Source organism: Ranitomeya imitator, chromosome 2, assembly GCF_032444005.1.
Source record: "Ranitomeya imitator isolate aRanImi1 chromosome 2, aRanImi1.pri, whole genome shotgun sequence".
NCBI lineage: Eukaryota > Metazoa > Chordata > Amphibia > Anura > Dendrobatidae > Ranitomeya > Ranitomeya imitator.
In genome coordinates this window covers 183,891,041-184,013,886 of record NC_091283.1, presented here as the reverse complement: position 1 = coordinate 184,013,886, position 122,846 = coordinate 183,891,041, and the positions used below count along the sequence as shown (strand labels likewise).

General features: G+C 44.0%; 1 protein-coding gene across 1 annotated transcript; it reads right to left on the bottom strand.

The window, feature by feature from the left end:
• Positions 1-20,881: 20,881 nt before the first annotated feature.
• EEIG1 (estrogen-induced osteoclastogenesis regulator 1) lies at positions 20,882-79,568 on the bottom strand. Its single transcript, XM_069748236.1, has 12 exons — positions 79,411-79,568; positions 64,506-65,277; positions 39,390-39,510; positions 38,053-38,082; positions 33,780-33,896; positions 32,480-32,526; positions 31,393-31,535; positions 29,731-29,835; positions 28,084-28,273; positions 26,681-26,802; positions 26,075-26,144; positions 20,882-24,917 (listed from the first exon to the last, which is right to left on the bottom strand). Exons 2-12 carry the CDS (start codon positions 64,649-64,651, stop codon positions 24,872-24,874), a joined length of 1,137 nt encoding a protein of 378 aa, XP_069604337.1. The 5' UTR covers positions 64,652-65,277; positions 79,411-79,568; the 3' UTR covers positions 20,882-24,871.
• Positions 79,569-122,846: the final 43,278 nt, after the last annotated feature.

The window sequence follows — 122,846 nt, the reverse complement described above, 5'->3', positions numbered from 1 at the left end:
ACGGCCAGGAGACCGGGAAGATGGCGGCGCTCAGCGATGGAACGCCGGACAGGTGAGTATAGTAAGTGCTGGGGGGGCCTGAGCTGGCGGCGATACCGGCACCTGACCCCCACAGCGCGCTGGTGTCCCCGCCTGCTCAGGCCCCCCAGCACTCAGCGCCGAGCGGGTCAGAGGCAGTATGGGGACGCAGGATGGAGCAGCACATAAGGATGGGGACGCAGGATGGAGCAGCACATAACAGTATGGGGACGCAGGATGGAGCAGCACATAACAGTATGGGGACGCAGGATGGAGCAGCACATAAGGATGGGGACGCAGGATGGAGCAGCACATAAGGATGGGGACGCAGGATGGAGCAGCACATAACAGTATGGGGACGCAGGATGGAGCAGCACATAAGGATGGGGACGCAGGATGGAGCAGCACATAAGGATGGGGACGCAGGATGGAGCAGCACATAAGGATGGGGACGCAGGATGGAGCAGCACATAAGGATGGGGACGCAGGATGGAGCAGCACATAACAGTATGGGGACGCAGGATGGAGCAGGACATAAGGATGGGGACGCAGGATGGAGCAGCACATAAGGATGGGGACGCAGGATGGAGCAGCACATAAGGATGGGGACGCAGGATGGAGCAGCACATAACAGTATGGGGACGCAGGATGGAGCAGGACATAAGGATGGGGACGCAGGATGGAGCAGCACATAAGGATGGGGACGCAGGATGGAGCAGCACATAAGGATGGGGACGCAGGATGGAGCAGCACATAACAGTATGGGGACGCAGGATGGAGCAGCACATAGGATGGGGACGCAGGATGGAGCAGCACATAAGGATGGGGACGCAGGATGGAGCAGCACATAACAGTATGGGGACGCAGGATGGAGCAGCACATAACAGTATGGGGACGCAGGATGGAGCAGCACATAAGGATGGGGACGCAGGATGGAGCAGCACATAACAGTATGGGGACGCAGGATGGAGCAGCACATAAGGATGGGGATGCAGGATGGAGCAGCACATAAGGATGGGGACGCAGGATGCAGCATGAACATAAGGATGGGGATGCAGGATGGAGCAGCACATAAGGATGGGGACGCAGGATGGAGCAGCACATAACAGTATGGGGACGCAGGATGGAGCAGCACATAACAGTATGGGGACGCAGGATGGAGCAGCACATAAGGATGGGGACGCAGGATGGAGCAGCACATAACAGTATGGGGACGCAGGATGGAGCAGCACATAAGGATGGGGACGCAGGATGGAGCAGCACATAAGGATGGGGACGCAGGATGCAGCAGCACATAAGGATGGGGACGCAGGATGGAGCAGCACATAAGGATGGGGACGCAGGATGGAGCAGCACATAACAGTATGGGGACGCAGGATGGAGCAGGACATAAGGATGGGGACGCAGGATGGAGCAGCACATAAGGATGGGGACGCAGGATGGAGCAGCACATAAGGATGGGGACGCAGGATGGAGCAGCACATAACAGTATGGGGACGCAGGATGGAGCAGCACATAAGGATGGGGACGCAGGATGGAGCAGCACATAAGGATGGAGACGCAGGATGGAGCAGCACATAAGGATGGGGACGCAGGATGGAGCAGCACATAACAGTATGGGGACGCAGGATGGAGCAGCACATAAGGATGGGGACGCAGGATGGAGCAGCACATAAGGATGGGGACGCAGGATGGAGCAGCACATAAGGATGGGGACGCAGGATGCAGCAGCACATAAGGATGGGGACGCAGGATGGAGCAGCACATAACAGTATGGGGACGCAGGATGGAGCAGGACATAAGGATGGGGACGCAGGATGGAGCAGGACATAAGGATGGGGACGCAGGATGAAGCAGCACATAAGGATGGGGACGCAGGATGGAGCAGCACATAAGGTTGGGGACGCAGGATGGAGCAGCACATAACAGTATGGGGACGCAGGATGGAGCAGGACATAAGGATGGGGACGCAGGATGGAGCAGCACATAAGGATAGGGACGCAGGATGGAGCAGCACATAAGGATGGGGACGCAGGATGGAGCAGCACATAACAGTATGGGGACGCAGGATGGAGCAGCACATAAGGATGGGGACGCAGGATGGAGCAGCACATAAGGATGGGGACGCAGGATGGAGCAGCACATAAGGATGGGGACGCAGGATGGAGCAGCACATAACAGTATGGGGACGCAGGATGGAGCAGGACATAAGGATGGGGACGCAGGATGGAGCAGCACATAAGGATGGGGACGCAGGATGGAGCAGCACATAAGGATGGGGACGCAGGATGGAGCAGCACATAACAGTATGGGGACGCAGGATGGAGCAGCACATAAGGATGGGGACGCAGGATGGAGCAGCACATAAGGATGGGGACGCAGGATGGAGCAGCACATAAGGATGGGGACGCAGGATGCAGCAGCACATAAGGATGGGGACGCAGGATGGAGCAGCACATAACAGTATGGGGACGCAGGATGGAGCAGGACATAAGGATGGGGACGCAGGATGGAGCAGCACATAAGGATGGGGACGCAGGATGGAGCAGCACATAAGGATGGGGACGCAGGATGGAGCAGCACATAAGGATGGGGACGCAGGATGGAGCAGCACATAAGGATGGGGACGCAGGATGGAGCAGCACATAACAGTATGGGGACGCAGGATGGAGCAGCACATAAGGATGGGGACGCAGGATGGAGCAGCACATAAGGATGGGGACGCAGGATGCAGCATGAACATAAGGATGGGGACGCAGGATGGAGCAGCACATAAGGATGGGGACGCAGGATGGAGCAGCACATAAGGATGGGGACGCAGGATGGAGCAGCACATAAGGATGGGGACGCAGGATGGAGCAGCACATAAGGATGGGGACGCAGGATGGAGCAGCACATAAGGATGGGGATGCAGGATGGAGCAGCGCATGACAGGATGGGGACGCATGATGGAGCAGCGCATGACAGGATGGGGACGCAGGATGGAGCAGCACATGACAGGATGGGGATGCAGGATGGGAGCAGCGCATCACAGGATGGGAGCAGCGCATCACAGGATGGGGACGCAGGATGGGAGCAGCGCATGACAGGATGGGGACGCAGGATGGGAGCAGCGCATGACAGGAAAGGGAACGCAGGATGGAGCAGCACATGACAGGATGGGGACGCAGGATGGAGCAGCACATGATAGGATGGGGACGCAGGATGGAGCAGCGCATGACAGGATGGGGACGCAGGATGGAGCAGCACATGACAGGATGGGGACGCAGGATGGAGCAGCGCATGACAGGATGGGGACGCAGGATGGAGCAGCACATCCCATGATGGAGACAATATACCAATATAAATGCTCGCCACCCGGGCGTAGAACGGGTTCAATAGCTAGTATATATATATATATATATATATATATATATATATATATATATATATATATATATATATATTTGTTGTTTGTGTCTGTGGCATTCCAGTAAGGAACAGTGCACCCCTTTAAACACCTCTAAGTATCACCTGTAGATGTCACTAAAATTATGTGCCAGCCACAAAAGTCCTCATTTCTGTGAATCCAGATGCCACCATGAAAACTGCCTGCAACAGAATCTACTATTGTCAGCCACAGATGAAAACTATCAAAACTATACACAACAACTATCTAAAATATCTAAATAAATGCAAAACTACACGGAGTCATCCTCCCTGACAGTGAGGTGTTAATATGTGCTGGGATCACTTGTACTATTTGCCACCTACGTGCTATAAATTTGCACTACTGCTGCTGCCTTGATCCTCCATTATGGCTGCTGGATACTCTTTGCTTCTCTTTTGCTTGGGATTAGTTTTGGGGGAGTCGAACGGTTGCATGAAAGTGAACCCCTGTAAGTGCCTAATGAAGGATGGCTCTGGGGTTGTTAATCTGGCCGCGTTGGGAAATTTGGAGGGTTTTCTGATACAGGACAGGAAGGTTCAACGAGAAGTGGAGGGGAAAATGATGGAACAGTCGGTGACCTTCAGTCCCTGTCATCCCTTCAGTGAACCTATGGCCCTTATGAACTGCTCCTATGTGGCCGTGTGTGTTGTGTCCAGGTAATATTCTGTAAAAGGGGATGTGGGGGGAAGGCTATAATTTATATTTAACCTTGCAAATCTCTGTCCTGATAGTTTGTATCAGACTTGGAGGACAATTCACCATCTGATGTGTCGTTCATTACAGAGCTGATATGTTCCTTCACAGCAAGCAGAGATCTTGAATATCATTAATTATGAAATTATTACTCTTTTCTTACATAACAATGCACAAATATGGGTGAAATTCTTGATTTTTCTTTGTAGAGACCCGGAGGCAAAAGGCGGTGCCCCCCAGTATATGGGATTTGGGAAGCATGACGACAATGAGTTCACCTACAGTAACGAGAGCAAAATGTTGTCAGTCACCTACAGATGTAAGTCATCTATGGCAAAATGTGAGAACTGCAGATTTTTAGATAAATATTGTAATTAATTAAGTGACCATTTAACCCCTTCCCACCACAGTCAATTTTAGTCCTTATGATAAAAAAAAGAAGAAAAAGAAAATGCTTTAATTTTTTTTTTTTATTAAACCAGTAATTCCAAGTGTCATTACTATTTATTTTCCAACTAAATCATTTTTTTTTAAATGAGCTGTAGTTTTTATTAGCACCATTTTGGGAAACATATGACATTTTGGTAATGTTTTGGGAGGCAAAATGAATGAAAAACAGCAATTCTATACCAGTTTTTTTATTTTTTTTTTATTTGCACAGGGCTTAATGTAAGTTATGAATTCTATATTAACAAAAGGTTGATCCGTTTGGTGATGACAAGGACTTGTATTTTTTTTTTTTCAGATTTTTTTTAGATAATTTTATTTCTAGGCATTTTTTAGCATATTACTAAACTTCTTTTTAGACTTTTTTTTTTAGACTTTTTTTTAGTTCCACTAGGAGACTTGATGAGATCAGGAGTGTAACTATAGTTGGTGCATTGGTTGCAGTCGCACTCGAGCACTGCAGCTTCAGGGGTCCGAAAAGGTCTTTTTGGTCCATTTGAGACCAATACAATGAAGCTATGATATTCGGGCTCTGGAGCTTTTGCACTGGGGCCCATGAGTTGTCAGTTATGCCAGTGTATGTGACTGCTGGCACAATATACTGCCGGGCCTAACAGGTGTAATAAGATGGTAGACCTGGAGGTCATTGTTAAAGGGAATCTTTCAGCAGGTTTTTCCTATTTAATCTGACAGCAGCAGGGCCGCCATCAGGGCATTACAGCCGTGACTGGCGTATGGGGCCCGGTGAGCAGAGGGGGCCCGCATCGGGCCCCATCTCATCTGCTCACCGGGCCCCCCCTGCAGGCGCTGCGGCACACTATTAACGTGCGGGCCGGCGCCCGCATGTCAATAGTTAACAGCCGCCAGCCAGTCTGAGACTTAATATAGAGATATTGGCCTGCACTCTGTATTAGGTCGGGGTGCTGGTGCGACAGACCATAAGGTCTAATGTCAATGTAATATTAAATCCACCGCACTCCCTATCCCTACGTGGAATATCTTTGAGCAGAAATGTAACTTTTTTTGAAATTTGCTAATTTATTCAAGTAAAGAAATAATAAATCAATAACATCGGATCAAACACAAGGCAATTGTTACAAATTGTGTATGCGACTCAGAATGGTGACGTTTCGACCCTCCCGGGTCTTAATCTAGGGTCACACTAAATCCAGGTTTTTTTAGGAAATAATAGAAAGGACGTCGTCCCTGTGGTGTCCAGGGGCAGGTATTGCTTTCTAATGAGTATAGCCTAGTGGGTGATTCGTCTCTAGGTGCAACCTTGTTTGAAAATAACAGCGGCGCAACAGCGTCTTGCTGATAATTTAATGGTGGATACGGCCCAAGGGATAATCCGTTTATGGGTATAGCCTTATTAAAGAATAATAGAGGCGCATCCGCGTCTTGCTGGTGATAGGACCATACAAACAGCCTAAAGGGGGATCCGTGTATGGGTATAACCTTAATTATGAAAAACAGCGGCGCATCTGCGTCTTGCTGATGTTTTAACGAAAAATACGGCCAAAAGGGTGATCAGTTATTGGGTAAAGCCTTAATAGGGAGAAACAGCGGCGCTTCTGCGTCTTGCTGATGGAGAAGGCATGAAACCCTGGGAGGTGAGTGAGCGGCGCTCCTGCGTCCTGTAGAACGTATGGTCCTATCACCAGCAAGACGCGGATGCGCCTCTATTATTCTTTAATAAGGCTTTACCCATAAACGGATTATCCCTTGGGCCGTATCCACCATTAAATTATCAGCAAGACGCTGTTGCGCTGCTGTTATTTTCAAACAAGGTTGCACCTAGAGACGAATCACCCACTAGGCTATACTCATTAGAAAGCAATACCTGCCCCTGGACACCACAGGGACGACGTCCTTTCTATTATTTCCTAAAAAAAACCTGGATTTAGTGCGACCCTAGATTAAGACCCGGGAGGGTCGAAACGTCACCATTCTGAGTCGCATACACAATTTGTAACAATTGCCTTGTGTTTGATCCGATGTTATTGATTTATTATTTCTTTACTTGAATATTTAAAAAAAAGTTACAAGCCAGTCTGAGGCTGGCAGCTGAATAGGGCCGCAGTGCGCACTCGCCGGCGTCGCCGGCGTCAGACGTCATTGTCAGCCGCCGGGCCCGGCGAGTGCGTCTGTGTGGAGCCTGGAGGGATCTTCGCCCGGCGCAGGAGCATGGCCAGGTAAGAACTCGTGGTTTTTTTTTTCTTTGAGAGCGGCGATCCAGGGGGGCCCGGGGGGCAGAATGCTGGGCACACAGTGACAGGGGCAGAATGCTGGGCACACAGTGACAGGGGCAGAATGCTGGGCACACAGTGACAGGGGCAGAATGCTGGGCACACAGTGACAGGGGCAGAATGCTGGGCACACAGTGACAGGGGCAGAATGCTGGGCACACAGTGACAGGGGCAGAATGCTGGGCACACAGTGACAGGGGCAGAATGCTGGGCACACAGTGACAGGGGCAGAATGCTGGACACAGGGGCAGACTGTGAGACCCGGGGGCAGAATGCTGGACATTGGGGCAGAATGCGAGACACGGGGCAGAATGGAGATACGGGGCATGATTGGAGACACGGGGCAGGATGAAAGACATGGGGGCATGACTGGAGACAGATGGGGGAGGATTGGAGACAGATGGGGCAGAATGGAGACACAGGGGGCATAATTGGAGACAAGTGGCAGGATTGCAGACACGGGGGCATGGTTGGAGACATAGGGGGCAGAATGGAGACATGGGGCATGATTGGAGACACTGGGGGCAGAATTGGAGACAGATCGTGCAGGATCATGAGGCAGGATGGATATGATGGAGACAGATGGGGCCGGATGGAGAGATCACATGGGGCGATCATATGGGGCAGGATGGGGAGATCATATGGGGCAGAATGGATACTCATGAGGGCAGGATGGGAGAACATATGGCTGACGCCAGGAATGAGACACACGGTGGCCAGGATGGGCAATATTATTACCATAGGAGCTAATTTAGGGATATTATTACTGCTGTGATGTATTTATTTTATTTTTTGAGTATACTGTTTTTAAATGAGGGGGCGGTCCTTTTACTGTATAGAGTGATACTATGTTGCCTCTTTTTCTTCATGTGGTGTAATGTAGAAGTTGTGAAAAATTAAGTAATGTATTCTACAAGCGGAGCTCGAGATAACTGTGTTATTTCCTGCAGAGACAAGTCCTAGCTGGATGAAATGATGGCGGTCTGTGCTGGATGAAAGATGAAGGACTTCACCTAGAGACATCACTGGTGAGTCAGTGTGTTACCTATACACTGACACTATACACTGTATACTATATACAGAGCTCCTGTGTATAATTTCACTAGTGATCACTGTATTATCTGTACACAGACACTGCATACTAAGTACAGATCTCCTGTGTAGAATGGCACTTATGGTGATAGTATGGTACTTTTTTTAAATTACTGATCAGAATTGTAGTATTCAGTCACTATGTGGTGGTAATATGTGGTCTGGACATGGTGTTGTGGTATTTGTTCCTTGTATGTGATATTATTCGATCACTGTGGTGGTAATATGTCATCTGGTCATGGTGTAGCGGTATTTGTTCCTTGTATGTGATATTATTGGTCATTTTAAAAATTGAAAAATAAATATAAATATACCTAAATTGTATTGCATATTTTAACAAATATTTAATAGGTTACAGTAGAGTAGGGCCCGGCCAAAAGTGTCTACCGTGTTATGGTGGCGGCTTAAAAAATCTTTTGGCCAAAACAAAAGCTGCCGGCTATATGTGTGATCTGGCGATGGGAACTGTTAATGTGTGATAGGTGAGAAGTGGAGTTTTTCCAAGAGAGAGCGGTGGGACTGTGGACAGCTCGAGGGGTGGAACGTGGAGGCGGGGCTGGGGTGGAGCCTGGGCGGAGTCTCAAAGGGACCCCGAAAATTTTGCCAGTATGGGGCCCTGAAATTTCTAGTGGCAGCCCTGGACAGCAGCATGAGGTAGGGACAGAGAACCTGATTCCAAAGTTGTATCTCTTTGTTTACAAGCTGCAGCAGTTGTGATACAATCACAGTTTTCTCTGCTGCAAATCTAGCAGAGCACAGAATGTTGAGATGTACATAACCCCGCCCACAACACTGATTGGCTGCTTTCTGTCTACACTGTACATTGATAGCTACTAATTGGTGGTGAGGGCGGGGTTATGCAAAGCAGTTGACTAGGAGGTATGAGACACCTAGTCCTGTAAGTCATATTCCTCTGATAAAACACTGATTTTATTGAAACAGCAAAACACAGACCAATAAGTGCCATATCGCTGGAATCAGCCTCTACATTAGATTACACAGCAAAAACTTACTGAAATATTCCATTTACGGCTGCTTTTGACTGTGACTTCTAGGGGAGGCAGGTCTCAATCTTATCTACAATCCTTGCCATTAGTCGTACCTTACAGCTGTGGGAAGTACTTCCGAACATCACCGTGCATGTATGGTAGATTTGGGGAAGGGGTTAAAATGGAGCTCCATATTCCCTCTTTATGTGGGGGGGAGAGGGGGGGGTCTCATCTGATAATGTATTTCATGCTTGTAATCTGTAATAATTCTGTCCTTACAGCAGCAGAAATTACTTATCCTTGCACTCACTAAAGTAGTGCTGCAGTATAAAGTATGGGGGAACAGGCAGAGCAATTGTCACAATCTCAATACACAGTGCAGCTGAATTTAAATAAATAAATGTCTCACTGAAGATACAGTAGAGGGTGCTGTGTCACTACAGGACGGTTTATAGAGCTCCACCAGCCGCTTATATGGCAGCATTTCTCTACGTTCATACTTAGTGCATGACTTCAGTCAAATCTTAAAGGGAGGGGGGTATAATGATGCCATCCTTAGGCAATGAATAAATTGCCAGTTCTGTGCCCGCCTCAGTACAATTTGACAGTGTAGATTTTCCAAAATTTAATTTTTTGAGTCATCAGTCCTCATTCATTACACTTGATGGGGGTGGATGACGCCCTGCCAGCCAGACAGGGTGGTAAACTGTACAGGATTTGCCTAAGTTCCAGAGATCATCTGTGCCTTGTAATTCCTTCAGATGCAATAATGCAGGTTAAGACATGATTAACAAGGATTTTTTTGGTTAAGTATTTTCTGTTGTAAGGCAGTAAGATAAAACAATGCCCGCCTGTCTGGCATTTAAAGGAGCTTATCCTATTATATGTGCTAGAAACAAGAAGGGATATTGTGCCCATATTGTCACAAAGAAAGTCAGCAATCTGAAGGTCTCAAGAATGTCTAGATAAATGTCCCCAAAAAAATCTTTAGGCCAAGTCAATGGCGTTTGTCATGGCTACGACTTCATGAACTTTAAGGGGATGTTCATACATACGGTATACGCCGCAGATTTTTACAGTATCCCACAATTGCAAATACTTTTCTGGTGCACACTGATAGATACAGGACATTGAATGTAACATGAAGTTAAGGGACACATCTAAAGTTGTTATCATGTTCTAGGTCAACCATTGCAGAAAAATAGGCTAAGAGGATTTTAGTCTGACTGGCATCCTGCTGGAAAGGACATATGGGAGGAGAATTGTAACCTGCTGTTTGTTAGTCACCACCTTTCAGCCAATCAGATTTGTCCTCAATACTGTTTGTCTGAGAGCAGATTTCATATAAATTTCCTTTTCAGAGGAATACCACGCCGCATAGTTTACAAACTCTTGCGTTGGGAGCTACCTTATGGAAGTTCTTAGTGCACAACAGTCTATTTCATAACTGTCTGTATTTTAAGTTAAACTTTTACATATTTTTTATATTTTATAGCTGCTATTCAATAGTATTAATTGATGGGGGCTAATTAGACCACCTCTGCCTAAAGCAAAGGAACTTACTGTACATACCTAACTTTTTACTACAACTGTTCATGCTTTTCAGCACCTTGGTTTGAGCAATCAGTGGGGGTGTCGGGACCCAAACCCCCACTGATCAACACTACTAAATAGGGGCAGCTACATGTAAAAAACATTTGTAAAGCTTAGTTGCCCATTAAAGAAGACATGTCACCAGGTTAAAAGTGGTCCCTTGTTGCTCTTATTTTATTCCTGCTGCTCCCCTGAGTATTCTTCCACTGTATATATTATATTTGCCATACGGATCCAGAGTTATGGACCTTTTTACTTATTGTTGATTTTTTGTAGTCTTTACAGGGGGCGTGTCTGACAGGATCCTCTGGGGCGTGTCTTAAGGCAACTCTGTATATTTACCCTGTGAGCCACTCCCCTGCTCACGGTCATAAAAATGATTGCAAAAAAAAAGCCTCCAATCTCTGAAGCTGTATGGTTGATTACCAAAAGAAAAACAACAACAAACTCAGGGAAATAAAATAAGAGTAAAAAATTGTCACTGTTAACATGATGACAAGTTCTCTTTAAATTTACTGCCAGCGCTATTTACCTCATATTCACACCTAATATTAATGTATTAACCGTTGGTTTAATTTTCATCTCATCAATCAATAGTAGACATGAACTTAAGGAACTTTGTAATACAACTTATTGAGGAACTTTACTTCTATGACCTCTTGGATTTTTCTTTTGTTCTCAATTCATGGGTAAAATCTGTTTCCCCATTACTGAGATAGGAGATGACAGTTGGTGCTTATAAAGTTCTATGGAAAGGGGAGGAGCTAAAAGCAGATGTATACATTGTGCTCCAAGTTCTCCTGAAACGACAGTCAGTTTTTACATAGAACTTTATAAGCACCAACTGTTACCTCCTTTCTCAGTAATGGGAATGTCTGTATTCATTCAAGACACATTTTACCCATGAATTGAGAGTTTTCGGAATAAAAGATCAGTCCAGGACGTGAAAGAACCAGATTTCTCTGATAAGCTACATTGCAAAGAATCTTATTTTCATGTGCAATATTGATTTATGGAGGGGAAAATGAAAACGACTGTTACTCTTTAACTATCACTTTTGGAAATTTTAGACAATGAAGAACCATTCATATGTATTGTCTTTTGTATGCGATAAACTGAGAGATTAAGAAATCCGAATTACCCTAATCTCAATCCCCTCCTGAACATTGTGATTGTGTCTCTTCCTGTAAAACATGAATCTATTGTGGAATCTTTAAAAAAATATCTCTGCTTGTGCTGCGATATTAAATGTGAAATCCCAAGTCCATTTATAGCAATGTCCTGATGCTGCAGTATAAATAATAAGGCAATAAGTACCTGGTCTCGGTCCCATTTACTGTTTATTGCAGATAGCTTGGCAAAACGACAGGTCTGGCAACAAGAATAGCTGGCTCGCCAGAATGCATTAATGGTTTGGTCTGCTTTCTTCACTTTAAAGCTACTTAGCCCAATTTAGTGGCATAACCGAGTCTAGACACAGATTGCAGCGTTGTGCTGTGCCACTAACACAATAATGAGATTCCCAGTAAAGGTCACTCCGACCATATTACACCGATCAGCTGTGTATATAGCTGATACCACCGTATTACCTCCAATAATGTGCAATACACACACTGTAGGTATATCAATCTGCAACTTGCTAGCTGTTCAAGACTGTACCTGGCAGTATGGCCAGGCAATCAGTGGCATAACTAATTTGCACCTTAGTCCCCCACCTCACCCGCATGTTGGTCAGATGTATGGGCCCTTGTAGCGTTCTAAATCCTACTAAATCCTATAAGGACTTACTTGTTGCCCCCCTCCCCTATTATGTAGTAATGTCCCCCATCCTGGTGTATATATATCTCCTATCCTACTATATATGTCCCCCATCCTGGCCTCATCCTGGAACATATGCCCTCCATCCTGGTATTTACGGCCTCCATCCTGGTATTTACGGCCTCCATCCTGGTATATATGTCCATCATCCTGGTATATATGTCCATCATCCTGGTATATATGTCCATCATCCTGCCCATCCTGTTATTTATATCCTCCATCCTGCTATTCATATCCACGTCCTGGTATATATGTCCCCCGTCCTGGGCCCATCCTGGTATATATGTCCCCCGTCCTGGTATATTTTTCACCTGTTCTTCCACTGTTCTTTAAGGCCCCTTTCACACATCAGTTTTTTGCCATCAGTAACAATCCGTTGAATTTTGCAAAAAAACGGATCCGCGCAGATTGTGAAAAACTGATGCGACGGATCCGTTATTTTCGCCGGATCCGACTAGCTGATCTGGCTAATTGGATCCTAAAAAAATCGGAGCATGCTCAGTTAAAAAAAAAAAAGAAATCCGCCACTGGATTCCATCATTTGACGGATCCGGTGCCATAGGCTTCCATTCTAGCAAACGACGGACAGCAACTGATCTGTCGCTGTCCGTTTTTTTCAACGGACACAAAAAAAGTTACTATGTCCATTGTCTCCTGCCGCCGGACAAAATTTTTGATGGATCCAGCGAACGACGGATGAAACGTGAGGCCGTCCATCGCAATCTGTCGCTAAAACAAGTCTATGAGAAAAAAACGGATCCGGCGGCATCAGTCGCCGGATCCGTTTTTTTCAAAATTTGATGGATTGCGATTGATGGTAAAAAACTGATGTATGAAAGGGGCCTAAGGCTTCCTTCACACTTGCGTTTTAGCAATCTGTTGCAATCCGTCGTTTTGGGCAAAAAACGGATCCTGCAAATGTGCCCGCAGGATGCGTTTCTTGCCCATAGACTTGTATTAGCGATGGATAGCCACACGTCGCGTCCGTCGTGCAACGGATCCGTCGTGTTTTGGCGGACCGTCGGCACGAATAAAACTTTCAATGTAACTTGTTTTGTACGTCGTGTCCGCCATTATCTACGGCGCATGCGCAGATGGAACTCCGCCCCCTCCTCCCCGGACTTCAGATTGGGCAGTGGATGCGTAGAAAAACTGCATCCGCTGCCCACGTTGTGCACAAATTTCACAACGTGCGTGCTTAGCGACGGACCCGTACCGACGCTAGTGTGAATGTAGCCTTACACATGAAAAAAAATAAACAATTCTACTCACCTTGCCCCCACTCCAACAATGCGCAGCGTCTTCTTCTGTATCCAGAAGCTTACTTCAGCATGCTATTGACGGGCCTAGCATGAATTCACTGCCATGCGCCCCCAGTCTTGGACACGCGGACATCAGCAGTGCAGGGACCCGACAGGTCTCTGCACTGCAATGCATTTCATCTGTCCTCAGGTCCTCTCTCGCACAGGTTCAGTGTCAGTCACACCCTCTGCGACCACAATCATTACACCCCTGCTAACAAGCTATAGGACTCCATTGTAGAAAAAAAGGTGCACTGTGTAGCATATGTTTTTAGTTACTCTATACCTTTTTAAGGAATTGGGTAGTATAAAAATAAAGATAGACCAACATAAGCATAGGTCGGAGGAACACTCTTTTGGTGTATGTTGGGATTCGTTTTGCATGCCTGATGGGAGGTTTTCCAACATAGGCTCTTAAAGTGTTATTCCAAAGATATTAAGTGATCCGTTACCCATAGGATAGGGCATAACTTACTCATCGCAGGGGATCTAACCGTTGGAACCCACTGTGATCCCTAGATCGAGATACTGGAATCCAGCTCTGCAGATCCTCACCTTGAATGGAGCGGATATGTGCATGCTTGACCTACACTCCAGGTGGTTATTTATGTCCATCAGTCCTATAGACAATGAATGGAGCAGGTATGTGCATGCTTGACCTCCACTCCAGATGGTTATTTATGTCCCATAGACAATAAATGTAGCGGAAGTGGAGCATGTGCATCTCTGCTCTATTCAAGGTGGGGCTCTGCAGAGCTCATTTTCCAAGTTCTAGAGGCCCAATCTCAAGATTGCTGGAGGGAAGAATCAAGAGTAGCTTCTCCTCTGCAAGATCTTTGGTGTCCTCCCATATAATATTTTGTACTCAGTGTGTGTCTGCTCCAGGGCAGAGATTAGAGCCAATGAAAAAAACAAACAAAAAAACGGGGACAATAATGCTAATAGAGGCCATAAACAGAGGACCATTAGAAATACCAAGTGCACTTGTCTACACCAATGATTTGCAGAAATGACTGGCGTGAGTTCTGGAATGGCAGCCTGAACCCAGCCCTATGCAGGGGAGACATGGAAAACCCAAGATGTACTGTGCTCTAGACACACCCGCGCAACAGCTAACGCATTTTAAGTCAATAGTATTTTTAGAAGTAGTCAAACGTGCTTCTTTCTACCGATCCTTCACTCTCAATTATAGTAAAATCTGTATTCAATGAACACATTTTTTTTCTATTATTGACATAGGAGATGACAGTTGGTGTTTGTAAAATTCTATGGAGGCAGGATCTAAAGGCCGATTTAGACATTGTGCTGCAAGTTCTCCTGAGACGACAGGTACACTTTAAATCTGTGTTAACAAAAAGAATAGTGTGTCGTTTCAGGAGAACTTGCAGAATATCTGTGTCTGCCTCCAGCTCCGGCCCATCTGCATAGAATTTTATGAGCACCAACGGTCATCTCTTATCTCAGTAATGGGGACAATTGAATTCACTGAGGACAGATTGAGTTTAGAATTTTGAGAACGAAATATCAGTGATGGAGGAAAAAGTAGCGGCTTTCTCTAATAAGATATCTTATAAACTTTCATATTCTCACATGTACTAATGATTGCTAAAAGAAAAAAATGTCAGTGACGATGCAAAGGAAATGGTAAAGCCATATCCAAAATCTGCTGTAAAACCACAAACTAGTAATGGCATTAGGAGAACTATGAATGATAGGCTACTTTCACACTAGCGTTTTCTGCAATCCATCACAATGCATCGTTTTGCAGAAAAAACGCATCCTGCAAAAGTGCTTGCAGGATGCGTTTTTTCCCCATAGACTTGTATTGACGACACATTTGCGACGGATTGCCACACGTCGCATCCGTCGAGCGACGGATGCGTCGTGCTTTAGTGGACTGTCGGGAGCAAAAAACGCTACATGTAACGTTTTTTGCTCCTGACGGACCGCTTTTTCAGACCGCGCATGCGCGGCCAGAACTCCGCCCCCACCTCCCCGCACCTTACAATGGGGCAGCGGATGCGCCGGAAAAATGCATCCGCTGCCTCCATTGTGCAATGCGTTAAATGCTAGCGTCGGAATCTCTCCCCGACGCATTGCGACGGGGAGATTCCGACGCATTGCGACGGGGAGATTCCGACGCTAGTGTGAAAGAAGCCATAGGGTCACACTAATACAAAGAAGCTGAATGGAGACGTCACAGTGTAACATATAACAATCCTCTTTCTCAGCCTCATCAGAGAGTCCGCTGAGAGCGGTTGTCCATTATAACTGCAGCTCGGTCTCTTTGGTCACCTTCCCCCCGGTGGAGGACATTACTGAGGTTCTGGAGATCTCCGTGCAGAGTCCATGTGCCTGTCCCAGCAGTTGCCAGGCTGAAGATGTAGGCCCGGGGAACATCATCCTCATCATGTTTGCTGTGTCACTAATATCATACTTCTTGTTTGGTGAGTATAGTGTTATACAAACCCTAATAGGCGACCATATGAGTCCAGTCAGGGAATACGGTAGTTTCTTGACTAGTTTCAAAATAGATATCTCCAGCTTTTGGCTCAGGCAAGGTTAGAATTAAAGGGGTTTTTTTTTTCTTCAATAAGCGAATCCAACAAGCAAACAAGGATTGTGCTGTTACTGAAAAATATCAGACCTTTTTTTCTTATCTTGGACAACCCCTTTAAATGTTTGCATGCATTGTAAGACTGATGGATCAGCTGATGGGCACATGTCCTGCTTCCCACGCTTCTGACAAATGTCTATTAATAATTTCTCTCTGTAGGTGCTTCTTCCCTGCGCTCCATGCAAACACAAGAAGGAAGTCAAATCACCCCCGAACCTCGGATCTGGTGTGGGATTTGCTGCTGGCCGAGGAGAAAGCAGGAAACCCTCTTGACCTACAGTTGTCGTGAAGACGACTCCATAGATGTATAAATTAAACTTCAAATATTTTTTTTTTTATTGCAGTTGCAATACCAAACGCGGCCTACTGAACAGAGTGGCGCTGTTTATAATCTTACATGGGAAATAATGACTGGATTGCTGACAAAGAGTGAATGTAATGGTAATAAAGTGTGAGTGTGTCGGATTCTTTGGCCATCTTGGATTTCCTCTACTATGACCCCAGGTATCATCTGACCCAGACAGGACGGGTCTTTCTGATAATTGCAGCCCTCCAGTCCTTGGCGGCTGACTTCCTTTTAAACCTTATTGATAACGCCTTTTACAAATGTGATCGTGATGACCCTTTAATTGGGGTGATTACAGGGGCACTGCTGTTGTGCTCACAGAGCAGGTTCATGGCCCAGGGAGGTGCATTGCCGGAAGCTATTTAGGATCACTTTGTACCTGTTCTCCCACGGCCGGGGCGTGTGATGGACATGTTATCGTTGCTGTCCTCTGAAGTTGCTAACAACATTAGGGCAGGTAGTACAAAAAAGCGAAAAGAACAGAACAGCCCGTGGTACAATATTAGCACAACACACATGGCGGGTTTACATAAAGGGTGCTGTCCTGGAGGGTGAAAAGAATACACGGTGCTTAAAGATGGTCACGTAGCTCTGGGGTTAAGCATTTTGTATCATAAATAGCGGTGATCCTCCAGATTATTTACTTTTATTTTTTTTTTATTAAAAGGCTGTAGGTTTCCATGCTGGGAGTTTTCTTAAAGGGTTATTTTATGACTGGGATCTGTCTATTAAGAATGGGGTCCCGACATCTGTTTTACTGTAAATGGAAAGGTGGTCGCGCTTGCGCATTTTTTTTATTTTTCCTACTACCGCGGGAGTTTAGAAAAAAAATTAAGGCCACTCATGTGCCTCCACCTAATAGTCCAAAGTGCCTGCTAGTCGGGAGACAAGGAAAGTCATTCTCACGATTGAAGCACATCCCACCTCTGCGACTCGCACCTTTTTCTTATTAAAACACACAGACAGTGGAAGAAGTAGTTGGGTGGTCGGGGGGCAGAATTATCTCTCCTGGTTGAGACTGATAGATATCCAAAAGTAGGATCTGTCCCAATTCCTACACTTGCCCATACACATTATATAAGTATTGGCCCAGAGCTATCTCTGCAGACTCCCCCCATACACATGCATGCTCGGTTTGTCTGAGCAGGCATGTGGTTTCAATAAGGAGAGTGGAGTAAGGCGCTGCCAGACAAGTCTTTAGCCAGATCAATTCTTCCAACTGTTGGTTTCCCCCATACACATTGCATGGTCAATGGTTTCTTTCTACTTCTCCCCAAGGTTCCTTTACTCAGAGCTATCCCTCATAATGGAGCTGGAAATGAACTAATCAAACGTAATTTAAAAAATGGATACGTTGATTCCCTTGTGTTAGCAGCTACATATAGCAATGCCCCTGCATGACTGATTATTTCTACAGCATACAGAGCGGCAGATGTTCCCTGGGAGTACAGTGGACCAGGATTTGCTTCTATTCATGCACTGAACACACTATGGGCAGAGCCAATTGTAACCGACCTCAATTCATGAGAACTTTGTCAAATACCTGGCATGCTTTGTAAAGTGTTATATAACTCAGGCCAAGCCTCATTTAGCACTCAATGCCATATACTCTACGCATAATTACATGGTGCTGACACTGTCATTGAATTTGGCTTATGCCACAATATGGCTGACAGAAGGACACTTGCATATTATCTGGAGACGACATGGATGACTATGAGCTGATGGCACTGCTGGACATCTTCCCATTGTGAAGGCAAGCAAGCCTGATGTGCCTTTCATCTGCTCCACTAAGTTTCCCTGATCAACCACTGTGTCTATAGTCCTCAACGTTGCCTTTTTCTTGGTGCTTCCTCAAAACAGCTTAACCCCCTCCAGGACCTTGCGGTTTTCCATTTTTCCTCCCCTTATTTCAAGAGCCATAGCTTTTTTATTGTTCCGTCCTCATAGCCGTATGAAGGCATGTTGTTTTGCAGAGCAAGTTGTACTTTTGAATAACACCATTCGTTTTATCATGTGATGCACTGAAAAGCAGCATAAAAATTTGTTTTTTTTGGGGGGTTATTTACCATGTCCACTATATGGTAAAACTACTAACCTGCCAATATGATTCTCCAAGTCAGTACGCGTATGCAGATACCAAACAAGTATAGTTTTTTTTTTTTTATTATTTAAGTGGTGAAAAAAAATAATAGAAAATTTGTAAGAAACATAAAAGTTCGCCATTTTCTGATACCTTTTCATTTTTCACGATATGGGGCTGTGTGAGGGTTTTTTTTTTTGCGCCCTTCGCTATCGTTTTTTTCTGGTACCGTTTTAGGGTAGATACAATGTTTTGATTGGCTCTTATTGCATTTTATTGTAATGTTGCAGAGGCCAAAAAAAAACCTTAATTCTGGTGTTCTGATTTTCTTTCTCCTTAGGGTATGTTCACACGTTCCTGATTTCCATCCTTTTTTTTTTCAGGACTGTTTAAAAAACTGCAGCTCTTGGCAGAAAACGCAGGTCCTTTTTTTGTCCTTTTTTGATCCTTTTTTTTATGCAGTTTTCTATGCAGAGTCTGTGTGTTTTCTAGGAAGTTTTTTAGGGTTAAAATGGCTGAAAATACCCTACCCCTACCCCTATTCTAACCTTAGTGGAAAAAAAAATAATTTTTTTTTTATTGTCCCTACCTGTGGGGGTGACAAAGGGGGGGGGGGGGGTGTAATTTACTATTTTTTTTTTATTTTGATCACTGAGATAGATTATATCTCAGTGATCAAAATGCACTTTGGAACGAATCTGCCGGCCGGCAGATTCGGCGGGCGCACTGCGCATGCGCCCGCCATTTTGCAAGATGGCGGCGCCCAGGGAGAAGACGGCCGGACGGACACCGGGTAAGTATAAGGGGGGGGAGATTAGAGCACGGGGGGGGGGGCATCGGAGCACTGGGGTGGGGGCATCGGAGCACGGGGCGGTGGGATTGGAGCACGGGGGTGGGGGGGCGGGATCGGAGCACGGGGGGGCAGCCACACTCCGCCCACGCACTTCCGCCCGCTTCCCCGCACTTCCTGCTGCAGCGGTTCTGCACAACAAACCGCAGTAAAACCCGCAGATATTTTTTTCATCTGCGGGTTTTACTGCGGGTTTGACCTCACAATGGAGGTCAATGGGTGCAGAACCACTGCGGCTCCGAAAAAAGAAGTGACATGGTACTTCTTTTTTCCCGCAGCTATTCAGCGCGGCTTTTTTTTTTATTTTCCGCATTGTGGGCACAGCAGTTCCTGTTTTCCATAGGGTACAATGTAATGTACCCTGCATGGAAAACAGCTGCGGACCCGCAGCGGGAAAATCGCGGCAATTCCGCATGAAAAAAAGGATCGTGTGAACATGGCCTTAAGCTGATTTCCGAGCGGCGTGCACAGGAGGATTTGAATGACAATGACAGGGGTCTTCAGTAGACCCCCAACTGTCATCATAACCCAACGGCACCCCTCGATCACGTGGGCAAGATGGAATGATGTTAAATCCCACTGTCAATCACTGAACGATGTGTACTCAGCGTGCGTGCCCACATCAAAGGCGGGGACTGAAATATACGTCAATGGTCGTGAAGGGGTTAAACAGCACTTCTTGAAACCCCAGTCTGCTTTGACATTTTTGCCTTGGAGATACCTTGCTGATGCAGTATAACTACCTCGTATCTTGTTGATGCCCTCAGTCTTGTCACAGCTTATGTACATGAGCCTGTCTTTCTCACCCTCACTTTTGCAGCAGGTTTTTGCTTTTTCTCACCCAGTTTTAAGCTTCCTGCACGGCAGTTTATGTTTCAATTAATGACAGTGTTTCATACTACTTATGTTTGGTATAACTGGTTACTCATAAACCTGACTATAATCCTACAAAATCCCTGGTTTTGTTTAAGAATACAGAGCAGAATTGAAGGCGGCAAAGGATGGTCACCAAATATTGATGCGATTTAGATTTATCTTTTGTTCTTTCATTTTGCTTTTTGTTAATGGATAAAAATATACGGTACTATTAAACACTTCTCACTTCTATTTTTGCATCTTTTTTTTTCCCCACATCTGCCTAAAACTTCTACACAGTGCTGCATAAATAGGCAATTAGTTGCCCTAATTACTTTCTGCCCCCACCATAATTATATCTTCATATAAACAGACAACCCTCTAAGCTGCCCCGAAAGTTTGACTTTAGTGTTTTTTTTCCCTCATTTGAGCAGCACTATTTTTTAACCAATTTAAACCTTTTTTAAAAAAACAAAAACACAATGAGACACCACAAGAAATGCGTTAACCAAACAGAAATTTATTTTAGCCAATTCTCTCCCGAATTACCCCGATCACAAGGTTTTACCACTGGATTCAGAAGAGCAGTTACAAATGTAACAATCGAAACAGGTGAGACGTAAAAACAATGAAATGTGCCGAGTTTTAGCTCAAACTCTAGAGAACAAAATAAAAGAAAAAAATTGAAGCAGAAATTATCACTTTTTTCCTTTACGAAAAACTATAGACTCTTTCTCTAGGCCAATAGATTCTGAATTATGTGCGCCCTTGGACCTTTTGTTAGCAAAAATAGCTTAGACTTTGTTTTATATATCTCTGCATTATAACTTTATTGTCTGAGTACAAAACAAAACAGTCTTAGAATTTCTCATTATCCGAATTAAATTCAAAAAAAGTAAGAAAAATAGTGGTTATATTATCTAGTGGTAAGAAATACCATTCAGGAGCAGTTTGGGGTAAGCCAACATTCATATATAGATTATGGGGGGGTTTCATATATATTTTTTTTTTAATATGTAAAAAAAAAAAATATGGACTTTGCATTTTCCAATTTATAAAAAAAAAATGTTTGATTTATTTAGACTCTAAATTACACTTTTTTTAAATAAATTTTAGAAGCTCTTTTTTATGTGAGAGGGTGCAGTACTTTTTTCGACCAGTTCAACGAGTAGCGCTGTTGCTCAGCAGAATATACAGATTGTTCATTTCCGTAATGTTACATGGCTGTCTTCAGGCTTATAACGTTTTCCTCTATGGAAATAAATGTATAGATTCCTTTAGAGCACTTTTCTTTCTTAAAGGAGTCGTCACCTTTGTAAACATTTTTTTTTATATAAATATATGTATTTTGGGCAAAAAAAAAAAAAAAAAATTATATATATAATAATTTTTAGCCCTAAATACATGCATCTAAGAAAAAATATATATTCTCGAACAGGCGCTATAGTTTTATAACAACCAGTGTTTTTTAATACTTTTTATTTGTATAGGAGTGATTGGACAGATATCTGCCCAGTCCCAGTTGGATAGTCAACTGAAGCTTTATAACTAATCAGACAGCAAGTAAAATTGTTTGTATGTCACGTGATTGGTTGACAGATTCCACATGGCAATTAAAGGGGTCCTGTAGTTAAATGGTCCATGTGGTCAAATGCTACAAGATCATTGTTGGAGAATAGGTAAAAAAATAGTGTTGATACTGTTAGAAGCTACCACTAATATGTAAATGTTGGCTCTGCCCCAAACCCTCATCCTCGTAGGAAGTCCTGAGACTAATGTTATGTAGTAGAAAGCCATATTAGTCCTATACAAGACATCTAGCTCCACTGCAAACAGGGGCCGGAGCCACCGCTCGACATCGGGGTGCCCGCGGCTCAGACCGCACTGCATGTGTAAATCAGAAGAACTACTTTGGCACATTAAATTTTTGAACCTTTTCTCCCCCAAATCATGCAGGGAACATGTATAGATTAATGAAATCATAGCTCGGCTGGAGTGAACCACAAGCGGCCTAACCCCTGTCACTAGGAAAACTGGTGGTGGAGTAATTGCAAATCACCACACCCTAATAATTATACTATTTTTATCGCAGGAGAGATTGATAAATGACTCAGTAATCCAATACCAAATCGGAACATTAATCCTTCTGCATGTCACGGAATAGTAGTAGTAGCATTGAGGAAAATGGTTGTTAGTGATTTAACCCCTCACGTGCTTAGGATTCAATTAAGGAATAAATTGCATTCAAATTGCTAAAAAAAATAATAATTAAAAAAAAAAAAGTTACATGCATTCAGAAATTCTACAAAATTTCTGTTCCGTAAAAGAAATTATAAAAGAAAAAAAAAAAAAAAAAAAAAAGTAGATTTTCTTTTTCTATGACCCCCTGGATGAGAAGGGAGTTAATTAAACACGGACATTTATATTCCCTGCACCATGCCCAAAACAATCATTAAAGTGCCCGAAACATTAGCGGTCGATTGTGCAGAACGGTCACGACGACGTTAGCAGCGGAGGGCGCCACTTCTGCGGAACGATCCGAAACGACTAGTGTGTTGTTGTTTTTTTTAAAAAGTCACAATCAGAAAAAGGTAAAGAACTGGATGATTCCGAAGAAGACGAATGTGGCATTCGAGACGTCGGAGGCGACGGAGTTTAAAACAGAGAAATTAAAATAAAATATGAAATTAAAAAAAAATACAAGAAAACAAAACAAAACACTGCCCTGAGCACCAGATGACTCCACAGAAGAAAAATTTCACATTGAAAAATCTAGATTAGCTACAGGAATGAAATGAAACACCAGGCTGCTGGTCCGGAAAACTTTGTGCCGTCGGCACCGTGCGACAATGAGTACAAGCAGAAACTGACCAGGACTGGCGCTCCGGAGAGAGAAGGGAGCTGCGGCCCGCACAGCTGCCTCTGGTGACATCTGGCTCTTGGGTATCTCATTTATTGGAATGTTTAGAAGAAAGGTGTCAGAGCAGAATACAGCGCTACCCCCTCAAACTTTTTAAGGGATTCACCATCCAGCTGTGTCTCCCCTACAAATAGTTTCCTGTGCGCATCTTTACAGCCCTGCTGCTTACAGGTACGTCTTCAAGTATTTCCACAGCTCAGCTGCGGTTGTGACTCCTACCCGAGGAGTCCTCATTACAGACCAGCTGTGTGCCATGACCCCTGCCAGAGGGTGTCTACAGTCCAGCTGCATTGCATGGCCCCTACCTGAGGGTGCCCCATTACAGTCCAGCTGTTTTATACGACCTCTTGTGTGGGGGACAGGCCGCTGTTCTGCACCGACACCTTTCTCCCGAGGAGGGAGAAGATGGAGAATAACCCAGGAGGAAATCACATAGCTTTACATGACAATAATTGGTACCATAGTAGTAAAGGTTGAGGAGGTTAAGATCACCTGTTTGTGAGGTTGAAGTTTGGGATTTTTGCAGCATTATTAATACATTTGATGACATATGCTGTTTCCTTACTATTTCCTGCATACTAAACAAATAGAAGACATCTAAGTCTAACCCCGCCATGATATTTAGTACAGGCACACGACACCATCTCATTAAAGGGAACCTGCTATTGGAGGCAAGAAAAAAGCCTGCAGCATATCCCCCAACTCATAAGTCTTCATTGTTAAGTAAGGACTGTAAAGAAACCCCCCAATATTTCAGGAAGCTAATCTAAACCTAAAGGGGTTATAAAGCCATATGCATTTATCACCTATCAATTGGATAAATGAGGATCTACCATTGGGACTCCCACCAATAGCCAGAATGGTGGACCCTGGTTCTTCATTCTTTCCAGAACTTGGCATTGACTAGAGCAGCACTGCACAGCTTCGGCTCTACAGCTGGGAGGAAAAATAGGGTATCAGTGCCCCATTCTAGAAGCACCTGGTCAGACGCCCACGATCTAGCGTTTATGGATAGGTAGTAAATGCATTAAGCTGGTTCCAGGTTCCCTTTAAATGTCCTGCTTATGCAGAAAAACAGGATCAGTCCTTAGCTTGGATTTTGCACGGGACCATTTCCCAGGATTACAGCCTCACAATGCAGATATGGCTGCTGAATGTTAGACCCTTACAGCACAGACGTGGTCGACACGGAGATTACACAGACAAGGAACATGCAAAAAAAAAAAAAAAAAAGAAAGAAAGAATATGGCTGCATTTATCACACGGTAAGAAGAAGGAGGTCGCGTCTCCTTTCCCACTGTCACATCGCTGGAAAGCCGAGAGTCTGGAGAAGCCTGCTCAGATTCTGAGTGACGGGAAGCAGACGAAAACACTGTCACATGCTGGAGCGCTCAAACACGATGGGTGTGTGCACACGACAACTGGACACGTGCCAGGATGACTGGAGAACGGAGGGGACCAGGAGACAAGTCAGATGAGGGCTGCCAGACCGGCACTGCCTGCTTCCCCTCACACGGGGAAGGTCTCAGCCTAGTAGCCTGGAATGGTTTGGCTCCTAACTCTTGTGTATTTAGTGGATTTCAATGACCACCGGCTCAAACACTCCTGCAGAGACTCTGAGAAGGAGAAAGAAAGACAATTATGTAATGTCATCTACAGGGAGAGGCACGGAAATAAGACTTACAGCCTACAAAACGGAAGGTCAACGATTCAATGCAGCTGATAAAAACAGCAGCTACTGTCAATTATACATATGTGTGTAATGCATCTGGAGATGGCTGATAACAGAGAACAACATATTACATTCATTAATGGGAGAGACTTGGGTTTGGAGGAAGCATTCAGGCATATATGCCCAATGTAGGGCTCCAGTTACCATAAAGCCTTTGTTGGACCGGCATATGTCAGTATACCTCCTTTTTTACAGTATAAAAAATACTAAATATTTCTATCCCTCTCCCCCAATTTTTTTTTTTTTTTTACAAGGAATGCTTTTTTTCCCTTTCTGCATGGGTGGTGTATGTTGTCAGATCCATCGCATTCTGAACTCCAAGACGTGTCTCAGGTTTTGATGTGAGAAAGAATTTAATCTGCAATGCTTCATGTAGATAACTGAGGATTGGGCGCTAGTTAGACACAAGCGTTCCCTACTATCACCATGGCTATAAACAGGCCGGCAATCACCCGCCGGCGAATTAGAAAAACGCTCGTTTGTTGGGTATGAGTAGTTTAATGTTTGCTTAAAAAAATAATGGCTGCCATACACGTTACATGGCTGTCAACCATCTCTCCCTTACCCAAGAGGGCTCGAATGAGAAAGCCGCCAAAAGGAATCTGTGCTGGCGACTTACCTCCGGGAGAACTAAGCAATCGGCAGTCTGAAATCGGACATGCCCAACCGACATCTCCCCTGATGATCAGTCGGCTGATGCTCCCATACATATAACCTGCCGATATTGACAAGTTCGGCCGACATCAGTCTAATGTGTATGGGGCTTTAGTGATACACATCATCCCATGGAAACCTGTGATCTGCAGCCGATAACATGATATTCGGTGGGCACAGAACGACTGTTTGTGATCAATCTGTGCACGTAGACTGTTCGTTGGCCGATATAACCAGGGCAGTAAAAGACTGCTTGTCTGCTTACATACAGCGGCTAGGCGGTCATTTAAAGGCCAGGTTTGCCCGCGTAAAGGAGGCATTACCTAAACAGGATGGATAAGGATAGGTGTAAGATATAATAATACACAGATATAAAATAACAGGTACCTGTTAGCCATCTGTATTCCGCTGAGAGTAGTTGAGCCATCTCTGCTGACGAACAGCCTCAGGTGACTGTCTGCAAATAGACAGATAACAGAGCGTTATTTGGCGTGACGTCTATAGGAGCACAGGGACAGACGACGCAGTACATAATGAGAGAAATGTATGCCTGGGGAATGTAGAGAGGATTAGGTGAGGAGAAAACTTAACATGGGATTTATATTCTGACCTGAAGGTATAATCATGGCCACGCTTAATCCCCCACAATCACTAGTGTGGAATATGCACGTAAGCACTGCCTGCATCTGCAGGGCTGGCTCCTCAGGCCTAAACAGGCTTAGCCATGTTACGACATGAATTAATATTTAATACGAAAAACAATTGATTATATTTGTATTCTAAGGAAGATTTTTTTTTTTTTGGCATATGCACCTGGTCACGTAAGCAAAGGAAAAGGAGAGGTAACGGAAAAGTGTTGAACGTCACAGAGCAAGAAGAAATCCAGTGTGAAGGTGAAAGCCAGCATTGTATGCCGCATTCCTGGAGTTCATAGACTAGTACACACTTGTATATCATGTGTCCCTCCTCGCTGGGTACATTCCTCGCCTTTACCTTCATTGTTACTGACGTCCGTGAAGTCCTGACTCTGCATAATCTTCTCCACGATATCACCAGCATCGATCCTGGTGTCGTCCACCCAGGTGGGATGACTTTCCACGCAGTCCTTCTTTCTCCTGAAAGGAAAGGGGGTAAGACATCAACATGGAGGAGATGGGAAAGACCCAGGCATTGCAGCACAACTAGGCTTAAGTGTATATTGCAGGTATCAGTCCAAGCCAGACATCAATTTCCACAGCAAAAATCCATAGTTAGACTTATAGATTTCTATTGTGGGTGTGCAGCAGATTTGCAAAAGGATTGGATTTAATAATTCACAATTTCTGGCCAAAATAACTTAGGTGCCATTAACTTGGGTTGCGAATGGGCTGTAACATGTATCTGATCCTGCAGCACCCATGCTTCTGCTGGAAGTAAAAAAAAGAGGGGGACAGCGATCATGACTGCTTCATTCTGCTACTCAGATGCAAAATCGGGAGTGCAAGTGACTTAGAAAGTCTCACCTGCATTGTAAGGTTTTTCCTCCATAGCTGGAGGTATACTTTAAGCTGGGGCGAATGGTGACTTTGCCAGGTGCAAGTGAATAGAGTCACATTATGAGCCACAAGGTCAAATCGCAAAAAATCCAACTGGTTCAGAATTATTTTTGCTTGTCGGAGTTTCGGTACAACATAGGTTGCAATGTGACCCCTTTTGCCTGTATTCTGCAGCGATGAAGCAGCGGCACATAGAAATATTTGGCAGTGAGACCTGTGTTGTGGCCAAAGTCGCCAGTAGGCCCAGCCTTTCTGAAATTGTGCAACATGCTTGTCGGGGGTTGCGATACAACCTGGGTTTGAAGTCGACCCCATTGTCCTGGGATGGACAGGCAGTACAAAGTGATTTGCGCCCAGATTCACCTGCATTATGGAGCAAACAAGCAGCGGCATAGAGTGATCTATTGGTGTCATGGCTACAGCAGTCAAATATCCCCGTCCTTAATGTTATATCTCACTGAAGGAACCTCGTAACAGGGGGAAGAATAGTCCAAACAGTCACAAATGGGATTAACAAAATAAATCCATTGGCAGAAGCCAAGTAGGAAAATCACGAGAGCAGTGTGTGTCAGAGGAGCTGGAGAGGCCCGAGCCAACGCTCCAGACTGAGTCAGTCCCAGCTGAGTCACATCATATCTTCCATCCCGACATTGGAGAGAGACACTCACAACTCTGTCACAAACTTGACATTTGCAAGACAGAAGTGTTTTTGTTTTGTCGTCTGTTCTCCGAGCTACTGAATAGGAACATCTGTAATGCACCACTCGGACCCTTCCAAAATTAAACCGAGACATCTGCCATTCAAGGAGGACCCCTCCCCACATGTCATTGTGCATGGCTTACGCGATGCTTTCATGTTACCTGGACTGTCTTTCCAGATGAAGGGGAGGTCGGATTGGCCTTGGGGGCTTCTCTGGCTTGCTCTCCTTTTCAGCATCGGGCGTGTCTGCAGTAATGCTGATTCCCCCGGAGGCGCTGCTGCTGGTGGATGTGTTGCGTCTGTGTGTCAGATCTGACATACTGGAACATCGGGAGTGTTCGGAGCTGTGACCTGCACAAGAAAAGCACAAAACAAGAGAGAAGATGAAAGGAATAGTTTACTGCACTAATACAGGCCACACATGTCAACTTTGGTCGTGTGACATGTTGCATACCAAAAAGCGCGCCACGTGCAAGACCAGATGTGCATTTTTGGTACTATGGTGTCGCAGGTGACATCATGTGTAGTAACGCAACACACTTGCTCTCATTATTTGAGATGCTACAAGGAGACGTTGTTTTTGGCGTCACATAACCAAAGTTGCCATGTTACCCCAAAGTAAAGACATACAATAAACCATTGCTCTAACACTATAGTCAGGAGGTTATCCACCCATGTGATGTACAATAAAGGGATTCTCGGTAATTTTGACACTGACGACATATCCTTAATGGAGTTGTCCACCTTAGGGGACATTTTTTTTTTTTTACTTAAATGCATGTACTTTTGTCTAAAAAGCATTTTTGCAATAGTTTTTTATAAAAACTTTTGAACCGTTTGTCGTCTAAAGTTACGCTGCTGGAGAATGAGCTAACTGAGAATCTATCAGTAAGCCCAGCTATGATTGTCTAATTGTACCTTTTATTTTACTTTTTTCCTAAGCTCATCTCAGCTGATTTATGACCACATGAATGTTGAATGTGCAGTCAAAGACCATAAAAACCAAAAACGTGCAAAACTTATAATAAAGCCCAATTGCAAAAATGATTTGAACCGAAAATACACGGATTTAAGTCCCCAATTGTGGACAACCCCTTTAATCTATTAAATAAGAGGTTGTCAGAAGCTTCGGATTTTGGCAGAACTGCCTGACGAACTAATGGGTATGGAGGCCTGCAAACAGATTATGCCAGGGGACTTTTGGAATACAATTGTCCTATCCTTCTGTTGGGCTGGAATTCAGGAGGACTCGGCCGATCCAAAAATCCCGGTGCATGGAGCAGTTGGGAGAGATCAGCATTTGCCAAGTGATCGTTTAGCTGGCAGCTATCTAATATGTATGGCCAACATTAGCATAGGGAAGAAATATCAGATTACTGGGGATCTGACTTAGACCCTCGCTCTCTGCCAATCAGGCGATTGTAGTTTACCAGGCACAGCGCCATCATTTTTTAGTGGTCATGTCTGGTATTGCAGGTCCCATTCACTTGAATGGGACAGGATTGCTCTAGGTGTAATACCAGGAACAGCCACTACAAAAACATAGAGAAATTAAAGCAATACAACATGACCATTTAATTAATCAGCCACTTTTGTAATGCAAGGACCCGAGTCCTCATAGGTCCTCTAGCTTATGTCTGCAATGAGCCCTGAATTAAAAATGTTTTTTTTTTGTTTGTTTTTTTAGATCAATTTCCAAAAAGAATATACCATAAAGGTTCTTCTCAACTGTTCAGCACATTGACTTGTTCCCATGAACAGTGATTGCTTCAGAGCTGGATATGTAGTAATACTGGAGGAAGGCTTACCGGATGCTTTGGACTGCTGGCTGGCTTGGCTGGAGTTCCTCGAGTGACCCGAATGAGAAGTTTCTTCAGGGCTTGAGAGATTTTGATCGGCTTCTTCGAAGACCCCTGGAATGTTTAGGAGAATGAAAAGGCTTAGAAGAGCTTCGGGGAAAGTAAACCGTTCTAGAAGGAAAGCAGCTGCTATATCTGGCTTCTATCCCACTGTCTCTTCCCATGAGAACCAAAACAGATAGTGGGATATTTCCCTGCCAGCTGGAGAACGTCACCTCCATAGCCGAGGTGTGTAACATGGAGGGACCCGTGCTCCTTCCCCTCTGATACTAGTCATGCTTCTAGCAAGCGTCTACACAATCTCTTGCAACACAAGTCGCATTCTGGAGTAATCCTCCTATCTAGGCGTGTTTCTGTTTGCTGATTTTGCCACCACTTTCAACATTAGAAATGTCACAACCACAATCGAGTCTTGTTTAATGAGAACAGAACAGGCTGGCCAACAATTAGTAAATCAGACACAGATAAATAACAGCCTTTTCATAAGCTGCATTACTTATCCTATACTGTTCCCAAGTTATATCATGTATTGTACTCCAGAGCTGCACTCACTATTCTGCTGGTGCAGCCACTGTGTACATACATTACATTACTTATCCTGTACTGTTCCCAAGTTATATCATGTATTGTACTCCAGAGCTGCACTCACTATTCTGCTGGTGCAGCCACTGTGTACATACATTACATTACTTATCCTGTACTGTTCCCAAGTTATATCATGTATTGTACTCCAGAGCTGCACTCACTATTCTGCTGGTGCAGTCATGGTGTATATACATTACTTATCCTGCACTGACCCCGAGTTACATCCTGTATTATACTCCAGAGCTGTACTCACTATTCTGCTGGTGCAGTCACTGTGTACATACATTACTTATCCTGTACTGTTGTCAAGTTATATCATTACATTATATCATTACAATATATTACTGATCCTGAGTTACATCCTGTATTATACTCCAGAGCTGTACTCACTATTCTACTGGTGCAGTCACTGGGTACATACATTACATTACTAATCCTGTACTGGTCCTGAGTTACATCCTGTATTATACTCCAGAGCTGCACTCACTATTCTGCTGGTGCAGTCACTGTGTACATACATTACTGATCCTGTACTGGTCCTGAGTTACATCCTTTATTATACTCCAGAGCTGCACTCACTATTCTGCTGGTGCAGTCAATGTGAACATACATTACTGATCCTGTACTGGTCCTGAGTTACATCCTGTATTATATCCCCAGAGCTGCACTCACTATTATGTTGGTGTAGTCACAGTGTACATACATTATGTTACGTTACTGATCCTATACTGATCCCGAGTTACATCCTGTATTATACTCCAGAGCTGCACTCACTATTCTGTTGGTGCAGTCACTGTGTACATACATTACATTACTGATCCTGAGTTACATCCTGTATTTTACTCCAGAGCTGCGCTCACTATTCTGCTGGTGCAATCACTGTGTACATACATTACATTACTGGTCCTGACTTACATCCTGTATTATACTCCAGAGCTGCACTCACTATTCTGTTTGTGCAGTCACTCTGTGGAGACATTACATTAATGTAGGGGATACAAAGAAGGTACAATGTGGTTCTGGTACCTGAACTAAGCAGTGCCTGCCGGCTCCGGTTCTGGCGTATTGTTGTGCCACTGGTGGAACGTACAGTCCCCTCGCCCTTACAGGTCAACTGCAGAGAGGAATCCTGTCCAGGGGCTGAGACAGTCTTGGCGGTGGAGGGAGGACTGCAAGAGAAAAAGCAACACACAAGCTACTTACCCCGGCACTACTATACCAACAAGACTTAAAGAACCTAAGCATTTACTTATCAGGTCAGACACGAACACAGTGTTCCTGACTTACATCATGTATTATACTCCAGAGCTGCACTCACTATTCTGCTTGTGCAGTCACTGTGTAGATACATTACTGTTCCTGACTTCTATCCTGTATTATACCCCAGAGCTGAACTCGGTATTCTGCTGGTGCAGTCACTGTAATGGTAATATATGGTAATTTATGTAAAGCTGGCCATACCCATGAGATAGCGGATGGCCGAATATTAGGCTCACAGCCATCTCTCCTGACTTTACTATATGCACATGCTCATCGAGTGCTTGTGTGAGAAAGGAAGGGGAAGGGAAAGGTAGGGAGGAAGGAAGCCTGTCCTAGAAGATTACCAGGATGGGAGAGTGTGAGCATGTGTAATAGGGATGGCCGCTACTGTACATGCTCACAGGCTCTGGTAACATTTTCGGACAGGGTTCCGTCAATGGAACAAGACAGCGGCCATTTTACATATACTACAATGGTTACCTGCCTAGACTAAATAAATGTGATTTGCTAATTAAAAAGATATATAATCTTTTATTGATAATTACATTTTCTTTCTTTTTTTATAGTCCCAGGTTCTGTTCCCATCCATTTTGGTCAATTTCGCTTTGTTATTCTGTCACTGTAGCAGAAAAAACGAAATTCACAGCGGTTCTGGACTCGTCACATGACCATGAACAATGGCATCCAGTGGACCCCACTAACTAAAATGGGGTCTGTCATTTTACCATAAAAAAGTGACATCGCATGCTGCAGTATTTTTCTGCTAAATATGACTGAGGCCCTGACGTAGATGTGACCCGAGCCCATAAAGGGTTCTTGTCATCATATGTATAAATATATAACGAACACCTACGTTTTAAAGCACGGGTCTCCAGAGAGGAGGGACATTCCAATAGTCACCTGCCAAGAAAAGATATACAACTATAATGATTACCGTATTAACAAAAAAAAAAAAAAAAATCATACAGAACCCAATCTGTGGAGAAAAATTTGGCTGAGCACTAAGCTTAAAGGGTATGTCCACTTTGAACCAATGAATCAAATGTAAATAAAAATAAAACCCTTTGTTTTTCTTGTATGAAGTCCCTTTGCAGACCTATTAACTTAACTGTGATGCCACAGTCATACATCGGACTTGCCAATATCAGACAAAGCAAGGTTTCTTTGTAGTCTGTAACCATGGAAACACTTGTGTTTTTTGTATTTTTGTTACTGACCCCTTCCAACTGGCGATTTAAAAAAACAAAACAAAAAGAAAAAAAAAACACTTTAAAGGGGACTGGTCATAAAGTCAAAAGTGGCTTGTTTTTGTTCTTAAGTTATTTCCGATGCTCCCCTGAGTAATTATTTTTTTATTTTTCTCAAATCCACCATACGGTTTCAGAGATACAGGCCTTTTTATTTAGTGCTAATTTCTATTGTCTCCGCAGAGAGGCGTTGCTCACTGGGTGACACTAAAGACACGCCCCCAGATAATCTCTTGAGCCACGCCCACTTTGCAAATACCACAAATATTAGCACTAAATAAATGGGCTCATATCTCTGGAACCGTATGGCGGATTTAAAAAAAGAAAAGAACAAAATACTCAGGAGAGTGGCGGGAATAAAATAAGTGCAAAAATTGACCTGGTGACAGGTCCCTTTAATAGACACTAGTCATCATGGTAGCAGACATTTTTTCAAAAGTTCAAAAATATTACAGTCAGGCTAAAACAGATGATAAAAGAAAACTATAGAAAAAAAGAATCAACATTTAATGTTTTATTCAATCTGGTTTGTATATTGGATGAGAGGAGAGTGAATTTCATTACAGGAAAGAGGAAATCTGGGACGACAGAGTTTAACGGAGGCTGAAACTGCGTGGACGAGCCAACATTGAGACGACAGGTTCATTAGAAATGAAGGCCATCAAAATTTGAGGTGCATGATACGACATGATTCAACGATGTTAATATTTCCTGGTAACCTAATATCATAGTGACAGGAACTATTCCGAATGTCTCCTTGGGTTGATCATTACTGGAGATCGTAAATGACTTTAATACTGGTAATCACTAATTAGTGGGAAATAAACAGGAAAGGGAAAATGAGATTAATACTCAGGTAGATCACGTATGATTGGAACAGGATGGTTAGATAGTGAATGCTCTTACCTTCAGGATAGAATTATCCTGCCTGGTATTCCGTGTATCGTATCCCTCCAGAAGACAGCAGCGCACTGTGGATCCAGAACCGGCAAACTCGGCCAGGTTCAGGTCAGCAAAGCCCAGCTGGAAAAAAACAGATTAAACCCTGGTTCAAAATATGCAAAGACATATAGATGCGTCCATTTTTACCCAAGCTCGATTAGACAAATCCTTAACCATCTTTTTTTTCTTAAATGCACATAGTTTGAGATAAAAATCATTTTTGCAATTGAGTTTACTTACTAATGTTGCACAGTTTGCCTTCTATACCTCTGTGATGCACTGACTATTTTTGGTTGCATAAAGAGTTAACTGGGGATCCATTAGTGAGCTCATTGTGACGGTCTACTGAGAGAGTTTCTCAAAAATAAATAAAAAATATCCTCACAGGCAGACAACCCAATATCGGACTTGCTAGGAAAGCCCCTAGCATGCTGCACTTCACATCACAACCATAGGGTGGCGACACAGACACATCTACTATATAATTGTCTAAGGGTCACTTCCGTCTGTCTGTCACGGATATTCATTGGTCGCGGCCTCTGTCTGTCATGGAAATCCAAGTCGCTGATTGGTCGTGGATGTTTTGACGTGACAAATCAGCGACGGGCACAGTCCGGAAGAAAATGGCCGCTCCTTCCTTGCCGCAGTCAGTGCCCGGCGCCCGCATACTTCCCTACGGTCACCGCTAACACAGGGTTAATGCCGGCAGTAACGGACCGCTTTATGCCACGGGTAACGCACTCCGTAACCGCTGCTATTAACCCTGTGTGTCCCCAACTTTTTACCATTGATGCTGCCTATGCGGCATCAATAGTAAAAAAATGTAATGTTAAAAATAATAAGAAAACAAAAAACCTGCTATATTCACCCTCCGTAGTCCGCCGAGCCGCGCACGCCTGCCGCCATCTTCTGTTCCCGGTGATGCATTGTGAAATTACCCAGAAGACTTAGCGGTCTCGAGAGACCGCTAAGTCATCTGGGTAATTTCGCAATGCATCCTGGGAACGGAAGATGGCGGTAGCCGCGCGCGTATTGCCGGAGCTTCGGTGGATCCCAGGGGTGAGAATATAACTATTTTTTATTTTAATTCTTTTTTTAACAGGGATATGGTGCCCACACTGCTGTGTTAGATACCGTGTGGCTGCTATATACTACATAGGAAGTGTTATATACTATGTGGGCTGTGTGATATACTCCGTGGGCTGTGCTATATACGCCGTGTGCAGTGTTCTATACTATGTGGCTGCTATATACTGCGTGGGCTGTGCTATATACTACGTGGCTGCTATATACTGCGTGAGCTGTGCTATATATTACGTGGCCACTGTTATATACTGCGTAGGCAGTGTTATATACTACGTGGCTGCTATATACTGCGTAGGCAGTGTTATATACTACGTGGCTGCTATATACTGCATAGGCAGTGTTATATACTACGTGGCTGCTATATACTGTGTAGGCAGTGTTATATACTACGTGGGCTGTGCTATATATTAAGTGGCCAGTGTTATATACTGCGTGGCCTGTGTTATATACTGCGTGTCTGCTATATACTGCATGGGCTGTGTTATATACTGCGTGGGCTGTGTTATATACTGCGTGGCCACTGTTATATATTGCGTGGCCTGCATTAACGCATTGGGTATTCTACAATATGTATGTATATAGCAGCCACATAGTATATAGCACAGGCCACGTAGTATTTGTCTGCTATACACTACATGGCTCCTATATACTACGTGGCCTGTGCTATATACTATGTGGCTGCTATATACATACATAAATACATATTCTAGAATACCCGATGCGTTAGAATCGGGCCACCATCTAGTATAACAAACATCTCCCAACAGAGCATCACTAAATCATGTTCGTTTTTCTTTCCATGGTGCTCACTGCCACTCATCTGGGGATATGTTAAGCCAAAAAGGAAAGGTGGTTAGGAAGGATACATCTGTGACTATACCGCAACATATGCATCATCCTGTCATGCCAGTTATGGTTGCCAAGAAAATTGGCATATATGTATGACAGGCTAGACCCGTCCTACAGGATTCCCTCCAGACATTTAAAAAAAAAAATGGAGCGTGACTTTTCAAAATAAGCCTCCGTCATCTTATGTGACAGCGAAGAGGTGTTAAATTTAAGCTCAGAGCGGATAATGTGATTTTGGGGTTGCTCCTATATCTGCTTAAAGGGGTTGGACAATCCCTATCCATCTGTGGGAGGGATCACTATGCTGATCACAAATGTCCTCCTGCTGGGATCGCAGTGATCAGATGTAACCTGGCAGTAAGTGCTTAATTTCCCCATAGCGCCTCCACAGGGAACATTAGGCATTACACATGTCTATTCATATCAACGGACTGGCAGTGCAATGCAGGACAGGATGGGCCCTCCAGAGAGAGACGATCTTTGTAGCAGCTCTCCACTACAATAAAGGAGGTTTTATAAACAGGACAAGCCCTTTAAAGCAAGGGCTAGAAGAAGTCTCTTCCAGATCTGCAGATTGTCGGGGGACACACTACACATTGTAAAGACGCATTGCAAGCATCCCACACTTCCACTTATCCCTACAAATCACCAGCTGCTTAACCCCCTCTCAGCCAGCGTTGGAAGACCTTTATCCTGAGATTCGCGTTTGTCGTACTCCCTTACTGCATCTAGTGTGCGTCACGTACTGTTATTGGCAGGGGGTCCCAACATCCCGCCATCATGGCAGGAAACCCGTAGAGGAAGGGGCTCCGAATAAAAGGATGCTTAGCCCAAAGAGACCCCTCACCGGCTTCCTTCTAACACTGCTGACCACGCTATTCGTCCGAACACTCCACATCTTTCCCATTTAGCGAAATGACAATGTGATATTAACCTGATTAATGTCCCAGCTAATTATCACGTGTGCGTCCGTAAGAATCTCGCACAGTAATCCTCCCTGCTTGGCTTCTCTAGCAAAATCCATATACATTGCTAATCCCCATGGCGTGACGCCTTACCTGAAAATCGGTGACTAATTATAAACAACATCCAGTGATGTCACATTCATGGCACCCATCACACATACTAAAAATGTTCAGGATGCTTCTGTAAGTGTACACAGGGAATTGTCCTACAAATTGCATGTTATGGATATCTTTGTATCCTTTTTCTCAATTGCACTCCATTATAAAAACAAAAAAAACAAAACACATTTCCACAATTGGAAATATCCGCTAACTAGGAATCGATTAGCTTCTGATGCTTGCATGTATTAGAGTACACTGCAAGCTGCTCAATGCTGTTCAGTGTCTCAATCCTGGTAACTGGGCTCCAGTCTCTTGGGTCTTTTCCAAAACCCTAATGTAAGGTTTGTTTAGTCAGCACCTATTCCACCTGATTCCCTCCCCTTCTTAACATGCACGCTAAATTCTGCCGAGTGTGCATGCTTTTTAATAAGTACAGGGGTTTGACACCCCTCCAGACACCTCTCGCCCACCAGTCTAGGAAAAATCAACAGATTTGGCCAACAATAATCTAATATGCATGGGGGCCTTAAAAAGGAGTATTCCAGTTACTACAAGTTATCCACTGAACAGATCAGTGGTGGTCTGACCAGTGATCGCTATGATCAGGAAAGTCTTGAATGGAGGGGACGTTGCGCTATTGAAACTTGATTTATACACCGGAGATAGCAAAACACAACACTCAGCTATCTGGAGCAGTCCCATAGAGATTGAATGGAGTTGTAGAGCACAAAAGCTACCGCCACTCTATTTAAACAATGTCTCTGTTCCGGCAGTCAGCGGGGGTTTGACTGCTGAGACATTGATCTAGTAGTCAGTATCCTCAAATTTGATATGATCAGCGTAGAAAACCATTCAGAAGTAGAGCGTTGCAGCTGGAGACTGACCAAAGCCTATCTGTCAGGATGGGCAATAAGCAGCTTACAATGTACTGTAATACATGCAAGCTGCAGAAACATCATTTTTTTTTTATTAAAAGCAATTACAGAAAAACTCTACATTCTACACGAACTGCAAAAAAATGCAAAAGGTGTCCACTGCCTTTTATACTTATAACTGATTGCATGTCAATAGGATATCCTATCCAATATACTTTATTCTTTATCTTTCAACCCTATTTTTATGATACAGTACCATGCTCCCTTTTTGCTTTACTTTGCAGCCCTTGAAGGACTTTGTGGTCAGAACTGGTGTGAAGGGAATGGTGTATGGTGACTGAATTATGTCCTCCGTCTTACCTTTGAAAATGTTTTTCCACCCTTTAGTTCCTGTAACAGGAAAAGACAGATTATTATTTCCAGTGTGACACTATCAACAAACCGCATAACCCGCACGTGAGAATCGGCTGCACTAGCGTGATAGCCCGAGCCCGGATCTGCAGTAATAACATACACGAGGGTCATGTCGTCACAGAGGGTCACATCTGACATGCAGAGCGTCACATATGGCGCATCGGAGCGGATACCTATGTAGAATCGAACCATCTACATGGCTACACCGTGCCACAAATACAGTGACAGCCATTATGCACAAAGGTAGAAGCCAAAGGAAAGCAAAATACTTATGTGATTTACTAATAATGCATATGACAGATTATTACATTTACAAAGAAAAAATGCAAATCTCCATACCCCCTAACATATTGGCCACTAGAGGCACGGATTCTTTTCCACATGTTTAGATTTTCTAGAATTAAAGGGGTATTCTGGTGCAAACAATTATTTTGGGTGGACTGGATGGAGATAATTGCAAGATCAGTGCCAGTCTGACTGCTGGGACCAGTGACCAGCTTTGAATGGAGTGGTAGGGTGCATACAGGCCAAAATGATCTATTCAGCCCTTACTGACTGGGAAGGAAACGGGGGACTCTAGGCTCCACATTGAAAAACACATGTCTGCTGGAGCGATCATGCATATGCATGGGGGTTGAACGGTGTAGTAAGGAGCATGCAAAACTAGTTTTATGCAATCCACTGGGCTGCGGTCTTACAGCGGGGGAGAAATATATGACACGGGTCCTCTGTCCTGGCGGTCCGTGAGAGTCCCAGAGTTTGGATTTTATGTTATTTATATTGGAATACCCCTTTAATGGTTGCATTAGCTTTCAGTACAGTACAGAGTTGCTTGGTTGATAACCTTAATGTGGCCATACTCGTTAATGCCGGATAAATATGCCAATTTCGGTAGCACCAAGCAACCATCTAATGTATAAATATGGGGGTCTCCCGGTCAGTGACTTCTAGGAATAGCCTGTTATACTGTAAACAATGGCTGAGCTCAAAAGCATCAAAGTACTGGCCCCCTTTAACCACACAAAATGGCGTTTGCAAGTGATGGGTCTGCTTCCAGTAAAACTGCATGCTATTACAACTGTATATCTACCGATGAGATCATTCTGCCAATTTAATCCCACATCCCCTCCGTGCATAATTACATGGTCTCAGCATCGTACTAAATCCATAGGCTGCACGCTCAGATTATCAGGCTTAGCAGACATAATAGTCTCTTTAAGCAAATGCCAACTAACCCCCAAAGCCCCCCCCACCTCAAATCCCAATTTATGCCATCTGCGTACCTTCCGGACGGAGACTCGGCAGATACACGGGTCCAGCACGCCAGTTGCAGGGTTGGCACTCATTTTACAGACAAAGGTCATCTTTTTCTTCCAGCGAACACAGTTTTCTTGTACTTCCTCCCTGTGATCAGAGACAGAAGGTGACATTTAGTCAAAATTTATGAACGAGGTCTCGCAAGGCGGGAAAAGACACAATCCAGGTCACATCTTGATTTCTAGTCCATAGACAAAATAACATAAAAAGGAGAATTAAACATCATAGGTAAACCAGGCCGCAGTGCCAATCCAAAATTGTAGGTAAATCTCACTAAATTAGGAAATTTTGCAACTTTTCAATATATATATATATATATATATATATATATATATATATATATATATATATATATATATATATATATATATATATATATATTCACATCTGACACGATCTGCAGCCTCTGCGCCAGTCCCGAGTCCTCTTCCGAGTTGTGCATTTTTTGTACCATCCATGTGTGAAGGGGGCTGGCTGACTGCTCATTTCAAAGGCAAGCCAGCTCCCTACCTCTGTCTTTGCACCAGTGATACTGAAGGGGGCTGGCTTAGCTACTGAAGTAAGCATAGGATATAATAAATGGATGATGGGTGCGGGACCCGCATCCATCATGGAAAAGAGAGCTCTCTGCACCAATTTGTATGGGAGTTCTCAAAATGTGCAAGCATGCATGGGGGGCTCCTACCAAGCAAAGCTTGATATGGGCTCCTGACTTTTTGACTAGTAAATCTTCAATTTGCACTAAACCCCCAGATACCGCTGCACAGTATGTTTTTTTTTTCCTTTTTAGGGCAATGTCTCTCACTCATCGCTGCTGTCGGTTTCCCACTTCCGCAGCTGAAGCCACAACCATCTGACAAGTGTGAGAAGTCTGCTCTTTCATCTTGTGAGCACCTCAGCGGCTTCCATTGCAGAACCTGCACCCACACTGAACGGAAGCATCACTCAGATTACCCTGCAAATGAGCCGTCAGAACGACGCTTGGTGTTAAATCTTTTATAATCACCACGGCTCAAAAAAAAAAAAAAAAACACCCCCCAAAAATCAAATTGTCTATTTCAAGGAGCCGTCGCTTCCCAATTATAGGCATAACATCAAGGATCTATAATCAATGTTCATCCTGTGCTGCCTGGTTCATGCAAATAATGTCAGAATTTTTCTTTTTATGGCCTTGAAGGAGGTGTATGGCTGCAGAACAATACTGCTTCGTAAGCTATACAACCCCCGTGTGCATTATTTGGAAGCATTTTGTGCAGCAATCGGTCCCCATGAGATTGGCACGAGGTGCAACGACTAATATAAGACTGAAAATAAAGTTAATAGGCAATAATATGCCGCGAGTTATTCTGGGCCCAGACTACGCTTTCAGCATCTTGAGAAATCTGACAACCACGCAGGTAAAAATGTTACAGTAATTATAATGATTGAAAACCCAGCGATGTGTGATTGCAGCTGATGGGCGGCCAAGCTGCCATGTCTAGCAGAACTTCCTTTACTTCACAGCCGGCTGCACAGGCCGAGATAATAATGAAAAAAAAAAAAGTGATGAGACCCATTAGAGTGAGCCCAGAAGCGAAGAGCAGCTCCGGTCTAGGAGCAGGCTCAGTAATTGCTATTCCTTTTCAGCAGATGATAACCTTCTGTCAAATCTTCCAAGTGGTTTCCGATGGCAGGGGAATGCAGGCCCGCGGTGTAGCTGGGGGTCCTCTGGACAGAACTAATGAATATTAATATCCAATACTAACTATAATTAATTATAATTAGGAATATTTGCCATTAAAAGATACCATGGCGTCTTGTTTTCCTACAGTTAGACCCCTGACACTGGCAGCATATCCGAGGAATACACGCATCAATCTCACAGTTCGGTGGACGGGATGGCGGCCATATTGGTTGTCACCCAGAAAGTAAAAGTTTCACAAACTTGCAGACCTTCTAGAATGCATGAGGATGTACGTAATGTCTCCAAATGGCATACATCAGGGAGAAATAAGGATTGGGCATGGTGCGATTTTAAGATGCTCAATCCTTTTAATCTTGAATTAATGAATTTGGGCTAATGAAAAAAGAAAAAACAAGATATCCACCTATCACACTGGAATTAATCCTCTGTGTCCAGTGTCCTGGCAGCAAAGGGCATCACTTGAGCACTGCAGCCAATCAGCGGCTGCTGATCGACTGCAGCCTTCACATTCCATGGAAGCCAGAAGAGGAATTGCTTTTTCAGGCTCAGACTGATTATGGAGGCTGTAGCCGATCAAAGCCGGCAGCAGCGGTTACATCATACTCTTCTACCCGAGTCAGAAGAAGCTATGAGACCGGGGGAGGGGGCACAGTGCAGAACAGAGGTCCTGTACAGCTGGTCCTGTAGGGGAGTATCATGTTTTTGGTTTCCCCCTAGATTTGACCCAAATTAAATCTTAAAATTTTATATATATATTTTTTTTTTTCTTTTTTTTTATATTTTTTTGTTACGTACGGTATATTTATAGGAAAAGATGAGTATAGGTATGCGATATCATATATAGCAAAACCCAAATTCACAATGTCAACACCATTGATGGGAACATGTAAGGACAGCCATGGGTTATCTCCCTGCTAAGAGGCGGAACATTACAATCTTGCTTTACTCCCTTATCAGACACTAGGGAGAGGGATATCTGGCCCAGCTCATGATACAGAGATAACAATCTGATGCAAGTGGCGGCTGGGGACCCGGTGAAGCCGTAAACACCAGTTAACATGACTGACAGAACCTCCCTCCGCACAGCGGGGACAGGAGATGCTAGATCATCTGTACTGTGGTAAGGTCACATTTCCTGCAAAAAAATAAAACATGTGCAAAACCGTTGCGGTCTTAACAAGGTATGGCGGAAGGAAATGGCTTTTTACAAAAATAAAAATATATGTTCTTATAACAGCGGGTGGAGGGGACGTAAGTGATTAAAGAGAACACAGGAACTGTTAAAACCAGTGGGATGGCAGCAATACTTTGCTCAACAAGAGCTTATAATCCTGTTTCACTGCTTCACTACTGGGGTTGTCAAGGAGAGAATGTCCCTAGCAACCAGTCTGTCTCAAACAATCAGACCTTCAAGCTCTTTATTATATACAATGGAATGGACCCATTAGTTTTCTTAACAAGTGTGTATAATGAGGTTTGATGGCTAAAAATTACTGGGGTTGTCGAGGAGAGAGTGTCCCTAGCAACCAATATGTCTCAGATTAAACAGGTCTTCAACCTCGGGCCTACATGGGCAGGGATCTCAGTTCATAGAAAGAGCAAGGAAACTTTGCGTTATCGTTTTCTGCCACCTTTTCTGATGGACATCCTATGGTACTCGCTCAGGAAATCTATCCTATGGTACTCGCTCAGGAAATCTAAAGCCCGGGTTCACTCAAGCGTATTTCACGGTCAGTCTGTTCTGATGCTGGGTCTCCCGACCTGAACTTAAAGCATCAAATGTATCTATGGGGCTGTACATTATGGTCTGGAGACCTGCGGCCAGTCCAGGCATTGCGTTCATTATACAGACCATGAAATACACTTGTGTGAACTTGGCCTTAATCTGTTTCAACTGAATGGAAGTGTTCATTTTCTAAAGAACAGACTGTAATGATGTCTGACAGCTAAACTATTGGGGTTGTTAAGGACAGAGTCCCTAGCAACCAGGCTTGCATTGGCATTGAGACAATTCTGAGAAAAGACCAGGAGACTTTACTCAATCCCTTACCACCCAGGAGTCTTCTGGTGGACATTAATGGAACATGCTTTGCCCTAGCTCAGGTTCATACTACTCCATTGGGTACCTCTGAACACCCTAATCTTGAGAGATGATGTGTTAATTGTTCTCTGTGAAACACAAAAATTTAGGTCCAGTTATACGCCCTTGATATCACTTTCCAGGTTGGGATGAATGCATTATAACATGTCTCGTAAAAGGGGTCCTGTAAACAGAACTAGGCTTTGCCACATAATTAGGACAAGCCCAAGTAAAAACAAAAATACCAGGAGAACTAAACATTATCCTGGATGGTAACGGTTTGTGTAATATAATTTTAATTGTGAACACATCTAAGACCTTCACAACTTGTCCATAAACGAAATAAAGCCAAAAAGATTACTAATGCCTCAAAAATTGGAACAAATTGGCCTCATAACTCACAATTATAAATGACGTTACAAGTTTTGCTGCCGGTGTTGACACTACACAGTTCTTGGACTTCAGTAGACTTTGGCTTAAGGTTACTTCAAAATAGTATTATTCTACTACAATACACCAAAAATTATTAGGGGGGGAACTTCCTGAAAGTATCCCATGAAGTCCTGAAGATTACAGCCATCGCGGTCATAATTCAATGGCTGGTAGGAGAAACTGAACACTTTTCTGTATTGGATGGACTCACTGCACTGTTTTTTCCCACCATACACTGTTATACCTACATTTTTGTGCAATTGGGGAAATTCTGTACTTTTCTTTTTTTTCCACAGAATGATCTAGGGTCGATGGTTTCCTAAGCTTGGTAGTACCGCCATCAACAAACTATTTAATACTCCATTGGAGGTCTCCATATTTTTAATTTACTGTAAAGGGATTTCCAATCTTATAAATTGAAGTAAATTCCAATGGACATGCTAGACATAAGTAAAAGGATTAACAGAGCCCTGGTCTAGTGGCCATGGACGACCGTTGTGCCACAACACAACAAAGTGATTTTGCGCAGTCTACTAATCTGAAGAAGCACCGATAATGCCGAAGGAAGGAAGAGGGTCGCAATTCCCTTGTCCGGTGGCCATTGACTACTGACAAGGTCGCTAGACCAGGGCCTTTAAGAATCTTTTTATTCAACTCTAGATGCAACATGCCACCTTTGGCCTTTGGGACCCTCACCAATCCTGAAGATGAAGTGGATGATTTAGCATTTTTCCTTGCAAATTGGTGCCTTGGAGACCTCTCTGTGCAGGGAACTACAGCTGGCCACATTTATGTGTAACAGTGAAGGGGGCGCAATGCAAAATCAGGAATGCAACCTGTTTATGCTCAAGACCGGTGGGTTCTCACCACCGATTAAAAAGTGAGGGCATATCCTAGCGATAGGTCGCTAGAGAAGCATGACACTAATGACAATGACCAGAATAGGTTCTCACCGGTCGGACCCTCTCCTCTGCTAACTAATGGATATTCTAATGGGTATGGCAGGAAATATCCTTTGAAGCCCAACTAATAAGTGTCAGCAAGAACATGCAATTTCCATGTTCTTATCTATAGGGATACGACCTGTGATAAAGGTTTCTGGAATATGTCAAGGGCCAGAATTTCACAATATTCCAGTATACCATCAAGGGGTAGAAAAAAACAAAACTTGAATTGCCAGTCTTATCTCTAGTGATAAACATAAGCAAAGCAACTAGGCTGATGTACGCCATAGGTGGACCAACCGGATTCCTGGGCCTGCAGGCAGGAACAAGTTTTCCAATCAACACATTCCTAAAATTCTTCAGGGATCATGGAAGGTCAAAGTCCAACCTCACAGCATGAGAGAAGGTAGAAATGAGACCCACCAAGAATTTGACACATGCCGCACACTTTCAAGTAAGGAAACCACCACAATTGGTCTCATCCCTGATATACGCCGTACACCATGTAATGGTTTTTAGCAGAGAATAACACTCCTATGATTATACTGCATCTCCTGTTTTGTTTTACAGTTGGAACCCATCCTTGTATTTAATGCAATTTCAATGATTTTTCAACCTCAAAACAACATGACAGATAAGAAGAGAACAGTGCCACCTAATGGACAACTATCTGAGAAAAATAAATAGGTTTAATATGTTTAAGAACAACTTCATTTACTCTCATATAATATAAAGGATCGTAGAGCCAGTCAAAACCAAAATTTGTGTATCCTATTTCTGCAGGTTATATTGTACGATGCTTTATCCTATTTATTGGTTTGGATTAATAAACCCCACGCCATGACAGCTGATTTCAGAAGACTTAATAGATGAGCATTCCCATGTCAGAGAGTTCACTCTCCCCCCTGCCGTCTGTACAGCAGCCCCTGTGCTGGGGGGTTATTTCTTCGGCTTGTTTGTAAAAACAAAGACACATTATAGAGCAGCAGGGATGGAATTTCTCCAAACACTGGCGTAACAATGGCTGTGCCCTCCTCCCCCCTAAAAGGCACAAAAGAACAATAAGACATGGCCACAATCCCTTCTGTGTAACACTACAGACCTGTGGGTCAGCTGCCTGGTACTGAACCAAAGGGAGCAGCAAAAAGAGGGGGCCTGCAGCACCTGCAGACAGACGGCTGCGGGGAAGCGCTTTCTGTACCTTATACGACAGCAGGTGCACCCTTCATCTTATGTGCTACAGGCTCAAACTATTCCTATAAATTACAGCTTGCCCAAAGTAATTTCTGTAAATGGTCTGTAAATGGATTTGGGCAAGGTAAAACGCTAAAAAAAAATTTTTAAAATCCAAAAAGAAAAAAACAAAATGTTTGCTCCAGGATCACCTAATGAAAGGAACTACTGTGTGATATCCATTTGTCCTATATGGATATACTGGGAAACATACGACCCCAAAGAAACGTTACACGGATGAATATCCGCAATGCATTGAGTGAAGTTTGCAGAGCACAATTTGGCATCCTAGACTTGATCTGCTACAATCTTAGGTGCTCTGGGTTCGAATGAGACAAGGTCAATACAACGCTTCCATGCTTCCTCCAAGGGCTCTGGGAAAACTACCAGTAGATTGCATTTGCCCATACGGTTTACAATGTAAAATATGGCGAGAGTCCAGAAACCGCTGCATGTACGTGACAGGTACAAGTGGAGGAAATCTTATTAAAAGTCGGATTCTGTTTTCCTGCCGCCGATGTTAGTGGGAACCTCAGCGTGTAAGAAGCAGCGTACGTAACTGATACAGCATCTCCTTTTGTCTTGTCCCATAGCTTATGTAAGAAAACGAGAACTTCAGAGGCAACAGGAGATGATGGGTTTAGTTCATTACTGACAATGGCTCGGAGAGAATGACGGGTTTGTGCCAAAGGCTGGGTCAGGGCTATAATTACTAAACCACGGGGACAAGTTGATGTTGTCACAAAAGAAGATTTAACACGATTCTTCCTGGTGGATGAACAGAAAATCTTTACTGTATCACCTGAGACATAATCATCCCACTACACCCCTGCTGCCCCTTCAGTACGTCCTGACAGCCCGTCCGTATACCCAGAATACTAAAATACTCAGATACAGAACAGCGCGGGTACCGGCCGTAATCACGAAGAGGTGACAGATGGGCACAAAAGAACACCGTGAATGCGAAAGGGATGTTCTTACATTTGAAGAATTCGAGATTACTGTGCTGTAATATAATAGCACAAGTACAGGGCTCGGACAACTTAACTCTTTAGTCTTTGCTTTTCAATTATGGATTTCCCGGCTAGGAAGGCGTTAAAGGATGAAGGGGGGCGATCAAGATCGGATTTTCCTGTTTCCAAGGCAATGCGGGATGTAGTGGAACCGTGCCGTTTTATTTAACTTTTTCTTTGATTGAATGGAACCAAAATAGCTGAAAATAACAATGCACCGAGCCCACGCTATGGGAGTGGGGGATTGGATATCTCGCATGGTGTTCCCGGGAGAGAAAAAAAAAATAGAAAAAATTGGAAGGAGCTGAGGTTTACAAGGTGCAGGGCAGTCTGCCTTAATTGCATTCAGATGTTCTGTTCTACCTCCAGTTCAACATTTTCCCCTACAAGACCCCCAAATGGCTAGCATCAGATTTCAGCGGACACAATGGAAGGATTTAGCAAACAGTTTACTGGGTGGGGGAATTTGGTAGCCCACCCTTCTCTCTGCCAGGCTCATGCTTGTTTGTTTAGCCACTATCCGCTCTGGTATAGCCCCAGACATGACATGAATGGTTATCACACTTGCTATTCACCAGCCATATCTTTCCCATGTATGAGAACAGAGAGGGCAGCCTACATGATGCACACAAAGGGCTCCTTTTATAAGCAGGCACCAATGCCTTTAAGTAACAAAGATCTCCTTTAGTACCTGTCTATGAATGCAGATCAGCCCCGTTCCCTTTTTAATAACAGAACAGACTCAAAACTTTAGCTATTAGACATTATTTGCAGGTGGAAAACGTAAGCGTCTGGTCACACGATGGATATGCTGCAAAATTTCAACCTGGGCAGGAAAGTGCTGCCGAAAAATATCTAGAAAAGAAATTGAGGTGCGATTTTATTTAATTGCATGCATATATACCTTTAGTACAACATCACAAAAACCCGAAACAGATTTTTTCTTTCCTTCATCACAAAACTGCCATTAATAAAAAAAAAACTCAAATACTGCTCGATTTCAGTGGAAATCCACATCACTGTTCATACATCCTGTTTTTTTTCCCATCTAGGTGTAAAAAAAAAAAAAAGTGACAAGTTGCCTCTTTGATGCAGCTTCCTCATGGAATATGTTCAATACTTGACACCTGCAAGTCAGAAGAAGAAAAAAAAACACCAACAAAAATATAAAGGTGAGAGGGAGGGTTAAACAAACTTCAAAAACCACAGGAAATCTGAAAACCTTAAAAAAAACTAAATGAATTCCAGATGTGGATTTTTGTTGAAAACCATGTCGGGATTTGTCCACCTAAAAAAAACCAACAAAAAAACCCCCAAACCTGTGTGAACAAACCATAAGGATAGATGCGACACCGACGGATTCTGTGTCGATTTCAGCATAGAAAAAATGTAAGGGAATAATGCAAAAAAAAAAAAAAAACCAGTGAAGTACTTGCGAAAATTGATCTGTTGTGCAAATTTTTACATGGTCATGAATTTCTGGCAAATTTTCCTCATTGATTTCAACGGGCAAGTCAAAATCTGCAACGAAATGTACTGTTGAGGATTTTGATATTAAGTTATTCAGTGGCAAAATCTGCCATTGTGGTTTTAAGCCCAATCCACTGAAACAAATCCCAACGAAAGTGCGAATGATTTTCTTGTGGATCTGCCCTTTAATGCTATATTCTCATTATGCTGGATCTGATCCATGAAGAGGTTGCTGAGCTCAGTTCCACGTACTCATTGGTATGCAGATGAGGATTGTTATTTGGAACAAGAATCCTATAATTAAAAATGCCCCGATTGTGTAATTCGGTCAGTGATGCAACACCCTTAAATCACAGACTCCGATTTCCAGTATTACCAAGTTGCAACCTGCAGCCAAATGCATTATATAATATATATTTATACACAGCTAAGATTGAGGATGTGTCAGGGGATGTTCACATGTTGTGTATTTGCAGTGCTTTTTCAGAGTGGTGGCAGAAAAAGCATTTTTTAAGCGTTTTTTACTTAGTTTTTCACCCATTCATTGGAGAGAAAAACGCTGCAAAAACATTGAAAGAATTGGCATGTGTCTTTGAAAATACACTCGAGCTCAAAATATATGCGGAAAAAAAACGAAAAAAAAAAACATTAGTGTACTTTGAAATGCCAAATATGCTGCATAAATACATTGCAAAAAAGCCTCATGTAAACATACCGTTTAGGTTTTATACTGATCATTTCTCTATACTGCCACCATGTTGTGGGCCAATCTAAAATTCAGGACAAATTAATTCACTCCGAAGAAACTTTTCCGAGCGCTGGAAATGCTCTGTGACTCAGTTATGTCACAGTGTTCAAGATGACGAGGGGCATATAAAAGCTATTTAAAGCTTCAAATCCATTAGTGCAGACTCTAAACAACATCTAAGGCAACTCGAGCAGCGATCGTTCGCTGTAAGGCCATGTTCACACAGTGCGTTTTTTACCGCGGAACCGCGGCGGTTTTGCCGCTGCGGTTCCGCGGCTGTTTTCCATGCAGGGTACAGTACACTGTACCCTATGGAAAACAGGACACACTGTGCACATGGTCCGGAAATTGTAAAAAAAAAGACGCGCTGAATAGCTCCCGGAAAAAAGAAGGAGCATGTCAATTCTTTTTCCGGAGCCGCAGCGGTTCTGCACCCATAGACCTCCATTGTGAGGTCCAAACCGCAGTAAAACCCGCAGATCAAAAATATATCTGCGGGTTTTACTGCGGTTTGATGTGCAGAACCGCTGCAGCAGGAAGTGCGGGGAGCGGGCGGAAGTGCGTGGGCGGAGTGTGGCTGCCCCCCCCGTGCTCCGATCCCGCCCCCCCGTGCTCCGATGCCCCCCCCCAGTGCTCCGATGCCCCCCCCCAGTGCTCTGATGCCCCCCCCGTGCCCTAATCTCCCCCCCTTATACTCACCCGGCGTCCCGGTGTCCGTCCGGCCGTCTTCTCCCTGGGCGCCGCCATCTTGCAAAATGGCGGGCGCATGCGCAGTGCGCCCGCCGAATCTGCCGGCCGGCAGATATGGCGGGCGCATGCGCAGTGCGCCCGCCGAATCTGCCGGCCGGCAGATTCGTTCCAAAGTGCATTTTGATCACTGAGATATAACCTATCTCAGTGATCAAAATAAAAAAATAGTAAATGACACCCCCCCCCCTTTGTCACCCCCATAGGTAGGGACAATAAAAAAAATAAAGAATTTTTTTTTTTTTTTTTTTTCACTAAGGTTAGAATAGGGGTAGGGGTAGGGTTAGGGGTAGGGTTAGGGTTAGGGGTAGGGTTAGGGTTAGGGGTAGGGTTAGGGTATTTTCAGCCATTTTAACCCTAAAAAAATTCCTAGAAAACACACAGACTCTGGCTAGAAAACTGCATCAAAAAAACGCATCAAAAAACGCATCAAAAAACGCATCAAAAACGGACCAAAAAAGGACCAAAAAAAGGACCTGCGTTTTCTGCCAAGAGCTGCAGTTTTTTAAAAAACAGTCAGGAAAAAAAAAGGATGGAAATCCTGAACGTGTGAACATACCCTAACAATCACAGCAATTGTCTTTCTCCATTACCTCGCATGTCCTATATACCGTCCTCATACGTCTCATCTATAGAGACTGTAAAGCGTCAAGTATTCCTTCACTGTAAGAACATGCAGTCGTCTCACCAGCCATATACATTGTATTATGAGGTAATCTTGGAAGTAAATGGGTCCTAACGTGCAGAGATGTAATGTCTGAATGGTATACAGCCTGCAATGAATGGTGTTGTACCAAAGGTTCAAAACCACCCCCCAAAAAAACCTGAAAACACGAGAAAAACAAGCAAACTTGATTAAGAGGTGAAATTCGTACCTCAGCGCTGCAAGACAATAGAGTTAACTATCGATATGGGGTCCTGGGAACGAATCCGGCCAATGATTCAAACTCAAGACCACTGGCAGCAACGTAGCCATGTTGAGATGGGCATGTGCAATCAGAAAGGAGGCAAGAGCCCCCATACACATCAGATGGTTGGCTGATCTTGCCGAAATCAAGTGAAGATTTGGTTGATGTGTGTCACTTACGGTTATTACAAGTTGACCTGAGAAAATCAATACAGGTCACTGGAGATCTGTGGCTCTCAGCTTTAGCGGAGGCAGGGTCCTGATTAGAGAAATAGCCTCTACGGTTTAAGAGGTTGGCATCCTGAGGTATGCTAGCAACTGTAGTTTTACTAAAGGGAACTGTGTTTAATATAATGGTATTCAACTATGACCTCAGATTATAAAGCTGTGGGCTCAGGGATATCATAATAATTATTACTGTTGTGAAAACTCAGACAGTTCTTCTTTCAGCATTGGAAGTCACACTTTAACCACAACGAAACTCCTACACCCACAAGTGTTTGAATTTTGGTCAGACTTTGGATAGATGACCTTTGAGGAAGTTATTTAAGGGCATGAGTAAAAATGACACCAAAAAATGATACCCTGCAGATTCGGCAGGCTGGTGGAGCACTTTGAGATCACAGACACTTAATCAAGCCTATACCATGACTGGGTCACAAGCCAAGCCTATACCATGACCGGGTTATAAGCTAACCTTATACCACAATTGGGTTGCATGTCAAGTGCACATAGCATGACTGGGTTACAAGCCAAGCCTATAGCGTAACTTGGTCTAAAGGCTTGATTTGTAATTCAATCATGGTATAGGCTCAGCTTTCAACCTGGCCATGGTATAGGCTTGGCTTGTAACCTGGTCTTAAAATAGTCTAAGCTTGTAAGCCGGTCATGATCTAGGGTTGGCTTCTAACCCAGTCATGGGCTTTGTTTGTAACCTGGTCAGTGTATAGGCTTAGTTTGTAATCCAGTCATGGTATTGGCTTGAGAACCTATAATAGTATAGGTTTGGCTATTCGATCATGGTAAAGGCTTGTGATGTGGCCATAAAATAGGCTCAGCCTGTAAACCGATTATGGATATAGGCTTGGTTTTTAACCTAATCATGGTATAGGCTTGGCTTCCAACCAGATCATGGCAGAGGCTAAGCTTTTGACCAGGCCATGGTTAAGGCTTGATTTGTGTCCCATGCTATAAGTGGTGTCCCCTGTACCAGGTGTATGGGGGGGTGGCGGGGCTTCATGTTGCAATCTGAATACTCTTTCCTTATCCAGACATGTCAGAGAAGCATGGGTGATATAAAACTCGTCAGAGACTGGTTTGTAAGCAGTTAAAGGGTGAGTCCAGCTGATATGACCTGTGCATTCCGCAGATAAGCGGCAGCAGGGCCTGGGACCCCAGGCTGTGGGGCAGGAAGGATTTTTTTATGATAAACTTGTAACTTCCTAAACAACAGGATTTGAGAGAGGAAGGACATTGGGACAGAGAAGTTATGGACATGTTCCCAGTGGATATGATACTTCTATAATAATATAGAAGATACACATCACACTGCAAAGTCCCCATCCATACATCCGCTATATAGTGCATTTCTACTTCAGGATCCTAAAGGTACTTTATTATATCAGACTTTTCCCACTACCACCTGTGAAATGGTCATCAGCTAAGCAATGTGCTCAATTCAAGACCATCCAAGAGTCACACTAAGGCTACTTTCACACTAGCGTTTTCTGCAATCCGTCACAATGCGTCGTTTTGCAGAAAAAACGCATCCTGCAAAAGTGCTTGCAGGATGCGTTTTTTCCCCATAGACTTGTATTGACGACGCATTTGCGACGGATTGCCACACGTCGCATCCGTCGAGCGACGGATGCGTCGTGCTTTGGCAGACCGTCGGGAGCAAAAAACGCTACATGTAACGTTTTTTGCTCCTGACGGACCGCTTTTTCCGACCGCGCATGCGCGGCCAGAACTCCGCCCCCACCTTACAATTGGGCAGCAGATGCGCCGGAGAAATGCATCCGCTGCCTCCATTGTGCAATGCGTTAAACGCTAGCGTCGGAATCTCTCCCCGACACATTGCGACGGGGAGATTCCGACGCTAGTGTGAAAGAAGCCCAATAGTTCTACGGGGCATAAATTGCATCTCAGGTCATCACAATCAGAGAGAGTTTATCAGAGAGAGTCCATGTAATCTGTCTTACTAGAAACATGTCTTTTTCTGTGACAGGTGCAAGTGGGAATCTCTATATGTATGAAGGATGATCATACAAAATCTCTGCTGGCGTCAAGGGTGCCGGCGGAAAGCTCTGCTGGCGTCGAGGGTGCCCGCGGCAAGCTCTGCTGAAGTCGAGGGTGCCGGTGGCAAGCTCTGCTGAAGTCGAGGGTGCCAATGGGAATTATCTCTTCAGTGAAGTGTGTCTCGAATATCTTCGTGTAAAAGGTCACTGGGGAATTATTTCTGAACCGAAGTAAAGTTTAGAGGAAAAAATAAGTAGGAAAGGGGACTGCTTGATCAAGGTTGGGCTATATGTAGAATCATAGATAACGCTACTTTGAACTGCAGCATTGTATTGATGGACAGATGGGAACTGCAGGGTATTTACCTAGGTAATAAAATTAGATAACACCGTTTTTTATTAGAGAAGGTGAGGGCGGTTATTCAGTAACAAGAAGGTGCCATTAAGATATATAAGCCAGTTGTACACAGAACAAAGGCTCTGTGTGGTGGTGATGTCAGCTTGATAAGGATCATGAACAAAAGACCCATCCCAAATTTAAAAGAGTTTTCTAACTTGCCCAATAGGTCGGTGTGTTGCCGCATGTCGGCGATGTGGTAACAATAAGGATGTCACTGTGGTATTTTTTGACAATCTGAATATTTGGCAGAATGACTGAATAAATAAATGTGCAAATATTCTGAGAGTGTATGGGGTAAATAATAGTCGAAAAGCCGACGATACCTGGCAGTCACTGAAAGCACACACAAGCTTTTGTGGTTATTAGTTGTTAGATGTAATTGTCTTGGATGTTTGTTTTGGACCCATCACGTACCGTGCTGGTCAGGACAATATCTGGTCACGTGGGAAACTTACATAAACCACGTGTCATAAATGAAATATGGGCCATCAGTATGTGAAATCTTCTGTAGCTATCCTATAGAGGACAGGCCCATTAGGTAAGAGTTCATGGGCCCAGACTAAAAGCTCGGCAGAAGACAACCTAATTTGGACCACTTAATTACCACACTGGGGTCTACTTCTTATGAAAGGATTCACAAATAAAGTACCGTATATCACTCAAAGTTACAATACAGGTTAAATGGATTCTCTGGGGTGCCTCGCTTCTGCATCAGGAGGGGAGCTCCGGAGAATGATTCAGTAACTGGTCTGGTAGGCATCACGTGAGGGGGCCACCACATATCGCTAAAACTAAGGGGCAGAAACGCTAAGCTAACCATTTGTTTTCTCATAAAAGGGGGTAGCTGAAAAGGGGCTCCTAGAAAATCCAGCGCTTGGCTCAGTGCCCGGCAAAGCGCTTCGGCCTTGTCGTTTTAGTGATGGGGGTGCACTGTTGGCCTGGTAAAGGTTTTATATGGCTAGAGGGTGGTATAGTAAACTCAAGTCCAATGCTGCTGGTAGCAAAAGTATCACAGATGATGAGAATTTAAAGTTTGCTGAAAATAAAGCTGATGCGTTTCGGCAGCCACTTACCTTTACAGGATTATCGTCCCTGACCTTTTCTATTCTTAGTTGCATGTTTACCACCCTTGTGTATTTCTGGATGACAACACTTCACATTCATGTATACTGACAATTCTAGGAACCTGCCTGAATCATCCGGGATCTATGGCTCCAGGCCGACAAAACAACGCAGATAGAAATTTGGAAAGAAAATAACCCGATATACTGCTTCAATCATGTAGGTGAATGAACTGTACCAGCTACACCCTTCACTAAAATGCAGGGAGCATGTAGGTATAAATAAAACAATAATATGAGGGTATCTGGTGTCTTTCTGCAAGAGCCTGATGTTTTACAAGACAAACTAAAACAATTCCAAGGGAGTGACAAACATGTCAAAAGGAACGTCAGGCATACAGAGCTGCGATTCGGGAGCATAGCACCTATTGTGTGTTTCTATGCAGTCACCAACACACCTTGTAAGTTCAGCACACACAATGTGCCATCATGGTGGCATCTTCCTGCAAGCTGGGCAGAGGTCACCGCTCCAGGAGGGATGCGGCCGATCACACCACTGCAGTTTCCATCATGCAGAACATGATCTGCACCTGCTCCAGGTACTGACCCTATAGCGATCTATTCCTATTCCTGTAATGCCACTTGCTAATGGATCCACAAACCAGCAAAATCTACACAAAGCCTGGTGACCCTTACAATCGAGAGAGACAAATTATATGACTTGGATTACTTGTCTTGTGTTTCCAAAATTGCAGAACGCAAAATATAAGTGGCAGAGGATGACTTGCGCCAGAGCTCTGCTTCATATGACAACATTTAGCAAAATGAAAAGTGCCTTTATTTCTCAAGGATTCTCAGTATCAGCACTCGCTTTGATGAGAAGATAAATAATCTGACCACATCGAACAATGAGTTATACGACCACTTGATTCTAGTCTGCCATGCTTCTTCTGGATGGTCTCAGTCGTCTTATCACGAAGCTCCATCCCGTATATCAGCCTTTCATGTGTTTCGATCACAACATTACTTTGATGCATTACGTGTAAAAACAACTGCAAACATCTGCAGATCAACAGTTGTTAAAAAAGACAAGACTACAAGCTAGTGATAAACCACGTTTTAAAATCTGGGTCGGACCTAAAAGGCAAAGTGCTACCATTACAACAGTAAGATGTACCACGCACTGCAAGTCACATAATGTCTACGACTCTGTGTCTAAGACATGTCAGCCACCGTGTTATGCTAAATGGAGAATTTCCACTAACTCCAAAAAGTAAATATCCCCATCTGTCCGGAAAAGGCCCCACAGGACTCAGGTCCCGGCTAATTTACATCATGCCAATAATCCTACCAGCTTGATATAGGACTCACATACACAACACCTTATTACGTAGGCAATATATCCAATATCTCCGCATGTAACAAGGGGGCGTAGAGAGGTACAGACAGGTCCATATACTTCTATAAGTGCCATATTACTACCATTACAACTCAGCAATCGCCTATTCTAGAAAGATAGCTGAACACAAGGCCAATTGTCTCTTTTATTACCACTGTGTCATCAGTGAAGATATATTAGGGTCCTATCACAAGGCCACAATTTAGGTGCTGTCCTGTATCTGCAACTATTGCTGCAACAGGTGAACCAGTGGTAAAGTGCATACAGTATATGTAGCAGCGGTGGAACCGGCAGTAAAGGGCATACGTATATATAGCAGCGGTGGAACTGGCAGTAAAGGGCATACAGTATATGTAGCAGCAGTGGAACTGGCAGTAAAGTGCATACAGTATATATAGCAGTGGTGGAACCGGCAGTAAAGGGAATACGTATATATAGCAGCGGTGGAACCGGCAGTAAAGGGCATACAGTATATGTAGCAGCAGTGGAACTGGCAGTAAAGTGCATACAGTATATATAGCAGCGGTGGAACCGGCAGTAAAGGGCATATAGTATATGTAGCAGCAGTGGAACCGGCAGTAAAGGTCATACAGTATATGTAGCAGCGGTGGAACTGGCAGTAAAGGGCATACAGTATATGTAGCAGCGGTGGAACTGGCAGTAAAGTGCATACAGTATATATAGCAGTGGTGGAACCAGCAGTAAAATGGCATAAAGTATATGTAGCAGTGGTGGAACCGGCAGTAAAGGGCATACAGTATATGTAGCAGTGGTGAAACCGGCAGTAAAGGGCATACAGTATATGTAGCAGTGGTGGAACCGGCAGTAATGTACATACAGCACAGTGCCTTCCGAAAGTATTCGGCTCCCTGGAATTTTTCAACCTTTTCCCACATATCATGCTTCAAACATAGATACCAAATGTAAATTGTTGGTGAAGAATCAACAACAAGTGGAACACAGTTGTGAAGTTGAACGAAATTTATTGGTTATTTTAAATTTTTGTGGAAATTCAAAAACTGAAAAGTGGGGCGTACAATATTACCGTATATACTCGAGTATAAGCCGAGATTTTCAGCCCAAATTTTTGGGCTGAAAGTGCCCCTCTCGGCTTATACTCGAGTCACGGTGGGCGGCAGGGGCGGCGGGTGAGGGCGCTGAGGCATACTTACCTAGTCCCAGCGATCCTGGCGCTCCCCGCCTGTCCCACGGTCTTCTGTGCTGCAGCTTCTTCCCCTCTTCAGCGGTCGCGTGGGACCGCTCATTAGAGAAATGAATAGGCGGCTCCACCTCCCATAGGGGTGGAGCCGCCTATTCATTTCTCTAATCAGCGGTAACGGTGACCGCTGATAGAGGAAGAGGCTGCAGCACAGAAGACAGTGGGACAGGCGGGGAGCGCCAGGATCGCTGGGACTAGGTAAGTATGTCATATTTACCTGTCCCCGTTCCAGCCGCCGGGCGCCGCTCCATCTTCCCGGCGCCGCTCCGCTCTGACTGTTCAGGTCAGAGGGCACGATGACGCATATAGTGTGCGCGGCGCCCTCTGCCTGATCAGTCAGAGCGGAGAGACGCTGGGACCGGACGCTGGGAGCTGCAATCAAGAGAGGCGAGTATGGCATTTTTTTTTTTTATTGCAGCAGCAGCGGCACAGATTTATGTGGAGCATCTATGGGGAAATATGAACGGTGCAGAGCACTATATGGGGCACAGATATGGGGCAATATGAACAGTGCAGAGCGCTATATGGCACAGATATGGGGCAATATAAACGGTGCAGAGCATATATGGGGCACAGATATGGGGCAATATGAACTGTGCAGAGCGCTATATGGCACAGATATGGGGCAATATGAACAGTGCAGAGCATATATGGGGCACAGATATGGGGAAATAATGAACGGTGCAGAGCATATATGGGGCACAGATATGGGGAAATAATGAACGGTGCAGAGCACTATATGGCAGAGCTATGGGGAAATAATGATTTATTTTTATTTTTGAAATTCACCGGTAAATGCTGCATTTCCACCCTAGGCTTATACTCGAGTCAATAAGTTTTCCCAGTTTTTTGTGGCAAAATTAGGGGGGGTCGGCTTATACTCGGGTCGGCTTATACTCGAGTATATACGGTATTTGTCCCCTTTAACTTAATACTTTGTTGCGCCACCTTTTGCGGCGATTACAGCTGTCAGTCGCTTGGGGTCTGTCTCTATTAGTTTTGTACATTGAGAGACTGAAATTCTTGCCCATTCTTCCTTGACAAACAGCTCGAGCTCAGTGAGGTTTGATGGAGATCGTTTGTGAACAGCAGTTTTCAGCCCTTTCCACAGATTCTCGATTGGATCGAGGTCTGGACTTTGACTTGGCCATTCTAACACCTGGATACGTTTATTTGTGAACCATTCCATTGTAGATTTTGCTTTATGTTTGGGATCATTGTCTGGTTGGAAGACAAATCTCCATCCCAGTCTCAGGTCTTTTGCAAACTCCAACAGGTTTTCTTCAAGAACGGTCCTGTATTTGGCTCCATCCATCTTCCCATCAATTTTAGCCATCTTTCCTGTCCCTGCTGAAGAAAAGCAGGCCCAAACCATGATGCTGCCACCACCATGATTGACAGTGGGGATGGTGTGTTCAGGGTGATGAGTTGTGTTGCCTTTATGCCAAATATATCGTTTGGCATTGTTGCCATAAAGTTTGATTTTGGTTTCATCTGAGCAGAGCACCTTCTTTCACATGTTTGGTATGTCTCCCAGGTGGCTTGCTGCAAACTTTAAACAACACTTTTTATGGATATCTTTGAGAAATGGCTTTCTTCTTGCCACTCTTCCATAAAGGCCAGATTTGTGCAGTGTACGACTTATTGTTGTCCTATGGACAGACTGTCCCACCTCAGCTGTAGACCTCTGCAGTTTATTCAGAGTGATCATGGGCCTCTTGGCTGCATCTCTGATCAGTCCTCTCCTTGTTTGAGATGAAAGTTTAGAGGGACGGCCGGGTCTTGGTAGATTTGCAGTGTATGATACTCCTTCCATTTCAATATGATCGCTTGCACAGTGCTCCTTGGGATGTTTAAAGTTTTGAATCCAAATCCAGCTTTAAACTTCTCCACAACAGTATCACGGACCTGCCTGCTGTGTTACTTGGTCTTCATGATGCTCTTTGTGCCTCAAACAGAAGCCCGAGACTATCACAGAGCAGGTGAATTTATCCGGAGACTTGATTACACACAGGTGGATTATATTTATCATCATTAGGCATTTAGGACAACATTGGATCTTTCGGAGATCTACAATGAACTTCTGGAGTGAGTTTTCTGCACTGAAAGTAAAGGGGCCGAATAATAATGCACGCCCCACTTTTCAGTTTTTAAATTTCCACATAAATGTAAAATAACCAATAAATTTCGTACAACTTCACAATAGTGTTCCACTTGTTATCGATACTTCATCAAAACTTTAAATTTGGCATCTTTATGTTTGAAGCATGATCTGTGGGAAAAGGTTGAAAAGTTCCAGGGGCCGAATACTTTCACAAGGCACTGTAACTGTAGCTCAAAACCCAATATAATCAATGACCAGCTCTAATAGGACAATCTCCTGTGAGCGTTGGCAGCAATCACCGCTCAAGGCGTCCAGATGTCAAATTCTTTCCAATTTAGCAATACATATTCTGGAACAAAACACAATGAAGAGCAGATCAGTAGGGCAAAGGCGTGGACAGGAGCGGTGATCATACTGTCCAAGAATGGAATCATAGGGCCGTCTGCAATCAGAATGATGTTATAGAAGAATCCAGGAAGGAATCCCAATGAAAGGAGACATACAAGATGGCAAATTGTGATTGAAAACTGGTCGGGTTTGTCAAGGCTACAGTATAAAACGTCCGTGGAACATGTCCCAGTGCTATCCACTCTTGTTTTCTTGACACGGACCCATAGAGTTTCATTGTTCCATACACACAACACTGATCTGTGCATCTGATCAGGGAGAATCTCATCCGTTTTCCAGATCAGACTCCTCCATTAAAGTCTATGGAGATCCCTATAAAATAGATGGAACATAGAACACAGACTTTGTACTTCAAAGTTCCAGCCGAGTTCTACCGTATCAGATTTTTAATTGACCTGCTGCTAAGACACAATGAATAAAAAATGTTCAGTCTCCCTGTTTCAAGAACGGATGGGAAAAAAATGAATGCTAAATGCAGATAACGATCTGCATCTCATGGATGTCGACGCAGACACAGATTTCTGATATTAGCCTAAACTGGAGCGGATTCTAAGGGTGGGTTCTGCAGCGCAAATCTGTAACGTCTGGTCCAATCCTAAAGGATAATTGTATAGCGCCCCTTAAAGCCAAACTTTGGGATAATACGAAAAGCTGAAGTTGTTTCTCAGGTGTGATAAAAAACTAAGCTTGTGATGAAATGACAACCTCAGCTCTGCTATATCTCCAAACTGAAGAACCACTATAATACACAGGCCAAGCAAAAACTGCAGCTGGTGACAACCTCAACTCTGCTACATCTGCAAATTGAAGAATCGCTGTAGTACACAGGCTCCCAAACAATGCAGCCAGTGACGGGTAACATTTCCTTGCGTGTCTTTTACATGGAAAGGGTCAATAAACTTGTGTATGATATTTGTCAATTCCCAGGAATTTCCCTTAATATTGCGGTTCAGCATTTCCCATGCCCCTGCTGACGTCACAGGGTATTTGGCTTATCCACAATTATCTCTTGATTACATTCACAAAAAACCCCGATATCGCTGTTTGCAATGCAAAGGGTTACAATTTCACCTGCAGGTGTGACACTGGGTCAAAGGATAAAATGAAAGATTAACTCCTACACTGCCATGACTCCTCTATGGGGAACAGGGAAAAGAAGGAGCGTCCGCAGGCACCCTGATAACTAAATAGTGCATGAATAGACTTGCTGCTCCAAGCTAAAAGCAAGACGCTGTCTAATCCCCGGACCTAATAAATTATACATAGTCAGAAATAGCCAAATCCGATCGTTTAGATGCCGGCGGTTCCGTGTGACTTGGGGTGGATAAAGAGTTATCGAGAATTTAAAGTGACAGGTCTATCAATCATTTAGGAAACACCGACATGTACAAGAGTCACATTCCAGATCATGTGTTCCACGGTCAGGTCAGATTCCACAGTAAAGCTGCGATCAGGTCATCTGTCTGTATGGCACGGTGTGTGCCAGGCCGAAAGACGGGGTCCTCTGACCAGAGGCACCAGAGAGGAATACTGGAAAGGGAAAAGGCGTTATGTAGATGAACGACATTCACATGTTAATGACCCCAATGCAAGTGCCAGAGCTATGGGGGCAGGGGCTGCAGTCACACCTGGGTCCTGGTGCCTAGGGAGCTCCTAGAGCCACCCTGCCACATAAAGGGACAGCGGTTCTAAAAATGGCATGCCAAGGGGGTACAGAGTTTGCATTTGGGTATCCTACAACACTAACCAGTAATTGTAATGGTTGCCCAGTCCTGTTCATGGTGCTCACACTGGCCAGGACGCTGCGTGCTGCAGTGCATACAATGTCTTACCTAACACAAGCTGGAGTCAGGTCTGTGTGTGCCAAGGGAAAGAAGTTTTTTTAATTTCCTGAACCTATGTCGTATTTTTGGGATCTGGTCTGGGAAGGGGGATCGACTGGCAGCGGCCCAGCACTTTTCCGTCTTTAACCCTGAGGGTAATTCCACATGGGAGTTATACGCTGCAGCAAAAAATCCACCATTGCAAAAATAGGTTTTCTGATTCATTCTATAGTATATATATCGCAAATCTGCACTGGAAACTGTATGAAAAATCTGCACCAAAGATTAAGTTTTTTTTTTTTTTGTGCACATGGATGAGATTTCGGAATGTAATACACGGTGGATTGTCCATGCTGCAAATCCTGGTAGAAAACCTGCCACCATCATTTGTGCAAGCCTGCAACTATTTATCACTATACCTGGAAAATGTCAAAGCACTACAAGTTCCAGTATGCCCCTTCAGTGAGCACGCAGGGAAAATTCTGATAGGACCTAAGAGTTTCATGCGGTGCCACCCAAGGATTATGTAAGAAGTGTAAAGGGCAGGTTGGGACCAGCAGGTACCAGCCTCACCTGTACAAACACAGACACGGCTCAGCCTTGTGTGCACGTGTGAGGTTCCTACCTGGGAAGAGCTGCGTCATGGAAAGCTACGTATGCCTGCATGGAAAGGTACAGCAATAATAATAATAATAAAAAAAAATCTATACAAGGTTCTCAGCTCATTTTTCAGGCACATCAGAAGCATATGCAAAGAGTAGTCCCGTAAATTTACTCCAAATTGCCTACAGGTCCTCCTGCACCAATGTATTCCCAAAACCAAGTTCACATGTACAGTAAATTTGCAACAATTTCCAACCTGCAGCATGCTTTTCATTGCAGATTTCACCCTATTCGAGGCTTAGTGGAGTAGGGTGAAATCCGCAAGTAACACTTTGCGACCAAATCTGCAGCAGAAATTTTCTGAAACGTGTGAACATGTCCTTTTCGCGCACAGTGGTCCAATTTGTGTTGGCATCGTATGAGATGGGAGCCTTAAATGGATGCGCATTATTTCCTATATGTCCAGGAAATCATTAAGCAGTACATGATACTATAAAATTTAATAGTCCCATTTTAATAATAAATAATAAGAATAATTTTATTTTTATAGCGCCGACATATTCTGCAGCACTTTACATTTCAGAAGGGACTCTAAAATGCATAATTATTGGGGTATCTCTACCTAGAAACAAAACACAATCCCCGAGTCGTGCTCTTCTGTCAAGTCTTTACATTTCTATTCAGCCATTTCTCAATTACATCTATTTCTTCCTTTTCTGAAGATGACAATAGGCCGTCATTACAGCTCCCTCGGGGGCATCACCCCACGGTTCCCAGGCTCCGGAACACTAGTCTGCCTTGCTATATGCGATGCAGCCTGCACTTCCATAGTGCCACCTATCAGGGCATACCGGTCATTCAGGAGTCTCAGAAAGCTGGAGGTCAAAACGTAAATTCAGCATTCTACATTAACTCTTAGGCCACGTCCACACGATCAGGATTTGGTCAGTATTTTACATCAGTATTTGTAAGCCAAAATCAGGAGTGGAACAATCAGAGGAAAAGTATAAAAGGAACACGTCACCACTTCTGTACTATCACCCACTCCTGGTTTTGGCTTATAAACACTGATGTGAAATACTGACCAAATAAGTAACATGTGAATCCGTCCTTTCCTCAACCCTCACTCTACCAAAATGCTTGTGCATGCCCTCATCATCTCCCGCCTCGACTACCGCAACATCCTTTTCTGTGGCCTACCTTCTAACACTCACACCCCTCCAGTCCGTCCTTAACTCTGCTGCCCGACTAATTACCGTAATCTCTCTCCTCACTACACTCCTGCTTCTCGTCTTTGCAAATCCCTTCACTGGCTCCCAATTTCCCAACGTATCCAGTTTAAACTACTAACAGTGACCTACAAAGCCATCCGTAACCTTTCTCCTCCCTATATTTCCAAACTAATCTCCCAATATCTTCCCTCACGTAATCTCCGGTCCTCCCAAGACCTCCTTCTCTCCTCCACGCTTATTCGCTCCTCACCCAATCACCTCCAATACTTCTCCCGAACATCCCCCATCCTCTGGAATTCTGTGCCCCAACACGTCCGGTTATCCACCACATTTGGATCCTTCAAAAGGAACCTGAAAACCCACCTCTTCAAAGAAACCTACCACCTGTAATGACCACACGGTCACCTCACCACCATCAGAGCTACTGCAACCCCCTACTGTCTCCTTCCCCATAATCCTGAAGAATGTAAGCCCGCAAGGGCAGGGTCCTCGCCCCTCTGTATCAGTCTGCCATTGTTAGATTGTTTATTGTAAGTGATATTTGTATTTAGCTGTAACCCCTTCTAATGTATGGCACCATGGAATTAATGGTGCTATATAAATAAATAATAATGTGGCCTTAGCCAGTGTCTTGTTGGGGTGGTAGGAACATCCCGAAAATAAATTCACATGACAGTCAACGGTTCAAGAGGATCAACCTATGTATAGCTCAGGAGAACGCCACTAGAGTACCGTACATCATTCATTATTGCCCCCTAGTGTGGCAGCTCTCATTATTGCCCCCTAGTGTGGCAGCTCTCATTATTGCCCCCTAGTGTGGCAGCTCTCATTATTGTCCCCTAGTGTGGCAGCTCTCATTATTACCCCCTAGTGTGGCAGCTCTCATTATTGCCCCCTAGTGTGGCTGCTCTCATTACTACCCCCTAGTTTGGCAGCTCTCTATATTACCCCCTAATGTGGCAGCTCTCTATATTACCCCCTAATGTGGCAGCTCTCATTATTACCCCTAGTGTGGCAGCTCTCATTATTGTCCCCTAGTGTGGCAGCTCTCATTATTACCCCCTAGTGTGGCAGCTCTCATTATTACCCCCTAGTGTGGCAGTTCTCACCCACGTGTGCAGCTTATATATGCTTGACCCCTTATGTGAAGGGTCACATTCCTTTACCCCTTTGTTTCCCGGGTAATTAGTATTTGATCTGCATCACAAACGTGTCATCAGGAATCTAGGACTCACTAAACCCTACAAATGTGCTAAACACATCCCTAACAAAAGACACAAATAAGAGCATTGAAGGCTCAGTTTCTGGCCATTGTCCCCATCACTTTCATGCACTTACCTGCTAGACAGGTTGACAAAGTCCCCTCCATCCAGCAGCCTGACCTTACAGAAGAGGACCCCATTCACAAATGGCACTGCAGTCAGCTCCTCCAGGGTGAAGATTGTCTGGAACTTAAACTTTTTCTTCTTGGTCAGGAAAGCCATGAGTGACCCCTCCGAGACCAGGAAAGTCTTAGGTTAAGAGAAAGCAGATGGAAGAGTTAGGGAAGGAGGAGGATGGGTTAGGAAGGATTTTTTTTCCCCTTGTTTTGCAGAAAAGAGAAAGCTTCAAAGTCTATTATCGCCCGTCAACTTCTATATATCTGCGATTGGGGTGTCCGGCCCTTCTTCGGGAATGGATGCCCCAAGAACTGACTGAGAAGAGGAATGGTCTTTGGAGCATCTCCAGGGGTGGTAGGACTGGACCCGCAAACTCCAAACCTGCAGAGAAGGGGGTCCCTTCAAAATTTCTTCCCTCTGTCGTTCTTGGAGGGGGAACGAGGTTTCTTCCTGGCGGTCTCTGCAGACAAGAGGGTCCGAAATCAATATGTGGCCTCACTTCAATAGGACGTGCACTCTGGTGGCAGGGAGAGCTCGCTGCTCGTTCCTCCTGAGGCTGTGGAGGTTCAGCCAGTGATCGGCAGGAATCTGAACTCAGCACCGAGCTGCTAAAGACTCCTCCTCTACCGGCTCAGCGGGAGGTGGAGGGACGAGAGCCGCCTCTGTCTCTGGATCCAGCAGCACCCTGACTTCTTCTCACAGGCAGATCATCACCCTCATCATCCGCAGAACTGCAACGAAAACAAACACATCACTCTCTGAGAAAGGGGACAGAAAAACAATCTGCAGGCAGCAGAGACGAGACTCAAGGACTAATATTACTTATGATATCTTCCTTATAACCGCAGTAACCTCGTCCGCAGTGCCCGCTTACGTTTGGTGGTTATGATAAAAAATATATATATATATATATATATATATATATATATATATATATATATATATATATATATATATATATATATATATATATATATATATATATATATATTAGTTCTGGATCGTTGGACAAATACACACACATTACACTTGGAGTTGATGTTTGCTGTATACACTAAAAATATTAAATCAGGCTCCATTTAGACTAGAAGTAAACGTCTTGAGCGACGCCAAAATCGTAGTGTCGCATTGTAACATTGCATCCAATGATTTCCTATAAATGCGTTTTTTTTTTTTTACAGCAAAATCTCAGGTCTAAAAAAAATTGTTGCGTGGCAGCAAATCGTACGGATAGATTTGCTGCGAGAATTGCCTTACAAGTCGCAGGCCATGACAGTATCCAGTTTGACTTCTGTCGCACCGGTATGGCATGTTTTTCCCTTTAGAGGGGTATCGCCCTATTAGCGACGTATCCCATTGCATGCCCATACACTGATAGACAAATACAAGTCTGAGCCGCCTCCATTTAGCCGGGGCTACACAACGACATTGGTTGCGCCAAAGATGGATATATCACACCTCGGCGTAATGCACATGAATGGGGTCACAATGCAAGCTGCAAGGTACGGCCGGAACGCAAGACGCAATCGGTTGCGGTTTTTCCAGGTCGCTTGCATTCTGCTGCGATGCAGCAGCGGCGTACAGCGATCTGCAGCCAACGTTGCGGTGCGGCCCCAGCCGAGCTGTCCTTGGGAGTTACAGCGGAGACTTTCCGAATAAAATGCAAAGTATGTAACAGAAAACCTGGGAGGACGCTTATACACGCCGTCGTCTGTTCCTTCCGAGTGGGTTTTGCTACAAGTGCTCATTGTTCTATGTATAGGGTATGGCTGCCCACACAATGCAGAAACGTGCAGTCATGTGTGCCGGCATATGTGACGACAAGACACGCAGCCCCAAGTCAGACATGATCACAGAATAACTGAGGCAATCACTTAAAGGGCAATTCCTAGCAAATAGGACAAATTGCTAATCAATCAATTATTATCAAATCATAAAATATATATTGATGGTGGCGCGAAAGTGTTAAAAAAGCTAATAATCCCTGCTGCGTTACCTAACCGACCTCCACACCAAGTCGGTAACAAATATATAATCTAATAAAAATATGTATCTAAGTACATATAGGTACGCGCTAGATATTTAGCCAAAAAAGAAAAGAAAAACCTGCTACTAAATAAAAGAATAGAGTCCAGATCGGCAGTCAATAAACGAAGTTTAGCAGCTTCTAAGTATGTCCACAGAAGTCTATAATGACACCAGGGGTAGGTAAGTATACATAGAAGTTTCCTAACCTCCTGTCACAAGTCACACATCTCTCGATGAAGAAAAGAGCCGCAATGCTGCTGATGTAGTTCCAGAGAGTTCCAGGTAAGGACGGTGCGTGGTACAGATCCAAACTGGTGGCTGCCCCGGCCGGTAGCAGCCACCCAAGACTAACCTCCGGGCTGGGACGGAGTCCTGTGGTGCCGGACGCCGCGTGAAGTGAAAGCGGTAAGTCCGGATACAGTGCAGGACCTACGTGACGTAGCTAGTCACGTGATCGTGAACGAAGCCCGGGAGTGAGGTACGGAGCGCTGTGAGGGTCACCTAACCTAGCGCTGTCTCCTTCCTCAGGGTTAACCCCTGCTCCGTAATAGCAGTCCTTATATAGCATGCCCTAACTAAATCTGCCTATTGGAATCCAAAGAGTTCTGTGCCGATATTTAAACCCCTGGGTGCCAGTGTGTCCAGAGAAAAAATCCATTGTGTCTCGGCTCTGGACATGGCTTTAATAAAATCACCCCCTCTCCAGTGGCGTTTAACAGTTGCTATACCCAACACTTTCATATGGTGTATCCCACTGTCATGATGCTCTATGAAATGTTGGGACAGTGGATGACCTTTAAAGTGGTTTTTAATATTACGAATATGTTCCCCTATTCTTGTTTTAAATGGCCTTTTTGTCCTCCCCACATATAGTTTCCCACAAGGGCATTGTATAATATATATAACCCCGACAGTAGAACATGTAACAAAATCCTTAATTGGAATTACCCTATCCCCTTTTATAATATTGGTACATTTTTGGGTGATAGTTTGCCTGCAGACATTACACTTCTGACAAGGGAAAAATCCCTTCAACTTAGTATGAAAAATAGAAGATTGTACAAGGGGGGGTTTATTTTGTACAGTAGGCGCAATAAGATTGCCCAAGTTCTGCGATTTTTTTTATATATGAATCGGGGTTGGTCCGTGATCTGGTCTCCCAATACCTTATCATTTTTTAAAATATGCCAGTGTTTCCTGACTATTTTCCGTAGGATGTTAGAATTACTGTTATATTTAGTTATAATGGGGACAAAATCACTATTTTGCATACCTTTAGAGGCGGGGTTCATCAATTCTTGTCTAGTTCTAGATAAGGCCATTTTTTTAGATTTCTCTAACAAATCCAGATCATACCCCTTTTCCAAAAAATGTTGTTAGAGATAATGCCTCCTTGTCAAAATCCTGGGGTCTAGAGCAATTGCGGTGAATTCTAATATACTGGCTTTTTGGAATATTGAGCAACCAATTTGGAAGGTGGCAACTGTCAAGGGGGATATAGCCGTTTGTATCGGTGGGTTTACAAAAAGTGTTGGTTTGGATTTTAAAGTCATCAATAAAAACCTTTAAATCTAAAAAAATGGATATGTGTAGTACTGGTGGTGGAGGTAAATTTTAAAAAATGTTGATTTTTATTAATATCTATTAAAAATTGATTAAGAGAATCCCAACCACCAAATAAAAATGACGTCATCAATAAAACGCCACCAGAGGACCAGGTTCGCACACAGTCGGCCTTCCGGGTAGATAAACTGTTCGGCCTTCGCAGAACTTGGGCAATCTTATTGCGCCTACTGTACAAAATAAACCCCCCCTTGTACAATCTTCTATTTTTCATACTAAGTTGAAGGGATTTTTCCCTTGTCAGAAGTGTAATGTGTTTGCAGGCAAACTATCACCCAAAAATGTACCAATATTATAAAAGGGGATAGGGTAATTCCAATTAAGGATTTTGTTACATGTTCTACTGTCGGGGTTATATATATTATAGAATGCCCTTGTGGCAAACTATATGTGGGGAGGACAAAAAGGCCATTTAAAAAAAGAATAGGGGAACATATTCGTAATATTAAAAACCACTTTAAAGGTCATCCACTGTCCCAACATTTCATAGAGCATCATGACAGTGGGATACACCATATGAAAGTGTTGGGTATAGCAACTGTTAAACGCCACTGGAGAGGGGGTGATTTTATTAAAGCCATGTCCAGAGCCGAGACACAATGGATTTTTTCTCTGGACACACTGGCACCCAGGGGTTTAAATATCGGCACAGAACTCTTTGGATTCCAATAGGCAGATTTAGTTAGGGCATGCTATATAAGGACTGCTATTATGGAGCAGGGGTTAACCCTGAGGAAGGAGACAGCAGTCTCCGAAGCGCATAGGTTAGGTGACCCTCACAGCGCTCCGTACCTCACTCCCGGGCTTCGTTCACGATCAGGTGACTAGCTACGTCACGTAGGTCCTGCACTGTATCCGGACTTACCGCTTTCACTTCACGCGGCGTCCGGCACCACAGGACTCCGTCCCAGCCCGGAGGTTAGTCTTGGGTGGCTGCTACCGGCCGGGGCAGCCACCAGTTTGGATCTGTACCACGCACCGTCCTTACCTGGAACTCTCGAACTACATCGGCAGAATTGCGGCTCTTTTCTTCATCGAGAGATGTGTGACTTGTGACAGGAGGTAGGAAACTTCTATGTATACTTACCTACCCCTGGTGTCATTATAGACTTCTGTGGACATACTTAGAAGCTGCTAAACTTCGTTTATTGACTGCCGATCTGGACTCTATTCTTTTATTTAGTAGCAGGTTTTTCTTTTTTGGCTAAATATCTAGCGCGTACCTATATGTACTTAGATACATATTTTTATTAGATTATTATCAAATCATATTTTACAACCTAACTCTGAAAAGACTTTCGCTGCCCTGATCCGGGCACGGTCATACATGGCAGCCGGTCTTCACTTCTACGCCAGGTTCCCTGGGCCCCTTTAACGTATCTGAGCCTCACGTGATGTGATGATGTTGTGGACCTAAAAAATGCTGGAGGCACCAAGCATACTACGGTCAAATATGCCGGGTGCGGAAATTAAGAGCGGCTGCCACAGAGGACCAGACCGTGCACCGAATCCGGGCAGCGCAAATCAAGCTGCTCATCTCTACTAGCACCCATTCCTCTTCCCATCTGTGACCCCGACAGCTGGAATAGATCAGAAATGTCTATGTTCGGACTACCCCCTTTAAGACATTTAATCGTTTTTTTAACAAAAGTTAATTTTTTACTTTGCCCCATACTTCGTGATACCTGGAAATGGCACTATAGCGCCTCCTGTGGCAACCGAATAAACAGCAGCACCGGCGGCAGTACAATACAAATTGTACTGGTTAAGTATGGTATTTGTATTCACATTTTGTTTATTTTTGAGGGTAGAGTCCACTACTTCATATAATAAACCTAAAATGGAGATTATGAGCCAGCCCGAAACCCCGCGTCGGTGTGACAGCCTGCCCCCCCTTAGTCACATACAATGCGATTGAAAGAGAAGCGTGGCGCTTGTGCATTCAGGTGCGGACGTCAGAGCCGGGCTGGTGAGAAGGACAACGTGTTCCACTTTGTATTGTCCGGCTCTTAAATCAGTCTATGTAACAGAGAGGAGTCAGAAGGAAAGAACTGTCCGAGTTCCCGGATCCCTCATAAATTAGTTTGATGCTTCCCATTTAGTGTTTGCAGAACAAATCTTAAAAACGGAAACTCAAGAGCCAAAGAAACATTGGAGAAACCAATGGACTTTTTTGCAGTGTTGCTGCACAGTAATTATAGAATATTGCTTCTGGCGAAAATGACAGATTGCAACAAGTATGAACCAAGCTTAAACCCTTCATTCTCTGGATCGTGGAGATAGCTCATTGGGGGTCCTATAGGGATATGCCATCATTTTAGGAGATGGGAAAACCCTTTCATTGCACGTCAGCCTGCACTGGGAAATTCAGCAGGATCTGGTGGCGAGACGCTACGGGTCGTAACTCGCCCAAACTCCCTGGCTAATCCTTTATTGCTGAAACCCCAAAATCAGTGATCGAGTTCTTTCCTTCTTTCTCAGAGTCAGTAGGAACTCAGCAACACATGCAAATGGAAAGGGACAAAAGGTATAAAATATAAATAGGCAAATCATGGTATGGTAGTGCTGTGTACAGGATGGCACTGGCAGGTCTGCCCAATATCACTGCCCCCTCCTGCAAACCACGGAGGGAAATTCAGGTGCTCATCCTATTCCTTATTTCCTTTCTGAACAGATTTTTTCATTTTTTTTGCACATTGGTTTTTCCTCCCCCTTCTTCCAAGAGTCATAACTTTTTTTTTTAAGAAATCTTTCTTTTTGATTTTTTTCCCCCTTTTATGACATTTACTATAAGGTTTAATTTATTTTATAATTTTATAGCGTGGACCATTATATATACGTCAATAACAAATAAGCTGAACTTTTAATTTCTTTATTTAACTTGGTAAAAGGGGGGGGGGGATTCAAACTATTATATACAGTACTGTTTTACATGTATATATTTTTTAAAAAAATCTTAATTATCACTTCATTTTTTAGTCCTCTTGGGGGACTTGAACCTACAATAGTTTGATCGCTTGCACTATATACATTGCTTTATTAGAGTACAAAAATAGCGGCAAAGTGTGCCTTTAGTAGGCCCCTGGCTGCCATGGAAAGTCACTGGTACCCGGTAATTGTGTCACGAGAAAGTGAGTGATGGGCGCCTGAAATGATCATATGACGTGATTGCTCCACTTAATCACCTAAGGCTTTAAAGTGTTATTTCAAAAATGGATATTGTCGAATAGGGCTTGCAAATATGAACAATTTTGCAATTTACTGCTTATTAAAATGTTTAACCGTTCTTGAGACATTAACACTTTTCTTTAGCTCACAGTTTGTTGCCTTGGAGACCGACCACCATTTTTAGACAGTAAAACATGCACAGTGCTTACAAGTTCTGTTATATTGAGCTTGTATACACTGTTTTGAAGATGTCCAGGATCCCTGAAGAGCGGAAAACCGGCTATTGCCAGGAAAACAGTGCATTGCTTACAAGCAACACAGCAGTGGTGGTCGATCTCCTAGGCAACAAGTTGTAAACGAAAGGAAAAGTGTTAATAGCTCAATAACGGATTCCAATTTCAATAAGCAGTAAATTGCAAAAAGGTTTTGTTTTTTCAAGCATTATCGAACAGTATCCATTGATGGAGATGGGAATAACCCTTTAAGTGGGTAAACAGGAGCGATTGTAGCTAACTGGAGGTCCTAGCATTCACAATGTATGGAGTGACCTCAGCTCCTGAGCCCGCTCTATATACCTGTCCCAGAGATTGATATAGAGATATATATATAGATAGATAGATAGATAGATAGATAGATAGATAGATAGATAGATAGATAGAGATATATATATATATATAGATATATATATATATATATATAGATATATATATATAGATATATATATATATATATAGATATATATATATATATATAGATATATATATATATATAGATATATATATATATATAGATATATATATATATATATAGATATATATATATATATAGATATATATATATATATAGATATATATATATATATAGATATATATATATATATAGATATATATATATATATAGATATATATATATATATAGATATATATATATATATAGATATATATATATATAGATATATATATATATATAGATATATATATATATATATAGATATATATATATATATATATAGATATATATATATATATAGATATATATATATATATAAATATATATATAGATATATATATATATATAAATATATATATAGATATATATATAGATATATATATAAATATATATATAGATATATATATAGATATATATATATATATATATATATATATATATATATAGATATATATATATATATATAGATATAGATATATATATATATATATATATATATATATATATATATATATATATAGATATATATATATATATATAGATATATATATATATATATAGATATATATATATATATATATATCTATATATATATATATCTATATATATATATATATATATATACACACACATATATACACACACGTCGGGTAGGGGTTAAAGACGTTGACTCTCAAACTTTTTACCCCTGGAGGCAGCTACGGTAGCAGGCAGCTACGGTAGCCCCCTCTAAACAAAAAAAAACAGTCATAAGTTATAAAGAGATTGCATGACGGCGATAAGTTTACAGAATTTCATTTCTCTTGTGTACAGAGCTGGGTCTGTCCGGGCTGGGATTAAGCTGAGCTCTGCTGAATTACATGGGGAGCACAGTCCGGGCTATTTTTGTTTATATCTAAATCCTTGGTGGGAAAGGCTATATGTCTTCCAATTATCTCTCCATAGACCTTGTACTAATCCACCCAAATGTCAACAGCTCCCAGATCTTAAAGTCACAAGAACCAACAAACCTTTATGTGACTTACCTCCACTCCTCCCCCACTCTACTACCATGTACTACAGTCCTTGAAACCCTAACCTTAAGGTACCGTTAGGGTACCGTCACACAGTGGCATTTTGATCGCTACGACGGCACGATCCGTGACGCTCCAGCATCGTAACAATATCGCTCCAGCGTCGTAGACTGCTGTCACACTTTGCAATGTACGACGCTGGAGCGATAATTTCATGACGTATATGCGATGTAGAAGCCGTTGGTTACTATGCGCACATTGTATACAATATCGTGCACACCTTTGTTACACCATGCGATCATGCCGCCACAGCGGGACACTAGACGACGAAAGAAAGTTTCAAACGATCTGCTACGACGTACGATTCTCAGCGGGGTCCCTGATCGCGAGATCGCTGGAACGTCACGGATATATCGCTGGAACGTCACAAATCGTGCCGTCGTAGCGATCAAAATGCCACTGTGTGACGGTACCCTTACACTAAACGATTTACCAACGATCACGACCAGCGATACGGCTTGGCCGTGATCGTTGGCAAGTCGCTGTGTGGTCGCTGGAGAGCTGTCACACAGACAGCTCTCCAGCGACCAACAATGCCGAAGTCCCCGGGTAACCAGGGTAAACATTGGGTTACTAAGCGCAGGGCCGCGTTTAGTAACCCGATGTTTACCCTGGTTACCATTGTAGATGTAAAAAAAAAAAAACAGTACATACTCACATTCCGGTGTCTGTCACGTCCCTCGCCGTCAGCTTCCCGCACTGACTGTGTCAGCGCCAGCCGTAAAGCACAGCACAGCGGTGATGTCACCGCTGTGCTTTACGGCCGGCGCTCAGTCAGTGCGGGAAGGTGACGGCGGGGGACGTGACAGACACCGGAATGTGAGTATGTTGTGGTTTGTTTTTTTAACTTTTACAATGGTAACCAGGGTAAATATCGGGTTACCAAGCGCGGCCCTGCGCTTAGTAACCCGATGTTTACCCTGGTTACAAGTGAACACATCGCTGGATCGGCGTCACACACGCCGATCCAGAGATGACAGCGGGTGATCCAGCGACGAAATAAAGTTCTGGCCTTCTAGTTCCGACCAGCGATGTCACAGCAGGATCCTGATCGCTGCTGCGTGTCAAACACAATGAGATCGCTATCCAGGACGCTGCAACGTCACGGATCGCTATCGTTATCGTTCAAAAGTTGCTCAGTGTGAAGGTACCTTTAGAGGAGAGAAACCAGTGCGTCTCTTTGCCAAAGTGTGATTGATTTGAATTAACATAGTGTAATGCTTAATTCCCCCTGTAGAGGCGCTGCAGGGAAATTTAACAGTTACTGGCAAGGTTTAGCCACAGATTAGATGACTGCTGGAAATCTAGGATTTACAAAAATAAATTATTCAAAGAAGACAACCCATTAAAAGTGGTTTCCTTGCTAAAACAGGAGGCATAGCTATGTTTTGTCATCTCCATTTGATCGGTGGTAGCCTGACTGCTGAGACCAACGCATAAGGCGGCGAATTGTCTTCTGGGAAAACAAAAGGCTTAAGCGTTAAAATTCAACAAGGCCGATTCTTCTCTCCATCATCCAGGACTTGTATATTGATGACCTTATGCTATAGAACTGAATGGAAAATGTTGACAGCTATAACTGACTTTGGGAGCTTGTTCTTTACTGTAAGAGCAGCGATTATATGAACGGTCGATCTCAGGAACTGGTCACAGCGGGAATCGTTCATGGGGTTTTTTTTTTGGTTTTTTAAAGGCTTAGATGCATTTTTAGAAGGAAATAAAGACTTGTTACGTGTAAAATTCTTGTTCAGAATGTTGATCCAGTCGATCAACACCCGGAATCAGGACTTGCTCTTTTAGGCCTGACATTCATATGAATGTCCTTATGTTCCCTCTTTTTTGTCCTTTCCAATCCCTTGGTTGAACTTGATGGACATGTCGTTTTTCAACTTTTTTTGTGTATGGAAAATTTGCTGCACATAAAAGTTTTTACATAAGTAGTGTTTTTGATGCTTTTTGTTTGTTTGTTTTTCCTCTGCATTTTTTGACCTTTGTAAACAACAAAGAATGTCAATTCTTTCAGTGGTTTTTTTACGGCAATTTTTCCCCATGGACATTAAATGTGGATTACCACTATAAAAAAAAAAAACATTTTTCTAACCATATTCTGCATTTTTCGTGCAGAAAAAAATGCACTAGTGAATGTACCCTAATAGTCCAAGCAAAATAGATGTGATGTCCTGAAAATTAATTCCAAAAGTGTGCTTATAACGATACTGTAAAACGTTTTTTTTTTTGTAGCCTCCCCCCCCCCCCCTCTACAGATTTGTAGAGGAAGAATAATATAAAAAATAAATTAGAAAAAAAAAATGCATAAAAAAAGCACTAAATGCAAATTAATGAGAGCAGATTGGTAAGGCATATTTTGCTGTTGGAGCCTATGGTAAATAGCATTTTTTTTGTTTATGTCAGTGCTTGTAAGAAACTACCGTAGTTAAGAGACCAGCTCAGATTGTAATGGATCGGAATAGGCTTTTTTATTTTTGCCCAGCCATATAAAACATCAAAGTTTCCGAAGAATTACAGGGAGTGAGCTGAACCCTGCCCAACGTCCCTCGTGACTCCTCTACATTTTATTTCCTCGTCAAGGACGGGTCCTCGGTACAGGCTGTGATGTTAACTCTGTGTAAACACCATAATCATGACTTTCGTGGCGTACCGTCACCATAACGGTCTGATGGCCAGGCTAGTATTTGTATATATACAGCTGAAAGAGCAATTCTCCCTATAGACAAGACTACTTATTGTCAGAAATGGCACCACTCTTGTTCACAGACTGTACATGGTATTGCAGCCCAGCTCTATTTACTTAAACAAGGCTGATCTGCAATACCAGACATAACCATGGACAAGAGTGGCGCTGTTTCTGGAGGGGGGGGGAATCCCATAAAAAGCATCCTTTAAGAACATCCAGCTTTTCTTGTGCAAAACTTAACAACACAGAAGGAATTTGACTGCTCCAGCAGTCTTTAATTAATTTTCTGCAGCAATCACATACTGTATCTCATGTAGTTTATGCCAATTTTTCAAAGGTTATGCACACATTCCAAAATCATTTTTTTGCTTTTCTTCTGCTTCGTAAATGCTATTTTTCTAAATAGTCTTAAATTAAAAATGTTCTACCATTTTGCTGCTGATGTCTGCAAGTCCTTTATCTGCAAAATGTCACAAATGATCTCTCTGATACCTTCTCTCAGTGTTAGGCTACTTTCACACTGGCGTTTTTTGCAATACGTCGCAATGCGTCGTTTAGGGGAAAAAACGCATCCTGCAAAGTTGTTTTCAGGATGCGTTTTTGCCCCATAGATTAACATTAGCGACGCATTGCGATGCATTGACACACGTCGCAACCGTCGTGCGACGGTTGCGCCGGACCGCCGGGAGCAAAAAACGTTACATGTAACGTTTTTTGCTGCCAACGAACCGCTTTTTCCGACCGCGCATGCGCGGCCGGAACTCCGCCCCGACCTCCCTGCACCTCACAATGGGGCAGCGGATGCGATGAAAATTTGCATCCGCTGCACCCGTTGTGCGGCGCAAACAACGCTAGCGTCGTTGCGTCTGCACGTCGCTAGTGTGAAAGTAGCCTTAATTATCTCAAATGGGAAGGCAAGGGGGGGGTGCTCTGAGCTGCAGGGGACAACTGAGAGTATCTTGGAGGACACAAAAAGAAAAAAGCTATAGACAAGGAAAAACCATGAAGAGGAAATACGTGCTGGATAGAAGCTGTGCTGATAGAGCAAAGCAAGGGAAGGCATTATCACCCTGGTTACACACAGCCTGTATTACTGGGAGGGACGCTCCCACAAGAGAAACAGATGAAACTTGGATCAGGCTGCAAAATGCATATCAGATGGGGTCTGAAAGTGAATAAAGGACTGAAGATTTCAGGCAATTCTTATAACTGACTGCTCGAACATTCTGTTTATCTGTTCTGTTCTTGGAACGGACAAACGAAATGTCAAAAGTGTCCATAGCCTTTAAAGGAGCTGGCCGAAAAATAAAAACTAAATCTATCCATCCCCAGGATCTGTATGATCTCTTGGATCCCTGCACTAGAACAGGGGACTTGAATGGATCAGTGGTCATGCTTGCACACTACCACTCCAATTAATGCCCATGGGACTGACAGTGATAGCCGACTCAGTTTTTCGCCACCGATGCAAATAGCTTCACACTCATAACCCTGCATGACCCAGAAGGAAGATGAAACTCATAAAAAAATGGAAATACCTCGGTTATTAATAATGAAGCTTATATGAAAAGACGGGGTGAGGACTGAGTCAGGAAAGGTGTCAATGACAGCTCGTCAGAACACGACACCTACCGTACATAGCGTGACTCTGACTTTCACCCAGTGACACAGTGCTGTGAGACGAGCATGACGCCGGAGTTTTTGGATCCCGTTCCCAGAGCAAGTGTCCTTTTTAATATAAATCAGTGTCACTCAGATTACTAAACAGGTCATAAATGTCCTGACATGTGACCCCCGCCACCAAAATATATGACAGGAGCTAGGGAGGATTATTAATAGCTATGGAGCAATCCAAGAACATCACTGCTCAACCGCAAGGAGATTCCAAGATACTTCCCCTTCCTCCAGGAGTGTCCCCAACAGGAACAACATTTATGTATCCACTGTGCTGCCGAGAATGAGAATTTTTGAGCCGGCTGAAAAAAAAAAAATCATCTCACCCGACGAACGAGCATTTTGCATCTATTCTGTTATTTATTAGGAATGCAGAGGCAGCCACACATGCGGAAATGATGTGGTTATTACATGAATCTCAGTTAAGAAAACTCCTTTACTACGGACGCACCCAATCAGCAGTGGGGATGGGGCCGTTTGGTGGGAGGAATAGCCGTTAGCCGGAAAAAAAAAATCATTTTGCTGGATTTACATTTGACGTTTAATAGCGTGTTTAGGTAGTCCAAAAAAATTGTGGCGCACTCTGTATCAAGGAGCGGAAAGGTGCAGGCTGAACGAATAGCATGTTTACACAGGCTGACCGCACAGAACTAGTGCTATTATGATCGTTCTGTGAGCATAAAATAGCATTGTTCTCGGCAGCACATGTCCTGTTTACACAGGACAATGTGCTGCTGAGAACAATGATTTATACGCCAGCTACAAATGTGGTTGGGTGCCATACAAAATGAGCGTTTCGCTTCTTAGTTGGGCGATTGCCGGACAGCTTAGACCGACTTGATAGACGAGCGTTCCTAGGAACATTTGCTCCCCAATAATCGTCTCATCTAAAAGTAGTATTTGACTGACCCCCTATCAAGAGTATGGACACTTTTAAAAAAAACTTTAAAAAAACAAACAAAACAAATCACTGATAATCTATGCAATTAAAGATTAGGTGTAAACAACACTTAATCCAAAGAATGACAGATTGCTGGATAATTGGTAACAGGTAGACAATAGCCAAAAGATGCAGTCACTAGATCACAAGCAGACAATTGCAGATTTATTAAAGGGGCTGTCCATTGGATCAGCTAACCACAGGCGGAGTGATAAGCAATCCCTCCATTATTACCCTTACAAGTTGTGTTTTTTTTGTTTTTACAAAGATGTTGATTTTTTTAACCCTAAAATAAAACACAATAGTAAACCTTACAAGTTTGGTATCGCCGTAATCATACTGACCAGGAGAATTATGGGGTCATTTTTAACTGCATGCATAATGAATTAAAAAAAAAATTATATTATAATAGAACACAATATATATATATATATATATATATATATATATATATATATATATATATATATATATATATATATATAATTTTATTTTTTTAAGTGATTTTTTTTTCACATAATGATTTTTTTCCATTTTTTTATTTTTATTATACATTAAAATGAATAGTGTCAATCAAAACTACAACTCGTCTCGCAAAAAAATGCAAGCCTTTAAAAAGTTATGGCTCTTAGAAGAGGGGAAGGAAAAAAAAAAGGTGCAAAAAAATATATATATTTTCCTTATGGAGAAGGGGTTACATTTTTTGCTTTCCAGGGGCAGCATCATCACTTTGCACCACAGGCATTGGTGGACACCAGCAGTGATAGGGTTACCACGTAGCCGCCAGTAACTACAACAATCCAGGCAGTGCCATTTTGGAGAGATTTTAGCACCGCGGGAGCTCTCCTAGAGGATGCCCCCTAATCCCTGCCCCATGCAGACCCCCCTGCAGGGCTCCCCAGTCCCTGGCACCAGCCCGGGCTGCATTACTTACCTGGAGCGGCGCTCAGCTCTCCTCACGTCTCTCTTCCTGCCGTCTGTCTGCTGCTCACCCCAGTCTGCTTTACGCAATGAACGTAAGAAGCGCCACGGCTCCGCAAATACAAAACATTCTGCTTACGCAATCTACGTAACAGCCGCCAACTCTTCACCTTCCAGAATACAGAGATTACAGCAGCGGTGACGCGGACGCTCAGTGATTGGATGGTTTTTACAGCCCGGAGAAATTCTATTGGCGGGTGACAAGAGGCGCTGAATTTGATTGGCCACAGGTTGGATGAGCGCGTTCTGTGATTGGAGGAGAGATCAATTGAGGTAGCCGAAGCTTGTGTTTTGGGCTCAGAGACAGGGGCTTGAGGTGCCTGGAGCTGACAGCTGCGGGAATTACAATGGGGAGGCTGCTGAATAAATTCAGAGGCTCCGTGAGAGAAATAACACAGAGTCTGAGCTAATAAAATACTCACTTTGGTATCTAGTCAAAATAAAATAAAGGAAAATGTCTAGACCTAGTATTCACTTTTTACCTCAGGGTGTTGTAAAAAAAAGAGGGACAAAATATGGAAGCGTTATTATGAACCTTTTTTTATTGATGAATTAAAGGTACAGGCCCAAAAGCCTAAGGCTGTGGTACTGAAATTAGTCTCCATGACAACCATACTTCGGACAGAAATAAGGGGAGATGCCGGTATCACACGTGTGCGTTTCCCGGTTTGGGTACTGACCAGCCGCAGGTCATACGGACTGTTAAATCAGAGTCGGGAGACGCACGGCCAGTCCGTAACCAGACCGGCATCTCCCCTTCTTTCCGAAGTATGGTTGTCATGGAGACCAGATGCAGGAAAATCAACAATGGCATCAATGTCTACATCAGAAACTGGTCATATATTGATGATGTGTGATGTGTCCATAGGGTAGATAATATCCGATCAGCACCCCCACAGCGATGCAGCTCCTTACACTATAAAATGGCCGCTCTCCAGCACTGCAGCCTAGTTCCCATTCAATTAGTGACACCGCCACCTTCTTTCATTGCTCCCTCGTCCAGTTCTGATGCTCGTGTGCCCATTCTGCAGTGGACAGAGATCAGTATGGCCATCTGACCGGGATGCGGCTATGCGGGCCCATACGTGGCAAGTTGTGATGCTCTGCGTGAGCTGACAGCTTTCCGTCATAGCCAGCGGGAACTAGCATGCTGCCCAATCTACAACTACTCCATAATTTCAGGCAGGCACGTTTTACTCTGAATTTCTGCTGCTTTGCAATGAAAACTAATGCTGGGCAGGTTCCCAGCGGCTTTTCCCGCCCGAATTCCCTTGATTGACAGATCTCTCCCTATGTGTGTAGAGAGACATGTCCCCTGAGCCTCATGGCTTTTAAATAAAAGTTTTCTCTGAAGCATCACAGTAAGGCTGCCGTCACACTATCAGTATTCGGTCAGTATTTTACATCAGTATTTGTAGCCAAAACCAGGAGTGGAACAATTAGAGGAAAAGTATAATAGAGACATATGCAGCACTTCTGTATTTATCACCCACTCCTGGTTTTGGCTTACAAATACTGATGTAAAATACTGACCAAATACTGCTAGTGTGACGGCAGCCTAAAACATGCCTCCCTTAATTGCAAGAGCCAGTGCCTGATTGACAGGCTTCATTTCCTACCCACCTGAGAGAGTCTTGTGTGCCCATCCCTTTAACCAGTTCACCATTCTCCTTCCTTGGACCATATACCGCGTCCCGGTTACACACTACAAGTCCTGCCATTTTGCAGGTGCAGTGACCCAGTCATCTAACATCACAAAATTTGTCGTCTCCTTTTGCACTGAAGGAAAGCGCTTGCTGTCCACCTGCACCTGCAACATTTACAGCAGCTTACTCGCAGCGCCTACTTGGCTGTGCAAATGAATGTGAAGATTGATTGTTGTTTTAGTCTTTGTAGTCCATAAAAATGTCCTTTTAAGAAAAATGTAGGTAAAACAATAAGATTTCAAAGGACACTGTAATAATTCATATTTCCTGTGGTGGCGCTGCAGATGAGTTACACACCTGCTAGACTCGCCCACAGATTACAGCTGATTACTGAGGGTCCCAGTAACATGGCACACATAAATCAGCTTATCATGGGCCAGACCCATCTAAAAAGAATATATTTTCCAAAGTACATAATCCTTCAAATAAAACCTGTCACTTACCATCAATATATGATTTTATTACCTGCTGTAAATGCCGCTGTTCTCCTGAATCCGGCGCTGTCTTTCTTTTGTCCCTGCGCCTCTCCGTTCCCGAGATATGGCCACCTATTCCCTGTATATAATTTATATACTGTGTATATATATATATATATATATATATATATATATATATATATATATATATATACACACAACTGGGTGTGGTTATTAATAAGACACCCACAAAAGAGTTGATGATCACTCCCACTTGACTAAGATCTATAGACAGTGAAGAATGGCCTATATCTCCTTAACAGAGAGGCGCAGAAACAAAAGAAAAACAGCGCCGGAATCAGGAGAACAGCGGCTTTTACACCAGGTTAAAAAAAAGGACATATTTATGGCATGTGACGGGTCCTCTTTTAATTTTAGGTAGATATATACTATTTGTAAAATGTAGAAACCATTTTGCTTTTATGGAACCATATTTTTGTCCCACGAGAGACTCTCAGCACCGGGATCTCCACCAGACAGCATTTCCCTACATGTAGAGCAAGACGCGCTAATCTGAAAGAAGTCTACATCTCATTTCAGATTGCTTCCCTACACATCACTGCACTGCTTAAAAGGAACCTGCCAAGATGGAGATAAGAGTGCCAGGGAAAAATCCTCTGCCCTAAGAAAACTAAGTTCTATATTAAGACTGTGGCTATGCTGCCAACTTTGCGGGATGTATCAGGGGAGTAGTTCTGGCAACATCACTGGAGAGTCAAAACAATTGCCTTTTTTATGCCATATTGTCAAGTTAAAAATGCTAGATGCCAGTGTCCTTGTACTAAGGTCATGGCCATGAGGGACTGGGCAGCCAACATCGGGTAGGCAAATCTAAGAAAATACTATGATTCCGATCAGATGCGTAGCTAAAGGTACCGTCACACTAAGCGACGCTGCAGCGATACCGACAACAATCCGGATCGCTGCAGCGTCGCTGTTTGGTCGCTGGAGAGCTGTCACACAGACAGCTCTCCAGCGACCAACGATCCTGAGGTCCCCGGTAACCAGGGTAAACATCGGGTTACTAAGCGCAGGGCCGCGCTTAGTAACCCGATGTTTACCCTGGTTACCATCCTAAAAGTAAAAAAACAAACGCTACATACTTACCTACCGCTGTCTGTCCTCGGCGCTCTGCTTCTCTGCTCTGGCTATGAGCGCCGGGCAGCCGGAAAGCAGAGTGGTGACGTCACCGCTCTGCTTTCCGGCCGCTGTGCTCACAGCCAGTGCAGAGAAGCAGAGCGCCGAGGACAGACAGCGGTAGGTAAGTATATAGCGGTTGTTTTTTTTACTTTAACGATGGTAACCATGGTAAACATCGGGTTACTAAGCGCGGCCCTGCGCTTAGTAACCCGATGTTTACCCTGGTTACCAGCGAAGACATCGCTGAATCGGTGTCACACACGCCGATTCAGCGATGTCTGCAGGGAGTCCAGTGACGAAACAAAGTTCTGGACTTTCTTCCCCGACCAGCGACAGCACAGCAGGATTCTGATCGCTGCTGCCTGTCACACTGGACGATATCACTAGCCAGGACGCTGCAACGTCACGGATCTCTAGCGATATCGTCTAGTGTGACGGTACCTTAAGGGTTCAGCTCAGTAGGGGGGTCATCTGACTGGGCCCCTAATCGGAAACCCTGATTACAACTATGGCGATATATAGTGGTAGATACCAGTCCTAAAAAGGTAAAAAATCAAGTTAAATTATTCTTTATAATAATTAAAAGAGCCAAAAATATTGTCGCAAACTATGTTACAATATTTTTGATTCTCTTAAAATCATTATTAATAAAGAATAATTTTAACTTGCTTTTTTTTCTATGTTAAATACCAGTCCTGCAGACCTAACGAGGTATTAGGCTGTGTGCACACGATGCAGATTTAGTGCAGATCTGCAGCGTTTTTTCCCGCGCAGAAACGCTGCAGATCTGCACTGTGATTTACAGTACAATGTAAATCTATGTGAAAAAAAAAAAGCTGTGCTCATGGTGCAGAAAAATCCGCGCAGAAACGCTGCAGATTTCAAAGAAGTGCATGTCACTTCTTTTGTGCAGATCTGCAGCGTTTCTGCACCCCTCCATTAATAGAAATCCGCAGTGGTAAAAACTGCAGAAAATCCACACAAAATCCGCATCAATTCCGCACAAAAAACGCACTAAAACCGCATAAAAACTGCAGCAAATCCGCAGCTGCGGATTCTGCCAGGAGATGCGGATTTTGTGCAGAAAATTCTGCACCTCTTTTCTTACGTGTGCACAACAGTACAGTTATATGTAGTGTCTTACCGCTGACATTCTTTCTGATGGAATTGTTCACTTTTCCTGTCTTTCCCATCTGGCCCAGACTGACACGACAACACGACAACTTCTCCAGTGAGGACTCTGCAGAGATTACAACAAAGACACATTTGACTTCTTACATTTCCAGCACCGTCTCCATCTATTCCCAACCTGCACAAACGCCTCTTCCTATTGATACCCCAATACTGAGCTGCTGCCATTTGTTTCCTTATTACTGTGTAAGGGGTTACAAAGATTGGTGTACGCCTCTATCCCTTTAAGTATATATAATTGTTAATAAGTGTATTTATTTAAAGTTTGTTATCTCTGCTGCACAGTGTACATTGTTTACTATAGGGAAAGTGCAGTGCACAGTTCAGCCACAGGATGGGGGCACAGAGAACATAGGAATGTACATAGCATACTAGAAAAATACCCCATGGGTTTCAGATAGTAAATAGTTAAACATAGGAGGGCCATGGTGGATAACACAGGAAGGACTTCCTGATAGTTCTCAGTTGGGCCAGGGATCCCATGCAGCTCTCTTGGGCTACATCGTGCCATGCAACGTTAAAGAAGTGTAAGGCCCAGCCATGTAGCATCCCTGACCAGGACCTCATCAGAAGGAGCAACAGAAACAGTGCTAGCGGTGCAGTATTAGTGGGACTGCAGTTGCTAGAGAAGGCTAAGCAGTACGGGCAGGTCGCTCATCATGTGGCAGCTTATTGCATGGGCCAATGCCCTCAGAACTGGTGCAAAACGGCTGAGGGAGTCCCCAAATGGCATAAGACTGAGCAGAGAGGACGCTGAGGGATTGAAAGGTACGGTCCGTCCCGAAAGCGAGCTTAGCGAAGAAGAGAGGAGGACAGGGACAAAAGAGGAGTTGCACGTTGTGAAACCTGATGTTGATGCTGGAAAGAATGTGGATATGCTGCGTACAGAACAAGATAAAGCAGATGTTACCGCAGGCTTCATAATACCTATAACTACCATTAGGGGTCATTTTGACCCCCATTCAAAAGTACTGACTCTGGAGTAAAAATAATTTTTTTGTTGCCAACAAATTAAAGAACATTTATTTTAACTTAGTAGGAACAGTGTTAAGATCAAGTACAGCATGCACCCATAGGGGTGGAGCCGCATATTCATGACTGTAATGGGCGGCACCACATGACCGCTCATACAGGAGAAGCTGCGGCGAGGACAGGACGCTGCGAGGGAGCCGGGTGAGTATTTTATTAACAGCGGGTGGGCGCACAGGGGGTGGGGACAGGGATCTTTATTTAAAACACGAAAAAAAACAAAAAAAAAAGGATTTTTCATATCTTTCCAGCGAACGCTGCTGGAGAGAAGATATGAATGGCGGCTTCAGCACCAGATGCAGGGGACAGCGATTATCTCTAGCACTGTCTCCTGCACGCTCCGTGTGGTACCCAGTCGGCACACGGACGGCACACGTGTGCCGCTCGTGTGCCACACGGATGGCCTACGTGAGCTCACGGACACACGGACACGGATAACTCCGGTACCGATTTTTTTCGGTACCGGAATTATCTGGACGTGTGAGACTGGCCTTATAGAGTATAGTTGCGTTTATAGCTTCTAAATCAAGTACATTACAAAACACCTGAACAGGCCATCTGCGGCTTCCAGATTTTGTGGTTTCGAGCCATCTGGTCTACTGTGTCCACTCCAACCTTTGTTTTATTGTAAAATTGTACCGTTTCCAGTTTTTTTTTCTTGTCGTTTCCAACTGCTACATCTTGGTGAAGACTACTGAGCAAAATGACATTCTTATTTGGCTTACCTTGGTAAACTGTAAGGCTGTCGTCACACTAGCAGTATTTGGTCAGTATTTTACATCAGTATTTGTAAGCCAAAACCAGGAGTGGGTGATAAATGCAGAAGTGGTGACGTGTTTCTATTATAACTATCACCTCTGTTTGTTCCACTCCTGGTTTTGGCTTACAAATACTGATGTAAAATACTGACCAAATACTGCTAGTGTGACGGCAGCCTAAGAGTGATGTCACCATTCTTCATCAGAGTAGTCTCATATGTATTTGTTATTAGGAGACTTGCCTACTACTACGTTTATGTATGGGGTCAAATTGACCCCTTCAGTACTTATAGGTATGAATTGTAAAATCCGGGCCCCTGAAAAAGTTTCAATTCATTTTTGTGTCCTAAAATCTACACTACCATGTATAAATAAAAGTCACAAAAACTCAGAACTCATTTGTTAAAATTTTAGAAATTATAGGAAAAAGAAATAGCAAAAGGGTAAAAATGACCCCTCTAGCTCTAGTGTTAAAGTTGGAATGGACTGTGTCTCAGTGCTTGCAAAATCGTCTGTAGACAGCCTTCAGTGGCACAGAAGAGAACCTGACGATGCTGGTATGCTGACTAAGGAGGGGAAGCCAGGGAGGCCTCAGCCATGACTACCGCCGTGGCCGATCCAAAACTTGGCGTGGTCGGCAGGATGCCGAAATCGTGTAGCGTGGGAAGTGATGAGATTGATGTGACAAGAAAAGATGAGACTGAAGATTTGAGGAAAGGAACAAATGTCTCAGATGTGATTGGAACCCTGGAACAAGTAACTGCTGTGACCAGGAAGATAGAAGATGATGTGACTGATATACTGGATTTGTCAAATTCCCTGAAAGAAACTGACAGCGTGATCTCAAAGATGGCGGCCATGAGGATGGCGGGAAATGGCGTCGGAGAAGACGACAACAGGGACCCCCTTTCGTGTGTGCGTATCAGTACAAAGTTGGTGCCAAAATCTACCTGTCGATATCCCCCGATCCGCCCATGGTGGGTGCGGATGAAGAGAAGAAGGCCTTGCCTTCCCTTATCGAATTCCTGCAAATGGGTGGAGTGGTCGGAGGCGTCCCCGCCTGGAAATGGGTGGGGCCCAGGAGAAAAACTTGAGTGCAGCTGCGCAGCGTCATTATGTGATTGCATTAGCTCCCAAACTGTATAATGGCCCCCACAGTAGCCCCCAAACTGTATAATGGCCCCACATTAACTCAAACACTGTATAATGAGCACTGCATTAGTCCCCAAATTACACAATGGCCCCTGCATTGACTGCCAAACTGTATAATGGACCCTACATTAGCCCCCAAACTGTATAATGGCCCAACAGTTTATATGTGCCCCCACAGTAGTCCATATAATCTATAAGAGCCCCTCCACCCCCAGGGTCCCCCATTGTTTATGAGGCCTCCGCAATGTTAATAAAAATTTAAAAAATCATATGCTCACCTAATCCCGGATCCTGACGAGTCCATCGACAAAGCTCAGATTGACCGATGTGCTGTCATAGTGCTGACGCACACACGCGATGACGTCACCACTCCGAGACTCTGACGTCCTTTGCCTTTTTTATGTTTTTCATAGTGATTTCAGATACTTTTGGCTGATTAATCAATTTATTCTTTAAAAAAAAAGTCTCTACAGTTTTGCCCAAATTATCTTCCAGTCCCCCTCCAAAGTGATTTTATGTATGCCTGTAAATATTTTTGCAATTTTTTAGCTAAAATCACAAACATGCTAAAGACAAAAATAAAGAGTATTTTTATTGTGCACCAAATATATGAACCACTTTCTCCATTTTAAAAAATTTGCCTGAAAAAGAAAAAAAAGAACAGAAAGGAAAATCACAAGACCAAAAAGAAGATCAACTTGAAAAAAAAACAAAACAAAACACAAATGATGAATAGGGCCCCTTCACCTTTAACTTTTTAAGCACGAAAAGTCAATGTACTGCAAAAAGGTCACAAAATTCACCCAAAAATTATGGACGTACTGTACATAAAATCACTTGGAAGGGGGGGAGAGTACGGTATATTTGTGCCTAAAATATTGCAACCTTTAACCCCTTCCCGACCTTTGACGCATACGCTGCATCATGAAAGTCGGTGCCATTCCGACCCATGACGCAGCATATGCGTCATGGAAAGATCGCGTCCCTGCAGGCCGGGTGAAAGGGTTAACTCCCATTTCACCCGATCTGCAGGGACAGGGGGAGTGGTAGTTTAGCCCAGGGGGGGTGGCTTCACCCCCTCGTGGCTACGATCGCTCTGATTGGCTGTTGAAAGTGAAACTGCCAATCAGAGCGATTTGTAATATTTCACCTAAAAAACTGGTGAAATATTACAATCCAGCCATGGCCGATGCTGCAATATCATCGGCCATGGCTGGAAACACTTATGTGCACCCACCCCACCCCTCCGATCGCCCCCCCAGCCCCCCGATCTGTGGTCCGCTCCCCTCCGTCCTGTGCTCCGCTCCCCCGTCCTCCTGTCCGCTTCCCCGTGCACCAATCACACCCCCTGTGCTGCAATCAAACCCCCCCGCACTCCGATCCCCCCCCCGCACACAGCGACCCCCCCCCCCGTGCTCCGATCCACCCCCCCCGCACAGCGATCCCTCACCCCGTGCTCCAATCCTTCCCCGTGCTCCAATCCTCCCTCCCGTGTTCCGATCCACCCCCCCCATGATCCGATCCACCCCCCCGTGCTCCGACGCCCCCCCCCGTGCCCTGATCTCCCCCCCCTTATACTTACCTGGCCGCCCGAGGTCCGTCCGTCTTCTTTCCTGGGCGCCGCCATCTTCCAAAATGGCGGGCGCATGTGCAGTGCGCCCGCCGAATCTGCCGGCCGGCAGATTCGTTCCAGAGTGAATTTTGATCACTGAGATATATCCTATCTCAGTGATCAAAATAAAAAAAATAGTAAATGACCCCCCCCTTTGTCACCCCCATAGATAGGGACAATAAAAAAAATAAAGAATTTTTTTTTTTTTCACTAAGGTTGGGGTAAGAACTAGGGTTAGGGTTAGGGGTAGGGTTAGGGGTAGGGTTAGGGTTAGGGTTAGGGATAGGGGTAGGGTTAGGGCTAGGGGTAGGGGTAGGGGTAGGGTTAGGGCTAGGGTTAGGGGTAGGGTTAGGGCTAGGGTTAGGGTTTCGGTATGTGCACACGTATTCTGGTCCTATGCGGATTTTTCCGCAGCGGATTTGAAAAATCCACAGTGCTAAACCGCTGCCGATTTATCGTGGATTTACCGCGGTTTTTCTGCGCATTTCACTGCGGTTTTACAACTGCGATTTTCTATTGGAGCAGTTCTAAAACCGCTGCGGAATCCGCAGAAAGAAGTGACATGCTGCGGAATGTAAACCGCTGCGTTTCCGTGCAGTTTTTCCGCAGCATGTGTACAGCGATTTTTGGTTCCCATAGGTTCACATTGAACTGTACACTCATGGGAAACTGCTGCGGATCCGCAGCGTTTTCCGCAGCGTGTGCACATACCTTTAGAATTAGGCTATGTGCACACGGTGCGGATTGGCCGCTGCGGATCCGCAGCAGTGTTCCATCGGGTTTACAGTACCATGTAAACATATGGAAAACCAAATCCGCTGTGCCCATGGTGCAGAAAATACCGCGCGGGAACGCTGCGTTGTATTTTCCGCAGCATGCCAATTCTTTGTGCGGATTCCGCAGCGTTTTACACCTGTTCCTCAATAGGAATCCACAGGTGAAATCCGCACAAAAAACACTGGAAATCCACGGTAAATCCACAGGTAAAACGCAGTGCCTTTTACCCGCGGATTTTTCAAAAATGATGCTGAAAAATCTCATACGAATCCGCAACGTTGGCACATAGCCTTAGAGTTGGGTTGGAATTAGGGTTGTGGTTAGGGTTAGGGGTGTGTTGGGGTTAGGGTTGTGGTTAGGGGTGTGTTGGGGTTAGGGTTGTGATTAGGGTTACGGCTACAGTTGGGATAAGGGTTAGGGGTGTGTTGGAGGTAGAATTGAGGGGTTTCCACTGTTTAGGCACTTCAGGGGGTCTCCAAACGCAACATGGCGCCACCATTGATTCCAGCCAATCTTGTATTCAAAAATTCAAATGGTGCTCCCTCACTTCCGAACCCCGACGTGTGCCCAAACAGTGGTTTACCCCCACATATGGGGTACCAGCATACTCAGGACAAACTGCGCAACAATTACTGGGGTCCAATTTCTCCTGTTACCCTTGAGAAAATAAAAAATTGCTTGCTAAAACATCATTTTTGAGGAAAGAAAAATGATTTTTTATTTTCACGGCTCTGCGTTGTAAACGTCTGTGAAGCACTTGGGGGTTCAAAGTGCTCACCACATATCTAGATAAGTTCCTTGGGGGGTCTAGTTTCCAAAATGGGGTCACTTGTGGGGGGTTTCTACTGTTTAGGCACACCAGGGGCTCTGCAAACGCAACGTGACGCCCGCAGACCATTCCATCAAAGTCTGCATTTCAAAAGTCACTACTTCCCTTCTGAGCCCCCACGTGTGCCCAAACAGTGGTTTACCCCCACACATGGGGCATCAGCGTACTCAGGAGAAACTGGACAACAACTTTTGCGGTCCAATTTCTCCTGTAACCCTTGGGAAAATAAAAAATTCTGGGCTAAAAAATTATTTTTGAGGAAAGAAAACGTATTTATTATTTTCACGGCTCTGCGTTATAAACTTCTGTAAAGCACTTGGGGGTTGAAAGTGCTCACCACACATCTAGATAAGTTCCTTTGGGGGTCTAGTTTCCAAAATGGGGTCACTTGTGGGGGGTTTCTACTGTTTAGGCACACCAGGGGCTCTGCAAACGCAATGTGACGCCCGCAGACCATTCCATCAAAGTCTGCATTTCAAAAGTCACTACTTCCCTTCTGAGCCCCCACGTGTGCCCAAACAGTGGTTTACCCCCACACATGGGGTATCAGCGTACTCAGGAGAAACTGGACAACAACTTTTGTGGTCCAATTTCTCCTGTAACCCTTGGGAAAATAAAAAATTCTGGGCTAAAAAATTATTTTTGAGGAAAGAAAACGTATTTATTATTTTCACTGCTCTGTGTTATGAACTTCTGTGAAGCACTTGGGGGTTCAAAGTGCTCACCTCACATCTAGATAAGTTCCTTTCGGGGTCTAGTTTCCAAAATGGGGTCACTTGTGGGGGGTTTCTACTGTTTAGCCACATCAGGGGCTCTGCAAACGCAACGTGACGCCCGCAGAGCATTCCATCAAAGTCTGCATTTCAAAACGTCACTACTTCACTTCCGAGCCCCAGCATGTGCCTAAACAGTGGTTTACCCCCACATATGGGGTATCAGCGTACTCAGGAGAAACTGGACAACAACTTTTGGGGTCAAATTTCTCCTGTTACCCTTGGGAAAATAAAAAATTGCGGGCTAAAATTCATTTTTGAGAAAAAATTTTTTTTTTATTTTCATGGCTCTGCGTTATAAACTTCTGTGAAGCACTTGAGGGTTCAAAGTGCTCACTACACATCTAGATTAGTTCCTTTGGGGGTCTAGTTTCCAAAATGGGGTAATTTGTGGGGGATCTCCAATGTTTAGGCACACAGGGGCTCTCCAAACGCGACATGGTGTCCGCTAATGATTGGAGATAATTTTCCATTTAAAAAGCCAAATGGCGTGCCTTCCCTTCTGAGCCCTGCCGTGCGCCCAAACAGTGGTTTACCCCCACATATGGGGTATCTGCATACTCAGGACAAACTGGACAACAACATTTGTGGTCCAATTTCTCCTATTACCATTGGCAAAATAGGAAATTCCAGGCTAAAAAATCATTTTTGAGAAAAGAAAAATTATTTTTTTATTTTCATGGCTCTGCATTATAAACTTCTGTGAAGCACCTGGGGGTTTAAAGTGCTCAGTATGCATCTAGATAAGTTCCTTGGGGGGTCTAGTTTCCAAAATGGGGTCACTTGTGGGGGAGCTCCATTGCATAGGCACACAGGGGCTCTCCAAATGCGACATGGTGTCCGCTAACAATTGGAGCTAATTTTCCATTCAAAAAGTTAAAAGGCGCGCCTTCCCTTCCGAGCCCTGCCGTGTGCCCAAACAGTGGTTTACCCCCACATATGAGGTATCGGCGTACTCGGGAGAAATTGCTCAACAAATTTTAGGATCCATTTTATCCTATTGCCCATGTGAAAATGAAAAAATTGAGGCGAAAATAAATTTTTTGTGAAAAAAAAGTACTTTTTCATTTTTACGGATCAATTTGTGAAGCACCTGAGGGTTTAAAGTGCTCACTAGGCATCTAGATAAGTTCCTTGGGGGGTCCAGTTTCCAAAATGGGGTCACTTGTGGGGGAGCTCCAATGTTTAAGCACACAGGGTCTCTCCAAACGCGACATGGTGTCCGCTATCGATGGAGATAATTTTTCATTCAAAAAGTCAAATGGCGCTCCTTCCCTTCCGAGCCTTACCATGTGCCCAAACAGTGGTTTACCCCCACATGTGAAGTATCGGTGTACTCAGGAGAAATTGCCAAACAAATTTTAGGATCCATTTTATCCTGTTGTCCATGTGAAAATGAAAAAATTGAGGCTAAAAGAATTTTTTTGTGAAAAAAAAGTACTTTTTCATTTTTACGGATCAATTTGTGAAGCACCTGGGGGTTTAAAGGGCTCACTATGCATCTAGATAAGTTCCTTGGGGCGTCTAGTTTCCAAAATGGGGTCACTTGTGGGGGAGCTCCAATTTTTAGGCACACGGGGGCTCTCCAAATGTGACATGGTGTCCGCTAAAGAGTGCAGCCAATTTTTCATTCAAAAAGTCAAATGGCGCTCCTTCCCTTCCAAGCCCTGCCGTGCGCCCAAACAGTGGTTTACCCCCACATATGAGGTATCAGCGTACTCAGGACAAATTGGACAACAACGTACGTGGTTCAGTTTCTCCTTTTACCATTGGGAAAATAAAAAAATTGTTGCTGAAAAATCATTTTTGTGACTAAAAAGTTAAATGTTCATTTTTTCCTTCCATGTTGCTTCTGCTGCTGTGAAGCACCTGAAGGGTTAATAAACTTCTTGAATGTGGTTTTGTGCACCTTGAGGGGTGCAGTTTTTAGAATGGTGTCACTTTTGGGTATTTTCAGCCATATAGACCCCTCAAACTGACTTCAAATGTGAGGTGGTCCCTAAAAAAAATGGTTTTGTAAATTTCGTTGTAAAAATGAGAAATCGCTGGTCAAATTTTAACCCTTATAACTTCCTAGCAAAAAAAAATTTTGTTTCCAAAATTGTGCTGATGTAAAGTAGACGTGTGGGAAATGTTATTTATTAACTATTTTGTGTCACATAACTCTCTGGTTTAACAGAATAAAAATTCAAAATGTGAAAATTGCGAAATTTTCAAAATTTTCGCCAAATTTCCGTTTTTATCACAAATAAACACAGAATTTATTGACCTAAATTTACCACTAACATGAAGCCCAATATGTCACGAAAAAACAATCTCAGAACCGCTAGGATCCATTGAAGCGTTCCTGAGTTATTACCTCATGAAGGGACACTGGTCAGAATTGCAAAAAACGGCAAGGTCTTTAAGGTCAAAATAGGCTGGGTCATGAAGGGGTTAAGAAAAGTCACAATTGATGAATCAGCCAAAGACATCTGGAAAGCCGAAACCCTACCCACATTGATAAACGTAACATTAAAGGGACACTGTCACCTGAATTTGGAGGGAACAATCTTCAGCCATGGAGGCGGGGTTTTTGGGTGTTTGATTCACCCTTTCCTTACCCGCTGGCTGCATGCTGGCTTCAATATTGGATTGAAGTTCATTCTCTGTCCTCCATAGTACACGCCTGCGCAAGGCAAGATTACCTTGTGCAGGCATGTACTACGGAGGACAGAGAATGAACTTCAATCCAATATTGCAGCCAGCGGGTAAGGAAAGGGTGAATCAAACCCCAAAAACCCCGCCTCTATGGCTGAAGATTGTTCCCTCCAAATTCAGGTGACAGTGTCCCTTTAAAGATGAAAACAAAAGCAAACACATTTAAAAAAAAATGCAAATTAAAAGAATTAGGCACAAATGCATATGAGGAGAAAAACATCAAAAAGTAAGCAAAAAGGCTCAAATGGTACAATGAATCGGGTCACAAAAAGTGAAAAAAAAAATGAAAACAAGAGAAAGAAATATATATACAATGGTGGTTTGTGAGAGAAAGAAGAATAATGCACAAATGCTTATCAAGCGAAAACACCAAAAAACAAAGGGTAGACAAAAAAAACACACAAATGTAATACAGGATAGGTTATTAGGAAAATGTATAAAAAAGCAAAGGAGGAAAAAAAATACAATGAAGGTTTCTTCGCAGAAACACGCCACAAAGCAAAAAACAAATTTTCCTTCATCATTCACTATACCCTACAGTAAAAAAAAAGGAACTCTGACATGTACCAGCACGACTGAGGCCAAGAAGACAACTCTTTTGGCCTCCACGGGTGAATGGAGGCCTATACTGTAGATACATTTCACATAAACACTGGGATATTCTGGTGCAAAATGCAAACGGACAATCTCTTGGCCTTTAGCTGCAAATAAACCCATATCTGCAGGTTAATAGTGTTTGGGGACATGACAGATTCCCTTTAAAGGGTTATCACCATTTTGAAAAATGGCTATTGTCGGATAGTGCTTGTAAATACAAGCAATTTAGCAATTTGCTGCTTATTAAAATTTTCAGTTGTTGAAATATTAACACTTTTATTTACAGTTCGTTGCCTTGGAGACCGACCACCGCTGCTAGACAGCAGAACATGTGCTTTGCTTACAAACTCTTTTTTTATTGAGCTTGTAAGCATTATTTTGAAGCTGTCCAGGATCGTTGGATCACGCTGTTACCTCCTAATCCCAGCCAGCTTCAGAGGATGCTTGTAAGTTCGACAGCGGCGGTGGTCGATCTCCAAGGCAACCAAAAAAAGTGTTACTATCTCAAGAACGGCTGCAAATTTTAAAATGCAGTAAATTGCAAAAGTGCTTGTTTTTACAATCGATATCCTACTACTCAGTAAACTAACTTTGCCCTGTTCCCTCCTTCCAAATATTACTCTGAATCTGCACCCTACTATTCATCTGTCTCCACACCCTCCATACACACTATTACTGCACTTGATACTTGACTATTGCACTTAAACACACGGGCTGATGACCGGATCATGCAGCTTCATATGAAAATCCCTATTTATTATAATTGCCAGACCTGAAATAACAAGCACTTTTCACCTATTGTGTCCCCCCATTTCCTTGTAGATTGTAAGCTTGCGAGCAGGGACCTCACTCCTAATGTCACTGTTTAAATTGTCTTAACTCCTACCGAATTTATTGTTTGTACATGTCCTCGCTTAATTGTAAAGTGCTGCGGAATATGTTGCCGCTATATAAATAAAAAATTATTATAAAATTATTATAAATTATTATTAAGATGGGATATAACCCTTTAAACTCGTTCTTCACCCTATAATGGCTTATAGATGGAAACAACAAGAATTTGTCTTTGTGCTACATAAATATGCCGGATGATGGATGTGGGGATCTCTAATTGACGATTGGATCTGTGAGTGATCAGGACATTCTCCTGCAAAATTATAGTAAAAATAAATGTTCAAATAAGGTATTTTTAAATATCCCCTTTAAGAGTAAATTATGTATTGCGGTAAATGATGAGAGTACCCGTGACAGATCCCTGCACTCATTTGATTATTTCTTCATGAATGTAATTGCTTATAAGCTTTTAAGACCCCAGAAGTTGCTTTCAGGCAAAACACTTGCTCCAAGCAAAATCCATTATGAATGAATCTATTTAAAAATGTATTGAGTATTACAATCAGATCTACGAGGCATTGTACAGAGACTTAATGGTGTGTTCTGTGAATGCGCCAAGTATGTGCAATTATCAACCATAGTATTACTTAGCCTTTTAAGGAAAGATTGAAAGAACTTAGCGAAAGATGGTATAAAACAGCTTGAGTGCATTTATTTAGAACTGTTTCAATCTTATACTGCCCCCTGCTGGTCGAAAAATAACTAACGTTTAAGAAAATCTTCAAGTCCTACGCTGCCACCAAGTGGCGGATGCTTGAATTGCAATTTATGTAAATGCTTCATTGGACTTTTTCTTTCTTTTTTTTTTTTTTTGAGGCATGTAACCACAGTTAAAAGGAACCTAACAGGTCCCCCATGCCTTCAAAATTCAGGAGCATTTACATACATATGACTATGGGAGACCAGTCTGGGGCAACTAACACACCATCAATTAGTCAAAACCCTAATTAACCCCTTCATGACCCAGCCTATTTTGACCTTAAAGACCTTGCCGTTTTTTGCAATTCTGACCAGTGTCCCTTTATGAGGTAATAACTCAGGAACGCTTCAACGGATCCTAGCGGTTCTGAGATTGTTTTTTCGTGACATATTGGGCTTCATGTTAGTGGTAAATTTAGGTCAATAAATTCTGCGTTTATTTGTGATAAAAACGGAAATTTGGCGAAAATTTTGAAAATTTCGCAATTTTCACATTTTGAATTTTTATTCTGTTAAACCAGAGAGATATGTGACACAAAATAGTTAATAAATAACATTTCCCACATGTTTACTTTACATCAGCACAATTTTGGAAACAAAATTTTTTTTTGTTAGGAAGTTATAAGGGTTAAAATTTGACCAGCGATTTGTCATTTTTACAACGAAATTTACAAAACCATTTTTTTTAGGGACCACCTCACATTTGAAGTCAGTTTGAGGGGTCTATATGGCTGAAAATACCCAAAAGTGACACCATTCTAAAAACTGCACCACTCAAGATACTCAAAACCACATTCAAGAAGTTTATTAACCCTTCAGGTGCTTCACAGCAGCAGAAGCAACATGGAAGGAAAAAATGAACATTTAACTTTTTAGTCACAAAAATTATCTTTTAGCAACAATTTTTTTATTTTCCCAATGGTAAAAGGAGAAACTGAACCACGAAAGTTGTTGTCCAATTTGTCCTGAGTACGCTGATACCTCATATGTGGGGGTAAACCACTGTTTGGGCGCACGGCAGGGCTTGGAAGGGAAGGAGCGCCATTTGACTTTTTGAATCAAAAATTGGCTCCACTCTTTATCGGACACCATGTCACGTTTGGAGAGCCCCCGTGTGCCTAAAAATTGGAGCTCACCCACAGGTGACCCCATTTTGGAAACTAGACGCCCCAAGGAACTTATCTAGATGCATAGTGAGCACTTTGAACCCCCAGGTGCTTCACAAATTGATCCGTAAAAATGAAAAAGTACTTTTTTTTCACAAAAAAAATCTTTTAGCCTCAATTTTTTCATTTTCACATGGGCAACAGGATAAAATGGATCCTAAAATGTGTTGGGCAATTTCTCCTGAGTACACCAATACCTCACATGTGGGGGTAAACCACTGTTTGGGCACATGGTAAGGCTCGGAAGGGAAGGAGCGCCATTTGACTTTTTGAATGAAAAATTATTTCCATCGTTAGCGGACACCATGTCGCGTTTGGATAGCTCCTGTGTGCCTAAACATTGGCGCTCCCCCACAAGTGACCCCATTTTGGAAACTAGACCCCCCAAGGAACTAATTTAGATGCCTAGTGAGCACTTTAAACCCTCAGGTGCTTCACAAATTGATCTGTAAAAATGAAAAAGTACTTTTTTTTCACAAAAAAATTCTTTTCGCCTCAATTTTTTCATTTTCACATGGGCAGTAGGATAAAATGGATCATAAAATTTGTTGGGCAATTTCTCCTGAGTACGCCGATACCTCATATGTGGGGGTAAACCACTGTTTGGGCACTCGGCAGGGCTCGGAAGAGAAGGCGCGCCATTTGACTTTTTGAATGGAAAATTAGCTCCAATTGTTAGCGGACACCATGTCGCGTTTGGAGAGCCCCTGTGTGCCTAAACATTGGAGCTCCCGCACAAGTGACCCCATTTTGGAAACTAGACCCCCCAAGGAACTTATCTAGATGCATATTGAGCACTTTAAACCCCCAGGTGCTTCACAGAAGTTTATAACGCAGAGCCATGAAAATAAAAAATAATTTTTCTTTCCTCAAAAATGATTTTTTAGCCTGGAATTTCCTATTTTGCCAAGGATAATAGGAGAAATTGGACCCCAAATATTGTTGTCCAGTTTGTCCTGAGTACGCTGATACCCCATATGTGGGGGTAAACCACTGTTTGGGCGCACGGCAGGGCTCGGAAGGGATGGCACGCCATTTGGCTTTTTAAATGGAAAATTAGCTCCAATCATTAGCGGACACCATGTCACGTTTGGAGAGCCCCTGTGTGCCTAAACATTGGAGATCCCCCAGAAATGACACCATTTTAGAAACTAGACCCCCAAAGGAACTAATCTAGATGTGTGGTGAGGACTTTGAACCCCCAAGTGCTTCACAGAAGTTTATAACGCAGAGCCATGAAAAAAAAAAAAAAAATTATTTTCTCAAAAATGATCTTTTAGCCTGCAATTTTTTATTTTCCCAAGGGTAACAGGAGAAATTTGACCCCAAAAGTTGTTGTCCAGTTTCTCCTGAGTACGCTGATACCCCATATGTGGGGGTAAATCACTGTTTGGGCACATGCCGGGGCTCGGAAGTGAAGTAGTGACGTTTTGAAATGCAGACTTTGATGGAATGCTCTGTGGGCGTCACGTTGCGTTTGCAGAGCCCCTGATGTGGCTTAACAGTAGAAACCCCCCACAAGTGACCCCATTTTGGAAACTAGACCCCCAAAGGAACTTATCTAGATGTGTGGTGAGCACTTTGAACCCCCAAGTGCTTCATAGAAGTTTATAATGCAGAGCCGTGAAAATAATAAATACGTTTTCTTTCCTCAAAAATAATTATTTAGCCCAGAGTTTTTTAATTTTCCCAAGGGTAACAGGAGAAATTTGACCCCAATATTTGTTGTCCAGTTTCTCCTGAGTACGGTGATACCCCATATGTGGGGGTAAACTACTGTTTGGGCACATGCCGGGGCTTGGAATTGAAGTAGTGACGTTTTGAAATGCAGACTTTGATGGAATGCTGTTGTGAATTTGCTTTTTGGCTCCCTCTAGTGGTTACTAGTTTTTTGACTCTGGTTTTTCTGTCTTTCCTTTTATCCGCACCTGGGTCGTTAGTTAGGGGCGTTGCTTTATAAGCTCCCTGGACACTCAGTTCTATGCCTGGCAACGTAGTTATCAGAGCTAATCTGCTGTGCTCTTGTCTACTGATCCTGGTCCGGTTATTCAGCTAAGTCATTTACTTTGCTTTTTGCTATTTGTTTTTGGTTTTGTATTTTTGTCCAGCTTGTTCCTAATCTGTATCCTGACTTTTGCTGGAAGCTCTAGGGCGCTGGTGTTCTCCCCCCGGACCGTTAGACGGTTCGGGGGTTCTTGAATTTCCAGTGTGGATTTTTGATAGGGTTTTTTGTTGACCATATAAGTTACCTTTCTATATTCTGCTATTAGTTAGCGGGCCTCTCTGTGCTAAACCTGGTTCATTTCTGTGTTTGTCATTTCCTCTTACCTCACCGTTATTATTTGTGGGGGGCTTCTATCCTGCTTTGGGGTCCCTTTCTCTGGAGGCAAGAGAGGTCTTTGTTTTCCTCTACTAGGGGTATTTAGATTCTCCGGCTGGCGCGAGTCATCTAGGATCAACGTAGGTATGACCCCCGGCTACTTCTAGTGTTGGCGTTAGGAGTAGATATATGGTCAACCCAGTTACCACTGCCCTATGAGCTGGATTTTTGTATCTTGCAGACTTCCACGTTCCTCTGAGACCCTCGCCATTGGGGTCATAACAGTTTGCCAGGCCTATATTAAATGTTTAATGCATTGCAAAAGAGGGATTATAAGAAAGAAGATTCTGAGGTTTTTTTTTCCTCCTCTCTCATTTTTTTTTTTTTTTTTTTTTTTCTTCATCCCCTTTACCTCAGAGTGGCTTATGCTTGCTGCAGACATGAATGTCCAGACCTTGATTACAAGTGTGGACCAGCTGGCTACTCGTGTGCAGGGCTTACAAGATTATGTTATCAGAAGTCCTGGGTCAGAACCTAAGATACCGATTCCTGAACTGTTTTCCGGAGACAGGTTTAAGTTTAGGAATTTCAAGAATAATTGTAAATTGTTTTTGTCCCTGAGACCCTGTTCATCTGGAGACTCCGCTCAGCAAGTAAAAATTGTTATTTCGTTCTTACGGGGTGACCCTCAAGATTGGGCTTTTTCGCTGGCGCCAGGAGATCCGGCATTGGCTGATATTGATGCGTTTTTTCTGGCGCTCGGTTTACTTTATGAGGAACCCAATCTTGAGATTCAGGCAGAAAAGGCCCTGCTGGCTATGTCTCAGGGGCAGGACGAGGCTGAAGTGTATTGCCAAAAATTTCGGAAATGGTCCGTGCTGACACATTGGAACGACTGTGCACTGGCCGCTAATTTTAGAAATGGTCTTTCTGATGCCATTAAAGATGTTATGGTGGGTTTTCCCATTCCCACAGGTCTGAATGATGCTATGGCACTGGCTATTCAAATTGACCGGCGATTGCGGGAGCGCAAGACCGCAAATTCCCTCATGGTGTTGTCTGAACAGACACCTAATTCGGTGCAATGTGATAGAAAAACCGCAAATTCCCTCATGGTGTTGTCTGAACAGACACCTGATTTAATGCAATGTGATAGAATCCTGACCAGAAATGAGCGGAAAATTCATAGACGCCGGAATGGCTTGTGCTACTACTGTGGTGATTCTACACATGTTATCTCAGCATGCTCTAAACGTATAGCTAAGGTTGTTGGTCCGGTCACCGCTGGAAATTTGCAACCTAAATTTATTCTGTCTGTAACTTTGATTTGCTCACTGTCGTCTTATCCTGTCATGGCGTTTGTAGATTCAGGTGCTGCCCTGAGTCTTATGGATCTGTCATTTGCTAAGCGCTGTGGTTTTACTCTTGAACCATTAGAAAATCCTATTCCTCTTAGGGGTATTGATGCTACGCCATTGGCAGCAAATAAACCGCAGTATTGGACACAGGTTACCATGTGCATGACTCCTGAACACCGCGAGGTGATACGTTTTCTTGTTTTACATAAAATGCATGATTTGGTTGTTTTAGGGCTGCCATGGTTACAGACCCATAATCCCGTCCTGGACTGGAAGGCTATGTCAGTTTCTAGTTGGGGCTGTCGTGGTATTCATGGGGATATCCTGCCTGTGTCTATTGCTTCTTCTACGCCTTCGGAAGTTCCGGAGTATTTGTCTGATTATCAGGATGTCTTTAGCGAGTCCAGGTCCAGTGCATTGCCTCCTCATAGGGACTGTGACTGTGCTATAGATTTGATTCCAGGCAGTAAATTTCCTAAGGGAAGACTCTTTAATCTGTCGGTACCTGAACATACCGCTATGCGTTCGTATATCAAGGAGTCTTTGGAGAAAGGACATATTCGTCCGTCTTCTTCCCCTCTTGGTGCAGGATTCTTTTTTGTGGCTAAAAAGGACGGATCTTTGAGGCCTTGTATTGATTATCGGCTTTTAAATAAGATCACTGTCAAATTTCAGTATCCTCTGCCGCTGTTGTCTGACTTGTTTGCCCGAATTAAAGGTGCCAAGTGGTTCACCAAGATAGACCTTCGTGGTGCGTACAACCTTGTGCGCATTAAGCAAGGTGATGAATGGAAAACCGCATTCAATACGCCCGAAGGTCATTTTGAGTACTTGGTGATGCCTTTTGGGCTCTCCAATGCGCCTTCAGTTTTTCAGTCCTTTATGCATAACATTTTCCGGAAGTATCTGGATAAATTTTTGATCGTTTATCTGGATGATATTTTGGTTTTTTCTGATGATTGGGACTCGCATGTGGAGCAGGTCAGGTTGGTCTTTAAAATTTTGCGTGAAAATTCTTTGTTTGTCAAAGGCTCAAAGTGTCTCTTTGGTGTACAGAAGGTTCCCTTTTTGGGGTTTATTTTTTCCCCTTCTGCTGTGGAGATGGACCCGGTCAAGGTCCGAGCTATTCTTGATTGGACTCAGCCCTCGTCAGTTAAGAGTCTTCAGAAGTTCTTGGGTTTCGCTAACTTCTACCGTCGTTTTATCGCTAATTTTTCTAGCGTTGTGAAACCTTTGACGGATATGACCAAGAAGGGCTCCGATGTAGCTAACTGGGCTCCTGCTGCCGTGGAGGCTTTCCAGGAGTTGAAACGCCGGTTTACTTCGGCGCCTGTTTTGTGCCAGCCCGATGTCTCACTTCCCTTTCAGGTTGAGGTGGATGCTTCGGAGATTGGAGCAGGGGCCGTTTTGTCGCAGAGAGGCCCTGGTTGCTCTGTTATGAAACCTTGTGCCTTTTTCTCTAGGAAGTTTTCGCCTGCCGAGCGAAATTATGATGTGGGCAATCGGGAGTTGTTGGCCATGAAGTGGGCATTTGAGGAGTGGCGTCATTGGCTCGAGGGTGCTAAGCATCGTGTGGTGGTCTTGACTGATCACAAAAATCTGATGTATCTCGAGTCTGCTAAACGCCTTAATCCGAGACAGGCCCGCTGGTCATTGTTTTTCTCCCGCTTTGATTTTGTTGTCTCGTATTTACCAGGTTCAAAGAATGTGAAGGCCGATGCTCTTTCTAGGAGCTTTGTGCCTGATGCTCCTGGAGTCGCTGATCCTGTTGGTATTCTTAAGGATGGAGTTATCTTATCAGCTATTTCTCCGGATCTGCGACGTGTGTTGCAGAGATTTCAAGCTGATAGGCCTGAGTCTTGTCCACCTGACAGACTGTTTGTTCCGGATAAGTGGACCAGCAGAGTCATTTCCGAGGTTCATTCCTCGGTGTTGGCAGGTCACCCGGGAATTTTTGGCACCAGAGATCTGGTGGCCAGGTCCTTTTGGTGGCCTTCTTTGTCAAGAGATGTGCGGTCATTTGTGCAGTCCTGTGGGACTTGTGCTAGAGCTAAGCCTTGCTGTTCTCGTGCCAGCGGGTTGCTCTTGCCCTTGCCTGTCCCGAAGAGACCTTGGACACATATCTCCATGGATTTCATTTCTGATCTTCCGCTATCTCAGGGCATGTCTGTTATCTGGGTGATATGTGATCGCTTCTCCAAGATGGTCCATTTGGTTCCTTTGCCTAAGCTGCCTTCCTCTTCCGATCTGGTTCCTGTGTTTTTCCAGAACGTGGTTCGTTTGCACGGCATCCCTGAGAATATTGTGTCAGATAGAGGATCCCAGTTCGTTTCCAGGTTCTGGCGATCCTTTTGTAGTAGGATGGGCATTGATTTGTCGTTTTCCTCTGCTTTCCATCCTCAGACTAATGGACAGACGGAGCGAACCAATCAGACTTTGGAGGCTTATTTGAGGTGTTTTGTCTCTGCTGATCAGGACGATTGGGTGACATTCTTGCCGTTGGCTGAGTTTGCCCTTAATAATCGGGCTAGTTCCGCCACCTTGGTTTCGCCTTTTTTCTGCAACACTGGTTTCCATCCTCGCTTTTCTTCAGGTCATGTGGAGTCTTCTGACTGTCCTGGGGTGGATTCTGTGGTGGATAGGTTGCAGCGGATCTGGAATCATGTGGTGGACAACTTGAAGTTGTCACAGGAGAGGGCTCAGCGCTTTGCCAACCGCCGCCGCGGTGTGGGTCCCCGACTACGCGTTGGGGATTTGGTATGGCTTTCTTCCCGCTTTGTTCCTATGAAGGTCTCCTCTCCCAAATTTAAACCTCGTTTTATTGGTCCTTACAAGATATTGGAAATCCTTAATCCTGTATCTTTTCGTCTGGATCTTCCTGTGTCGTTTGCTATTCACAATGTATTTCATAGGTCCTTGTTGCGGCGGTACGTTGTGCCTGTAGTTCCTTCTGCTGAGCCTCCTGCTCCGGTGTTGGTTGAGGGCGAGTTGGAGTACGTGGTGGAGAAGATCTTGGATTCTCGCCTCTCCAGGCGAAGACTTCAGTACCTGGTCAAGTGGAAGGGCTATGGTCAGGAGGATAATTCCTGGGTGGTCGCCTCTGATGTTCATGCGGCCGATTTAGTTCGTGCCTTTCATGCCGCTCATCCTGATCGCCCTGGTGGTCGTGGTGAGGGTTCGGTGACCCCTCACTAAGGGGGGGGTACTGTTGTGAATTTGCTTTTTGGCTCCCTCTAGTGGTTACTAGTTTTTTGACTCTGGTTTTTCTGTCTTTCCTTTTATCCGCACCTGGGTCGTTAGTTAGGGGCGTTGCTTTATAAGCTCCCTGGACACTCAGTTCTATGCCTGGCAACGTAGTTATCAGAGCTAATCTGCTGTGCTCTTGTCTACTGATCCTGGTCCGGTTATTCAGCTAAGTCATTTACTTTGCTTTTTGCTATTTGTTTTTGGTTTTGTATTTTTGTCCAGCTTGTTCCTAATCTGTATCCTGACTTTTGCTGGAAGCTCTAGGGCGCTGGTGTTCTCCCCCCGGACCGTTAGACGGTTCGGGGGTTCTTGAATTTCCAGTGTGGATTTTTGATAGGGTTTTTTGTTGACCATATAAGTTACCTTTCTATATTCTGCTATTAGTTAGCGGGCCTCTCTGTGCTAAACCTGGTTCATTTCTGTGTTTGTCATTTCCTCTTACCTCACCGTTATTATTTGTGGGGGGCTTCTATCCTGCTTTGGGGTCCCTTTCTCTGGAGGCAAGAGAGGTCTTTGTTTTCCTCTACTAGGGGTATTTAGATTCTCCGGCTGGCGCGAGTCATCTAGGATCAACGTAGGTATGACCCCCGGCTACTTCTAGTGTTGGCGTTAGGAGTAGATATATGGTCAACCCAGTTACCACTGCCCTATGAGCTGGATTTTTGTATCTTGCAGACTTCCACGTTCCTCTGAGACCCTCGCCATTGGGGTCATAACAGAATGCTCTGCGGGCGTCACGTTGCGTTTGCAGAGCCCCTGATGTGCCTAAACAGTAGAAACCCCCCACAAGTGACCCCATTTTGGAAACTAGACCCTGAAAGGAACTTATCTAGATGTGTGGTGAGCACTTTGAACCCCCAAGTGCTTCATAGAAGTTTATAATGCAGAGCCGTGAAAATAATAAATACGTTTTCTTTCCTCAAAAATAATTATTTAGCCCAGAATTTTTTATTTTCCCAAGGGTTACAGGAGAAATTGGACCCCAAAAGTTGTTGTCCAGTTTCTCCTGAGTACGCTGATACCCCATATGTGGGGGTAAACCACTGTTTGGGCACACGTCGGGGCTCAGAAGGGAAGTAGTGACTTTTGAAATGCAGACTTTGATGGAATGGTCTGCGGGCGTCACGTTGCGTTTGCAGAGCCCCTGGTGTGCCTAAACAGTAGAAACCCCCCACAAGTGACCCCATTTTGGAAACTAGACCCCCCAAGGAACTTATCTAGATATGTGGTGAGCACTTTGAACCCCCAAGTGCTTCACAGACGTTTACAACACAGAGCCGTGAAAATAAAAAATCATTTTTCTTTCCTCAAAAATTATGTTTTAGCAAGCATTTTTTTAGATTCACAAGGGTAACAGGAGAAATTGGACCCCAGTAATTGTTGCGCAGTTTGTCCTGAGTATGCTGGTACCCCATATGTGGGGGTAAACCACTGTTTGGGCGCACGTCGGGGCTCGGAAGTGAGGGAGCACCATTTGAATTTTTGAATACGAGATTGGCTGGAATCAATGGTGGCGCCATGTTGCGTTTGGAGACCCCTGATGTGCCTAAACAGTGGTAACCCCTCAATTCTAACTCCAACACTAACCCCAACACACCCCTAACCCTAATCCCAACTGTAGCCATAATCCTAATCACAACCCTAACCCCAACACACCCCTAACCACAACACTAATTCCAACCCTAACCCTAAGGCTATGTGCCCACGTTGCGGATTCGTGTGAGATATTTCCGCACCATTTTTGAAAAATCTGCGGGTAAAAGGCACTGTGTTTTACCTGCGGATTTTCCGCGGATTTCCAGTGTTTTTTGTGCGGATTTCACCTGCGGATTCCTATTGAGGAACAGGTGTAAAACGCTGCGGAATCCGCACAAAGAATTCACATGCTGCGGAAAATACAACGCAGCGTTCCCGCGCGGTATTTTCCGCATCACGGGCACAGCGGATTTGGTTTTTCATATGTTTACATGGTACTGTAAACCTGATGGAACACTGCTGCGAATCCGCAGCCAAATCCGCACCGTGTGCACATAGCCTAATTCTAAAGGTATGTGCACACGCTGCGGAAAACGCTGCGGATCCGCAGCAGTTTCCCATGAGTGTACAGTTCAATGTAAACCTATGGGAAACAAAAATCGCTGTACACATGCTGCGGAAAAACTGCACGGAAATGCAGCGGTTTACATTCCGCAGCATGTCACTTCTTTGTGCGGATTCCGCAGCGGTTTTACAACTGCTCCAATAGAAAATCGCAATTGTAAAACCGCAGTGAAATGCGCAGAAAAAAACGCGGTAAATCCGCCATAAATCCGCAGCGGTTTAGCACTGCGGATTTATCAAATCCGCAGCGGAAAAATCCGCAGAGGACCAGAATACGTGTGCACATTCCTAACCCTAACCCTAGCCCTAACCCTAGCCCTAACCCTACCCCTAACCCTACCCCTACCCCTAACCCTAACCCTACCCCTACCCCTAACCCTAACCCTACCCCTACCCCTACCCCTAACCCTACCCCTAACCCTACCCCTAACCCTACCCCTAACCCTAACCCTACCCCTAACCCTACCCCTAACCCTATTCTAACATTAGTGGAAAAAAAAAAATTTCTTTATTTTTTTATTGTCCCTACCTATGGGGGTGACAAAGGGGGGGGGTCATTTATTATTTTTTTTATTTTGATCACTGAGATAGATTATATCTCAGTGATCAAAATGCACTTTGGAACGAATCTGCCGGCCGGCAGATTCGGCGGGCGCACTGCACATGCGCCCGCCATTTTGGAAGATGGCGGCGCACGGGAGAAGACGGACGGGACCACGGCTGGATCGGTAAGTATGATAGGGTGGGGGGGGACCACGGGGGGGGGAATCGGAGCGCGGGAGGGGTGGAACGGAGCGCGGGGGGCGTGGAACGGAGCACGGGGGGGCTGGAACGGAGCACGGGGGGGTGGAACGGAGCACGGGGGGGGGTGGATCGGAGTGCAGGGGGGGTGATTGGAGCACGGGGGGGTGATTGGAGCACGGGGGGAGCGGACACGAGTACGGGGGGGAGCGGAGCACAGGGCGGAGGGGAGCCGGAGCAGTGTACCGGCCAGATCGGGGGGGGTGGGGGGGCGATCGGAGGGGTGGGGTGGGGGCACACTAGTATTTCCAGCCATGGCCGATGATATTTCAGCATCGGCCATGGCTGGATTGTAATATTTCACCCGTTATAATGGGTGAAATATTACAAATCGCTCTGATTGGCAGTTTCACTTTCAACAGCCAATCAGAGCGATCGTAGCCACGAGGGGGTGAAGCCACCCCCCCTGGGCTAAACTACCACTCCCCCTGTCCCTGCAGATCGGGTGAAATGGGAGTTAACCCTTTCACCCGATCTGCAGGGACGCGATCTTTCCATGACGCCGCATAGGCGTCATGGGTCGGATTGGCACCGACTTTCATGACGCCTACGTGGCGTCAAAGGTCGGGAAGGGGTTAACATTGGAAAAGCAGATCTTATAAATGCTTTTTCAAAAACATTACTTAAACTGAATAGCATTATACAGGGCTGGTTAGGCAAGGAATTTACTCATAGATAAGCGAATGCTGCTGGTTCGGAGGGCATGTAGGTAGGACCGGACAGGTTCCCTTAATCTCTTACAACTTTATTTACAGCACAGATAAATTACATGCTGCATTGTTTTGCTATGACAAAGATTAATCAGAGCCAAATGTTGTATAAAGCCGATCTGTCATTTACTGATATTTAAAGGGGTTTTCTCATCAAAGTAACCCGTACTCATAGTCTATGTTACTACACTGCCATCATGGCATGTCTGAAACTGTGCCAGCATGTGGTTTTACCATAAAATTGCACGTTTTTTAACTTGTTAATGGACATTTGTTTTTTTTGGGGGGGTTAAACTAGTTTGAATTTGAAAACTGAATTTCTAGTCAAATTTATCTGCGGCCTTAGTTGCATCATGGCAACAAGATTACTGCAGTGTGAAAACCTATCCTAAGGCCCAATTCACACATCTGTATTTTCTACAGATAGGCTGGGAATCAAGACAGGCAGGTCAAAGGCGGCAGCAGGCCTTAAAGAGGAGCTGTCACCATGTCAAAAGTAGCCAGTTTTTGTTCTTACTTTATTCCTGTAGCTTCCCTGAGTTTTTCACTTAAAAAAAAAAATCTGCTATATGGTTCCAGAGATAAACAGCCTTTATATTTATGGCTAATTTTTATGGTCTTTATCAAGGGGTTGTGGCTCACAGGGCAAGTAAAAGACACGCCCCAGAGGGTCCTGTGAGACACCCCCCCTTCAAAAGACCATAACAATTAGCATTAAATAAAAAGACCTAAAAACAAAAAAAACAGCATACTCAGGGGTGCAGCGGGAATAAAAGTACTTAAAAATAACAAAAACTGGCCACTTTTGATCTGGGGAGCGATCCTCTTTAAATGTTAATTTGCAAAGAATGAAGTTGTTCTGTCCTCACTAGCTGAGGCAGGCTCATACGTAGCTATACAGTCAGCTAAACCGCTATACCGGGGTCCAATAAGGAGACTGTGGTTGAGTCTGTGCTTTATTAAACGTAGTGGTATATTGATGCGGTGAAACTGTGAACAATGATATACATAGAATCAGTGCATGGCATAGAACAGATACATAATACACATGATATACATTATGCATAACATTTAGAAAGCTAGTGACTAAACTGGGAGTACAACTGGTTAAACTAAGCTAATATAGAGCAGGAATATCTATATGAAGCATAAAGACATACCGGCAATGCAATCGCAAGGGAGATGAAGTGAAGCGTCTTTCCTTGAAGGCAAACTGAAGAAAGTGAAAGGAAAAATGGAGGGAAATGGAGGCTGAGCTACCATAATGCATTGCAAAGGAGGAGGAGAATCAGACATGGATAATACAAAAACAAGATTGAACTGTCAACATAACTCTGACCGCTAGAGGGAGCCAAAGCATCACAGATGAATAAAGGCATGAATATATCAATACTGTATACTGAGGAAACTGCAATTATGCAAGCAAATAATCAGGGTAACAATATTAGATGGCGGAGACAGAACACTCCCCGTCTGGCATCAACGGATGTCACTACTCCTTTCTTCCGAAGGCAACAATAGGATCAGTTCAGATACCGGTCTGGAAAATGTCTTAGGTTCATTCCCTTTGGTCATCCTTAGCTCAACTTTGCGGACGTTGCCATCCTTGCTCGGGAAGGTTGCGGTAACTAGACCAAGTGGCCACTGGTTCCGGTGAATCTGACAGTCTTTCACAAGAACAAGGTCACCTATGTTCAGATTAGGTTTAGTAGATTGCCACTTCGTCCGTGGCTGCAGGGTAGACAAATATTGTTTGCGCCACCTGTCCCAGAAAGTATTTGCAAAACTTTGTACCTGTCTCCATTGGCGCTTGTAGAGGTCCTTCGCGTCGAATCCTCCTGGAGGGGCACTGGACAGTCCTGTTTTCTGGGTAAGTAAAGTAGCTGGAGTCAATAACAAGGGTTCCACAGGGTCGTTAGGAACTGGAACCAGGGGTCTTGCATTGATTATAGCTGCAGCTTCAGCCATGAAGGTGATTAGGCTTTCGTGGGTAAGCCTCGCTGCTCCTTTAGATTTTTCCATGTCACGAGTTCTGGTGGTCCCGAATGAGCGAGCTATATGAGTCAGGCAGGTAATGGCTCGAGTAAGTGACTTCCAACTTGAGAATCTGTCGAACCTGCAAGATCCAAGCTGGATAACAGAGGTCATTGTATGTAGTGTAGACACCTGAGGGCGGATTTCAGCATCTGAATCCTCTCCTACAAGTTCGAAGGTGTCTGGAAAACATTCCTCAATGTACAATAGTTTTGGTCCAGAGAGCCACGTTGTGCTTCCTAGTCGACTTGCATCAACTGCTCTAGTTGCATGATCTGCGGGATTCTGGTCTGTGGGTATGTAATGCCACTGCTGTGGGTGAACTGATCTCCTGATTCGTAGCACTCTGTTATTGACATAAACGTAGAATCGCCTGGTTTCGTTGTGGATATATCCCAGGACTACTTTGCCTTTCTGAGTAGAACTTGACTTGTGTCAGGTCGATATCCATTTCGGATGCGATGAACTCCGCTAACTCAACGGCTAAGACTGCGGCACAAAGCTCTAACCTGGGTATAGTGTGCTCTGGTTGTGGTGCGAGTTTGGCCTTTCCCATGACGAAACCAATGTGGCACTGACATTTGGAGTCTACAGTTTTGAGGTAGGCAACAGCGGCAATTGCTTTGACAGAAGCATCTGCAAATACAGTGGGGCAAAAAAGTATTTAGTCAGTCAGCAATAGTGCAAGTTCCACCACTTAAAAAGATGAGAGGCGTCTGTAATTTACATCATAGGTAGACCTCAACTATGGGAGACAAACCGAGAAAAAAAAATCCAGAAAATCACATTGTCTGTTTTTTTAACATTTTATTTGCATATTATGGTGGAAAATAAGTATTTCCACTCTTCCCACTGGATCCTCTTATCAGGTGGCAGAGGTGCATCCCAGTCAGATGTTTCCCTAGTTAAGTCTCTTAGTAGGGCCTTGCCTTGTATAGTAACAGGAGCTGCGAAACCCAAGGGGTCGTACAGACTGTTGATGGTAGACAGGACGCCTCTACGTGTGAAAGGCCTTTCTTCCTGGCTGACCTGAAAGGTGAAAGTGTCTGATTGTAGATTCCAGAGAAGCCCGAGGCTGCGTTGCATTGGTGCGGGGTCTGACCCCAGGTCCAGGTCTCTGAGACCATTACATAGGTCCTGAGAAGGGAACGCTTCCATGAGTTCTTGGCTGTTTGAGGCTATTTTATGAAGCCTAAGGTTCGAACAGGCAAGCATGTCCTGAGCTCTCCTGAGAAGACTGATGGCAGTCTCATTTGAAGGCATGGCTTTTAGACAGTCGTCGACATTAAAGTCCTTTTCTATGAATTGTCTGACATCTGCTCCGTATTCTGCTTCTCCTTCCTGAGCCGACCTTTTGAGTCCGTAAATGGCGACTGCAGGTGAAGGACTGTTGCCAAAGATGTGCACTCTCATGCGATACTCTGTGACTTCTTTAGTAGGATCATTGTCTCTGTACCAGAAGAATCTTAGGAAGTTCCTGTCTCTCTCTCTCACAAGGAAACAATGGAACATTTGCTGGATGTCAGCGATGAAGGCAATGGAATCCTTACGGAAGCGCATAAGTACACCCAGTAGTTTGTTATTGAGGTCTGGTCCTGTCAGCAGAACGTCATTCAGGGAGACATCATTAAATTTAGCACTGGAATCAAACACGACTCTGATCTGGCCTGGTTTCTTAGGGTGGTATACTCTGAACATGGGTAGGAACCAGCATTCTTCAGAGTCTTTGAGAGTGGGAGCTAGTTCTGCGTGACGGTTTTCAAAAATCTTTGACATGAAGGAGAAAAAGTGATCTTTCATCTCTGGTTTCTTTTGCAGATTACGAATGAGAGTGGAGAAACGTTGTAATGCCTGATTTCTGTTGTTCGGTAGACATGGTCTGTGGGTTTTGAAGGGAAGAGGTGCGACCCAGCTGTTGGTCTCATCTTTAACGAGTCCCTTGTCCATTACCTCTAAGAACAACTTGTCCTCTACCGACATTGCCACTTGGTTGTCCTGCTTAGTTCTCTGGAAGACTGTGCACCCTAACTGCTCCTCATAGCTTCCCGACACTATATTGCTGTCGTGAGTAAAGTCTATTAGATGATCAGGTAGTTGGATGCTGTGTGGCAGTTCCCTGACATGGAACTCATTGTTACAAGGTTGAAACAGAGATGGACGTCCTTTCTCCAATGTATTTGTCAGCATGCTTGTCACAGGAGATGGGGCGTGCATGCGTCCCAAGCATACGTTGCCAATTATGACCCATCCTAGGTCTAGCCTTTGGCATAGGGAGCATTGTGGAGTCCGTTGATATGACGTCTCACTTTATGAACCTGTAGGATATCTCTCCCCAACAGCAGAATTATCTGGGCCTGATGGTCGAGTTCCGGTATGAGGTGTGCTATTTGTTTTAAGTGAGCGTGATGGATTGCTACATGTGGCGTAGGGATTTCAGATCTGTTGTCTGGGATCTGGTTACATTCGATGATCGTAGGTAGTGGTAGGCAGAATTGTCCGTCTAAAGACTCGATCTGGTAGTCAGTAGCTTTCCTGCCTGCTGTTGTCACAGTACCTGCACACGTCTTTAAGGAGTAGGGAGTGCTTGGCCCTTTGATGTTGAATAGGTCAAAGAACGTTGATCTAGCCAAGGAACAATTACTTTGGTCATCTAAGATAGCATATAGTCTTACAGCCTGGTCTCTATGGCCCTTCGGGTATACTTTGACGAGGCATATTTTTGAACAGGACCTACTGTCTATTGTCCCTTTGCAGACCTCGGTGCATTGTGAAGTGATCTCTGGCGTAGCTGTATCTGTGCTCCTTTCCTCCCCGCCATGCTCACTGTCAGCTGGCGTGTTTTGTGTACTCCATGGAGCTGGGCCAGGGTGTAGAGCGGTGTTATGGTCTGTGGTGCCACATTCTGTGCATTTTACACTGACCTTGCAATCCTTGGCGAGATGAGCTGTGGACGAGCAGCACTTGTAGCAGATACCGTTTTCTTTCAGGAAGCTTCTGCGATCTGGCATAGATTTTCCTCTGAAGGCTCTGCATTTCAGGAGAGGATGAGGCTTCTGATGAAGTGGGCACTGCTTGTCAGGGTCCTGCACCTTTGTCTCTGATTGGGAGCAGCCAGCAGACCTGTAATTAGAACCTGGAGAAGAAACATAAGTCTTGTGTACTTCCACAGATGTTCTGCGTGGATTTGCAGGTGGTTACGGTGTGGCATATGGTATTGCAAAGTCAAAGCTGGGATCGTTTCTAATTCTTGCTTGTTGGTGTATGAAGTCAACAAAAACGGAGAAGGGAGGGAATGGAACGCTGTGTTTGTATTTGTACGTGGAACCATGTGTGAGCCACCTCTCCTGTAGATTGTAGGGCAACTTCTGGACTATAGGGTTAACACCTCTGACTGTGTCGAGAAATGCAAGTCCCTGTAGGTCGTCCTCATATTTGGCAACTTGGACTTCCTTTAGCAAGTCGCTTAGCTCTCTGTTGTGAATTCTGTGGCTGAATTCACTCCTGTGGTCACAAGTGGTACTGCAGCTTCTGAGCTTCCTCCCTCAGGTGTTCTGGTGAGCTCGTTGGCTGCTTTGTTATTTAACTCCACCTGATTCTGTCTTCCTTGCTCCTTGTCAATGTTCCAGTGTTGGACCTGAGCTTCTGGATCTTTCCTGTGGCCTGCTGCTCTGCTTAGATAAGTGATTCTTTGCTTTTGTTGCTACTTTTTCTGTCCAGCTTGTCTATTCGTTTTTGCTGGAAGCTCTGAGACGCAAAGGGTGCACCGCCGTGCCGTTAGTTCGGCACGGTGGGTCTTTTTGCCCCCTTTGTGTGGTTTTTTGCTTTAGGGTTTTTTGTAGACTGCAAAGTTCTCTTAGCTATCCTCGCTCTGTCTAGAAAATCGGGCCTCACTTTGCTGAATCTATTTCATCCCTACGTTTGTCTTTTCATCTTGCTAACAGTCATTATATGTGGGGGGCTGCCTTTTCCTTTGGGGTATTTCTCTGAGGCAAGTCAGGCTTGTTTTTCTATCTTCAGGCTAGTCAGCTCCTCAGGCTGTGCCGAGTTGCATAGGTAGTGACAGGCGCAATCCACAGCTGCCTTTAGTTGTGTTTAGGATAGGTTCAGGTATTGCGGTCTACAGAGATTCCACGTCTCAGAGCTCGTTCTATTGTTTTTGGGTTATTCTCAGATCACTGCATGTGCTCTGATTGCTGGCACACTGTGTCCCTGGATTGCCTTCATAACAGTACAAGGAGCCAACACTAATGATTCTCAATAGAGGGAAAAAAGAAGTTCTGACATCATTTTTTTTTCTCTGCTCTGTGTTCAGTCTTTTTTTTTCCCCTAGACATTTGGGTGTTTCAGGACACAGGTGTGGACATGGATATTCAGGGTCTGTGCTCTTCAATGGATAATCTCCTTACAAATGTACAAAGGATTCAAGATACTATTGATCAGAAATCTATGTTAGAACCAAGAATTCCTATTCCTGATTTGTTTTTTGGTGATAGAACTAAGTTTCTTAATTTCAAATATAATTGTAAGCTATTTCTGGCCTTGAAACCTCATTCTTCTGGTAATCCTATTCAACAGGTTTTGATTATTATTTCTTTTTTGCGCGGCGACCCTCAGGACTGGGCATTTTCTCTTGCGCCAGGAGACCCTGCATTGAGTAATGTTGATGCGTTTTTCCTGGCGCTCGGTTTGCTTTACGATGAGCCTAATTCAGTGGATCAGGCTGAGAAAAATTTGCTGGCTTTGTGCCAGGGTCAGGATGATATAGAAGTATATTGTCAGAAATTTAGGAAGTGGTCAGTACTCACTCTGTGGAATGAATCTGCGCTGGCAGCTTTGTTCAGAAAGGGTCTCTCTGAGGCTCTTAAGGATGTCATGGTGGGTTTTCCTATGCCTGCTGGTTTGAATGAGTCTATGTCTTTGGCCATTCAGATCGGTCGACGCTTGCGCGAGCGTAAATCTATGCACCATTTGGCGGTATTATCTAAGATTAAACCTGAGCCTATGCAGTGCGATAGGACTATGACCAGAGTTGAACGGCAAGAACACAGACGTCTGAATGGTCTGTGTTTCTACTGTAGTGATTCCACTCATGCTATTTCTGATTGTCCTAAGCGCACTAAGCGGTTCGATAGGTCTGCCGTCATTGGTACTGTACAATCCAAATTCCTTCTGTCCATTACCTTGATATGCTCTTTGTCATCGTATTCTGTCATGGCGTTTGTGGATTCAGGCGCTGCCCTGAATCTGATGGATTTGGATTATGCTAAACGTTGTGGGTTTTTCTTGGAGCCTTTGCGGTGTCCTATTCCGTTGAGAGGAATTGATGCTACACCTTTGGCCAAGAATAAACCTCAGTACTGGACCCAGCTGACCATGTGCATGGCTCCTGCACATCAGGAAGTTATTCGCTTTCTGGTGCTACATAATCTGCATGATGTGGTCGTGTTGGGGTTGCCATGGCTGCAAACCCATAATCCAGTATTGGATTGGAACTCTATGTCGGTATCCAGCTGGGGTTGTCAGGGGGTACATGGTGATGTTCCATTTTTGTCTATTTCGTCATCCACTCCTTCTGAGGTCCCAGAGTTCTTGTCTGATTATCAGGATGTATTTGAAGAGCCCAAGTCCGATGCCCTACCTCCGCATAGGGATTGTGATTGTGCTATCAATTTGATTCCTGGTAGTAAATTCCCTAAAGGTCGATTATTTAATTTATCCGTGCCTGAACACGCCGCTATGCGCAGTTATGTGAAGGAATCCCTGGAGAAGGGACATATTCGCCCATCGTCATCACCACTGGGAGCAGGGTTCTTTTTTGTAGCCAAGAAGGATGGTTCGCTGAGACCATGTATTGATTCCCGCCTTCTTAATAAGATCACTGTTAAATTTCAGTATCCCTTGCCATTGTTATCTGACTTGTTTGCTCGGATTAAGGGGGCTAGTTGGTTCACTAAGATAGATCTTCGTGGTGCGTATAATCTGGTGAGAATCAGGCAAGGAGATGAATGGAAAACTGCATTTAATACGCCCGAGGGTCATTTTGAGTATCTAGTGATGCCGTTCGGACTTGCCAATGCTCCATCTGTGTTTCAGTCTTTTATGCATGACATCTTCCGTGAGTATCTGGATAAATTCCTGATTGTTTACTTGGATGACATTTTGATCTTCTCAGATGATTGGGACTCTCATGTGAAGCAGGTCAGAATGGTTTTCCAGGTCCTGCGTGCTAATTCTTTGTTTGTGAAGGGATCAAAGTGTCTCTTCGGGGTGCAGAAAGTTTCATTTTTGGGGTTCATCTTTTCCCCTTCTACTATCGAGATGGATCCGGTTAAGGTCCAAGCCATCCAGGATTGGACTCAGCCGACATCTCTGAAAAGTCTGAAAAAATTCCTGGGCTTTGCTAATTTTTATCATCGCTTCATCTGTAATTTTTCTAGCATTGCCAAACCATTGACCGATTTGACCAAGAAGGGTGCTGATTTGGTTAATTGGTCTTCTGCTGCTGTGGGGGCTTTTCAGGAGTTGAAGCATCGTTTTTGTTCTGCCCCTGTGTTGTGTCAACCAGATGTTTCTCTTCCGTTCCAGGTCGAGGTTGATGCTTCTGAGATTGGAGCAGGGGCGGTTTTGTCACAGAGAGGTTCTGGTTGCTCGGTGTTGAGGCCATGTGATTTCTTTTCCAGGAAGTTTTCGGCTGCTGAGCGTAATTATGATGTGGGCAACCGAGAGTTGCTGGCCATGAAGTGGGCATTCGAGGAATGGCGTCATTGGCTTGAAGGAGCTAAGCATCGCGTGGTGGTATTGACTGATCATAAGAACCTTACTTATCTCGAGTCTGCCAAGCGCTTGAATCCTAGACAGGCCCGTTGGTCATTATTTTTTGCTCGCTTCGATTTTGTGATTTCGTACCTTCCGGGCTCTAAAAATGTGAAGGCGGATGCTCTGTCTAGGAGTTTTGTGCCCGACTCTCCGGGTTCATCTGAGCCGGCGAGTATCCTCAAGGAAGGAGTCATTGTGTCTGCCATCTCCCCTGATTTGCGGCGAGTGTTGCAAAAATTTCAGGCGAATAAACCTGATCGTTGTCCGGCGGAGAAACTGTTCGTCCCTGATAGGTGGACTACTAAAGTTATCTCTGAACTTCATTGTTCGGTGTTGGCTGGTCATCCTGGAATATTTGGTACCAGAGAGTTAGTGGCTAGATCCTTCTGGTGGCCATCTCTGTCACGGGATGTACGTACTTTTGTGCAGTCCTGTGGGATTTGTGCTAGGGCTAAGCCCTGCTGTTCACGTGCCAGTGGGTTGCTTTTGCCCTTGCCGGTCCCAAAGAGGCCTTGGACACATATTTCGATGGATTTCATTTCTGACCTTCCCGTTTCTCAAAAGATGTCAGTCATTTGGGTGGTCTGTGATCGCTTTTCTAAAATGGTCCATCTGGTGCCCTTGGTTAAATTGCCTTCCTCCTCTGATTTGGTGCCTTTGTTCTTCCAGCATGTGGTTCGTTTGCATGGCATTCCTGAGAATATTGTTTCTGACAGAGGTTCCCAGTTTGTTTCGAGGTTTTGGCGAGCCTTTTGTGGTAGGATGGGCATTGACCTGTCTTTTTCCTCAGCTTTCCATCCTCAGACTAATGGCCAGACCGAACGAACCAATCAGACATTGGAGACATATCTGAGATGTTTTGTTTCTGCTGACCAGGATGATTGGGTGTCCTTTTTGCCGTTGGCTGAGTTCGCCCTTAATAATCGGGCCAGCTCGGCTACCTTGGTCTCTCCATTTTTCTGCAATTCTGGGTTCCATCCTCGTTTCTCTTCAGGACAGGTTGAGTCTTCGGACTGTCCTGGTGTGGATTCTGTGGTGGACAGGTTGCAGCAGATCTGGACTCAGGTAGTGGACAATTTGACCTTGTCCCAGGAGAAGGCTCAACTTTTCGCTAATCGCAGACGCCGTGTGGGTCCCCGACTTCGTGTTGGGGATCTGGTTTGGTTATCTTCTCGTCATATTCCTATGAAGGTTTCCTCTCCTAAATTTAAACCTCGTTTTATTGGTCCGTATAGGATTTCTGAGATTCTCAATCCTGTGTCTTTTCGTCTGACCCTCCCAGACTCCTTTTCCATACATAATGTATTCCATAGGTCGTTGTTGTGGAGATACGTGGCACCTATGGTTCCATCTGTTGAGCCTCCTGCCCCGGTTTTGGTGGAGGGGGAATTGGAGTATATTGTGGAGAAAATTTTGGATTCTCGTGTTTCTAGACGGAAACTCCAGTATCTGGTTAAATGGAAGGGTTATGCTCAGGAAGATAATTCCTGGGTTTTTGCCTCTGATGTCCATGCTCCAGATCTTGTTCGTGCCTTTCATGTGGCTCATCCTGGTCGGCCTGGGGGCTCTGGTGAGGGTTCGGTGACCCCTCCTCAATGGGGGGGTACTGTTGTGAATTCTGTGGCTGAATTCACTCCTGTGGTCACAAGTGGTACTGCAGCTTCTGAGCTTCCTCCCTCAGGTGTTCTGGTGAGCTCGTTGGCTGCTTTGTTATTTAACTCCACCTGATTCTGTCTTCCTTGCTCCTTGTCAATGTTCCAGTGTTGGACCTGAGCTTCTGGATCTTTCCTGTGGCCTGCTGCTCTGCTTAGATAAGTGATTCTTTGCTTTTGTTGCTACTTTTTCTGTCCAGCTTGTCTATTCGTTTTTGCTGGAAGCTCTGAGACGCAAAGGGTGCACCGCCGTGCCGTTAGTTCGGCACGGTGGGTCTTTTTGCCCCCTTTGCGTGGTTTTTTGCTTTAGGGTTTTTTGTAGACTGCAAAGTTCTCTTTGCTATCCTCGCTCTGTCTAGAAAATCGGGCCTCACTTTGCTGAATCTATTTCATCCCTACGTTTGTCTTTTCATCTTGCTAACAGTCATTATATGTGGGGGGCTGCCTTTTCCTTTGGTTTATTTCTCTGAGGCAAGTCAGGCTTGTTTTTCTATCTTCAGGCTAGTCAGCTCCTCAGGCTGTGCCGAGTTGCATAGGTAGTGACAGGCGCAATCCACAGCTGCCTTTAGTTGTGTTTAGGATAGGTTCAGGTATTGCGGTCTACAGAGATTCCACGTCTCAGAGCTCGTTCTATTGTTTTTGGGTTATTCTCAGATCACTGCATGTGCTCTGATTGCTGGCACACTGTGTCCCTGGATTGCCTTCATAACAGCTCTCTAAGTTTCTGGAGACCTTTGTTAGATATTTGAGGAAAGTCATTGATTCTTTTGAACAAGGCTCTTTCTATTACTTCTGCTGAGCCGTAACACTCATCCAGCCTTTTCCAGATCTTTTTGAGGCAAGTCTCAGGGCGGTTTATATTAATGTCTCTGATCCTTACTGCGTGTTTGACTGACTCTTCTCCCAGGTATTTGACTAACAGGTCTATCTCTTCTCTGTGTTGTAGCCCCAAGTCTCTAATGACATTTTGGAAGGAAGCTTTCCAAGCTCTGTAACCTTCAGCTCGGTCAGTGAATTTCATGAGTCCCTTGGCAACCAGTTCACGTCGTGTGAAGAACTTGGCAAATTCTGTCGTGAACCGGTTGTCAGCAGAGTATACTGGTGATGGGTCACCCTGATAGTGATGTGAGGTGCGTCCGTACCTGTTAGTGTCCTCAGGGTGGCGCCAGCCGGTGTCGTATTGCTTCGGCCTGATGTACGGTGTGTCAACAGGGTGATCCACGTTGGTTACCTGATGAGGGGCAAGGTAGTCATTAGCAGAGTTGTTTTGCCTCACATTTTCGAGTTTGTTTCTGTCCTGAGCCTCGTGACGACTCTCGCTCACTTCGCTGGAGGTGTCGTATTCTGGTTTTGGTACTGGTTCAGGGTTATAGTTTGGATCAGGAAGGTCATTAACATACTGAGATGTGCGTTGTGGTGAGTCTTGCAGTGGGAACTCCAGACTCGACGTACTGCTTTGGCTATGCAGCTTGGGATTTTGCGCGGCTTCTAGCGATTCTGCTTCGGCAAGGGCTGCGGCAGCTTCCCTTTTTGCTGCTAGGCTTTCTAAGGCGGCATCCACACGTGCCTTCTCTAACTGCGACCTTCTCTTTTGATCGGCTCTCTCTAAGCGCGACCTTCTCTCTTGATCGGCTCTCTCGAAGCGCGACCTTCTCTCTTGATCGGCTCTCTCTTCATCTATGCGTGCTTTTTCTAATTTAAGTTGCATCTCTTGGTCAGCAAAGCTCGCTCGTATTTTGGCAGCTTCAGCATTTGCGCGGGCAATGGCGACAGCGCTGCTGATGGATGTTGTCTTTGAGGAGACGGAAGTAACAGATCTTGTCCTATGCGATTTGTGAGACATGGTGTCTTGGGAAAGTGCTTGGCTGTGCAGAGATTGCTGTAGCTGTATTTAGTCTCTGAGTAGCCGGTGACTTGAATCCCACTAGTTGGATGGCTGCCGTTTCACTGATGAATCCCACTAGCTGAGGCAGGCTCATACGTAGCTATACAGTCAGCTAAACCGCTATACCGGGGTCCAATAAGGAGACTGTGGTTGAGTCTGTGCTTTATTAAACGTAGTGGTATATTGATGCGGTGAAACTGTGAACAATGATATACATAGGATCAGTGCATGGCATAGAACAGATACATAATACACATGATATACATTATGCATAACATTTAGAAAGCTAGTGACTAAACTGGGAGTACAACTGGTTAAACTAAGCTAATATAGAGCAGGAATATCTATATGAAGCATAAAGACATACCGGCAATGCAATCGCAAGGGGGATGAAGTGAAGCGTCTTTCCTTGAAGGCAAACTGAAGAAAGTGAAAGGAAAAATGGAGGGAAATGGGGGCTGAGCTACCATAATGCATTGCAAAGGAGGAGGAGAATCAGACATGGATAATACAAAAACAAGATTGAACTGCCAACATAACTCTGACCGCTAGAGGGAGCCAAAGCATCACAGATGAATAAAGGCATGAATATATCAATACTGTATACTGAGGAAACTGCAATTATGCAAGCAAATAATCAGGGTAACAATATTAGATGGCGGAGACAGAACAGAAGTTATCCACTATTCATGGAATATGAAATATTTTGCTGAACGCTGGAGGTATGAATGATCCTGAGATCGGGTCTCTGGAACTCGGAGAATAGTTATCTGCAGCCCTCTCCTAAATAGAGAATGGATGCACATACTCACCCTCGGCTTCTTTCTTTGTCTACGGCCTGCACTTGCCCATTTCTGTTCTTAGAGCCATAACAGGAGCTATAACTTGAGAATAGCTCCTGATAAATTGCTAACAATATTTGGCTAAGCCAAGGAATCTTTGAAATGTCTTGAGGCCCACAGGCTGTGGCCAGTCCAGAAAAACAGAGTTTCTCACAGGTCATACGCAGTCCACCAAAAGAGATCATATAGTCGAAAAATGGTAATTGATGACGCTCAAAAAGCCATTTTTCAAGATTGACATTAAGGTGATTTTGTCGCTGTCTCCATAATGCTGAGTATTTGGAGAAGATTAAGATTAAGCTATCATCCGTGCAGACAAGAACATACTACAGTAGGATAGAACGACACAGATTTGATTAGCAAAATGCTGAAATACGGCAGAAAGTTAGCACAATCAAAAAAGCACGACAATGTGTTCACGGTGACCATCCTAGGTACTGAATGTAGTTTTCCATTTGTCACCCTCTTTTACATGGATCAGGTTCTAGGCTCCAGGTAGGTCTAATTGAGTGAAGATATGGGTACCCGTAATCCAACGAGTTTTGAAATGAGGGGCAACGGTTGTTTGAGGTGATTATATTTAACCCCAGATACTGTACGAACGGTCTAATAGACCTCTCATCTCCAGCTGGATGAATCCCCTCTCCAAACTTTCTTTAACCCCTTCATGACCCAGCCTATTTTGACCTTAAAGACCTTGCCGTTTTTTGCAATTCTGACCAGTGTCCCTTTATGAGGTAATAACTCAGGAACGCTTCAACGGATCCTAGCGGTTCTGAGATTGTTTTTTCGTGACATATTGGGCTTCATGTTAGTGGTAAATTTAGGTCAATAAATTATGCGTTTATTTGTGATAAAAATGGAAATTTGGCAAAAATTTTGAAAATTTCGCAATTTTCACATTTTGAATTTTTATTCTGTTAAACCAGAGAGTTATGTGACACAAAATAGTTAATAAATAACATTTCCCACATGTTTACTTTACATCAGCACAATTTTGGAAACAAAATTTTTTTTTGCTAGGAAGTTATAAGGGTTAAAATTTGACCAGCGATTTCTCATTTTTACAACGAAATTTACCTAAACATTGGAGATCCCCCAGAAATGACCCCATTTTGGAAACTAGTCCACCAAAGGAACTAATCTAGATGTGTGGTGAGGACTTTGAACCCCCAAGTGCTTCACAGAAGTTTATAACGCAAAGCCATGAAAATAAAAAAAAAAAATTATTTTCTCAAAAATGATCTTTTAGCCTGCAATTTTTTATTTTCCCAAGGGTATCAGGAGAAATTTGACCCCAATATTTGTTGTCCAGTTTCTCCTGAGTATGGTGATACCCCATATGTGGGGGTAAACTACTGTTTGGGCACATGCCGGGGCTCGGAATTGAAGTAGTGACGTTTTGAAATGCAGACTTTGATGGAATGCTCTGCGGGCGTCACGTTGCGTTTGCAGAGCCCCTGATGTGGCTAAACAGTAGAAACCCCCCACAAGTGACCCCATTTTGGAAACTAGACCCCGAAAGGAACTTATCTAGATGTGTGGTGAGCACTTTGAACCCCCAAGTGCTTCATAGAAGTATATAATGCAGAGCCGTGAAAATAATAAATACGTTTTCTTTCCTCAAAAATAATTATTTAGCCCAGAATTTTTTATTTTCCCAAGGGTAACAGGAGAAATTGGACCCCAAAAGTTGTTGTTCAGTTTCTCCTGAGTACGCTGATACCCCATGTGTGGAGGTAAACCACTGTTTGGGCACACGTCGGGGCTCAGAAGGGAAGTAGTGACTTTTGAAATGCAGACTTTGATGGAATGGTCTGCGGGCGTCACGTTGCGTTTGCAGAGCCCCTGGTGTGCCTAAACAGTAGAAACCCCCCACAAGTGACCCCATTTTAGAAACTAGACCCCCCAAGGAACTTATCTAGATATGTGCTGAGCACTTTGAACCCCCAAGTGCTTCACAGACGTTTACAACGTAGAGCCGTGAAAATAATAAATCATTTTTCTTTCCTCAAAAATGATGTTTTAGCAAGCATTTTTTTATTTTCACAAGGGTAACAGGAGAAATTGGACCCCAGTAATTGTTGCGCAGTTTATCCTGAGTATGCTGGTACCCCATATGTGGG

Bases quoted from the DNA above. Each gene is read 5' to 3' on its own strand.
- EEIG1 (XM_069748236.1), bottom strand. From the start codon at position 64,651: ATGGCTTTCCTGACCAAGAAGAAAAAGTTTAAGTTCCAGACAATCTTC. The intron at 38,083-39,389 runs GTACGCAGATGG...TTCCTGTTACAG, and splicing joins GCCGAGTCTCCGTCCGGAAG to GAACTAAAGGGTGGAAAAAC. The intron at 24,918-26,074 runs GTACCTGTTATT...TCTCCTTCTCAG, and splicing joins GGAATACAGATGGCTAACAG to AGTCTCTGCAGGAGTGTTTG.